General features: G+C 43.3%; 4 protein-coding genes across 8 annotated transcripts in view; 2 read left to right on the plus strand and 2 right to left on the minus strand.

The window, feature by feature from the left end:
* Positions 1 to 4219: 4219 nt before the first annotated feature.
* RANBP10 (RAN binding protein 10) lies at positions 4220 to 88139 on the minus strand. 3 transcript variants are annotated; one of them, XM_068956429.1, is made up of 14 exons: positions 87395 to 88139; positions 86291 to 86402; positions 64811 to 64863; positions 44406 to 44573; positions 36288 to 36310; positions 30296 to 30480; positions 21196 to 21308; positions 18599 to 18707; positions 13434 to 13582; positions 11071 to 11266; positions 9571 to 9695; positions 8487 to 8632; positions 7879 to 7990; positions 4220 to 5714 (listed from the first exon to the last, which is right to left on the minus strand). In XM_068956429.1, the coding sequence occupies exons 1-14, from the start codon at positions 87597 to 87599 to the stop codon at positions 5584 to 5586; spliced, it is 1827 nt and encodes a 608-aa protein (XP_068812530.1). In that variant the 5' UTR covers positions 87600 to 88139; the 3' UTR covers positions 4220 to 5583. The 3 variants fall into 3 exon arrangements, with proteins under 3 accessions (XP_068812530.1, XP_068812531.1, XP_068812532.1); XM_068956430.1 differs by having other exon boundaries at positions 5030 to 5714; positions 8487 to 8629; positions 87395 to 87697; XM_068956431.1 differs by having other exon boundaries at positions 5030 to 5714; positions 87445 to 87632.
* Positions 88140 to 88225: 86 nt separating this feature from the next.
* On the plus strand, positions 88226 to 117595 carry TSNAXIP1 (translin associated factor X interacting protein 1). Its single transcript, XM_068956432.1, is given in 17 exon segments — positions 88226 to 88360; positions 88362 to 88396; positions 92179 to 92269; positions 94047 to 94159; positions 95636 to 95759; positions 97862 to 97955; positions 101894 to 102090; positions 104625 to 104760; positions 105625 to 105794; positions 107270 to 107429; positions 107722 to 107852; positions 109504 to 109632; positions 111201 to 111362; positions 112364 to 112473; positions 113199 to 113322; positions 114092 to 114198; positions 117269 to 117595. Coding segments are annotated over 17 exon segments (2190 nt in total). The 5' UTR covers positions 88226 to 88285; the 3' UTR covers positions 117501 to 117595.
* A 3825-nt stretch (positions 117596 to 121420) lies between these two features.
* Positions 121421 to 143767, minus strand: CENPT (centromere protein T). 3 transcript variants are annotated; one of them, XM_068956425.1, is made up of 13 exons: positions 143351 to 143767; positions 141213 to 141339; positions 140550 to 140643; positions 139014 to 139147; positions 138214 to 138247; positions 136799 to 136941; positions 135891 to 136322; positions 133800 to 133976; positions 132576 to 132791; positions 127338 to 127434; positions 123836 to 124000; positions 122906 to 123010; positions 121421 to 121833 (listed from the first exon to the last, which is right to left on the minus strand). In XM_068956425.1, exons 1-13 carry the CDS (start codon positions 143765 to 143767, stop codon positions 121710 to 121712), a joined length of 2265 nt encoding a protein of 754 aa, XP_068812526.1. In that variant the 3' UTR covers positions 121421 to 121709. The 3 variants fall into 3 exon arrangements, with proteins under 3 accessions (XP_068812526.1, XP_068812527.1, XP_068812528.1); XM_068956426.1 differs by having other exon boundaries at positions 143181 to 143615; XM_068956427.1 differs by having other exon boundaries at positions 143427 to 143609.
* The window catches only part of THAP11 (THAP domain containing 11), a 3017-nt gene continuing 2603 nt past the window's right edge, over positions 143766 to 144179 (plus strand). The window contains exon 1 of the mRNA XM_068956433.1: positions 143766 to 144179. This exon is cut by the window's right edge and continues 2603 nt beyond it. Coding sequence (XP_068812534.1) covers positions 143766 to 144179 — 414 coding nt within the window.

The following is a 144179-nucleotide window of genomic DNA, read 5'->3' on the forward strand; positions in this document are numbered from 1 at the left end:
TATTGCAGGATAAACACAGTTGCTGACCAGCAGCAATGAAAGGAATAGTTAGCTCTTGGGGCTCCAGGATGAAGGTCATGTGCTTCAACACCCTTGTATAACATTTATCAACATCAGCAGCTTGGAGAGAGGGCAGAACCTGGGGAGAAGTTTTCAGACTTTATCCAGACTCTCTCCAGAAAGAGAGGCCCTTCAAATAAAACTGATGCTTTTTCTCACCTGCTCTCACTGCCCCTGAAGGGTAAAATTTGCTCCTGGTAACCTTGAAGGAACAACAGACCAGGTCCTCCTTCCTTTTCGACACTGCCAAAACAGTTACCTCCCACACACTAAGCCTGACAAGAGCTGCCCCACACAGCCTTCTGTCTCACTTATGCTATTTTCCATGGCACAAGGCACCGCACAGAGCACCAGCTCCTCTAGCTGGACACGGAATTGATCTGCACAGGCCCCTTTGCACCTGAAACACATTCAGTGTGGTGGTCAGCAGGGCTGACATGTCACCAAGAGTACTCACTCGTTTTTAAGGGGTTCCAAGTGAAACTCCTTGGCAGACTAAGACAATCAGCTGCAGGTGATAGTTCCCTGCAGTGCTATGCATGCCTGGACATTCAGCGCTTCTTGCCTGCAGATTAGCCAGGAGGCAGCTAGAGTGCAACAGCTGTCAAGGGCCATTCCTTACTCAGTGAAGGCAACAGCAGAAGAAGCAGCACCTTTTCTGCTCTTCAGCTATATACTGCTGAAACACTGCCAGAAATCTGAAGAGCATTCTGGCATGGCATTGCAAGCTCTACATTCTCCCAAGCTGCTTTCACTACATCCCTTCCTACTACTTCCCTGGTCTCCCGTTCAACAGGTACAATCCTCTCACTTTGCTCCACGATCCACACCTGCAGCTTCCTTGCTCTTCCAGCTCTGGGCAACCTCTGCCAATATTGCTCAATGCTTCCCTTTTCTGGGTCCCAGAAACACTTATCCCAGCTATTCCAATACTTCTAACTCCTGAACTGATCCTTCATTCCACTCAAAAGTTCTCCAAAATGTTACTGTTGGTGTGGCTGCTCTCATTCACTGATTGTAGGAACAGTGCAAACCCTTGTCCACAGGGAGGAAAGCCTGGTGATATAATTTAGCTCCACAAAGCTGCCTCTGGAGAACCACTGAAGGACACTTTAACTAAGGCTTCAGGTCTGGAGTTCCCAAAATATCATTCTCAAAGGGCCACTTAACAGTGTATTGGGCTGCAGAACAGAGCTCATGATGTGCTGGGCTACAGGTGACCACCCCTGAAAGCAGGTTTCCACCAGGTCCCTGTAACATCTTATCCTTCTGAAAGGCTATCAATGCTACACAGAGTTTGACGAAAGCAGATGGAGTGGCAGGTGTCCAGAGTACACATCTGGGAGGTTCTTGGCACTCTGTAGATTATAGCTCTGTGGTGATGACTCTGGACTCATCAGATGACAGCTGAGATCCTCTGAATGTGCAGATGACTACGCAGTCATAGCAGAGCTAGAAGAGGTTTAGCTGTTAGAGCTGTAGCAGTTGGCTTGTTCTGGTAAGGACAGCAACAGTTAGAAAGCCTCTTTTGGGACTGCATGGCTAGAAAGGTTTCCTGGACTGTGAATAGTCTGTGGCTGTTTTTTGGAAACCCCTCTTCCAGGATCTGAAACTAGCACAGCAGAACAACTTATGTGTCAACCTCATGTGATGAAAGTCCCATATCCAATGCCACCAGCATTACATGCAGGGTCATGTGTCATGTACATGCTGAGACTCTGTATCTCTCACCAAGAAAAGGGAAGCCAGCAATTTCTCCAAGAACTATACAAACATGCAGGTGGCTTTACCAAAGGGCTCTTAGAGGAAGTGATACTGTGAGGGGCTACTCAGATGAAGGGGAGTCTCAGCCAGGCTGTTCTTAAGGCCTCTCTCATTTATTCATCTGCTTCTGAGCAAAGCATGAGGCACTTGGAATAACAAACTCAAAATCAATTTATAAAAGGAATTTAACTGCATGAAATCTCTTGTTAGGTCATGCTCATATTCAAAATTAAAGATCTTAATTCAGTTTAATTTTGTTAATTTTTAGAAGTGACTGCAACAAATCAAATTAAGTCTCAGCTGACATTGTGGTCAAATACAAAACACAAAAACCATCAAGGAGCAGCAAGGGACACTCAAGGACCACCAGGCTTTGAAAAATAATCTAGGAAGAACCAAGTGAGAAATCTCATATAGGAATCAACAACAGGGTCAAGCCTATGCCTACACACCCACACTCACTATAAGCACATCTTCCCCACACTGACTTATGACCACAGTAAAGAGCAGGAACATTTGTCAGAATCTAAACATAATAATTAGTGAAGCTGCAAGAACACACAAAATCACAGAACAAACAAGGGGCGCAGAACAGAGATGTCACAGCAGAAAAGCCTTGGCACGCCCCAAAAACCAGAATCAGGTCTCCAGGTACAAGAGCCTGTGAGAAGCCCACAGTATTAATGTGTGTTGATTACAGTTGTCAGGTCAGTTAGGAAGCCAGTCAAGTGAGAAAGGAAAAACAAACCAACCTACGCTCTTGCTTTGAGTATAAGAAGTGAAGAGTATCACTGCTGTTTAGTTTAGAGGGATCTGCTGCCACTAAGTGATGCATATTGCTAGTGGCAGAAAGAGTGATGCAGCCCTGCTAAGTGTAATCATTAAGACTGTGGCCTCTCAACACTAACCTCAACACAACATCAACATGGTGTTCCACCACAGCAACAGTGTCCAAGAACACCCAGAGAGACCATCCCTTCACACATTTCTTGGCACGAGAATAACCAGGCATCTAGGAGCATCTTCTGGTTCTTTGTAGCAAAGGGAAACCAAAATGAAAACAATTGCTCTAGGACAGTCAGCACTGCTTTTCTGAGAGACCAAGGGGGCATTGATATATGACAGAGCATAGACTTGCCTTAGGGAAGCACAAATTATCACAAAAAGTAGGAACAAAAAAAAAAAAAAACAAGGAAAGCTTAAAAGAGATAAAGACAGTACTGCTACAAAGATGAAAGAGGTTTGACTACAGGTAGACAGGAGCAAGTTAATGATGACCAACAGCACAGGAAGTAGTCAAATGTAAAAGGCAAAAGTCAGAGACTAGAGTATTTCCAACCTAAGTTCCCATAATGAGCCCATCAGGGTGCTCTAAGTCTTGTGCTATGAAAAAGAGAGCTTGCAGCAAGAACTCCCACCAAGGAAAGTTTACATGCTGCCTCAGTTTCAGCAACAGCACTGGTGACACTATGGGAACTGGTTATACATTAGGCAGCAGTGATAGGTCCAGCAACAGAGGCTCCAGAAAGGATGCCTGTCCATCAAGTTAAAGTGCCTGTGCAGTGGTAGCAAGAAAAAGACTCCAGGTTTGGGTAATATCCGTCACTGGGCCAACTAGCACAGTTGAAAATAAATAGAGGAGCTTTCAGGCACATAAGCTCTTCCCCAGAACTGAACAAAAGCAGCAGATTGCAAGGTTAAATTCTGCTTAGTGTCATACTCTACTTCTGTCTGTGACTAGAAGAAGGGTTTTGGTACTCACAGTTGCACCTTTTTTTTTTTTAACTATACTAGTTGGTTTAATTAAAACATATCCTCCATCTACAAACCTCATGTTCCCTGCCTCCTTAGACTATTCTGGCTCCAGCACTGACTCTACACGCTGTAGACTTTCACCGAAAGGTAGCAGCAGTAGGCATTTCCCACCACCTCCAATGCCATCTGCACATTCACAGCCATAGCCTCCAGCACTGTCACAAACAGTCCAGTTCTGCAGTGCAGGAGACAACTGCCCCCCTACTCTGCCTTTATTTCAAAGGCAGTCTGCAAATACAGAAAATCTTTAAATATCTGGGATACTTCAGAGAGGTATCCTGAAGCCTCCTCACACAGCTACAGCTCTTTGTTCCCACTGCTCATCACACTTATCACACAGAGATACAGGACAAGCCATACAAGCAGTAAAAAGACATCTTAGGTCTGAGCTCCCCTGGATCCTCCTTGCAGCTACAGAGGTAAAATTCCTTTGGTGCAGGAGTAGAATTCCTCATGTGCAGCCACACTCATCCTTAAGTCTCATAATGGAATATGCTGCATGATGCAAAGTATACAGTCTCCATACACAGCCTCACCAGTTATAAGTACACACTCATAAACACTTACAAGCAAATGGTTTGAATACAAAAGGCTTAGCGGCACTTTAATGAGTCTCTGGGCCTGATACATACAACAGCAATGACGCATTAGTCTGTTGCACTTTGAGCTTACCCACCCACACACCCTTGCTGGTCACTTTTGGACCTGAAACTGAAATCACTACCTTAAGAATCCTTACAAAAACAGTGCTGCTCCCTCCTGAATGGATCAGACCTTATGAAGCTAGTACCTATCCTCACCCACAGCCTGACCTTAGCATTTGCAACCCGCAAGGAAGAGCACGGTTCAGACTAGTGTTTTCAAGGGACTTCTATAATTTAGAGGTGCTCAATTAGGTCAATGTTACATGAGGGACCAGCAAACACTACAGAGTCCTAGTGAGAAAGCCCTCCTACATAGAAAAGAAGGGGAATTTGTGGCTTAACACAAAAACTGACCACCCAGTCTGGCAGCACTCATGAATGTTTCTTACAGGCTAACATGACCTGCTCCTACCAGTACAGTGGTAAATGATTTCCAGTTAGTCAGGCCTGTCCTGCAGCTGCTGTGAGAGCTGGATCTACCTCCTTCTCAGGGCATGAGATGCTTTTACAGTGTAGCCATTAACAAGGACTACATAGGCAACGTCAAGACTTCTCCTCTTCCCACTGACAAATACAAGTCTTGAGAGCCTTGTGCTCTTAGTGAGGCATGTACCCTGAAAGATCAAGCTCCTCCAATTCCCATCATTAGCACAAGACAGGACACAACTCACCAGTCTCCTGGGGTGATGTAAGATGCGTGTGGCTGGAACCGGGGCTGTGGGCAATAAATACATCAATGACCTTGTGGAGGTGGAAGAGACCTTTTTAATAAACAGGATTCAAAAAAAAAAATCCCTCTGATCTGCCACTGCAAGAAGAGTTCAGGTAACTAGTACAGAAGATGATGCTGCATGTGCACAGACGGAGGGAGGAGGGAAGAAAAGAACAAGCTGTCACCAACTTGATGAGCTTCCTCAGTAAATCAGCAGAAACCAGGTCAGCAAAACTCTCCAGATAAAATACTGGTGGATCCATCATAAACAATTCAAATCAAAATAAAGAGAAATCCTTACATTGGAAGGCGCTATATTAGAATAACTAGTGAAATACTGAGTGCTGCTGGAGCCACAGCAATGGCAGGGAGACAGATAAAATCTGCCAGTCACTCCTGGGGTCAGGAATGGCCATGTAGTGAGGAAATAACAATCCTTTCACAGGCAATGTGTGTGTATGTGCATGTGGGTGTGCTGGAGGGGGTGCTGGTGGCAGGGAGGTCAGGCTATAGACGAGGTGGTGTAGTGGCAGCAACGGAGGGTGAAGGGCAGCACTCAAGGATGTCAGTTCCATCTTGCTCTGGTGGCTAGTGCAAATAGTCTTCTACTCTGGCAAAGGAGCAGGAGCCCAAGCCCACACGAGCCATGAGCCGCAAGCACTCCGAGGCCTGGCCCAGGGCAAGCATCAGCGGGGGCTGCTTTGGCAGGTTCTGAGATTCTGTGGGGGCAAAAAAAGAGATCTGTTTAGAAGAGGCGCCTTGGCTGCATGGCTGCTCATCAGCATACGGGTCCCTCTATGTCCCACATGGGCACCAAGCAGAGCATCCCTGGCAGGATGCACTGGCTCTAGAAGGAAGTTTTTCCTGAGTAAGGTTGTCTTGGCATTGCTGCTCCTCCACAAACCCCACACAGGGTTGCCCACTCAGGATATGTCCCACCTGGGGCCACAGCTCAACAGGGCCTTTGGAAAGAGTTGCTGTGGGGGCCAGAACAACACAAAAGGCAATGCAGCTCCTGCTGCCTCAGTGTCTACCAGAAAACCCTCAAAGTCAGAGAGAGCAGAGCATGCAGGAGGAAGGAAAGACAGAAGAAATTGGCCCCAAATACTGAGGGAAAGGTTGCCTCTCCCTCTCCCACTTGTGCAGGTCTAGGCTGTAGTCCAAGACCCAGAAAACTCACTGGTTACAGTTTCTTTTCAACTTCATGTTTGCTACATATAGAGGCAGAATCTGCAGCTGAGCTAGTCAAGGCACCTGTCCTGTGACCTTGTGTGACAAAACACATCCACACACCATGTCCAGCCACCAGCCACCCTGCAGGACACCTGGCGACGCCGACTGTCAGGGAAAGGGACACTCCTCCCCAAATCATATTATTTCTGCTCCTTTACTCATGCAGAGCATGAGTCTTCACAGGTTTGCTCATCAAACTGTTCCTACCCCCGGAGGATAATCTCTAATTCTCCTTCTTGCACACTCAAAATGAGGTGCCTAAGCCCACCAGGAAAGATGTTTGGGCACAGCAAGGTGGATCCTGCTCAGGATTCAAATATGGGTTTCTGAGACAGAGAAGTTGTCCAGTGGATAGTGTTTGGCCAGGCATGGATGGATTGAGCTAAACAGAGCTGGGGAATGTCCTTTGAAGTTATCTGAGCAGTGACACAACATGAGCAGGGTCCAGTGACAGGATCCAGGAGCCTGGCTAGAAAGAAACAATCCCTTTCTTGCAGCCTGGTGGCAGGTCATAATCTTATTATTAATACACTCATTTTTCCACCATGGGATTTTCTATAGCTGAAGATGGCAGGAGGGCAACAATGATATAACAGCTCATTGACTGCAAGAACAAGACTTCCAATGGGGAAAGCTACTGTTTTTAGTATACGAGGCTTAATGTAGGAGAGTAATGACAAAAGCTGTTTGGTCAAGCAACATGCTTGTCTAAGGAAAATGGAAGAGCAGGCATAAACAGCCAACTCTGACAATAAAGAGGAGAGCAAGAGACTGCTCAAACCTAGATCCAACCATGGTCTATCTAGCTGACACAAAGAACAAAGCTCATCAGAAAAAGAGGAGCTGACTCACTAGCTGAAGAAAACCACACTATACACAGTGTAGATTTCCACACAGAGCAGGGTCTTCTCAGCACAGTTAAGAACAGAAGGGAAAGAGTAATAACATGGCTGGACCATCAACACAGCCCTGGTTCCAACACGGGACACCAGCAGCAAGGCTCTCTGGGCTCCAACAGGCATACCACATGATGGGAATATGCAGAGACTATGCTCGAAGGGAAGACAGATCCTGCATAACGTTTAACTCTGCATGTTCAGAGCTCAGAGTATCTGGAATCCACAGCCGCCTTTGCTTTAGGGCCAACACTACAGAAATCTGCTTCACTTGCGAGCTGCTGCAATGGAGCAACTGCATTCCTTACCAGAGAGCAGGAAGATGCCAGGACAGATCTTTGCCAACCCAAACAACCTGGAAAGGGGCCTTGCTGATGCCAGCAAACCGATTCAGCTGGATTCAATGCAAGAATGAAGAGAAGCAGAAAATGTAATGGGGAGATCTTGGTTTCTTCAAGTAAGCAGGGGATGAAACTGCTGAGAATCCTTGGAAGCAGCACTGAGGAAGACCCAAGGAAGGGAGCCAAAAGGAGATCAGATCAGGAGCATCCGTTCTCTACAGGCTCCCCTCCAGCCTCTCTTCTACATCACTGGCCTCCTGGCTGTTTCAGTCTCCAACATTTGAAAGAGAGGCAAAAGCTAAAGACAAATATTTCCAAAGTTTTCATAATACGCAAAGGCATGCCTGCCACAGGACAGCCTCTGAGAACAGGTATGTCCAGGGGGTAGTGCTCACACAGAAGCCAGGTCTTACCCAATATAGCACTATTAAGAGCAGCACACACAGGTTCCCTCTGGATTGGGTCCAGCTGCTGACCAACAGGGCAGTTCCAAGGGTCAGAGTAAGCTAACAAGCTAAATGCATCCTGTGAGAGACAACAGAAAGGCATGGTAAGGTCACACATGATGGCAAACATGCAGAAAAACCACCAGGTCTATCAGCCAGGGCACCTCCTGCAACCACCAAGGTGACAGGTGCCTACCTCCTGAAAATAAATGGCCTTTTTCTTCTTGGTAGCAAGGGACCACATTGGGCCATCAAGAGAGGATTAAAGAGGGAGCTCTCTCCACCTGGCAGGGGAGCCAGAACGGGAAAGCACGTAGAGTTTCACCTGGAGAGAAGAAGAGCATGCAGTTGCTCCAGGAAGGCAGGTGGGTGCTGCACTTCCTCTGTCCTGCACTGAGAACTGGGTTCATGTTGAATGCTTCATGTTGACTTAGTCATGACCTCTGATTCCCACACAGTCTCCCTCTTCCTCTCCAGGTACAGAAGTGGGGGCCACCCAGAGCTCTGCAAGGGAAGCCACAACTCCAGTCCTGGCCCAGAGAACTGCTGTGATGCAGCATACAGCTCAGACCTACCTGAAGCATCTTTTTGTGCATCGTATTCTTCCCATATTCTCTGCAAAGCTGCTCGCTCAGTGACTGCAACTCCCGTCCAAACTGGATCATTCGTTCCGTGGCAGCATGGTTCCCTCCACAGAGCTGCCTCTGAGGGCAGTTGTCTTCTAGAGTAAAGACACTAGAGAAGTGACAATTGTCTCTCATTCTCCACCACTGCTCACTCTGTGTCAGGCTGCCCTTTTCTTAGCCATAAATCCCCCCTCCCTCGCCTTTCAGGAGCAGGTAGATTCTCCTTGGTCTAAATTTACACAAGTGGAAGCTTTCTTTGAGTCACAAATCACAAGAGCCAGTAGGGTTTTTTTCATGGCATCTGTTTGGTACAGGGTAAAACTTGAACTCAGTTTGTTTAATGCTCAAGGAGTGTCTACAAATCAAGTCTTCCGATAAAATCATGGGAGCTTGCTACTCTGGCTCTGTTACCCTTACATGTGTGTAATACAGCACACACAACACCAAAATCCCTGGTCTAACAAACCCTGGACTCAGAAAACTTTCAGTCCTAGATACCAACAACATCAGCTTCCCAGTATCAGGTGGCCATAGGACCCACTGAAAGTGGAGGAATTCCCAGTTTCAGAGGGAGTGCAGCTGAGGCATCCTTTCCCTCTCAGCTAAAGCACCCACAAACAGGACAGATATAGCTGACTGTGAATAGACCATACTGTGTTGGGGATATTTTGCAACTGCGAATCAAACGGCTTTTTCCTCAGCTGGTAGAACCACCAAGGCTGCTCTGGGCTAGAATTCATGACCAGCACTAAACAAACCTTTGACTCCTCTTGCTTTCCCTGCTTCACAATATCACCAGAACTTCTCTGAGACTACAAAAAGCCAAATCTAGTTTTAATTCCAACACAGATTCATGTTCCCTGTGAAACAGAGATCTTGAGAACTTAATTCACTGGGGCTAGGAAAGAGACCCAAAGGGCATGTCTCTTTCCCACAACCCAATCACATCTTTAATTCTTGATACCAGCTCTTTCTAGCACCCTTTACCCCTTCAACATTCTGTGCAACAGAGATCCTTCCTGTTAGGCCCTACCCATGCTAGATTCATCCGTCTGCAGGATCTCTTCATGTTTGTAGGTGCCATTCATTATCCTGGTGGATGAGTTTTCCAGGACTCCATTGGGATAATGTTCAGCCTCCATTTCCATCTCACTGTCACTGAGGAAAAAGAAGGAAAGAAAGGCCAGATGTCTAAATTAGAAAGGGAAGAAATGAAGAGCTCAGATGACAAACGATGCCCAGCCAACAGCCAGTAAATCAGATTAGATGCCAGCTAGATTACAGAGAGCAGGATAGTCTAACTCAGTGCAGCAAAAATTGTTGCAGACTTCTGGGGGCAACTTACGAAACAGACTTTATTCTCAAAGTGCCTGTCATAATGTCAGGTGTACAGTGCTTATAACCTTTCATTTCAGGAAGCAGTCATCTCTGGAGCAGCCAGACAACAGAAAACATACTAAGCAAACAGGAGGGAAAAAATGGCCAAAGATACATGGTAAGCCACCAACCCTTACAAAAAATGCACAAAGACTCTAGGTTTAAATGTTCAAGACAGTAATCTGCAGAAGATTGCTGATTAACTCAGAAAACTGAAATGATGAGATAATCTTGCTGGGACTTGGGCTCCACATTTCAAAAACACTCAGCATAAACTCAGCATTATCAGATGATGTTGGAAGGTGGTTGGTTGAGCCCAAACAAGTGTTTCTCATTCAGTTACCAGCAGTATGGCTCTTGGGAGGTCCGGATAGAGACCAGAAACTGTCTTGCAAACTGTTCAGCAAACTACACAAATGATAAATGCCAGCTCCAACTAGTAAGAGATCCTACTAATTACAAAGATTTCCTTTGCTCCAGCAGGCCCCCAGAGAGCTCTGCAACAGCAACCTGGAAAGTGAGCCCAAAGGGAGCTCAGTTCTCACCACATACTCCACACTCCAGTACATGCAGCAGTAATTATCCTCTGCTTTCCTTGGACTGCCTACGGCTTCTTGGAGAAGAGAGGCTTTCTAAGTCTGATCTGCTGTCAGAAGTATGAAACAAATTACCACTGGTTCAGAAGCTCAGCTCAAAGGAATTGAGCAACAGGTGCAAGTGGTCCAGGAAAAACACTCAAGAGGACAATTCAAAAATCCAATAATCACTTGGGAAGCTCCTTCACCTTCTAAAGGGCAGGTGAGCTACACATCAGCAGTATTCCACTAGCTGATGGAGCAGCACCAGAAACAGGCTCAATGGGAGAGCTCCCCTGCAAACCATCATGTGGGACACTCATCAAGTTCAATAGGACAGCTTGGTGCTTGAACCAAGACCATCCATAATATTCCTCACGAGACGAGCCTCCACAGCCCAAGCCAGAACAGGGAACAGGGACAGACCTGTCTCTGCTTGGAGTAGTGACCTTGTAGCTATGAAGAGTTACTCTGTTGTTCAGAAAAGCAGGACAGATGCTCTGCTGGCTCTTCAAAAAGCAGACTGAGTTGTCTCCCATCTCACCCACATCAGGCATCAACAAGGAAAATAAAAAAAATACCTGGTTTCTTGGTTACTTGTACTACTGTGCTGCTGAGATTTGGTAGAATCTGTAGAATTGGACTCAGAGTAGTTCACAGATGAGGGGGAGGAGGAAGAGGAAGAGGAAGATGATGAACTCAGTGCTGGGTATTTACTACGGCTCTGTTTGCTTTTTGTGGACATGACTCCATTGCTACAGGTTGGACTATCTGCTCCTAAAAGCCAAGAAGGAAGGGAAAAATGAGACCAGAATAACTGTATCACTCTACTGTGAAGTCAGCAATTTAGCAAGAGACGACAACTCCAAAGGAAGGAAGCAAAGGAAGACTGCAAATCTTAAATTATGGTTCATCCTTATTAAATTTAATGGGGTTTACAGAAAACCTATTAATATGGAAGGAAACCCACAGCACACCAGCAACATCTGAGCTTAAGTAAGTATCAGAAATTTTCTGTAGATAAGAGATCAGCAGAACAAGCTCAGGCAAACACAGAAATAACACAGAAATCATTGCTGAAATATGAAGTGTGAATCTCATGTTTACAAACTCTTTTCTTCTCCCATAAACCCACATTTTCTTCCATACAATGAAACTAAAAAAGGAGAAAACTGGGCCACAAGGAGGACACTAAAAGCAGAGTAACTTCCCAGACATTCCACAACTTACCTGACATTAGTTATATGCTTGATTTACACAACACTCAGCAGTTAACAACAATTTGTTTAAAATCACAAGCTGACCCTCTTCATTCAGGAGTGACAGACATCACTGAAAGGAGGGTCATGCTTTAAATCTGATCTTATCCCACATGCAACATTTATCTTTCAAGTTGTGGAACTCCCTGCGACAGGACACAAAATGTTGGTAGTTACTGCAAGTTTTATATGGATTCAAAAATTACTAGTTAAATTTACTAAATACCAAGACAACTACAAATCACTAGGAGTTCAAAGAATATTTTGGAAAAACATCACTAATGGCTTTCCTTTTTCCTTAGACAATTAATATTGAGCACAGGATACTGGACTAGACGACTCAACCTGGCACAGATGCTCTTCCAGGACTGATGGTACTAGATTCAAGTCCAGCACTTGATCCCACAGTTACATTTATAGCTCAGGAATTTATTTATATTTTTATCACTGCAAAACACATAACACATTCATACAACAAAGGCCATTTTGTGTTATTTTAATGACAGAAGAAAACATGTAGCAGACTGCGCACAACAGCCCTTTTTAATCTTTGAAGCATTGACTGAAGAAAATATCACTATTTTGAAAGGACAAAGGTCTGACAGAGTGAGCTGTGGAAGACTGCGTTCAGTTAATGAAGACAAACATACATGAAGGCTGCCTTGCCTTTGCAGCTATTTTATGCAGGCATTTCTCAGGTGAAAACAGGTATTACCAAGAGGTTCTACAGACAGATGCAGCTAGCTCCATCTACAGACATTCTGACTACCTAGTCAAAGAAATGTAGCCATGGTTTCTGCAATATGATATAGGAAAACAAATACCGGCTTAGGAAAGTGACAGCTTGGAGGTACTCAAGTAATCACCTTCCTCTCCCTTAAATGTTTGTATAGTATGCATATCCAGAACTTTTCATGCACAGCAGCAGAAGTACAAGAAGGAAACATGCTCAGAAGACTGCGAGCAGCTCAAGGATCAGTGAAGCCACTCAAAGTGTTTTCAGCTGCCCTCCAGATCAGAGTCTTTGGCCCACTCTGTCTTCAAACCCTTAATCAGTAATTACCTAGGGAATATACTTTGTGTTTCCTTGTTTACCTTGCTCTTCCTGCTTCAAGTCCTAAAGTTTTATTCTTCAAACTGCAAAAAGCTGATGTTTCAGAGCTGAGTTTTGCAGATAGAGAATTGTTCCCATTTCACACATCCAGAGCTTATAAGATATGCTCCACAGGAGAAGGAGAAGCTCTCATGCAAGACATCCTCCTAACTTTTTGCTAAGTGGGCCAGAACAGTACATCTTCTCTTCGGCCTGAGGAGGTTGTGGCAGTTCTGGAGACTGAAGGGCCCCTACAGAAAACCAATTCTCTCTTGCAGACCTCAAGGTACAGGAGACAGGCTTCTTTTTCCAGGCCTCTGCTTACAGCTTGGTCTATGAAACACTGAGTCACATGATGGCTGCACTAGAAGACTGCCTTTAGGAGCTTCTTTATTCTGAAAAAAAATCTGCTCTGCAGACAATTCCGTAACAGCGTAGAGGCACCTATGGTAACTGTACAACATCTCAGATGGGAATCAGAAAGGTAAGGAGCATTTCACAGAATAATGCACAAAAAGTAGCAGGTAATGCATACAGCAGCCCACCTTTAATATTTGCTCCTCTCACCAGGAGACAGAGAAAAAACACTTACCAGTACTATGAACATGTGAGTTGTTTGATCCATGTCTAGGACTTAAACTGGGGGACTCAGGGTAACTGTCCTGGGATCTGGGGCTGCGGGCACTAAAACAACGTACTTCACTGTCTGTCCCATTCACCATCTCCACAAACTGCCGACACCTGATTTCATAAGAAGGAAGAGAGAAAAAAGGGACCATGACAGCCAGCATGTTCTGCATTGATGTTTCCTTAGTTACTGCTCGCAGAAGTCCTATACATTGGATAGGAGTTAAATTTCTTGGCCTTGGAAAAGGCATTGTAGATTCTTGATGCCTTTGTATTGTGAGTGCTCTGATCATGCTGCAGTAGGAAGGAGCTCAGATATTCCCACTTAAAGGCTAATGAACGCTGACATCTATACAAGGGAACAACATGCAGCAATATCTTTCAACCCCATGCTTACAGTAAATAAGTGAGCACTACTTGAGTAACTTGAGAAACTGCTCAGTGTTCAATATCAGCAAAAACAGAGATCAGGACAGCAAATACATTTGGGATCAATAGGGCCAGTGATGTATCAGCTGTCATAATATCAGGGGTGAAACACTTCACAAATTCAGAACACAGCACATTTTTTGCATGGTAAGACTGTCCCAGGGCTTTGATAATATTTCTGCAGTTAACCAAATGCTCCCAAGTCTCTACTGCTCCAAACCCAAGAGAATTCATGTGATGGTGAGCTGGCAGATGGGACTTATGACAGAGTGCAGAGTCTTCTTTGTCCCATCAAGAAAGTTTATTTCTGTTGTGCTAATAGCAAATTATTCCTTCACAGTGTGCTTTCATCCCCACTGCCTTTGCATGCACTCCAAAATTAGATTGTGGGGTTTTTTTCAGAGAGAAGATACTAAATCTGCCAATACAATAGTTCCCCCACTATCCCATCAACCTAGAAATGCTGGTGGCCAATGGAAAATAGAGAGGAAGGAGTAAAAAACACAATATCTACGCTAACAGGACAGTGAAGGCAGGTCTCATTTAGCATTATTGGGAACTGAGGCATACTCTGTCCTTACCCTAGCTCAGGAGGCTGGGAAGAGCCACTCTGTGGCTGGGAAAACTAGGACACACAAGCCCTTTTTTTCTTTAGTCTCTATCACATATATCCCTTTTCCATAAATTTGTCTTTCTAGAAACCTCCCCAGTGACCATCACAGGCTCCAGTGTTGCAAGGTCTCCACAGGACAAACAAAGGCCATCTGTGAAGGTGCTTCTAGCAGTCAGCAGGGCTAAAATTTTCTCCACCTCTGCCTGACTCATGAGACAAAGCTATTCTGGGTCTAAGCAGTGACAAAAGGGCTATGCCTATATTGCTACAAGCTCTGTGCTGTTGTTGACGAGTTGTGTCATCAGGTAAAGGAGTTACGGGAGGAAGGCAGTAGGCTGCACAACATCCGAGAAGATGAGCAAGAGATAGACAGGGTATTCTCAGAGACCATACAGCTACAGCAGTCCCAACCCCCCCACAGCAGTGGAGCTGCTGGAGGGCTCTGTGCCATGTGAAACAGTACAGCATAACACCGTTGAAGAAGGCTGGAAACTGGTCACTTCTCTTACTCCTCCTCAAGACTTGCAATTGAGGAACAGGTTTAATGCCCTCCAGGCTGAGGAGGAGCTGGGCGTGGCTTCAAGGGAAGCAACTGGGCCGACAGACCCTGTGCCATGCAGAACACCAGGAAGAAGTGGCAAGTGATTGTTGTGGGTGACTCCCTGCTGCAGGAGACAGAGGTGCCTATTGGGTGACAGAGCATTGGAACAGGTTGCCCAGAGAGGTAGTGGAATCTCCTTCGCTGGAGATATTCAAAACCCGCCTGGATGTGATCCTGGGCAATCTGCTCTAGGTGACCCTGCTTGAACAGGGAGGTTGGACTAGATGATCTCCAGAGGTCCCATCCAACCTAAACGATTCTGTGATTCTGTGATTCTATCTTCCAAACTGACCACTTGTCTAGAGAGGTCTGTTGCCTGCCAGAGGCTCAAATACGAGATGTCATGGAAAGACTGCCAAGGCTTGTCCATGCATCGGACTATCACCCTCTGCTGCTCTTCCATGTGGACACTAATGTTACAAAGGGCAAATTGGATACCATCAAACAGGATTTCAGAGCTCTGGGAATGGTGGTCAAGGGTCTGGGGGCCCAGGTCATTTTCCCCTCAATCCTGCCAGTGAGGGGGAAGGATGGGAGGAGGAGTAGACGGATTCTGCAAGTTAACAACTGGCTGTGCCGCTGGTGTTGGCAACAGGGTTCTGGTTTCTATGACCATGGGACCCTGTCTGAAGATTGACAACTGATGGGGAGCGATGGGATCCACCTCACCAAGCGGGGCACGTGTGTCCCCTTTGCCAACAGGTTGGCCAGCCTGGTAAGGAGGGCTTTAAACTAGGAAAGATGGGGGAAGGGGAGTGTTATAGAGACTGGGTAGTCAGCAGAACGCGGCTCAAGTCAGGATGCCTCCAGCGAGTGCATGCAGCCAGGGAAGTGCACACAGGACATGACTATGGAGATGACTCTTGCACCTCTCCTGGGAAACCTGCATGCTCGATTGGCTCTCTGAAATGCCTGTACACCAATGCACACCAGCATGGGGAATAAACAAGAAGAATCAAGAGTTCTATGTGCAGTCGCAGGGCCATGATCTCATTGCAGTTACAGAGATATGGTGGGATAGCTCGCATGACTGGAATGCTGCCGTGGATGGCTATGTGCTTTTTAGGAAAGACAGGCCAGGAAGGCGAGGTGGTGGAGTTGCTCTTTATGTGAGAGAGCAACTAGAATGGATGGAGCTCTGCCGGGGGGGCGGGGTGAGGGGTGGATGAAGAGCAAGTTGAGAGCTTATGGGTCAGGATTAAAGGGCAGGGTAACACGGGTGACACGGTGGTGGGTGTTTAATACAGGCCACCTGATCAGGAAGAAGTCGATGAGGCCTTCTACAGACAGCTGGAAGTAGCCTCATGATCACAGGTCCTGGTTCTCATGGGAGACTTCAACCACCCTGACATCTGTTGGCAAGACAGCACAGCTAGGCACAAAGAGTCAAGGAGGTTCCTGCAGAGCATTGTGGATAATTTCTCAACACAGGTGGTGGAGACGCCAACAAGGAAACGCGCGCTGCTAGACCTTGTACTAACAAGCAAAGAAGGTCTGGTTGGAGACATGAAGGTTGGGGGCAGCCTTGGCTACAGTGACCGTGAGATGGTAGACTTCAGGATCGTGCGAGGAGGAAGCAGGGCAATAAGTAGGATTGCAACCCTGGACCTCAGGAGGGCTAACTTTGGCCTCTTTAGGGACCTACTTGGAGGAATCCCATGGGTTAGGGCCCTAGAAGGAAGGGGGATTCAAGAGAGCTGGTTAATATTCAAGCATCGCTGCTTCCAAGCTCAAGATCAGTGCATCCCTCTGAGTAAGAAGTCAGGCAAAGTGGGTAGGAGCCCTGCATGGATGAGCAAGGAACTCCTGGCAAAACGCCAACAGAAGGAGGAGGTATACAGAATGTAGAAAAGGGGATAGGCCACTCGGGAGGCATAGAGGGCTACTGTCAGAGTATGCAGGGATGTGACGAGGAAGGCGAAGGCCCATTTGGAATTAAATCTGGCAAGGGATGTCAAGGACAACAAGAAGGCCTTCTTCAAATACATCAACAGCACAAGGAAGACTAGGGAAAATGTGGGCCCACTGCTGAGTGGGGTGGGTACCCTGGCGACGAAGGATACAGAGAAGGCAGAGTTGCTGAATGACACCTTTGCTTCAGTCTTTACTGCTAAGGCCAGCCCTGGGGAATTCCAGACCCTGGAGATAAGAGAGAAAGTCTGGAGAAAGGAAGACTCTCCCTTGGTGGAGGAGGATCGGGTTAGAGATCATTTGTCCAAACTTGACACCCAGAAAGGTGAGTGGACAGTGAGGTGGATTGAGAACTGGCTGGATGGCAGAGCTCAGAGGGTTGTGGTCAGTGGTGCAGAGTCAAGTTGGAGGCCTGTAGCTAGTGGTGTCCCCCAGGGCTCAGTCCTGGGTCCAGTCTTGTTCAATGTATTCATCGATGACACGGATGAAGGGACACAGTGCATTCTCAGCAAGTTTGCTGATGATGCAAAGCTGGGGGGAGTGGCTGACACACCAGAAGGCTGTGCTGCCATTCAGAGGGACCTGGACAGGCTGGAGAGCTGGGTGGAGAGGAACCTCCTGAAGTTCAACAAAAGGCGAGCGCAGGGTGCTGCACCTAGGCAGGAAGAACCCCAGGCACCAGGACAGGCTGGGGGCTGACCTGCTGGAAAGCAGCTCTGCAGAGAAGGCGCTGGGCGTGCTGGTGGGCAAGAAGTTAAGCATGAGCCTCAAGCATAAGCATGAGGAGTGTGGCCTTGTGGCCAAGAAGGCCCAGGGTATCCTGGGGTGCGTTAGGAAGAGCGTTGCCAGCAGGTGGAGGGAGGTGATCCTGCCCCTGTCCTCAGCCCTGGGGAGGCCTCACCTGGAGTACTGTGTCCACTTCTGGGCTCCCCAGTACAGTCCAAGAGAGACACGGCGCTACTGGAGCGAGTCCAGCGGAGGGCTACGAAGATGAGGAGGGGACTGGAGCATCTCTCCTGTGAAGAAAGGCTGAGAGAGCTGGGCCTGTTGAGCCTGCAGAAGAGAAGACTGAGAGGCGATCTCATCAATGTGTACCAGTAGCTGAAGGGGGGGTGTCAAGAGGCTGGGGCCAGACTCTTCTCCGTGGTGCCCAGCAACAGGACAAGAGGCAACGGGCATAAACTGCAACACGGGAAGTTCCGTCTGAACCTGAGGAAAAACTTCTTTCCTGTGAGGGTGTCAGAGCACTGGCACAGGCTGCCCAGAGAGGGCGTGGAGTCTCCTTTGCTGGAGAAATTCCAAACCCGCCTGGACGCAATCCTGGGCAATGTGCTCTAGATGATCCTACTTGAGCAGGGGTGTTGGACTAGATGATCTCCAGAGGTCCCTTCCAACCTCAACTGTTCTGTGATTCTGTGACTGAACCTATGTCTTCTCCCACCTGCTGCCAAAGGGATCTCCAACAGCTTAAATTCAGTCCATGGTTTGCAGCCTCACTGGATGGCTGGACAGCCTCTTATTTGTCTCCTCCAACTCCACATTTCAGCATAGGGAGTATAAAGCTATTCATACTTACTTTAACATGAAGAGCAGATTGGGATTATGTTCTAGAAGGCCAGGATAGAGTTGTTGGGTGGCTTCTATAGCCTCTCCCACTCTGCCAGCTAATACTAGCTTCTGTATTCCTAAAAGCAAAAGGAAATTATTGACACATAAGACAGACCAACAAGAACAGCCAGAGCAGTTACAGAAAGACGTTCCCGCACAGCTCCCCACTTACACCTTGCACAAGGGCTAGGGAGAGCTAGGTGACATGCATATTTTGTTTATTATGGATTAAGAGGAGGAAAAATCTGTGAAAATGAGGGAGAATCTGCTAGTACTCTTATTGGATCTGGGAGCTTAAACCAGCGTAGGACTGCTTCCTTACTCTTCCTGTCTCTAAGTAAAATTTAATTATACCATAAAAACTAGGCTTCTATAATTCCCATCATGTTCCAACAGAACTAACTTGACCTGTCCCGCAATGAAGATGTGGCACCTGTAAGCAAGCTCCAGGAATCAGGTATTGGCTAAGATAGAAACAGCTCAACAAGCTGTACATCTCTGGGAGATGCAGGGAGATAAAGCAGAAGCCATATATCAACCTGCGTGTTCATGTCCCAGGTACGTTCCTTTGATAGGACAGAAGACACAAGTACAAGACATGCAGTCCCTGATCCCATCCCAGGGAAGCTGCTAATCTGCAAAGATTCACAGTTTATTGTTTTCTAAATGTACTTAAACTAAAAATGTATTGCATTTCCCTTTCTGTTTATTCCAAGACTTCTTACAAACAACAGAGAGAAAGTTACAAATCCCTTGTGAGCTGTTTTGCAAGCAGAGGCACGATTAACAACAGGCTGCAACTTTCAAAGGTAGCACAAACCATGAGAAGTTGAACACAGAGCCCAGTAGAGCTCATTACCAATCCCCTGTAACAATCTGAAATTACATGTCTTGGCTCCCATTTCTCAATGTCTGCTTGTTTGTAATCACCTTAAAGCTAAAATCAAAGACATGGCTCTCACACCAACGTGTATTGCAGAGTGTCCTTCATTCCATTCTGTTTCTTCTATTTACTTATGCATCACTTTTCATGTCTTACTACTTTTGACAGCTCTCTTCTTTGCCTTGGTTGGCAACTTTCACGGATATCTCTGCCTTTTATATTTTCCCTTCTGTTTTCCCATTTGTTTTCCTTTGCCCACTTCTCTCCATTTCCCTGTACTTTTATAACACCTTTTATTTAAGCCCAAAACTCAGAGATCTATCTTACTTCCCTCCTCTCTGCCTGTTCTCCTGTCCTTAGGCAAACAAGATTGTGTTGTCTCATATGCTTCCTATAGGGCCTTACCAATAAAGCCTGTTCCAGTAAGAACACTGGTTGGGGTCAGGGCTGCATAATGTATGACCTGGAAAGCATAAAGCCCATAAACACCAACCATGCAAAGGCACTAGTAGACAGCAACTACAACTTATTTTGGGTACTAAGCAGAGGATTATTTAAACCTGAATGCTGTCTAAGCCCATGCAATGTATGCAGTGACAGCTACAAGGGGCATGATACACCCAATACACAACCACATGAGAAACTTTTCACAAAGGGAAGAGGAATGCATGGAGCAGGATGCAGCCTGTATTCAATGGCCAGGAGAAAGCAGAAAATGCACCAATGCTCTGTGACTCTGCAGTTTGAGTCCATGAATAGAATGAACCAAAAAAAAAAACCTTCACAGCACAAGGTGGCTGGAAGTCTTATTCTGGGGGAACCAAGAACATTTTCAGCCCTATAAACTGAGAGCAGAATCACTTTGGATGAAATAGAAGTACTCTGAAACACACTGAGTAGAATTCCATCAACTAGTGTGAGCTAAGCACTTTGGTTATGAATTTGCACAACCCTAAACATGCAAAAAATTGACCTGAAGACAAAATGCGCAAAATGAGTGGAAGACTCATTAACTCTGGCAGTTGTAGGGAGAATAAGCTGATACATTTGGATCTCTACAGTCATGCTAATGAAGCTGCCCCCACTGCCAAAGATTGAACCAAAGAACCCAAATGCAGAAGAATCTCTGGTGCACAGTAACATCAGTTCAGTTAAAGCCAAAGCAAACCACTTCTATTCACCAAATTGGTACTACCTAGAAGAAAACACTTGCCCTGGTACTAGGTGTTTATCCTAAAGTGTGAAACTGCTGGACTCAAAGCTGACAGTTGCCACATCTCTCCCAGTTAGGGCAGCAGACATTCAGGTATTCATTTTCTACAGAACTGAGAAAAAATAACCAAGCTGATCAGACAGCTTAGTCTCCTCACATCACCAGGCATGCAGGTCATTTCTCAGAGCACATAAGGAAAAGAAACAAAGAGCAGCTCTTCAGGCAAAGACGGAGAGTGCAGAGAAGACACAGTGATGATGATAAAAATGCTCAGAGGAGCGGTCCCCAAGCTCTACTGACCCACAAGCAACAACACTAAGTCAGCAGTGTGCTGTGGGCAGCTTCATACTTTATTCCTCTCCCAGCCACAGCTTTCACTTCTAGATCTGTGGTCACAGCACCAGAGAGTCCTGAAGGTAATGTGCAGCCAGCATGCCACACTTTGGGAACAGCTGCCCAAGAGACTTACTTTGTCTATTCTTTATTGAGGTCTGCTCTTCCTGGATTGTGGTGTCTGTGACTCTGGCAAAGGCAGCTGCTGTTGAACAGTACCCATGATGAACCAAATAGGAAGAAACCATACTAGAAAATAAGAAAATACAAACAGAAGAACAGACGTTAGTAAAACACGGTAACCATACCGGAGAAAAAATCACCAATATGACAGAAGTTGCCATTTCAGTGAGCAAACTCTGCTTGGCTAGGACATAATCAGGGTTCTGCTTTGGTTCTAGACAGTGCTAATTTACAAGATAGGCAATTGATGAAGATAGGCCAAAAAAAAAAAAAAAAAAAGAGAGAGAGACCTCCATAACATACAATACATAGACAACATAGACAGTATTTATTTACTGCCACCCGAGGATTATTTGAAAGAGATTGCATTGTGTTACTGATAGTGACCTGTTAGCAACACAGATACAGCCCCCTCCTCCTATGCAAACAGGAAATCCAAAACTCACAGAGAGGTTCATGGCTTTCAGGTAGATCTTAGAACTAAGTTTTCTGGTCCTGAATTTCTGTTATCACTTGTTTTGTCAGTAATTGTTCAATTGCTAATTGAATCTCCTTATGAATTCTACACATGTACAGACACTTTCATTTGCTCACTTACAAGCAGTGGACTGTTAGCATTTTACAAACATTTTAAACACATTTTTAAGTTGTGTTTCCCCAAATGTTAAGTGGGGGAAAAAAGGAAAAAGTACTATCACGGTCAGAAAATTAACACAACTAATATATCTTTCTGAACAGCCAATTCCTGAAGCATTTATTTTTGTGCCTTCTCAGGATATGTCAGGTAAATGTTAATGCTAACTGGGCTTCAAGGAAACCTGAAATCCCAGCATTTCAAAGCTTCTAGTGATGAATCCCAAATTGGGCTTCTAACAGCGAAGCTGGTATTTATTCAATCCAGTCAGGAGATGGCTCCAAACATGTGTTAAGTTTGATCATTTCAGTACAGAAAAGAAGTATTTTAGGAGTCTGCAATAACTTCCAGGTGTCTAACACTGTAAGCAGGTTTCTAATTTTTAAAACTTGCCCAGGAGTCACTGTAGAATTGCTTCTGATCACTGTCAGTACAAGGCATGCCCTTTGCATGTCTTCTTGTCCCAAAATGCACCCACACACAGATGTGGCATGGTATAAATAGGCTTAATAGAACACACATGTTTCACTGTCAAGTACAGCAACCAGGTGGCCCTGGTTCAGCTAGGCTGAAACACTGAACATACCAATCCAGCTTGGCAGGAACTGGCAGGAAAGACCAACATTCATTTCAGTTTAACTCAGTAGCCAGAGTCAGGGGCTCGCTGCTGCATGGATTTAAACACTCCACAAAGCTACATGAAAACCGAGTTCCTCCCTGCGCTCCTTCTGTCCCTGGCATCACAGAAAAAGCCTCCTCGTTGGTACAGAGCAGTGTAATAAGCTAGATTTTCCGCAATGACTTATCAGTTGGATTAGTCAGCTACTTACTATAGCGGAATGCTGTACGCTCTCTATTCAGTAGCATTTTTGCATCCAACGGTACCTCTCCTGAAGTTCTGGGGGAACATTATTGCTCTCCAATGTGGGCTACGTGACATGCTCATGCAGATAACAAAACCTTTCAGAATCCCACGTTCTCCTGTGACTTGTCTTTGGTCCCAGACAGTTAAACCTATCAATGGCCAAAGAAATAGCTTTTACCATATGGGAACCATGCTTTGAATATCCTGAGAGCAGAAGTGCCCAAATCACAGCAGCAGCTATCTGTGTGCTGCATCTAGTGGTGCTTCTTTCAGCCAGAGGGGTCATTGTGGTGGCAGAGAGGCCTATACTGTCTGTAGCTTTTCTTCTACAAAGCAGAACTGGCTGCACACTTCTCTGTATAAATTAGATACAGCTCTCCTCCTTCTGGCACGCAATCATTTAGACTCTCAAATGAACAATGCTGAATCCTCCTGAATTACCAAAAATAGGGGTCCATACAATTCCTTCTCCCACAACCAACCTAACTAGCTGATCTCAAGTTTCAGATGACTCCTATTTGGATTCTTCATGGTAAGACCTAAAAAGACTAGAGATCCTACAAGACTATAACGATACACAAAGAAAACTAGTTGTCCATTTGTCTCCCTTTCAAGGTTTCAAGCACTTAATCGGTCTGTCTAGTGATGGCATATCCAGGAGCACAACACAGATCAAAAATTCTGCTACACTAATTCTTCTTCCTCTACCCTCCACAGAGGCACCCCCTATAGCAAATTTTCCCTAGAGACAGCTTCTCTGAGATTAAGCCTTTCAGGATTTGTCAGAGAGGAAAATCCTTGAATTTGTCAGAGAGGAAAATCTTTGAAGGGAAAGTGAGTCTGCTCATGATGCTTAATTGCAGGGTTACAGAACAAGTAAGATGCAAGTAAGTAAGATGCAACCAATCCTACCAAAGTCACAAGAAAGACAATATTGGCCCAAGAGCTCTAAAGATGAAACAGCTGGACTGCTAACATGGGGTATAAGCCCCACGTTAAAACTGCTTAAAATTGCCTAGGAAGAGGAGGAAGATGTAAAATGTGATGCTGAAAGAACCCCAAAGGAGATATCAAGAGCTCTAGATCAAACACCATGACAACTCTACCAGGCAATCCACTAGCACATCAGGAGAAACAATTCTGAAGAAAACAATGAGCAAACACAGGGATAAACTGGTCCTATTGCACCGGAGTCAACACAGCTTTTGTAAAGGGAAGTCATGCCTCTCTAATGCAGCAAAATTCTTGAAGGGAATCAGGAAACAGGTAGAAGACAGATCTGGTGCAGTCTACTTGGTTGTCCAAAGGTTACACAGAATCACAGAATCGTTTAGGTTGGAAGGGACCTCTGGAGATCATCTAGTCCAACCTCCCTGTTCAAGCAGGGTCACCTAGAGCACATTGCCCAGGACCACATCCAGGCGGGTTTGGAATATCTCCAGCGAAGGAGACTCCACCACCTCTCTGGGCAACCTGTTCCAATGCTCTGCCACCCTCACAGTGAAGAAGTTGCCCATTGCCTCTTGTCCTGTTGCTGGGCACCACGGAGAAGAGGCTGGCCCCAGCCTCTTGACACTCCCCCTTCAGATACTTGTACACGTTGATGAGATCCCCTCTCAATCTTCTCTTCTCCAGGCTGAACAGGCCCAGCTCTTGCAGTCTTTCTTCATAGGAGAGGTGCTCCAGCCCTCTAATCATCTTGGAAGCCCTCCGCTGGACTCTCTCCAGGAGTGCCATGTCTCTCTTGTACTGGGGAGCCCAGAACTGGACACAGTACTCCAGGTGAGGCCTCCCCAGGGCTGAGGACAGGGGCAGGATCACCTCCCTCCACCTGCTGGCAACACTCTGCCTAATGCACCCCAGGAGACCATTGGCCTTCTTGGCCACAAGGCCACACTGCTGGCTCATGCTTAACTTCTTGTCCACCAGCACTCCCAGGTCCTTCTCGGCAGAGCTACTTTCCAACAGGTCAGTCCCCAGCCTGTACTGGTGCAGGGGATTATTCCTGCCTAGGTGCAGGACCTTGCATTTGCCTTTGTTGAACTTCAGGGAGTTCCTCTCTGCCCAGCTCTCCAGCCTGTCCAGGTCCCTCTGAATGGCAGCACAGCCTTCTGGTGTGTTAGCCTCTCCCCCCAGTTTAGTATCATCAGCAAACTTGCTGAGGGTGCACTCTGTCCCTTCCTCCAGGTCATTGATGACTGGACAAGACTGGACCCAGGACTGAGCCCTGGGGGACACCACTAGCCACAGGCCTCCAACTTGACTCTGCGCCATTCACCACAACCCTCTGAGCTCGGCCATCCAGCCAGTTCTCAAGCCACCTCACTGGACACTCATCTCAGCCACACTTCCTCAGTTCACCTGGGAGGATGTGATGGGAGACAGCGTCCAAAGCCTCGCTGAAGTCCAGGGAGACAACATCCACTGCTCTCCCCTCATCTACCCAGCCAGTCATTCCGTCATAGAAGGCTATCAGATTGGTCAAGCATGATTTCCCTTTGGTGAATCCATGCTGACTACTCCTGATCACCTTCTTGTCCTTCAGATGCTTAGTGAGGACCTTCAGGAGGAGCTGTTCCATCACCTTTCCAGGGATGGAGGTGAGGCTGACAGGCCTGTAGTTTCCTGGCTCCTCCTTCTTGCCCTTTTGGAAGACCGGCGTGACATTGGCTTTCTTCCAGTCCTCAGGCACCTCTCCTGATTGCCATGACCTTTCCAAGATGATGGAGAGTGGCCTAGCGATAACATCCGCCAGCTCCCTCAGCACTCGTGGGTGCATCCCATCGGGGCCCATGGATTTATGGATGTCAAGTTTGGACAAAAGATCTCTAACCTGATCCTCCTCAACCAAGGGAGAGTCTTCCTTTCTCCAGACTTCCTCTCTTGTCTCCAAGGTCTGGAATTCCTCAGGACTGGCCTTAGCAGTGAAGACGGAAGCAAAGAAGGCATTCAATAACTCTGCCTTCTCTGTATCCTTTGTCACCAGGGCACCTGCCCCACTCAGCAGTGGGCCCACGTTTTCCCTAGTCTTCCTCTTGCTATTGATGTATTTGAAGAAGGCCTTCTTGTTGTCCTTGACATCCCTTGCCAGATTTAATTCCAAATGGGCCTTAGCCTTCCTTGTCGCATCCCTGCACGCTCTGACAACGTCCCTGTATTCCTCCCAAGTGGCCTGTCCCCTTTTCCACATTCTGTACACTTCCTTCTTCTGCTGGAGTTTGGCCAGGAGTTCCTTGCTCATCCATGCAGGTCTCCTGCCCGCTTTGCTGGACTTCTTCCTCAGAGGGATGCACTGATCCTGAGCCTGGAGGAAGTGATGCTTGAATATTAACCAGCTTTCTTGGACCCCTCTTCCTTCTAGGGCCCTACCCCACGAGATTCCCCTAAGTAGGTCCCTGAAGAGGCCAAAGTCAGCTCTCCTGAAGTCCAGCGTTGCAATCCTGCTCATTGCCCTGCTCCCTCCTCGTAGGATCCTCAACTCCACCATCTCATGGTCACTGCAGCCAAGGCTGCCCCCAACCTTCATGTCTCCAACTAGACCTTCTTTGCTTGTTAGTACAAGGTCTAGCATTGCACCTCTCCTCGTTGGCGTCTCCACCACCTGAGTCAAGAAATTATCATCAGGAACCTCTTTGACCTCAATGCTTTGCAGGAACCTCTTTGTTTGTGCCTAGCTGTGCTGTCTTGCCAACAGATGTCAGGGTGGTTGAAGTCTCCCATGAGAACCAGGGCCTGTGAACGTGAGGCTACTTCCAGCTGTCGGTAGAAGGCCTCATCGATGACTTCCTCCTGGTCAGGTGGCCTGTAGTAGACCCCCACAACAGTGTCACCCATGTTACCCTGCCCTTTAATCCTTACCCATAGGCTCTCAACCTGCTCTTCATCCACCCCGAGGCAGAGCTCCATCCATTCTAGCTGCTCCCTCACATAAAGAGCAACTCCACCACCTCGCCTTCCTGGCCTGTCTTTCCTAAAAAGCACATAGCCATCCATGACAGCATCCCAGTCATGTGAACTATCCCACCATGTCTCTGTCACTGCAATGAGATAATGGCAGAATCCTTCTGCAAAGGCTCTCACAGAAACTATGCTACCATGCGATAAGAGGGAAGGTCCTAACACAGCTAAATATTCAGTTAAATAATAGGATGGCAAAAAATGGTCAGTTTTACCAGGGGAGGGAGAACATACTGGCGTCCCACAGGAACCTGTACAATCGCATATTCATAAAACAAAGCTAGATGGACCAGTGCTCCAACCCAGTACAGGTGGTTTTATGTTCCAAAATGCAGGGTGTATGCTTTTTTCTGAATAAGTTGCCTTTTGTGCTGTACAAACTAAGTGTTTCAGTGTTTCTATTTAAATATCAATGAAGCTCTTCACATTTCGGGGGGGAGGGAGGGAGGGAGGGCGGAGAAGGGGGGGCTGCTAAGCAAGCTTTCCAAAAGCACATCCTTAAGTCTTTCCACAGCCTGTCAAGATGCTTTATAGAGAGTGAAATGACCTCATACAGACAACAATGCAGTATGTCAGAACGTTAAGACTCTAGGCACGTCCATGCTGAGTCAGACCAAGCATCCCGTAAGCCCAGCATCTTGTAACCTTCCAACTGGCAAAAGCAGATGCCTAGAACAAAATAAAGGAACAAAGGCATATATGAAATGATACTTCTCCACAAAACCCTTCCAGCTTCCCTGATTTGCCAAAGACTTTCTGTCCTAAAGGCGGTGTCTCTAGACATGGCAGCCCCTGATAGATTTTTCTTTTACTAATCTGTCCCGTCATTTTTTGAATTCATGTAGCTTTCACAGTATTCTGTGGCAGAGAATCTTGCAGCTTTAAGTAACTGCTATATGAAAAAAATCCTTTAGCTTACTCCGAACTTGCCACCTTGTTAACTTCAGTGGATGCCCTTTAGTTCTTGCACTAGGAAAAACAGTATGGTTCCTTTGTCGCCTTCTCCAGGCTATTCAAGATTTTTGATAGACTGAGAATTACCAACAACCACCAATTACCAACAACTGTCTCTTTCGAATGCCGAGGGACAGTATACTTGTCCTTTGCCTAACAGTCATTCCATACCTTTGCAAATCCTGTTGTTTTCCATGCTTTTTTTCAGTTGTACTAGATGCTTCTGGAGCTTAAAGAAGCAAAACATCACACAGTATTCAAGTTAAGGATACCCCACAGATTCACACAGTTACAAGATGTTTTTTGTCCTCTATTTTTCCCTTAATAAATCCTCACATTCAATTTTTTCTGCTTGCTACCAAAAAAAGAGCAGATATTTCAGTGCAATGATTCATCATAACCCAAAGATCTCACTCCTGAAGGGACACAGTCAGTTCAAAACCCATCATCAGTCTATCTATAAAGTTACAAGATGTTCCACCCACCTATAATATAGCAGTGCTCTCCTGCACTGCTCTCCTTTCATTTGGGCTGAATCTTGCCTGCCATCTCACTGCCTGCTCATTCACCTTTGGAAGGTCATTCCCATAGTTCCTCTCAACACCTTTCACTTTGCTACCTCAGTAGCTCAGTATCCTCAACAAACTGTGTCACTTCACTGTTCAACCCCTTCTCTAAGTCATCTATGCATATGCTCAACAGCACAGACACCAGCACACCTCTAGCAGGACTCTACAGCCACCAATTCCACTCTGGAAATCTCTCTCCTCCCCCACCCCTCCTTTTAAACAACTCTTTATCAACATCAGAATGTTTTCCCTTAGCCTCTGGCTGCTTAGTTCCTCCCAACCTCCACAGCAAGGGAACATCCCAAAAGCTTTTTGGACTTCCAAGACAAAGACGGCAGCCCAAGAACTGTATCTACAGGCCTGGTGGCTCCTCTTCATAAGAGTCACGTCCTATTTCTCCATGTGCTCAGTACATCTACTCAGTAGCGTTCCTACAGATTTATCCAAGACAGATATTGAGGTTCTCTCAGCCCACTGCTCCCTGCTTCTCTTCTGAAAACCTTCATGCAACAGCCCATCATATGCACCACCTTCTCCTCCTCTTGGACAAAGGCACTTCAGACAGAAACTTCATTCCACAGCCAGAAGCTCACCTGTTTTCTCCTTGAGTCCCACTAGGACCCTGGGTAAATACTAGCTGGTCCCAGACACTTTGTCCTTCTGCTCACCTATTTCTTCCAGCACTTCCTTGACAGATACTTCAATCCTAGACACATCCTCTGCCAAGTCCCTCACAAAGAAGGGTCCCAGCATGACAACCTACCCTTTTTCTGCCACACCAAACACACAGGCAAAGAATTCACTTAGCTCCTCTGCTGTGGCCTTATCTTCCCCAAGGGCCTCTTTCTATACTTCAATCTTCTATTGGCCCTACAGAGTCTCTGGCAGGCCCCCAGCTCCTGACTTGCTTGAAAACAGATATTAGTATTTTCAATAGCTTCTGCTAGGTGTTCTTCAAAGTCTTTGTTGGCCAGCCTAATTATCTGCAAATGACTAATACAAGGCTGGCAGAAAACAAGAATGGTCACATGGATCCAGTCATCACTGCATCTAAGTCTCCTGGATAAGACAGTGACCAGCGTTTAGAGAAAGAATATAGTAAAAAGGGCAGAAAGCTTTGTGCAGTAACTAAACAGCAGTAATTAGCAGTTCAGTGATTTGAAACAGAAGTAATAGCTATAAATTTGGAGGTTTAAAATATAACTATAGAATGGCTTCCATGAATTAGTGTGAATGTTTAAATGTGTATCTTTTAAAATCCACTTATACTTAGACCACTATAAATTCCTGCAGCAGAAAGTCCCACAGTTTAATCATGTGCTTTGTGAAGAAGCATTTAATTCTGGGTTTTTTTTAAGCCTGGATGTGCTTGTTCTCTAATTCTTGTGTTTTGAGAAACAGTGAATAATCACTCTCTAGTCCCACTCTTCAAGGCATAAATGACTGAGAGATGACTACTGTCTGTCTTCCTCAATTACCTGTCCCAAGCTGTGGAGCCTTATTCAACATTGCCTTTTTCAGACAGAAGATACTCCTGACCTCTGATAACTCTTGTCAATTGTTTCTGAACCTGCTATAGATCCTCTCAATTGTTTTTGCAATGGGATGACCAGAGACGCATTCAGGGTTCAGAAATGTATGAAGTCTCCCAACAGTGTTTTTAGTTTGGTTTGGTTTGGGAGCCTTTGATTTGGGTTATTCTTTATTCTTTCATTTCTGTCTCCAACTAACTTATGTCACAACTTTTTTCATACAATACAGAGTTTTCATGGTTTCCTCTCCAATCCGCCTTTCCCAGTGCATCATCTCAGACTGTGTGTTCCTCCATTCCTACAAGCTTTTGAGCAGTCACTGGCTGAAAACTTCTCCCATATCCTTTAAACAGGATTTTAAACAGCAGCCATCTACACAGGAAAGACAATTAAACAGCAAAACAGGGTAAAGCAATGCACGTTACATTTAAGCAAAATGCACTGATTGGTAGTTTTTGCCTTAAGAAACTCTAAATACACATGAAAAAAGCATTTAAAGCCTAACGGAACAAAAGAAGCTGAACAGCAATGCAATGACTTACTTCTGCAGCATGGCTTGCCACTCGCCTAGTCTGTCTCCTATGGGAAACCGCTTAATGGTGCTCTGAATCTTTGCTCGCCACTCCCTCATGTAGTCCTCAATGTCGAACACAAACGGCTGCTGCCCAAAGTTGGCATCAACTATCTCTCCTGGAGTCTGGAGACCCACTGTAGGGTAGAGATTTGACTGTGAAGAAACAAAAAGAAAGGAATTTATATTAAACCTCAGCTTTCTCTTTTCTGGTTCCAGTTATGTGGTCTGGTAAGACAAAAGAGCTATTCTTTAAACTGAAACATGTGACAGAAAAGAAGGGGAAACAGGCCCTTTACAGGTAAATTTCAGGGTACCTCATGACTGATCACGCAGTTATTAAAATTTATTGCATAAAACCAGAACACTGGGTTAAATCTCCCAGCATATTATGATCTGTGCCACAACTGCTGCCTGTGGCATGTCCACTTTCTGGATTATTTTCCTGCTACTTCTACAACAGTTCAACAGCCAGTAAATAATAATAACAAAATTAAAGGGCCATGATTTCAATCAGCTGCTCTAAGTGTTCTCCATTGCTTCAGCTGAGCTCTCTTACTCCTTGACAGGAAGCCGCTCTCAGGGTATTTTGTCTTCGATGAAAAGGGAATGGATACTAGTGGGGCTGAAAGGTTAGGCCTTTGATGATCCCAAGACAGCAAGTCATCCGCATGAGAAAATCTACCACCACTGAATTTCCTTTTCAGTTTAAGAACAAGCTTATAGATATAATTTGAAGCTCTGAGTCCCCTGAAACATGGAGAAAAGAGAAAGGTTATCAGTGTGAAAATACCTCTATAATTTTGCCAATATCTGCTTCCAAAAAAGATGATCCAACTGAAAACAGGTGGCCAAAATCTGCAAAGAGGTTCACTGAACTCAGGCTATTTTAAGAACAAGCACATGGATACAAATTGAAGCTTTGAGGCTTGCCTGCCCCAGAGTGAGAAGGGTAATAGAAAAGGTACAGCATTGCCAGGTTCTCACTCTGAAACATCTTTTAACAGCATTTTCCAAAGCCACCTTATTTTTCTATAGCACACGTTACTCTTCTGTTTGCAACACAAGTATATTTCACTAATCCTCTGATTCACAGCATCCCAATTGCCTGCGGGACTGGAGAAGAAAATCTCTCCCCTGCCACTCATGAATTATTTGGTGTTAGGTTTTTATACTTTGCTCTAAAGTACTACGGACTGCTACAGCTAGAAACAAGACACCGGGCAAGGCAAATTGATGAATCTAGGGAAATTAAACCTGGAAGATACCTGGTTGAGGTGTCCTGCTCATGGTTGAAAAACCATGTCAGATTTTGGATCAGTGGAAAAGCAGACCTCTCTCTCCAGGTCAGATCAGGAAGGACTTCTTGGGGTTAGACTGCTCTCCTAAGGAAAATGAAAAGGATTCTCTCCTCTGCTATAGCACGGGACATGGGCTTTCCTAAGATTGTCTGGAAAATTTGTTAAACACATTCTTCACTATTGTAGAGACCTGAGGCAACGTAAACGATCTTCCCTTGGGACATACCTTAGTTGTGGGTTTTACTTTTTACTAAAGGTAAAGATTTTTACAAGGTGAAAATCAGCAGAATGCTGATCACATTAGCAAGAATGGAGACAGAATGTTAAGGGAAATGATTATTCCTCTCTGCTTGGCACTTGTGTGGCTTCATCTGGAATACTGTGTCCAGCTTTGCCCCTCCTTCTCCCTCAAGAAAGGCATTCAAAAATTGGGTATGGTCCAGCAGAGGCCTGCTAAGACGGTCAGAGGGCTGGAGCACATGGCATACGAGAAGAGGCTGAGGGAACTGGATTTGTGTAGCTTGGAGAAGAGAAGGCAAAATGAGAAATCTAACTGATGTCTTCCACTACCAAAAGGGAGGTTATAAAAAAACATAGATTCTTCTCAGAGATGTTCAGTGAAAGAACAAGAGGCAAAAGGCATGAGTCGCAATCAGGAAAATTCTGATGGGATGTTAGGAAGAAATTAATTGTGAGGACGGTTAAGGATTGGAACAAGTTCTCAGAGAGACTGTGGCATCTCTATCCTTGAAGATTTGCAAAACTCTGCTCAGTAAGATCCTAAACAACCTGCTCTAGCTTTGAAATTAGCCCGACTCAAAGTAGGTGATTAGACTACATAATCTCCAGAGATACCTTCCAGCCTAAATTCTTTGAGGATCCCATTATTTTGTGGGTTGTGGTGTGCAGTCAGATCAATAGGTATGCATTATTAGCTTAAATGAAATCTCTCTCTATTCTCACATAAGGGAGAAGTAAAGGAGTAATGGGAGATCCATCAATAATTAGGATCTACTGTAGCAGTACAACTCTCTGACAATAAACAGGCTACTGAGACTTAGAGGAAACATTCTTCTCATTTCGGAAAAGGCACAGCACAATTGCTAAGCAGTCCCTTCCAGCCCACTCTACTGGGGTTGTATACAGATAGTCAGATACCACTTCACACTGCTTCCCTCTTCTGTCCTCTTCAGCTTTAGAGGTGTGTGGCTGGTACTGTACATTTCTGGAATCTCAAATATCAAAGGAGGAATCTACAATTACAGGCTGGGAAATGACATCGTAAAACAGGATGACCACATTGCTACTGACCCAGCACACCTCTTCTTTTCACATTCTAACACCCAGGAAGTCGTTGGGTTACAGAGGCGTGTAAAGAAAACATGCACGATAAAATGAGAAGCCACCAGAAGGAACTATCATATCTAAAGTCAGGCTCTTTCAAATCTAGCAATATTGAGACACTAGAAGACAAAACCCCAAGCCCCAAAGTATTGCCTATTTTTCAGACATTTCTGGATCTGTTCATCTTTGAAGGGAAGACGCCTACCCCCAACTTGTCTCAACTCATCTCAGGGTTAGAATTCCATCTTGCACACATGGTACGTGTCTTCTCTGTCAGCAACTACACGAATCACCACCACCCTGCCAGACGCAGGGAGACACCATCCTAGAGCCCACTAGCGGTTGTTTCTCCTGCCAAGTTCATCAGACACACTTTCCCAGAGATTTTTGAACCACCTCTTCTCTCTGATGTTGATGGCCTGTTCTTCATATCCCCCTAGTTCCTTTTGACTTTTTTGTTAACTGCCTCCTCCTTTTGTGACCCTGCAATCCCAGTCTGGGGCTCTTCTGTGTTCTCCTTTTTCAGATTTCCTACTCTCCTCACATACTTGTTTCAGCAGACTGCCAGGCAGGATAAATCTGAAAAGGGCTTCCATAAATGAGTGAGTTAGATAGGCTTAAGTGTTAGTTTAAATTGACAAAAGAGGGGAAAATTCCCTTTGTGAGCTATCCACTTCTATCTGCAAGTAGTTATTTTCATATTAGCTTCAGCCTATGCTAAGACAAAATGCAATTTTTTCCATCAAAATAAATTCATATAAATGTAAATATTCTTCAGAGGGAACTGAAGTAGCGAACAAGCTGAAGCAAATATGCTTCACTGAGTGTCAAAATTATCACAGGGAAATGTAGGTTTCAGTGAGATCTAGAAACAGCAGGATATGGGGACGCCCTGGGCTCCGGAGGGCTTTGAATTCAACCTCAGCAGCACTGCAAGACCTTGCTACTGCAACAGCCTTTCTGCGTGTTCTGTTCCAGTGCATCATCCTCAAACGTTTATCACCTGTTTATAACAGAGACTCAACATTGCTATGAACAGCTTACAAGCATACATTAAATTTATACATCAGTTCACTGTGCACTAACTTCTGGATCAAAAAGATGCAGTTCAGACTAACAGGGGCAGATATTTCAGCCTGCCAAATCTGTACTACCAAGCACTACAACAACACTTTAGCTGTAAGTAACAAAACTGTAACTTACACTTTAGCTGTAAGTGACAGTATGTGTGTTTTAGTCTGACAGCTGCTTTTGACTGACAAGAGACTAAATAGTAATGACCTGTCTATCTCAGCATGAAGATTGTTCTTATCTCAGAAGGAGGGGCAGTCTAGCTAAATGAGAAGACAAAATGGTGAAAAAATTAGAAGGAAGATGGTAAAATAGATTATCTGGGCTGAAAGTCTTCTAACTCTTAATATAATCTATATCCAGAGTGAAAACAAAAAGCAACTAAAACAACAAAATCTCTTCTTGCTACCAGATGCAAGGCTGCCACAAGACTTTCCACCAAAAGGTTCACAAATTTCAGTTCTTCAAAAAGGTCCCAATAAACATGCACCCAATGGCAACCCACTCGATTAGAGCATACCTGAATTTTTAAAATGCTTTTGCTAAAGGTGCTTACCAATAGCTTCTTAAAGAAACTAACTGGGCAAAGGATAAGAAAGGATTGCCCCAACAATCTCCTATAAATAGGAAATAACAGAAATAAAAGGCAGCAATTAATGGACATTTTCCCAGTGGAGGAAAACTACCAGGAAAACTACCACTATTTGTTACTGCTCAGGAAACAGCGTAAAAGTTACTATGGACAAACTCTGTAAAAGATTCAGCTCATTGTCCAATGAGAAAAAAAGAGGCTCGTTAGTCATCATTGGGAAAGGAACAGAACACAAAATGTAAGTCATCAGCATGCCTATGCATAAAAAACAGCATGACCAAATATCCAGCACTGAGTACAACTCTGGTCACCCCTAATTCAGAGAGGCTATATTTGAACTAGTAGGGGTCAAGAGAAGACTATCAGAGATGATCAGAAGTTACAGAAAGGGCTTCTCTCTACAAAGGCAAACTAAATAACTGGAACTCCTTCAGGACAGACACCAAGTGGGGTATGGCAGAGATCTGTAAAGCCATAAATCACACTGGGAAAGTGAACACAGACTGCTACTCATTATTTCTTACAACACATAAGCTACAGGCAAGAAATAAATTTTTTGACAGGAGATGCAAAACAAAGAAAAGCAAGTATTTTTCCACACACCACAGAAATCTGCCATGTAACTTGATCCTTGTGGAGGTCAAAAGCATAAACCAATTATGAAGTCCAAGAAGCTCCCCAGAGGAAATTCATTTAGGGTTATTAAATACAAAGACAGGAGTGCAACCTGGAGGCCAAGAAGTTCTATGTGTCACCGCAAGACAATTGAACTCAGTGCTTAAACTGTTTTTATCTTCTTTTTCTGAACACTTGCTCCTGTTATAGACAGGATCCTTGGTCTAGGCAGACCTTTGGTCTGAAAAAAGAGCAATTTTTTTTTTCCACAATCCACTGGCTATCACTAAGAAAGCCGTGCTTTTGTAAGAACCAACTGCATGTTACTGCTTGGTGTAACTCAGCTGGTTTAACTGCATTCAAGAGCAATTCTGTATAGTGTCTGGTGAATCAGAGGAATAACTATCAACCCTGAAAGGATGCTGAATACATGCCTGTAGCAATTCCATGAGCAGGTTACTGATCATGGGTGGAGGCTTGTCAAAAACCGTTGCAATGAGCATGCAGGCCATGGCCAGCTGACTCCAAACTTCTTTCACAGAAATATTCTTCCCTAACCACCACCTTGGAAAAGGGAGGACTCCATCGCTGCAAGATTTGGGTGAGAGAGGAAGAAGTAGACAATAATATCTTAGGTATTTTTGTGCTCTCTCCTGACAGGACATGAGCGGCTACTCAAGTGTCTTTATATATGCTGAATCTTCAGTGAACAGCATACTGTGTTCCTCACTGCCAAAGCTGCATTTGGAAGACAGTGACCTGTAACAAAGTTTGAATCTTGCTTTAATTTCAGGAGAAGGTGCAATATATTCTTATTGGTGGTGAGGGAGGACAGGAGGCCTGTGAACAGCATGCATACCTAGCTGTAGAATTACAAAGTTTCAGAAAAGGGAGCACTTTCATCCATATCACTCATTAATGTGTGTTACCATTTTGACAGGGCATCAGACAAAATATATCGCACCCCCAAACCCCTTCTATTCTTCCCCCTCCCTTCTATTTGCATCCTTAGTTAAAATACTGAAAATAGGTGTACTTACAGGGAGGTCTGTAAAGGCTATACCTGTGGGGGGAAAAATATTAGAATTAAAAAGACAAAGGATTTTTTCCCTACTTGGCTACATCCTTTACATGCTACAAAAAGTTAGTACGTTTCACTAAACCAGCTCTGACCCTGCATTTTACCACCTCTCATATTTAGAACCAACTTCCCTCCCCAACCCACTCCTCTGCAATGCTTTGCATCTGGAAAAAAGATTCATGGAAAAGACTAAATTTCTCAGACATCTCTCCTAATAGTTTGAGCTTCCAAAAAGCAGCTCCTCGTTTCTTTGCTTCTCCGTCTGTTACTATGAAGTCAATTTTCAAGACTCACTTTGGTTTTAGAAACAGAGGTATTATAAAGTTGCTTTGGTTTGGTGTATAGCTACTTCTCTTACCAGCCAGTCAGAGAGATTGGTATGAACATTAAATGTTTTGCGTTACTGCTGGGGAATGGCCTTGCAACAGGACCAAGCTGCAGCCTGGAACACCTGAGAAATAACGTGCAAAGAATAGCCTCATCCTCAGTTATGCTCTTACAGTTACAAATATGAGAGATGTGAAAAAGCGTATGGTTTCCCTTTTTATTTCTATTGGACAAGGCAGAAAAGAGATATCGCTTAAGTAGAGGTAGACACCTCAAGTTGCTAAAAGATTTGCAGCCAGAGATACTGGAAAACACTCACAGCTGCAAACATAACCAGTCTACCCACTGGGTGTTTGCAGAACTCCTACATGAGCCTAAGGGTATAGATTTGCAATACTTCTCATCTGATTTAGATGTGAGCTAGCAGTTAAAAGGATGATGCCTCTCCTCCCTCCACCATGTTGTGTGACCTGCCATCTACCTGGATGTTGAATCCAGCAGTTGGGCAGCAGGATGGTGAGACAGATCAGCCCACCTTGCACCAAGGCAACCCCCAGCAAATGTACCAGAAATAACAGCTGCTTTCAGCAAGATTCATTTCCACTGTACTTAAATGCTACTGCTAAGAGAGAGGACAGAGAGGCCTAACAGCTAATATTAAGAAAGAATAGGTCACTGCCTGAGATTGGGGTGTATCAGATGGTTACACAGGAATGTAATCTATCTTGCTGTAAAGGCATAAAATAGCAGGGATCCCCAAAGGTCAGTAAAACACACCCGCAGCCACTGAGCATCTTTGAGTCACTCTCACGGACAGCACAGGAGAAACTATTGCAACGCACTCTTCACCTTATTAGGCTGAGCTTGATTAATGTTTTAAAACAATGTTTTAGAAACCACAGTCCCATACACATGCTCCTATGAATTCCTCCTGCCTCAGTCAGGGGAAGGCTGGTATCCACACCAGTATAACCAGTTCTGACATACATCCCATCTTGCAGCCACACAGGAACCCATTTTGTGTCACAGTGAGATACACTGCAGCCTGCACAGAAGCAAGAGCATACCATTCCCTGTTTTTAATTTTCAGACTATTTATGTTGAACACTGTCCAGACAGAAACCAAGAGTTGCAATATAACATTATCAGCTTGAAATGGTAGTTTAAACTCATTTTTAGGAGTCAGAGTAGGAAACAAATAATCACTATTTGAAATAGAACAAATTCAAGATCAATGCTCAGAAAAAATCCTGGACTGTGACTAAATAGCCAATAAGATTTAATTAATACTATGACATTTCAGAGCTTATCTGTTGAATACCCTCTCTACAACCTAAACAAAAAATTAAGGATCAATATACAAGTGATGCTGAATGATCATGAATCATCATGATTCTGATGACTGAGAAAAACATTTGGTAACCATTTCTCTCATCCAATCACTTTGTTTTGTCTGTCCACTTATTTTTCTGTACACTGTGTGTTTTCCCCCAGACCTGTTTTTCACACCTTTCTCCGCAGGCATAAGCTTCACAATTGTTTCATTTAGCTGGATGAAAATTTGTTTCTATCCTTAAAATAGACTGAGGCTAATCTCCTTGACTTTGCTGTCTATTGGAGTCCTCTGCCCCCCAGCATCCCCCAGAGTTAAAGGTGGCCCAGCTTTCCCAAGAAAACTCCTGCAGCTGTACATTTGGAGCTGCATCAAGCACACAGCCAAACATACAGTTTTCAAGTGGATTATAAGATGGCTGGAAAATTGGCTGGACTGCCAGGCTCAAAGGGTTGTGATTAGCAGCACAAAGTCCAACTGGCATCTGTCAGGGATCAATACTAAGGCCATTACTGTTTAACATCTTTCTTAACATCCTGGACGATGGTACACAGTGCACTCTCAGGAAATTCACAGACGATACCTAACAGGAGAGGGGTCAGTGGTCACTATGCTGGGAGGTAGGGCTGCTGTTCAGAAAGGCCTTGATGGGCTGGAGAAATGAGCCAGCACAAACCTCATGAAGCTCAACAAAAGCAACGGAAAAGTCCTTCCTGCAGATTGGAATATTCCCACAAAACAGGACAGGCTGGAGCTGAATGGACCTTAAGCAGATCTGCAGAAAAGGACACAGCGGTCCCACTGCACAAGTTGAACAGGAGTCAGCAACATGCTTGGGCAGTGAAACAGGCCACCGACATCCTGGGCTGTATTAATAAGAGTGTACCAAGAAGGCTGAGGGAAGGGATTAGTTCCCTCTACTCAGCACTTGTGAGTCTATAAATGGAGTACCATGTTCAGTTTTGGGCTCCCCAATACAAGAAAGACAGTGACAGGCAAGTCCAGCAGTGGCCACCAAGGCAGTTAGGGGGCTCAAGCTACGTTATATATGAGGAAAGGGTGGGGGAAATGGGTTTGTTCAGTCTTAAGAACAGAAGGTGAACAGGGGATCTTCTTGCTGCCTAGAACTACCTAATGGGAGGGTTCAGGAAATACAGAGCCAGACTCTTCTCATAGGTGCCTGGTGACAGGAGACAGGAGGCAACAGAGACAAGTTGCAACAAGGGAAATTCTTATTAGATATTAGAAAAAAAAATCAACATGAGGGTGGCCAGACATTGAAATGGGATCAGAGAGGCTGTGGGATCTCCATGCTTGAAGACAGTAAAAACTTGAGAAGTTTCTGAGTAACTTGATCCAGTTGGCACTGTTTTCGGTAGGAGGTTAGACGGACGACCTCCAGAGATCCTTTCCAACCTAAATTATTCCATAAATCTTTAAATAAACTTTCCACACTGCCTTTAAATTAACGCATTTATATGTTTTGCTTCCTCTATTCCATAACTAAGACCAATAAATGCTTTATTCAGTGTACAGATCTACAAATCTGCTGCACAAATATGTCTGCTTAGAGAGAGTTCATCCTGAATCTGTACCTCTACATACCTGCATCCAACAAAGTCAACAGCAGAAAGCAAAAGAATCACAGCTTTAACTAGTTAGCTGAGTTTGAAAGGAACTGAATTTAAACTGTACTCTTTCAAAACTTCTAAAACCTAGATTCAATTTAAAATAACAAACTTCAGAAATTTAAAAAACTTAAGAACTGGACAGCTCAAGAGCTCAGGAAGCAAGAGCGAGGGTGTGCAAGTGCATCTCCTGTAAGTCCATGATGTTAATCTGATCAGCATAATAGTGATAAAAAGCATTAACTTTACATGAAAGTTCAGTGCTAGTAGACAGTGTGACCAGGCACTGAGTTCCCAGGAGGGCAAACTGAACGAAGACTACCCGTTCCCTTCTCCACATACCCCAAAGGGCAGATTGTTCCAGGACAGAGATGGACCTAATCTGGGGAAAGCGGATGAGCAAAGCTATATACATCCCTCGTTCCACTACTTTCACCTACCATCTAATCAAAGGACCTTCACCATTCCGTGACTACTAAACATGTGCATGCATCCCTATGCATAGAAGCCTGGGGATCTTCCAGTCAAACCCCAGCTTCCACCCAGCAACGATCATCCTGTCTGCCTCATAGTTGGTCATTTTCTCTGCAGTACATTTCAAAATTAAATTTGCACAAGACAACATGCATCTGGGCGATTGGTCACAACATTCCACTTGGTATGCAGCAGGGCACCCCTTTGGCTTCTGTTTAGGTAAACGAGTATTTTACTTAACAGATTAACTTGGCCTTTCCAAGTACCTGCACTAGAAATCAGATGGACTACATGAAGTTGTCTATGCCAGGACTTCAGAGCATTGCATGCTTTTTTTACAGTCCTGGTGGTCTATAGTTCAACAGGATCTACTCTCAAAGTTTGAGAACTGAAACATTCACACAGCAGTCCTTGAGCAAAGTCATCCACTTAACCAGAGACCTGTAGCAGTTACATTCCCCTATTGTTTCCTGCTTCCCAGACTCTCTGCTTAATGGCTGGAGGCCCATCAGTTCTCACATTTCTCCTTCTGTCTCTCCTAATTCACACAACAGCTCTAGCAACATCTCATCATTTTCTTCTGCCCATTACTCTGCTTAGAACCTGACAAAAGTGTTGCAGACAGAAGACGATATTCAAGATATTTCCCAGGACAGAGAGTTAAGACTGTGTAAGATGTTAAAACAGCTTTCCTGTGACATCTACAAACAAAGTTCAAGACCTTGCTCCAACCAGAACATCCAAAATTTGCGATGGCCAAGCCAACAGTTCTTATATGGTGCTCCTGATAGATCTGATTAAATGGAAATATATGGAGACAATGGAAGGTTAAGAAACAGCAGAAAATTGCAAAGAAAACAAAGGAGGGGAGAGTCTAAACAACAGATGAAGAGGAGGGAAAGAAAAAGCTGAAGAGAGACTATGAGAATATTATCCTGTCCTATTCTTCAGAGAAAGAATAAAGCATTTCCCTTAAAAGTAAGACACATTCAAACACCCAGAGGCAGGGCACTGAAACCGTGCTGTCAAACTAACTGGAATCACGAAGGGGCTTATTAGCCTCATAAATATTTTTGATACCTAGAGCAAAATTACACAATGACCCTATTTCCTGAGAGGAGATATATACAGCTTCAGTGGCTAAAGATGCTGTGTCAGGGAACACCAAGGAAAAAACACATTCATTCCCTTCCTGATAAATCTTGGGTTTATATAATACAGACATGAGATTCTCAGTTTAGCATTAAGTATGAAATGTTAAAGATCTTCATGGAGATACTTCCAGCAGTGCACAAAGGGTATTGACTTCCAAATCATTGCTCCTGTCTCCCTCTGGTCTTAGATCCTCTGCTAACACGGGTCTCACCCCTCCTCTCACATTTACTCTGTTCAGTGATGATGAGAATCTGTGTTACAGCCAGCCAACTGGTATCAGTGGTTATAGAGTGCTCAGATATGCTCTCCTCAGCATCAGACGAAAAGCGCTTCTTCTTCTCTGGAACCTCATGTTTCTCTATTAGTGGCAAAAAAAGACACTCCTGGCCCTTAACAACAGTCTTTCAGGCTGAGGTTTTCATTTTGATTTTGTAAGAAGACATTAAAATGCTCCAGCAGCTGTTGTGGGGAGCAGCACAGCAATGACTGATAGCCTGCTACTCCCCAGCACTTCGATCACACTCTGTTCTACACACATCATCTCTCCTCTCTGAGTACAACCATGCCGCCACTACGACTGAAGGAGGAGCTGGTAAATGAATGAGCCAGTTGTGAAAGTTCAGGAGCTTCTCCCACCTATAATTTTCTCATATATATCATGCCTCATACCACTACATCTGAAAAGCCCAAGAGGAAGATGCCCAGGAGACGACGACACTGTTAATCCACCACTGTTCTGCAGGCATAGTATAGTTTCATTCCCTTTATTTCCTACTCCTTCCCACAGGCCTTGTTCACAGCTGGAGTAGGCTGCCCTCCATGGGATCATTTAGTGTCAGGTTAGAAAACAGAAGCTTTCCACCAAACAGAACTATCGTTGAAAGAAAAGGAGCACTAAAAATCAAGAAAGGAAGACTAAGCAATCTCACTGTGGCAAACACCTCCAAATGTTTTGAACAAAACAAAACACTGAGCAGAACCTGAGGCAAATCAGAAGACTGTAATGATGAAAAGTGATACAAAAGCCACTGAACTGTTCTCTTTGTTTGGCTACAATCTGCCCAGACACCATCGCTTTAACATGGCTTACGTGGCTATAACAACAGCATGGATTAAAGTAAAGCAAACGTCAATGTTCCCAGAGAATTCCAACTGACATTCTCTGTGCTCTGCAAACTCCTAGCAATGAAAAAGGTGTTAAATTTCAAACGAACAAATTGTTTGCATTAAATAGAAGACCTGGCCTCTTCTTGACTAGTACGCTTTCATTGTGGAGGAAAAGAACAGCACTCTCAGGCTAAAAACCTGTGAAGCTGGAAAACTGCCCGCTCAAACAAAGGAAAACAGCCAGAGTGAGCAGCACAGCACAAATCACTTTCCTACTTCTGTGTAAATACACACTTGAAATCAAGGTCAGTAACTAAAAGGAGAAATTTTGTGAAATCTCTTCAACTATTTCAGCATCTTAATCACTGCTGCATGGTGAATTTGCCTCACTCCTGAGCAACAGCTCCTGTTCTACTTCACCAGCTGTTGCTTTCATACCTCTGCTGGTCTTCCCAGCACAGGACTGATGAGGTCAATGCCCACAGACTATGAGTTAAACGTAAAATAATCCACCTCTTAGATATCTGGGCAATTCACTAATATATGGACTACAAAAGACTCCTCATCACCTTTGCAACTGGTCTTGCTAGCTGATAAGCCAGAAGTTCTCACCAAGAGCTCCCTCGCATCACACATGGTCTGCCTGACAAATAATTATAACTTCAGAAGCCAGACCAGATTCTTAAAGAAACATTCTCAACTCTGAGTAACTCCCCAGGGGGCTTCTGATGAAGGTTCCATTTATAATATTAGAATGCTAAAAACAAATCTCAAAGGATGCTTGAATTAATTTTTTATTTTTTTCCATTCGGGGCTTGAGACCTCTTGACCTGTTGCAAAGCATTAGAACTATTTGCTGAATGCACTACTACCGAATCAACACAGAAAGCTTCTGGGAGCCCATGTGCCTCATTTCTAGTCAACTATCCCCTCACCTATTAACAAATGGAGACTATGAAATTAGAGGAAAACTGAAAACCATTCTCCAAAGAAATTCTGTCTGCATGAGCTTGAGGCCTTTTTACATCTGCTTCAAAAGAAGGGGTCTTCTTGAGATACAAGGGGAAAAAAGCTCTCCATCTCAGATCCATGTCTCTGATACACCTGCAACATAGGTTGCTCCTTCTCCTGCCAAGAACTCACCAGAACTTACGCACTCTCCAGACTGCACATACTGCACTCCTGCCCTACTCCTTCCTTCTGCCCAGCCAGTCACTCAAAACAATTTCTTTTCTGATAAAGGTTTTGACTGTGGTATTTTTCTACCAGCTTCTTCATCCTGAATTCAATCAAATAGAATTGATGCAGCAAGGAGAAGCAAAGGAAAGGAGTGCTTTCCCCCTGCCAAATCAAATGAATTCCAGCTTAGAAAGTGAGATGATCTTATCAAAATATATTGCAGTGACAAAATAAATGACAAGGAATTACCCCGGGCGAGGGGGAGAGGGTCATCCACAAGGGAAAGACATTTTAGGTGCAAATGGCTACAACTTACTATTTTGGACAAATTAGATATCAGGGATGCCTGGAAAACATCTGTGAGATATTCATTTGAGCAAAATCTGAAATTCCTTAACTTTAGGGGAAATACTGAAATGGCTGTGGAATGAATCAGTGCTTCAGATTCGCTTCAGTGTAAGATGTCTTATACTGAATTAATGTCTAGCTTTGTGACTGCTTGGACCAATGAGTTAGGGCTCAAAGATACACAAGTCCCTTTAAAAAGTGAAAAGTCACTGAGTGATACAGTGGCTTTGAATTATCCAACCCTATCACCAGCTGTGCAGTAGTGGAAGAAAGGAGCAGAAGCTGGGAATGCAATCCTAAACTACTTAAAAGAAATTGAGCAGTACAGAAGTCACTTTACGTGCCTGAAATATTCATGTCTTGGAGGCACCTTACAACTCCTGACATTTGCTGAGTGTTCTTTTCTCTTCCTTTTCTTAAACCTTACTCACAAATGTGGGACAACAGTTAAAACATGCAAAGCAGTAAATGGCAGTGAGAGCAGGGTGGGAGCATTTTTCACCCAAGAATACCTTTCTCTGCTTACCTAAACTGTGGCCATTTTTTGTGTAGAAGCAGGTATTGTTGATAAGATTGACACAGCAGCCGATTACATCTCCAGTTGTGAATGTAGGGCCATAGGGCTGTCCTGTCCCCGAAGAACAGAACGAGTGCCCGTCATCACCATGATATCCATACGAATGTTTATCCCACCCTGCAGAAAGAAAAAAGAACAGGTCAACACTGAAGCTAGTTTAGAAAAATGACATAGTAACTACAGCTCTCAGGACACAACTTTCTGGTAGGAAATTTGAGATTTTGATTCCCACCCCCAATTCATTCTGAGATGGAACAGAGATTAAAAATCCTAATTTTCATAGACCAGTACCTGAAAAGAAACTAATTTTCATCAATCACAACACATCATTGATGTTTCAACCTCATTTATCATTTTAAAAAAATAATAAAAGGAATAAATTGCAAAAGAGCCATTTTGATAAGATAAAGATTTATTGTTTTAAAAAACATCAAAATCCTTTTTTTGATTCATCTTGCATGGGGTGAAACAAACTCTTCTTTGCAAAACATTTGTGTTTCCCACTAACAGAATCTTCCAGCAAAATCATTTAATAAAACAATTCTCAGCCAGCTGCAGCTGTGTCTGCAAGCACTACTCACAGGCATAATAGAATGGCTAGGGGTAATTTTTGCATTCGCACATTCCTATTTCCTTTGTAACAGTTTATATAAAGATTTCTGCGTCTCCCTCAGGCAACAACAGCTCCCTTTCTGTTCATAGCTTAAAACATAACTCTTAATGGTCACCGGAACTTTTCACAATGGTCGATTCTAACACCACTATCTTTATTTCTTTTGCCAGTAATACTGTGTCTAGGGTTAAAGGTGGGATCAAGTGATTGTTCCCTGCCTTCTTGCTCTCATCTACATCTCACAGTAATTCCATTATTCCAAGTTCCATATTTTGTTCTGGTCTATCTCAATTCTGTTCTAAATTCTTTGTGAGTTTCTTACATTTAGAAATGCAAGTATAACTGCTAACTATTACAAGAAGAGAGAGTAATCCATCCACTGAAAGCTGATGTCTTCTTCAGGTTGTACACTGGTCTTCCCTTTTCAGGACTCTGTTTCATTTTCCTCCTGCAGATGAGAGACAGGACAATGCCTCCCAGCACTGTGGGCCACAGAGTGATTCTGTGAATGCCACCTAAATCCCTTAACCCATGCCTGCCAAGTTCAGTTCCTGCAACTGCTCTAGATGGCTTACACTTTATTCTCTTAGGAGACCAGCTAAGGCAGGTAGGGAGTCAGGAGAAGCAGTTCTGTTATCATAAGTTTTAAAGAAGGTATAATATACCCTGTCTTACAGGAAGACTTCAAGAGCGATCAGGATCTTCTACAGCTCTTTGGAGGAAAGCACTCTGCATAGCCACTAAGCAGTTTCTCATGGATCTTTCTCTCCCGACGTGCTTTGCCCAAATGAAACAACCTTGACACTCTCACTCACTCTTTTCTCCAGCATATTTCCAACCAAGAGCTACACCCCCCCCCAAAAAAATTTCCCCTTCAAGGGGTCTTGCAGTCTAGCAGTATGGAGGTCTCTGTTCTCTTCTTCCACACTCCCAGTGCCTGTTTCATGGAAGGAGAAGACTCCTTTCACAGGGCTGGAAGCTGTACAGATGCCGACTACACAGCCATCTCCAGACTTGCCTCAAATCTGAAAGCAACCCAAGAAAGTAAGGGCAGAAGAAGGCTGAGCATTCTTATGAATTACCTGATCAAAATCATGTTTGGTGGGGAGATGAACTTGTATTGAAAAGCTTGAGATAGACAGACACAACATAATAAGTCACCTTTACTGTAAACAGATTAGGTTGGATCCTTGGGCAGACTATGCCAAACTGAAGCAGAAGCCAAACCGTAGCATAATGTGCTTTGACCACCTACTGGCCTTACACAACCTACAACTGAGTTGGCAGCAAAGGAGAAGAAAATCAGTTAAATGTGGAGCAAAGGTTCTGACAAAAGGACTACAAAAGAAATGGAAGGATCATCAGAGCAGATGGGTTAAAAAGCAGAACATGTGCATCCTGCAATAAGGCAGAAAAAGATTTAATACACTGCAAACCACTGAGAGGAGACACCTCTAAAGGTGGGTTGGAGTACTTCTGTAACCTATGATTTTCATACAAAACATGAAGGGACTGCAAATTTAATCCCCTCAAGAAGTGAGCAGCTACACAGGCTTAGGAATGCTTGCCATCAGAGCACCCACATGCTCCCTGCTTCTCAGAAAACAGTAGACAATCAGTGCACACCCAAGGCCCTCTGTAATTCTGTGATTGCAGCACACCACAAGAATGCCAACAGCAAAGTCATGGATTAGAGCAAGACTGAAATATGCCATGGACCAAGATTTAGAATTTTTTAGATTTCAGAGTTTGGGGTGAAAGGCATGAAGGACTCTTAGGGAAGTAAAATCTATAAACTGAACACACAGAATCATATAGAACGGTTGAGGTTGGAAGGGACCTCTGGAGATCATCTAGTCCAACACCCCTGCTCAAGCAGGGTCCTCTAGAGCATGCTGTGTCCAGGGGTTTTTTTTTTTTACCCTCACAGGAAAGAAGTTTTTCCTCAGGTTCAGACGGAACTTCCCGTGTTGCAGTTTATGCCCGTTGCCTCTTGTCCTGTTGCTGGGCACCACGGAGAAGAGTCTGGCCCCAGCCTCTTGACACCCCCCCTTCAGCTACTGGTACACATTGATGAGATCGCCTCTCAGTCTTCTCTTCTGCAGGCTCAACAGGCCCAGCTCTCTCAGCCTTTCTTCACAGGAGAGATGCTCCAGTCCCCTCCTCATCTTCGTAGCCCTCCGCTGGACTCGCTCCAGTAGCGCCGTGTCTCTCTTGGACTGTACTGGGGAGCCCAGAAGTGGACACAGTACTCCAGGTGAGGCCTCCCCAGGGCTGAGGACAGGGGCAGGATCACCTCCCTCCACCTGCTGGCAACGCTCTTCCTAACGCACCCCAGGATACCCTGGGCCTTCTTGGCCACAAGGCCACACTCCTCATGCTTATGCTTGAGGCTCATGCTTAACTTCTTGCCCACCAGCACGCCCAGCGCCTTCTCTGCAGAGCTGCTTTCCAGCAGGTCAGCCCCCAGCCTGTCCTGGTGCCTGGGGTTCTTCCTGCCTAGGTGCAGCACCCTGCGCTCGCCTTTTGTTGAACTTCAGGAGGTTCCTCTCCACCCAGCTCTCCAGCCTGTCCAGGTCCCTCTGAATGGCAGCACAGCCTTCTGGTGTGTCAGCCACTCCCCCCAGCTTTGCATCATCAGCAAACTTGCTGAGAGTGCACTCCCTAGACCTCTGTCGTTCATCCTAGCATTTTCCCCCTTATATCCTATCACTGAAATTATCTTTTCATGAAGCTATTATAACCCAAAGATCTCACTCCTGAAGGGTCACAGTCAGTTCAAAACCCATCATCAGTCTATCTGTAAAGTTACAACACGTTCCACTCACGTGCACTGCTCTCCTTTCATCTGGGCTGAATCTTGTCTGCCATCTCATTGCCTGCTCACTCACCTTTGGAAGGTCATTCCCATAGTTACTCTCCAACACCATTCACTTTGCTACCCTCAGTAGCTCGGTATCCTCAACAGACTCTACAGGCCCTACAGACTCTCTGGCAGGCCCCCAGGTCCTCATTTGCTTGAAAACAGATATTAGTTTCTTCAGAAGCTTCTGTTAGGTGTTCTTCAAAGACTTTGTTCACAAGCTTTATTGCAATTTTACATCCAACCTCTTCTACTTTCTGCATTAGGGTATCACTTCAGCTTTTTGATGGATGCCTCCTCATTTTAAATACACATCTTTACTCCACTTTTTCAACCACAATGGCATTTTTTCGCCCTTTCTCATATGTTTTTTGATATATGACATACACTTGTGTTATGCTTTTCAGTTTGGGATCTTTAAGCTGCCTATAAGGATTTAATTCCCTCCAACGACCCTTTTAGTTCCTTTTTATATCACTTTCTCTATTGTACATAATTCCCTGTTTTGAACTGGAAGCAACCTTCACCCTCATTGACTTCTCATGCTCTAGAGAGGGTGTTGAATCTAACTGCATCACAACAAAAATTGCATAGTGGTTCTTCACTTGTAACTTTACGATCAAGTACTTAAAGTTGGCATAATTTCTGGCTGGCAATTTTGAATTTAGCCACCTCATGCTTTGAAAGGCTGCCAGCTACTATCCAGGCAACTGGAATCGTGTTGACAAAGTTCAGGGCATTTTCATAGTCAAAAGGATGCAAATGTCTGAATTGATGCAATTATACTAATATAGGTTTTTGTGTAGGTTCAGCTTAATGCCGTACAGGGCAAAGGAAAACGGAAAGTTTGTGCTAATTTGAGACAGAAGGCACAACAGTAGTTATCTGCATTTGGCACATGACGTGGCTTTTTCATAACCTTTTATTCCAACAGCAGCAAATACCACAACCTGTGTTTATTCAGAAGTTAATAAGCAAGCTGTAGCTATTCTGTGAAACGGCTCCTTCTAGGGAAAACATATGGAATGGTCTAATTTTCCTGATAAGAAATTACCTCAAGTTTCACATACCAAAGGGATACCAAACTGAAGCAGCATTCTTACCGGACATGTAGCAGATAGGCTTTTGCCAAGCCGTATCTGTGCTAACTCTCAGAGCTCACTGCTGATTTACCTTGCATATGTCGTATACTACCCTTTACATTAGGATTCAAAATCAGAAACTCTTCTGTCAGCACCAGCCTATCTTAATCAAAACTAAGATTTGCTATTCTGGAATCACATATCTTCTATAGAGGACCAAGAAACAGATGAGACAGATGTTCTACACAAAGACATAGCTGACTGGTAAATAACACACTGCTTCCTTTTCCTAAATATCTGCTGTTTCTCAGACAAAGAAAGAAACATCTATAGACTAAGACTGTTTATGTAAGACTCCATCTGGACAGATTTGGCTCGACTAGCACAGTCCATTCTGATCTAGCAAGATGCAGGCAGCTACTTCTAAGAAAACCTTGGGAGTACCCATGCTTGAATGGTTTCTGACTGGTAGTTTATTCCAACATGATTGTGGGGTTTAAGTAACAATCATTTCAGTCCTTTGCTAATAGCTGACATCTAGAACAGGAGACACTTTAGATCTATGTGCACTTGAAAAAGTTTAAAAATTCCCTAGTGCAAATGCAGATTCCTTAAGAAATTTCAGAAATCGGGGCAACTATACAGGATAGAGGAAAACACTTTTCTTTTTCTTCTGAAAAGTAGACCATGGACTGCCAAAGGCCGATAGACTACAAGCTAAAATCTAGTGAGCTGGTGTGTTTGGAAGGTTGGAGAGTTTAATAAGCACAGTTCTCTCATTCGCTCCTTTTTCTTCCCCATCTTCTTCTGACAAGAGGCAACGGGCAGAAACTGAACCACAGGCAGTTCTGTCTGAACCTGAGGAAAAACTTCTTTCCTGGGAGGGTGACAGAGCACTGGAACAGGTTGCCCAGAGAGGTAGTGGAGTCTCCTTTGCTGGAGATATTCAAAACCCGCCTGGATGCGATCCTGGGAAATGCGCTCTAGAGGACCCTGCTGGAGCAGGGGGGTTGGACTAGATGATCTCCAGAGGTCCCTTCCAACCTAAACCATTCTGTGATTCTGTGATTCTGTGAAAAGCACAAAATCATTTTAAAGAGGGGAGAAAGGCAGAGAATAGAAAGGATTTGGTCATCCAGCGCATGACAGTGGTCAAAGTAGAATCTAAACATCTGGCCCCCTAAGGCTCCTATTTCAGCCATGGCTGATTTTGAAGAGAAATATACCTAGGACGTGCAAATATACAGGCAGAACTACTCTGCAAGTAGGAACCGTATGAAGACCTCAGCAACTAGTGAACAAAGAGAGGTTAAAATGCTATCATCACTTTGAATTGAACACATCAACGCCCAAATCCAAAATACCTGTATAGAAAAAACAGCATTAACAATCAGACACATACAAAGTAGTAGCTCAGACTGTGCAATCAGTAAGTAGCAAGAGTGTGGGAAGAAAGAAAAGAGGAAAAAATGCCTAAGGCTTAGAAAGACATTTTCAAACACTCAGCACCAAACTGAAGTTCTGTTTGGCCTCATAACAGCAACAAAAATAGTCAGATATGCTGGTCCTCCGGCACTGGTCAAGACTATCTTGATCCCAACATGCAATAAGAAAAAGGATAACAGCAAGTTCCATTGCTGCTGTTTGATAAACAGGCTGGAACTGTGCACTACCCAATCACATGGCAAAAAAGATTTGAGTTACTTCTAGATAGTTACAGGATCAATTCACAAATGCCCACTGCTAAGTAAGCAGGATTGTATGAAGTTGATATTTTGTTAGAATAAAGGTTAGATGAAATGTACTACCTAGTATCACAAACTACTCTACATCCATTCCCATTCAGTCACATATTGTCCATTTAATGCCAGCCCTGTTTTACTCTTGACTTTTTAGGCAGCTCCTATGACGGGTCTATTTCTGAGGTCAGTCTGCCTCAAAAAGCAGCTACTGGAAAGCAGTATTTTTGGGCTGGGATACCATTTGTATCTTAGCATTATAGAAATAGTATGTCATTTTAACTTTCCATTCGAGCAGTGCCAGCAACATGCACAGAATGTCCTTCCAGGAAGCACCGTGTAAAACTGGCATCACTGCTACACCACAACTAAGAACATTGGGAACTAAATATGCTGCTCAACACTGAAATCATGTAGCATCAGGCCATATACAACAAAGAAGAAATACAACGCAGGACAATGCCTCGATGGAAAACGCCAAGATTAACACCTTTATTGATGCCTCTGCTTTCCTGCTGCTCTTCCCACAGAGTGCAAGTTCATGAAAAGAATGCAGACTGGTGACACTGCCTCATGGTTCAAACATGCCAGAATTACCTGTGAGCACAGCAAAACTGGGAAGTCAGCATTCACAGAGATCTGTGCTGAGCGCTCCTGTTATTTATCACACCAAAGGACAGACTTGCAAGGCCCAGTAAGCTTGGAAAAGATTGTTGCTCCAGTAAGTTAGAGGTTGAGACCTCAGACTGACTGTTCTGCCACTCCTCAGGATTAAAGAGATGGCAGACACTTACTCTAGTTGGGACTTTACCCAGCGAGTAAAGTTGACACAGCGAGTGTTCCCTGTCTACGTTCATTTCAAGGGAGAAACATTCAACTATGGCTTACAGGCTATACTTTCAAGTAATCTGTACTTTGTGCGCAAGCTGCTGCAAAGGACAGGGCCTTGTTCACAAAATAAATTCACTGGCAACCTGACCTCCAATCAGGAAAACCTGAAACATCTTCTAAAGAGGGAAGTGATGTTGGTGTTTGGCCACAGAGATGGAAGTTCCACAGAAAGAATCTAAAGTATGACTTGTAAATCGTGGTGTTGTCTCTCTGATGTATCCTGAATAACATCTGTAAAAGATGAGGACAACAGGCAGGCGCAGTACAGGATCAGTAAGTCCAAGGGGAAGCACTGTGGTACCTTCAGTCATCAGAATTTAGAGACCCATTCTTCAAGCTAGGCTCTCGTGACTGCTCTACACAGAACCCTTTACAGCATTGCCATCTCTCCAGATTTTGCCTGTACCTATTTTCTTCTCTTTTGTATATAGAGCAGGCAAAAAAATGCTTTTCATTCTTCTCCCATGCCTGTTCTTGTCCAATACGTGCCTGCAGCCTCCCTCCTCCCGTTTCTCCAACCTGCAAGCCTAGCTTCCTGCAGCTGCCAGGGCAAGTAGTAAGTGCAACGACCAGCTGAAAAGGGACAATAACTTGTGCAAACACATTGAAATAAACCAATCAAAATAATTTTAATAGGATTTATTGAATCCAAAATACAGCAGAAACAGATATACCAACAATGTACAAACTGCTTGTACAGTACTTAAGGGAACGGGATATTGACAGTGAAGCCAGTGACAGAGCCCACAGTCACTGCTGGACCACATAGCTTCTGACTGAGGTAGGGTTATTTCCATGCATTGCACTGTGCACCTTGCCATCGCTTGACCAACTCAGGGGCTTAGGCTGCAGCAGAGCATGATAGGAGCAGAGGGGAAGGTACGTTAAGCAGAGGCTGAATAGATGAATAGGGTGCAGAGAGCAGGAAATTGCACGTATGAAGGGACTGCCATAGGCAAACAGAGAGGGAAGAAGGCTCCTGCAATATCCTGATATTGACTGCACGTGTTCTCAAAACCTCAGACTTCTCTTGGTGTGCAACCCTATAGAAATTTAAGGACGGGTGAGCTAGTACTGGCCCTGCTCCAAGGCTTCTGAAGAACACTCCATCCTTTGCAAGACAATCTACATCTGCCTCTCAGTCTATGACATGGATTCTTCTCAACTTCCAAGTTTTCACCACCATGCATACATTATATTCTCATCTGTGGTATGTTTGTTTCTATGCTCTCTGGGATCACGTGCAAGTACCAACACTGAGTGGAATAACAGAACTTCATCTTGTCCTTTCCACGGTTAGAGAGATAAGGTACTGCTTTTTTGTGCTAAAGGGACCTCCTCCATACAGATCCACTAGGGTCATTAGGGGTCATTTTTGCATGACAGAGAGCAGGATGTTGCTGCTCAGAGTTGGTTTTACAGTTTCCTGGACAAAGCAGTCTCAAGTAGGGACTGGTGTCAGAGGGGGGCAAGAAAATAAGAATAAAGGTGGGTAAGAAGTAATTGATTATAGTGGAGGCAGAAGGCCCCTCTACTGACAGCTCAATCATCTTGCAGAGTACTTGGCTCTGCCAGTAGTTTAACATGCCTTTGGAGTATGTCAGTCCAGGACAGCAAAAACATATCCTTGCCCCTAGCAAAGGGAAGGCTGAGCACACCCGCGTGGTCCTACAGCCTTAGGAGCTAAATGCCTGTTGCCTCAAGAAGCATCCGGGGATGTTGCAACATCTTAGCTGTAGTTCAGTTTTACAGCCTTTTTGTCGTACAATGTGAAGTTGTACAGAAGTCAGATGCTTGAGTGAAAGCAAGGGTAGAGCCTTGTTTTTTTTCATCCAGTCACACTTCATAGTCAAATCAACTAGTGCTATTGCAACGCATCTTTGTGTTTCCATGTCCAGCCTACAAAAATTGATCCTCACCGGCCACAGCAACATACGCTATAGATTCGAGGAGGCAGGAATACGGTAGGCATAGTCCTAGTCGGGAACAGGTGTCAAGCTGATTTGCATAGGAGGAGGTACAGTCACAACACCAGCTGCAGGACAGCAACAGGACCAGGGAGCAGCATGCTTAGCATCTTGCAGCACCTTCCTGGCAGAACCTCAAAGGCCTGGATATTTGCCTAGAAAACGTTAAGAAAAAAAAAAGTCCCTCACCCCCCCCCCCCCCCCCGAAATGCACTAGCAAATGAAGATGTCTCGGCTAGTAGCAACCCAATTTTTTATCCAGGCATATTCTTTATCACAACAGCTTTCACTTCTTCTGCAAGGTAGCAAAATGACTTCAAATGCAGCAGAAGCCCAAACACTGCACTGCAGGATCAACATGGAAAATAAAACCACTTCAAGCCACTGAGGACAAACTTCTCAAAGCAGAAACTGGACATGTTCAGGTCTCACGGTCCTTACAGTACTACGTTGAACCATGTGCAAAGTAATGGTGCAGTGTGTCACACCACTGCACACGTTCCCCAATGACGGACTGCTGCACAGTAGCCCCTCACTCCCTTTAGTTCCCAGCAGATCTAGCACTTCCATCCAAGCCCAGTTTGGACCTTATGGAGCAACAACAGGTTATGCTCAGGAACACTCAGGAATTTTGGTAGGCCTGGCTGCAGGCTTGGCTCAGGGACTAATCCTTGCTTTTTATAAAGTACTTTCACTTGCAACTGCAAAAGAAAAAGCTTGGACCAAATACTCATGGCAGAAAGACTAACTGTGGCAAACATCCAAAGAAAAAAATGAAACCACAACATCTGTCTTCCATTAATAGCGGGCAGCAACACAAGGACACAGTGACCCAAAGATCAAAAGGAGTGTAAGACAGACAGGTGAAAAGGCCTGCAGGAGTTTGGTAGATCCAGTAGAATGTGGGTTCTAATAGGCATTCCTTGATCCATCACAAAGTCTATCAGCATTACGTAATGCTGCAAAATTTCCTTTTAACTATACTGATCTGACATGGTGATTTTAGATGAGATCAACAACTCCTACTGTTTGACTGCTACTAAGTATTAAGTAGGCCTCAAAACAACATCAAACCGCAATCTATGTTTATTTATACAAAATGACACTACCCGATGATTCATAAAGAGAAAAAAAACAAACCAGAAGGCTCTGCTTGGCTGCAATATGGGCAAGACCACACCAACAAGAATGGTCTGTTCCACCTGCCCCAGAGATTTGGTAATGAATCCATTTGACTATCATTACTTAGCATGCAGCTCACCACAGAATGATTACTGAATCAAGATCCTACTTCCTTAAATGACTGAAGACAGCAAGCACTCCTAACTTACAAGCTTAATGTGTCAGAGAACTGCAATATATTGAAAATCTTCTGCCAGAGTCAGAACATTAGCTCCCTGAACAGCTAACTCCCTGCTGAAGTGAATATAATAAGCAAGATCCAAGCTGGACACTTAAAAGAGACAACACAGCACTTCTGGACAATCCTTCTCAGAGTACCCTGTAGTTCCCATATTACCCATGTGTTTTCATTTTCCAGGGTATCCAGGCAACCCACTACCTCAATTGAGAACTAAGTGACCACATTTAATAAGAACCACCTCTTACTCATCTGCATTAACTCCTGAGCATTTAATGGCCAGCAGAAACACTTTCTTTTATGAGTCTTCCAAATCCCGGGTTACTGCCTTGAAACACTCATCCATGTGTCTGTTCAGCTTGAATGATATATCTAAACACCTTCTCAAATATTTGATGGAAAAGTATGATTACTCAAAGCTCTGCTTCCATTCTGCTACCTCTCATTCAAACCTGAAATCTGTGTGCCCAAAAGTTAGCCTAATTAAAAAGACAAGAAAAACCTGACCAAAAATTTCTGACTGCAAACAAGCAGTCCAATTGCAAAACCAATACAAACAAACATCTGAACTAGAGTGGACCTGAAGGGAAAAAGGGAACTCAATATAATCTTAGTTTTCACATAAATAGCTACAAATAAACATGAGATTAAATTTAACCTAAATTCAGAAGGTTATTCACCTCAATTCTGAGGTTCAGGAGTTGTTTTGTTTACTCTCCAGCTCTGAACATAGCTGATAAAGTGTCAGGTCTAGCTGCATTTGAGGCCAGATCACATAAAGGGTGGACCTGATCATCACTGGTATTGTGGCTCTCAACAGCGAGTGTCATGCAGTGTTCTAAGATATCTGCCCAATTCCTCCACACCATGCTGACTTGCACCATATCAGCTCTTAGCAGAAAATTCATGTTTTAAAATGTGTCCCACCTAAACAAGTTGTATCTAGCTGTGTGCAAGATAACCCAATTAAGGGAGGCACTCCTCATGAGTGGAGCACAGGACTACATGGGGACGGTGGATTAGGCTGCTACTATATATAGCAGCCAAGAGGCAACAGAAATAAACTGGACACATTTTCTGTTTATATACACAAATGTGACTGCCAGTTTGGCATAGAGGCTAGCAACTTTGAGACTACACTTCTGAAAATCTACTGTGGAAGAAAAATTTCATCTGAACTACATGGAAAACAAGAAGTCTAATCTCCTTGAAGTCAAGAGAAAAGACTTCTTATTTTGCTGATTTTCAACAAGGCTATAATTGTGTGAATCTCAGAACAATAGGTCACAGATTCTACGCACCATAGTTCAGCACCACAACTCCAAAAAACAGATACTGTTGGAAAGAAAAAAGGGAATAGTACACAAACTGACATGCAAATTCAGATATTTCTTGTAATTCCTGCACAACATATATGTAGTAAAAGCTGGTTAAGAATCTATCTAACAAAGATAAATTAAGAGACTGGAGCATCTAAGAAAGACTGAGAAGCTGGGATTGCTCAGCCTGGGGAAGAGAAGGATCATGGTGAATCTTACCAATGCATATAAATATCTGCTGGGAGTGTATAAAGACAGAGACAGACTATTCTCAGTTGTGCCCAGTGGCAGGACAACAGGAAACGGGCACTAATTGAAACATAGAAAATTCCATCTGAATGTAAGAAAAAACTTTTTTATTGTGAGGGTGGTCGAACATCAGAACAGGTTGCTCAGAAGAGTTGTGGAGTCTCCATCCTTGCAAATATTCAAAACTCAACTGGACACAGTCCTTGGCAACCTGCTCTAGCTGACGCTACTTTGAGCGAGGGAGTGGAACTAGACAATCTCCATAGGTCTCTTTCAACCTCAACTATTCTGTGATTCTATAATCATGGGAAGTACACATGTATCACTTAGTCCTTGGACACATCACCAGAGACAGACCAGACTCAGCTAGAAGGCATTAGGCCTAGAAGTTTCCCACAGACAGGACTCTTCTCCATTACCATTTTTTCAGGTTTTCTCATGCTAACCTTTCTATAGCCTCAAGAAGCATTCACCATACTGAGACAGAAACTCGCTTTGTCTGCATTCTGCAGACACTACTAGAAGGCGACACAGCCACTATTACCATGGCTAATAAGCCCTTCTGAGCTCAATAGCTCCCCAAACTGTCAATCACTTGGATTATAAAGCATCAGATAGGAAACAGCATAACAAGCGTATGGTTTCGTTGTCATTTGTTTCATTTGTTTTCCATTTCTTTACGGTATGACTGAATAAAACAAAGTTCAGGTAAAAAAAAATTCATTTAAGTCAAGATAATTGTATCATTTTACTAATCACTGAAACAAAGGTATCCAGCCATTGTCTTCAAATAACTTGAAAAAAGGCAGCAACAGATCAAAAGTTAAAGGGATGCAGCCACTCAACTGCCAGCCAAGCTGGCTTCAGTAAGATTCTCTTTCAGAAAAATAGTCTTGATGATCAGTTGGACAACTGTAAGCTGGAGGGAACACCCAACCTTTAGTTACAGTTTTCATCACACATCAGGTAAGATTAATATCTGTTTATATAGAGAGTAATTTTAGACCTTTGTTACCCAGATATTTATTTAGAATAAAGTTTCACAGAGGAGTTGTTTCAACCTGCACCACCTGTGTGATCAGCTGGGTGACAGAACAGATCCAAGTTAATAATAAGCCTAAAATCAAGCAGCTTCCCCCATTATTATTAATGCAATTATATGATCCAGTTCACATACAGCTTTACAAACTGGTTTGCTAGCATAAATGAAAGGGTACCAGAAGTGTAAGCAAGTCTGCAGTTAGGAACTGGCACAGCCAACCAAAGGACTGCGCGTGCAACTCGGCTCCAGAAGTGTTTCCAGAAGTAGTTTCAGAGGAATGCACATGTATTTATTATTTACTCCAAAACACCAATATTGACCCTACATTTTCCTTATCCTGACATATGAAAATTAATCATCATCCTCTATAATTTTTACAGGTATAAATATGTGATGTCTTTATGAAGTTCCTCATATGTGCTACTGCTACCTATGTACAAATCACACAGGAAAGCAAGGAGTTAGGTACTATTCAAACTGGGCCTTAAATATATTTATTGCACAAATAAAATAACAGTTCTGACAAGTCAAATCTCCTTACAGCTGGCAAGAGGAAAGGTTTAAACATGGACTTGCAAGCAGAGTTGGGCTATACAGTAAGCCTGCACTGAATAATTCCAAAAGGCTACTGTATTGTTGTTACCAGTCTAGCAGAACTAATATAACAGATTCAAATTGCCATTAAAGTATTAAGATCGAACAAAGTATAGATTTTGGTATGGCTTTGATTAAATTACTCAAGTGATTTGCTTTATCCTAAAGCTCTGTTTGTATCATGCAGTACTCAAAGGCTTCCATGGTGCTTAGTGCTGAAGAGGGCCCAAAGTCTATGCCAAAAAGTAGAAGATACAAGGAAAATGAGAAAGAAAAGGGAGACCATAAGCAATGATCAGGCAAGTACTTAGATTCCATAACAAGAAATCACAAAGCTTCCTTCAACCATTTCTGAACAATTTGAGGGGTTTATCTGGAGAAGTCAATGGTCTTGAGTTCTCCCACTGGTTACAGGGGAGGTAAATCGAATGTTTCCATGCTTCCCTAGAGTATTAAGCCTTCCTTTTGGTTAATAATAGAATCAGAATTCAGGTTTCTCCGTGGTGCTACAAGGTTCCCTATACATGCTTGAGAGGCACCTACCATGAGTACTTTCCCCTCAACCCGATATGCATTAAGTGCAAAAGGCAGCCTGCCTACAGCCCGATACCGATATCTGCTCATTCAACCTTGACTCATGGACTCCAGACTCTCAGGAGCTTGTGCTGCCACTGGCTTCTCTCTCTCTTTTTTTTTTTCTCCCTTCCACCTGCATGCCTTCCTCATGCTTTAGCAAGCTGAAAATAAGGATAGACTACACAATGAAAATTACAAATCTAATCTAAAAGCAAAACTTTGATTGCTCAGCATAGCAAATAGAGAGGGTCAGAGATAATTTCCATCGTAGAATGTTAATGAAACATCACAAGGAACTGCAAATCCAGTAACAAAGACTTTTAACACATAAGCTCAATGGTAGTACCCTAATACTGAAGAGGTGCAACTGTAACATTACTTAAAATATGTTACAGAGAAATAGCTCTTTCTATATTGAAAGCAGAGGAATCAGTAGTCCCGGTACGTCAGTTCACTGGAGGAGACTCACAAGCTGATAAGAGTAAAAACAGCCAGTGCAGTCCAGGATTCATTATAGAAAGTATATTTATTAGGGAGACAAGGAAGAGTAAGTAGCATTGTATATGACTTGACTTAGAAATCTTTTGAAAATCCCATGTGCCATTTCGGTCAACTATTTTCAAGGATAGTTCTGGAACAGCTTTCCAGCAGGGCAGTGGGACAAATACCATAAGGTTTTTTAAGACAGAAGCTGATCAGCTGCATAAATCCTTAAATAAACTTAACAGAAAGTACTTCTAAAGACAGAAAAACAGCCATGACACTAATTTACCCAAGAGGATTTGAAAGTAGACTGAATCACTGTTTGTTTCCCACATACTGTTCATATATTTAATCCCATACTTCTAGAGCAACCACTAAAACTAACTTCCCTTGAAGTCCTTTTCCCAGTTAACCATTTAGCTTCTCCCCTCCCCTCCACTTTCCACTTATGCCTCAGAGATTGTCAGAATTTGGCAAGAATTTTTCTTTGCCCTTCTCTGTAGCGGGGATATGGGACACTTCTTAGGCTTGCTCTGAATTTTAATCTTTTCTTTTACTATAGGGAGCAAGATATTGGTGCTTGTGATGCGTTCAGTAGAGACAGTTCTGAAAAGATCAACGACAATTATCACAAATCAAGAAAATATGATAAATAGGGACAGAGCGAAGAGCCAGAGATGTTTGGTCTAGAGAGAAAACCACAAAGCAATGATAAAGATCTTCATGTATATAGCTACAAAGAGGAAATAAATTAATCATTCTTCACCTCCACATGGCTAGAGAACAATATGCTAAACTACAATGGAGATTTAGGTTAGCCGTTAGGAAAAGCTTTCCATCACAAACAGTGTTGGAGGAAGCTGCCAGGAAGGTAATGAAAAACTGGTTTAGACACACACCTGTCAGGCAGGACTGATGCATAATTGAACTAGCTTCAGATCAGAAGATTCTGTGAGGTCCCATCTTTTATAATTACTGTATTTACCATTAAGACTAAGTCCTTTTGCACAAGCCCTTTGTTTGTCATTGGAGTCACAGAAAGAGACTCACAGTGTGTGCTGGCAAATAGAAAAGAAGTTTTTTAGACACATCTGAATTAGAGAGATCTCATGGCAATCACAGAAGTAATTTGACTGGAAGGAACCGCCAGAGGTCTCTATCAAAACTTCTTCCTCAGAGCAGGGTTAACATTAAAGTTAGATCAGGTTGCTCAGGGCTTTGTCCACCTGAGGTTTGAAAATGTTCGAGGATAGAGACTCCACGGTCCTTCTAGCAACCTGCCCCCAACCCTGACGAGGAAAAATACTTTCTCATGTCCCATCACAATTCCCTTTATTACAACTTGTAACATTGCCTCTCCTTTCACCTTGCAATTCCGAGAAGAGTCTGGCTCTGTATTCTCTGTAAGCTCCCTTTAGATTGTAGAAGACTGCTACTAGATCCCTTCTCAGCTTCTTCTCCAGGCTGAATAGGCCCAGTTCCCATAGTTTCTCACAGGTTCCTACAACACCATCTATCCAGCCTCTCCCTTCTCCAGTCCTCCTGCAAAGGAAGCACACCCGCCTGAAAAGTGCTTGCAAAAAGCCCCAGGGGAGAGAGCAATATCTCTTTACTCAGATAAAGTTACAAGACAACAACATATTCCTCAATAACTTTGCTCCCCTGCTGCATTGCCTCCGATATCTTGCAAGACAAGCTGAAAAGAAATAAAGTCCTACCTACAAATGTCAACAGCTACCTATTAACAAGAGAAAAATGCAAAAGAAAGGAAGGTAGCTCCAAACAAAGCTAAAATGGAAAACCCACCCACCTTCTTGGTAGTTTATGGAGGGGGATTGATGGCTCTTGTAGAGGAGGGAGATTTAATTTCCAGTGAATTCATCAAGGAGATCTAATTCCCAGTGCTCATTTTTACATAATCTACAAGTCTATGGAAACACGTCATTCACCAGGACCCTTTGCTGACCAAAGACATAAGACAGCTGGACAAACTGTTCTTGGTGATCTGGTTTAAGAAATTACAGTCCCAGAAACCAAACCCCAATAGATGGTACGTTTCTGTATACCAAATTCTGATGTTTTATCTGACTACATACTTATTCAAGTTTACAAAACATTCTTGAATTTGAAAGCCTTTTATTCTACTAGGGTATTTAAAACAGGCAAACAGTGAATAAGGTGAGCAATACCTTTTAATTTCAAATCAAAGCAAAAAATAACCAAACACAAAGTTCTGTAAAGGCAACAATGACTCGTGAAAGAAAGGTGGAACTCCCCTTAACATGTGCAAGGCTGCATAGCAAGGCAAATCAGTTATTAACCAGAGGGTGTTTAAAGCCTCTAAAAGTGATTGGCCAGATCCTATCTCAGCTGTTTCAGAAACTGTAGCAAGGGTGCCTAAGGCTACAGTTTCACAACATCTTAGACTGAATCAAGACTTGACTGCTACCATAGAGAATCAGTCCTCCTTCCCTCTCAGCATGGCTACATACTCCTGCTGGGTTATCCTCAAAGAGCATGATGGACTTGAACCAAGGCAGAACACGATGTGCAGGGGAGAATCATCTCCAGCATGCACATCTCATCTATATTGAAGATAGGAACACCTCCTATCTTCTTCACTTTCTGTAGGTTAGGTGAGATCTGCAGTAAACCACCAATGTTTTCAATTGGGCTCAGAAAAATTTCATCGATTGAGGGCTAGACTCAGAAATTGACTGATCTGATGTGATGCTCAGGATGCAAAGGTAGGTGCCTTGTTTCAAGAACTGTGAAAGAAGTAGCCTGCTAGAGCTTTAACACCGTAGAAAAGCAATCAGGTTCCAACTAGGTTGGTAAGCTAGACTGTCTTGGCAAAGGATATGACAAGTGTTAGAGCTAGGGGCTTGTACAAGGAAAGAAAGGGGACTGTGCAGCTGTGCTTGGCGGCAGAGAAGGGAGAGTTCCTGTCCTTTGATGACAAGGAGTTAGATCAGTTCAGCTGTAACATGTAATTTCATCCTCAGTTACCAAAACGCTGAGCAGATATGAAAAAAAAGCTATATCTAGGGAAAAAAGTAAGCAGATAGTTCAGTGAAAGCCACTGGTTTAAAGCAGGATCTTTATTACTAAATATTACAAATGTCTTAAAAAAATCATCAGGTTCACAAATGTCAGCACTTCAATAAAAATCCCACAATAATTTCAGACTTGCTGATTGAGTTTCAAGGCATAGTTTACACAAAACTTTTGAGCAGAGCAGGGACAGGTCACTTCCTTTTTAAAAGCAGTATCTGTTTCTATTGCAGAGACGGGTAGTTTGAGAAAATGCTTAAGGTTGCCCCAGCCATACTTCAGCGTTTAGAGAAAGCTCAACACTTCCCCCATCAGCACTGAGCTGGTCTGAAGCCAAGATGAACCTGGCATAAAGCAGAAAACCTGACTTTTAACTGGATACGGCCAAAGTGTTTCCTCTCAGGAGAAAAAAAAGTTTGAAATAGAACCCAGCAACAAGATTGTTCTTCGAATTAGTAGTATACAGGCATTTTGATTCAACCCTGCCACAAAAAACTGCCCATGCAGCTCGTGGGCTCTAAAGTTTTATTAGAAGTGGGTTTGGTTAATTTTCAATCCCCAAAGGAAAAAAAAAGAAGTGCTGTCAGTGCTGTTTTAAAAGCTCAATTTCAGGACAAGCACACTTATGACATTCCATATGTGTCATCTCAGGTTAGTATTTAACTGTGTTATATTCTTCTAGGATAAGCATAGTTCCAACTAGCAGTCTACAGGCCACACATAAGACATTCCCATGCATCTTTGCCTCGCACAAGCTGGAGAGCAACTTCCTGGACAGAACATTCTCCCTTAATAGCCAGATAACTCCTCTTCCACCCAGGCAAGAGCTTAGAGCCTGGGAGGAGCAGATAGGGTTAGACTTCTGCTTCATCTTAAACATACACACCCATACAACTCTCTTCAGGGTAGAAACCTGTCAAATTGGTTGGGAGGATTGGGGAGGCGGGGCAGGGGGTAGATGGGGAAGGAGGAAAAGAGTCTGACAACTGAGACTTCTATACCTGCTGACACTGGATCATCTTGATCTGGGAATTCCAAACCCTTTTTTTAACTAAATATCACTCGAGAAAACTGGCAATGCTCTGCCCCTCGCCTTCTGTGATCTAGTTCTGAGTGGATAAGGACTTGTGACCCTAGTTTTCCCTCCAATGAGTACATGTGCTAGTTCTGATGAAAATTACTAGCAAATATAGTTCGCAGTAAGATGCAAACTCCTTAAATATGGGTGCCACTGAAACTGTTCCCCTAAAAACAGACTATTACAGAATCATAGAATAACTATGGAGGGAAGGGATCTCCAAAGATCATCTAGTCCAACTCCTGCTCAAAGCAGATCTAATTAGATCAGGTTGGTCAGGGGCACATCCAGTTGAGTACCGAACATCTTTAAGGATGGAGATTCCACAACTTCTTTGGTTATGTCAAAATCAGCAGAATTTGAGAAATATATCTATAGCAGAGCTGTAACATCACATATTTTGCTTCCAAAATAGTCAGGGATTTTGGCTCACATGTTAAGACTTTTGCAACAGGAGGTCTTAAGAAAAAAGAAAAAGAAAAAAGAAAAAAGGCTTTCTAATAATCATGTTCCACTCTTTGAATATGCAAATTTCCAATGAAGATAAAAGCAACATCCTGACTGAGAAGTGAATTCACCAGTATCTTACTGCAACTTCTTCTGAAGGTTTTCCTTTTGTTGGGAACCTGTGTTAGGAGCCTGTGTAATAAGGCTTGAACACACATTTCAACTTTAAAATCGTTTCACCAAAAGTAAATCAGGCTCAAGACAAAGAAAATACTGGGAATGAGCTGTCACTCATTCAGGCACTTAAAGAATGTTTAACTTCCTACCAAATCAGAGTTTTAAAGAGTTTAAGTTTCTAGTTTTAAACACACTGGAAAGAATTCCTGCTACAGAAGTCACTATGGTGACCTAAATGCAGACCCAAATTAACACTACCCAATTTATTAACTACAAATTATAATGAAAGATTGCAAATTATTTTAAAAAAGAAGCTGCTTAAACCAACTTAGAGGTTAAGCTACAAATAAGTATTTCAAAAAGTGGAGGCAACATATTAACTGGAAATACCACTCTATCACACATTTCTTGTTTTTTCAGAGGAGGGAAAGAAGAGAGGAGAGAGAATATGATAGGCCAATTTTCCTGCCATTTTAAGATTCCTTCATATAAATTGGTCAAATATCAATATATGAAATGTCAAAATGCTTTGCAGCTTATTTTTCAGACGTAAGAAAGCTCATCATCTTCTTAACCTTTATCCATTTGTTTAATATTAATTTCTGCTATCTGCTAAATCATCATGGCTACATTAACAATATTAGTATAACTCATTTTAGTATAGTGCTCAAGTCAAACTCCCAGATGTTAGACCTTTATAGTCATGGCATTCTATTAACAGAAATAAACATTCTTTAATTCAGATATACAAATTAAAATCTTTATTTCAAATGAGCTTTTAACAGACTGGAAGCCAAAACAAATCTTAATAGTATCTTACCAGGAAGTCTATTCATGTTGACCCCTTGAGCAGAAAGTCCTATTCCCATGTACCTTCAAGAAAACAAACAAAATATCAGTAAAGCACAGAATGGCCAAGCCACAGGACTTCCTGCAGCAGAAATACAGAAAAAAAAAAAAAAAAGTTAAGTACTTAAGGTAAGAATATAGAAGTCACTAAAGATTTTCCATTGCATTTTTATTCTTTTCTTGAATCAAAGACAAAGGCTTTTTGTTAATCTGCCCCAGTGACTGACAGCTTTCTGCTCTACAACTACAACTACTCTTTAGTTCCTAATTGGTAAGAAAAGGGAAAGGACTGAAAAACAATCAGCAATTAAATGCCTGTTTTCATATATCAGAAAAACGTAAGTGTCTACAGGTGATTAACATAAGAGTAAACAAAATGCATTAGAACAGATATCGCTCATGAGACGAAAGGTCCGTATAGCCTCGTACATTGTCGTCAGAATTTGCCAGCCAAGGATGCATAGGATGGCGCAAACATGTAATTATACTTCCCAGGAACATTCCTGCACTCTCCAAAACATATTTTACAGAATTTCCTAAGCAAAAGGTGGTCTTTTTGCATTTAATAACGCAAATAGATTTTTTCCTCCATTAATTTTACCCGTTGCTTTTTGAACCTTTGCAAACTTTTTGAACAGGCAATATCCTGCAGCAGAGAGTTCCAGTTTCATTATCATCCATTTCTTCAGTACTTGCAGTTCCTGAATTGGAAGAGATAGGAATAGCAGTTCCCTGAGCCCTCCCAAGGGCACTCAGGATTTTGAAGTCCTCATTAATGTCCCACTCCCCAGTGGTCTCTTCTCAAGGTCAAACACTCCTAATCTATTCAGTTGTTCCTCATAACGAAGCCAATCCATACTGCTGACCATTCTTGCTACACTTGCAGTCCTCTGCATCTTCTCTGAGAAGTGGGGGTAAAAAAGGAACTGCAAAACAGCGTTCACACCACTAGTACACCATGACTACAGCAAACAGTATAACAACGTTCTCCATTTTGTTCTCTATTCTTCCTCTTCTAACCTCTGGTATCCCATTTATTTTCTGGCTGTGGATGTGTGCTGATCTGATTTTTCCATGGAACTATCAATTGTAACCCAAAGATCTTGCCCCTGCACTCCTAGAGTCTGCTCAGAGACCATCCTTTGCATCAAGTTGGCATTGTTTATTCTGCTCCTACATAAATCATTTTACAGCTATCTAGCCTGAAATGCATCTTCCATTTTCATGCCCAGCCACTCACTACTGTAAGATCATTCTACAGTTCTTCACAGTTGGCCCTTGTTTTTACAAGCCTGGTTAGCTCTAGTATCATCAGCAAAAGTTATGATCTCTCTATTAATTTCACTTCCAGGTCATTTACTAATGTAGTGAACAGCAGAAGCTTAGTACACATCCCTGTGGGAATCCATTGCCTTGACTGCAAGGAGGAGATAGGGCACAACACAACACAACACAACGCCCCAGGGCTGTTAAGTTTCTCTGTTGCAAGCAAGGGTTTCCCATCTGTTAACTAATCTTTTCACCAATCATTTAACCACACAAGTACCTTCCCTTTATCCCAAGTTTCCTTAAGAATTCTTTACAATTCTTTAAGAATTGTTAAGGGTGGACCTTGTCAAATCACTTTTGCAAATCCAAGCAGACTAAATCTCACCTACATATGCGTTCAACAGGTGTAAGTCACGGCCTCTCTCTGCAAAGGCTTTTCTTCCCCACTGCACAATATATACGCACATACCCATTTTGTTTGTTCTGTTTCTATTAGCTTGCTTGGTCTGTAGTTCTCTTTATATCCTCTAGAACCAGAGAAACTGGTGCAGTGTTTAGCTTGTTTTCAACTAAATTCCACATTTTTAGGTTGCTCCTCTTTTTGAAATTGAGCAAATCTACAGTTGACTGGGGGGGCTCTCGTTCATGCAGAGATTTAAATCTATTCTACTGTTCTTTCTTTCACAACATCACCTCTCCTCCTGTGGCTTCCCTGACTACTTCCTCCATAAAACATTAATCATGTCTAAAAATGTTATTTCAGAACTGTGCCCCAAAATTACATTTCCCCGAGCTATGTGGGTTAAGACTCCCATAGCAACTGCGCTTCCTGTCTTTTCGACCCTCTGACTTCCCTCTGTGTCTCAATCGTTGTCACCACTCCAATCAAGCAGGATGGAAATGGGAATAAACTTTATTTTTCCTGTTTACATAGGAATTTTAATCCATAGAGATAGATGACATATGTTTTTCAGATTTGATTCTGAAATCTCTTTCATATATAGCACCACATCTTTACAGTTACAGCCAACTTTGTCTTTCTTGTATACTTCACATCTTGGTAATACAACCTTCCTGATTTTAAATACTTGAAACATAGTTCTATAATGCTGTAAATTAAGTAAGTCCCTTCTTCAAATATATACAATTTCAAAAGCATCCCAGCTCCCATAGAATCTGAATCTCTCTTCCTCAGACTATTTCCTCAACAACATACTAAAAACGTTCCTCCCCACCTCTCTTTCTGGTACTATGGAAAGTACAAAGGGAGGGGGGAAAAAAAGTGCAACTGCTACAGCAGAGGTCCTGGTTTTCAGATTCCTATATAACAGTTCAAGTTTTGCACATGGAACCTTCTTCCTGCTCTTCCCTATGTTCTCAATACTACACGGACCACAGCCATTAGCTCATGCTCAGCACTTCTTACAATAACCAGATGCCTTGGGAGAGATGCCAGCTTTACACCTACCAGGCAACTCATGATGCTTTTCTCCCTGATGTCACAAACCCAGTTAGCTCTGCATCTCATCACTGAATTGCTCACTCTTACATGGTCTGCTGTTCTCTTTTAGCTGGCCCCTGGCTTCTAAGGGTCATCCTCAGTGCAAAATGATACATCGTTGTCTTCTGATAGGGAGAATCTATTGCTGCAATCATAGCTCTCTTCACCAGCTTAGTTCTCCTGCCACAAGATTAGGGCTGTTCAAGCGCAAAGCTTCCTGGGGTGAACTCTGACAACTGGGCTAGGCCAGCTACAACCAAGAAGGGCCAGTCCAGGTCCTTCTGCTCTCACCATGTGTTAATTAGGTAATTAGACAAGCACCAGGAAAGTGTTACTGTTTGATAAACGTAACAGTTAAGAAGACCTAGAAAAACTCCAAAAGGAGCTTTGGCAGAAGCCATTTCAAAAGCAGATTTGAACCTCCTGATGGCAAACAAGTTTATCTTAGAACCTTGCTATTCACAGCAGATAGATTTCAGGACATTTGATTGGATCTCCTGTTTCTTGCTTGGAAAGATAAAGTAACTAAGGAGGCTTGTGAGCATTTCCAAGATACTTAGGATATACATTATTGCCTAGGAAATCTTATATGCTCCACATCTGTGCTAAAAGCCTACAGCTTCTCTACAAAAAGAAGAGCTCAAGGCACTATGATTGTTGAGGCAGAACCAGAGACGCTCCAGTACAATACAGCCTGGACACAGTGCCTGCAGTAACGCAAATAAATGCCCTGAGCTTCATTTCACACTGCCCTGAGTTCTAGGACACTGGCATGAAACACCTGCTTCCCAGAGTAGTGTCCCTGAGCTTTTAGATGCGACTGTCCTCACCCCCAAGACAATCCTCATCCTTCTTAGTCAAGATGAAAGGTGCTCAAGGGCACCTCCTTCCCCACCACAGACTAACAAGCTCCATCAACACGAACAGGGATCATTTCACCTGCCAAAGGTCACCTGCCACTGTATGGGCATGTGATCCCTGAAGTAAGGATTAGAGGCTGCCAAGAGTCATCCTAAAAAGAGACATCTCAACGGTTTATGCTGCCACATGCCCTAGAGTAGACAGGCAAGATGTAACGAAAGAGTGAAGTGGGAAGGATTTATGTAAAACTAAGTCCCGCATAGCCTACAATATATCTTGAGGTAGAAAGGTCAAAAGGTAAATACCAGCATTGTTTCAAAAGACTTGTGAACTGCATAGAAACATGGCAGGACTTTTGGGCTTTCATCCCAAAAACTAAATTTGCCAAGAACTATGGGATGAAATAACTATTCTCCTCTACTGTAACCCAGTACAAATAGAAAATCTGTTCATCTGAGAAGGGATGTGATAACTTCTAGCACCTTTGTACCAGAGTCCAAATGGTTTGGTCTTTGGTCTATGAAGTCCAGACGTTTCCTTTGAAATGCATCTGAACTGAGATGTGAAAGACAGCACCATGGCAATTAATAGCTAACACAATGGCATCTAGTCACTATTCTGATCTTACATATGAACAAGTATTCAGCTTTTTTATGAGTTGAGATCACTTGCCAGCCTCCAATATTCTGTTATGATAGAAAACATGAGCTGCAAAACACTCCTACCCAAGGTGAAAGTAGGACCCTCCAGCACCAACAACTATCATGAGGAAGACGAGAAGAACTTGGAGCAATGTAGGTAGATTACCACTTCTGAAGCCCAGACATGTTTTGATAAGGTCCTTCACCATAAGGTCTTAAAGAAATTTTCTTGGGATAAAAAGAAAGGTTAGTAACTGGTTAAACAGTAAAAGATGAATGGTAAGAAAAACGTTTGTCGCAACACAGATATGAGGCAAAGACATCATATTACAGGCTCAGAGCAAATACCTGTGACTCAGGTAAGCCAACAAGAAAAAAAAAAAAAAAAAAAAAAGACCAGCATGATTAAACAATATGACAAAAGAAGAAGTACCCAACCAAACCTTTTTCAGTTGTATTAGTAAGAATGCAGCCAGCAGGTCAAAGAAAGAGATTATTACATTATGCCCCCTATTTAGCACTTGTGAGTCTATACCTGGAGTACTGTGTCCAGTTTTGGGCTCTGCAGTACAAAAAAGACAGTGACAAACTGGAGTGAGCCCAGCAGAGGCCAAGACAGTCAGGGAGCTTAAGCCATGATATATGAGGACAGGCTGAGGGAAATTGGCTTGTTCAGTCTTAAGAACAAAAGGCAAAGGGTGGATCCTATTGCTGTCTACAAGTCCTTAACGGAAGGGTACAGGGAAGATGGAACCAGGCTTCTCAGACATGCATACTAAAAAGATAAGGAACAAGAGACACAGGTTGTAACAAAGAAAATTCCACTTACATATTACTAAAAAGATGTTCGCCATGAGGATGATCAAACATATGAACAGTGGCCCAGAGAAGCTACTGAATCTCCATTCTCAGAGATACTCAAAACTTGACTGGATATTGCTGAGTAGTCCGACCTAACTTTGAAGTTAGCCCTGCTTTGAGTGGTGAGCTGAACTGGATGACTTCCAGAGATCTTCTCCAACCTAAATTATTCAATGATTTTTTTGACCGAAGGCCATTTGGTTTACAGCCAATGAACTCTTGGGTAGCAGTGCTTTATGCGGGTTGTCACAAGAGAGGCAGACATATATACCCCAACCTATCTGACTAGCTGACCCCAGCTTTCTCCCTAGTCATCAAAGAAAATGGGTCATCCAAGAAAAGCTGGTTCATGAAGGATCCCTGAATTTACAAACAAAAAATACCACAATGACTGCTATCTGGCACGTAGCAGTGAGTCCTTTAGCTGTTTGACTGAAGGTCTCCTGAACCTAGTGCCCACTAGAGCAAGAGCAAGGAAGAAGGTTCTGCTCTGATGTAGAGATCTCTAGGATGAAGCAGACTAACAGAAGGCATGTGATCTGATTCTTCTGGATCCCTTTAACAATAAATAAATAAATAAAATCTTTTTTTTTCCTGCTGGAATGAAGACTTTTTAAATAAACATTACACGCACAGTTAATAGCTCAGCTATTTCATTCTTTAGAACTCTTGAATGAAGATCAGATGACCCTAATGATTTGCTACGTGTTTTACTGATAAATGATGTTGCTATATTAACCCTTCAACAGGCATGATATTCCTTTAAAAACAAAGTTGGGAGCCTCTGGAACATTCTTCCACAGTGAGCACATTTGCAAAATAGTTATTTTCTACCACAACCCTACCTTTTCTGAGCCCTTAATAAAAAATTCCTTAATAACCTCTTGGCCTTGCTGACTTTCTGGCTTGCTTCCCACTCCTGATGTTTCGGGAGGAAAAAACAATCTTGTTTGACATTTTAGATGTTTGGCAAGATGTTCCTCAGTCTTCTTGGTCAGCCTTAACGTGCTTTTACACTGAACTTGACCAAATTTGTTCTTTCCATTTTCCTCACCTAATAAAACTTCTGCTTTTGAAGGGCGTATCCCTATCCTCTCTTACCCTAGTGTCTAATTATGCCAGCCATTAGGTCATTTTGAGTCTTTTTAATAGCTTATATGCATTTAATCTAATCCTCCAATATGACGCCTCTTTAAACTATCTCCATAGCACCTGAAAGCATTTTACCTTTCTGGTTGCATCTTTTAATTAAACTTTTTAAACAAGTTTCCTCAATCTATATAGCTCTGGGGTTTTTTGCTTGTTTGTTTTGGGTTTTTTTGGTCATGCTTCTCAGAGGATTTTAAACATGTACTTATGGTCAGAGCTGCAGAACAACGTATAAACAGGAATATTTTTGAAGCACATCTCCTGCACTGCTCAGAGCATGAGCCAGAAGTTACATTCCCACTCACGAGTTCCCTGACTAGCATCTCTGAAGCAGTCATTTATGGTGTCTAAAAATTTAGTCTCAGCATCATGCTCTGACGTGACATACACACAATCTATAAGGACAAACTAAATTTTAAGGGTGTGCTTACAATCTGCCAGCCATGATATGGAAGATTTTTCCCTGTATCTCTAGGGTGCGCTCTAGCTCTTCCTCACCACCTTCTTATCATGTTTGCATACAAGATAGACCCTGTTTGTTACCATTTCAATTCTCATACTACTACCAAGTCTGAAATACTTTGCTGCTTAACAGCTTTCCTTGCTATGTATTGTTTTTTGCTGTTTTGATCTCTTTTCAATTCTGTCTGCTAGCAGTGAGGACTATAATCCACTGTTAAAACTACATTCTAGGTCTATATTGCTTCAGAGAGCAGTGAGAATTGCCACCTCTTCCAAGTTTTCAACCCTCAGATGAGCTATGATCCAGAGTTCAAGGTCCCCAATTGGTTGAACATACAATAAAGGCATCTGCTAAGCCTGGACCAATAATACCAGAGCACTTGGACCTGGAGTCCAGGAGTCCTTTGGCAGTCCTGGAGACACTTAATACAAAACTCTTATAGAGCAGACCACTCAATTACTGTGGCAAAATGATGTGTCCTGATCTATCTGACCGAGCTGAAGGTGAAACATCATAAAACCGTGCTCGCTTTGTCTCCTCTAGTGCAGCTTTGTCATGTGTTGACATCAACTCCTTTAGTTTCAGTATCATATAGCACAGCTCCCTTGGCATAGGGCCATTTGCCATCTCTGTGCCTTCTTACTGCCTGTGGGTGCTTGTCCGTTCCTCTGTCTCTATTCCTGTTGCTGTTGACATTAGCAAGCCTGGAATTTAACAGAGAGAGTGGGCATCACTGGTGCACACACCCGTGGCACCTAGCTTCATCAGCATCATGGCTGCAGCACTTTGATGAGGTCCCTTCTGTCTCCACCCCTCGATGGATAATGACACAATGCAATCATTGCATTGCGTTGTCACCATTCTGGTGACCCCACCAAGTAAACTGTTGGAAATTATAGCAAATAACATAATTATTGGACACAGATTAAATAGGTCATCTACCACTTCAGATCATCATGGTTAACTTTATTATTTTCTATGCAAAAATCCACCGTCCCTCTTTTCTGTCCTTAGTTATGTGAATGGGATTTGCTGTAGGGCAAAAACATATATAATAGTGTTTTTCCATTTCTATACAAAACACATTTAAATTAGGGTTGTAAGCTTTTATTTTTACAGAAAGCAAGTACTACAAATCCAGATTCTCTAAATTAAGATTACATATTAGTCTAGATAATACAACACTATGAAATGTGTTACTGCAAAAAATGAAAACGACCACAAGCCTCCCCAGTTCACATAATTTTGCCCTTCAACTTATGCTTCTGCTCAAGTTTAAGACAAACTTTTAAATCAGGAGCATGACTGCAGAACTGTGCACTGAATTTGAAGACAACCTAAAACAAAATACATCTCTCTCACCAAGCCGGATATCAACTCCACAGCCTATAGCTTATATCCAAAACTTTACATTGTCACTTATTTGATTGCTGGTTATTATTTCTGAAGATGCCAGTAAGTTTGCTTTTGCCATCTACTATCAACGTATGTGGATGAGATAATCTTCAAGACCTAAAAAGCTTCAGATTAAAAATCACTCTGTTCCATTTAAAATAGAAAGAAAAATTAATCAAATCCCCCACCATCAAAAGCCTCAGTGGCTTCCTGAACTTCATAGCGCAGAACAGCTCTTCATTTCCTAGATTCCAAATGCTCCAAACCAGTTACATGCATACAAAAAAATCCCAAACAAGTTAAATAGCTTCTGTGGGCATTATCACACACAACCTACTGCTTGTGTTTGTAATGAATAAATTATAATGTTCAATAATATTCGCTGAATATATAAACCTGCACAAAGTCTGTTTGCCTACACTATTACTGGTTTTGGAGGTTTCAGGTGCGGACAGACTCCATGTGGGGTATTCTTTAACTGGAATCAATTTTTGAGGGATTCAGGGAGCCTCCTGGAAGGGGAAGCACAGCTGCTGAAGCACCGATACCAGAGTACAGAGAAATAAGAAACATTAGCACCTATTTTCAAATAGTAAAAAAACAAAACAAAACAAAACTTATACAGAAAAGCTTTGGGGTACATTATGTTTAAGTCTATGATCCATCACATATAACAAATATACTTTAAAGGCCGGGTAAAAGAGACCTCATGACACCATCCTCTCAGCAGTGAACACCGAATGCCTGGAAGAACCCTATCCACACAATTCACTAATGCTGCAACATAGTAGATCAATTTAAAGTAGTTACAGCAGAAAAACGCACAAAAAATATACCAAATACATGCCAGTGATTCAGTCAGAGGAACAGTCTTGGCTCCACTTATCTGCAAACTACACAGTTACTATTGTGCCAAAATTTTTCAGACTTTTATTGTACACCAGCCCTGCCCAGAGCATACTGGTTGCTTTTTAAAGTTTTAACAGGCTAAATCAACCATACTTACCAGCAGTTAACATCAGCTTAGAAGGCTACACTTTGCCCCTTTAATCCATGCACCGGCTCTCCTTGACCACAGCAGGTAACTGAAGAACCTTACTAACAAGTTAGAGTTCTGGAAGATGCTGGCACCACACATGCTTCTGCACAACACAGGAACAGCAGGACTGTCAACATTTTTCACTCTGTGTCTTACAGCACTTTGAATATGGCAAGAGTAAGTGCAAAGAGACAAAGCTTTTTGTTGGGGACCCAGAAAACAATCCCCACCCAGCCTTCCCCAATCTCCGAGTACGCGAGCAGCAAACATCAGCACGTCTGCTACTCCAGCCAGATGACATCTAACTAAGACAGTATTAGCTTCTGGCTCCTAATAGAACTTGTAGTGGATTTAGCAGTGCAGACATTTTCAATGTTGCAATTTGAAATTAGTATTAAAAAAATTAATTAAAAAAAAAAAATCAAATTTTACCTCTGACTTCCCTTAGAAAAGAGGGAGAAAGACCGAAAACAATGATTGTACATCTAAATTAACTAATTCAAGTCCTACTGATAATAAAATAAAATATAAAATAAAATAAAAATAAATAAAATCAAGCTGAGCTGCTGTAGCACTCACTCAGCCAAGAAGCATTTTACATTTGTCACTGGTCAGAAATTATCCAAAAAAGCCACAAGGAAAGTTATTTCACAGGAGTGACAACATTTGGGTAACTTAAACAAAGCCTCTCTTAAAGAGGCTGTTAAAAGTGTTATACAGTCACACAAGTAGAAAAGTTCATTGATGGCTGCATTTGGTTTCTTTGCATTTTAACAAAAGGAAATTCTGTATTTGGGCATACTAGATCAATTAAGAATTTTAGTAGTTGATCATACGATATTAATCTTCTTAAATGATTCAGATGAAAAGGTTTAACTTTTTGACATGTAGACTTTGGGTTATCTTGGACTGATATATCAGTACAACACTTGCCTTGAGAATTTTTCAATACCTTGAGGTTTGCTCCGCACTGGGAAGGCTTGTACACTAAAGTTACCTTTTAGCCAGCAAACTGGATACACCCTTTAGACACAAATTGGCCAACTCTGACCCCTTGCACAAACATACCACAGAGAAGTCTTCATCTGACACACAATCCATAGCTACAGGCCAGGCATCACTGTAGGACTCCCACTGACACACACAATGTCCACAGCTGTAACTCCTAGGCCCCTGGACATGGTACAGTGAGATATCAACTACCACAAGCATGGAAGACATTCAGCACCAGAAAATGCAGCTAAATACTCAAGGTATAACAGCAACAAAAGTTCTAGCAGTGAAAGTTTCTAATATAGAGGTGGCCTCTCACAATTCATCATGATTAGCACACTGAGGCTGTACGACATGGACAAATATCCTACTAGGCAATAAAGACCAAGAATGTATTTTCACTTACTCCACCAATATAAAGTAAAAGTAACATACAGACCCACCATAATGACATTTCAGCATCACTTCAGTGATCCTACCACATCATCAATTCATAATTGAAGAGCTACACCGTATGTCACATGGCTTATCATAAGGCTTGTTTGTACCTGATTAGGAGCAATCAGATAATACCTTGAAGACTTCAGAGAACAGGGTGCTAGAGTTTTCAGATCCCATGGGCTGGATTGGAAAAAAAAAAAAAACCCAAAACAAAAGAACACACACACACACACAACATGGTTAATATTTACCCAAATCTGACACTCAGTCTTTTATTCTCCACCCCCTCCTCCCCAAACTCCTACTTCAAGCCTCTAATTCCCTAGGCCACACTTTACTATTTGCTGTATAAACCGGCTTTGCATCCCCGTTACAGAAACTGCATGACTGCTGGATGAACGTATAGCTGCTGCACTCACAGTTTCTTCCTGTTTGGTTCTACTTGTCCTGACATCCACACCAGCTAGTGGCCAGAGTATGGGAAAGGCTTAATTAGACTCAGGAGCTACTGTTTACACTTATCTGTAGCAGAACTGCTCTTCTCCATTGCAGAACTCCACATGCTAGATAAACTAGTCAAATGAATTCAGGAATTCAGTGACCAACGGTGCCTGTAGCAGACCTCAAGATGGTACAGAGGTGGCAACTTTTCTGATGGTACAGAGGTGGCAACTTTTCTGGGGTTTTGCTCTCAGAAGTGCCCCCAAGAAGGCACAGATCTAAGCTGCATATTGCATCACACCTCCTTCCTATCACACCACCCACCTTACCCATCTGACACATCAGAAGACAGACATCCAGAATGAACTAAGGACTACAGATGATGTCAAGCTACACTTGGCAGTATGGCTGAGATGCAAAGAGCTTGCATGTTCTCTGCCAGAGGTACACAAATTATAATTGTCTTTGTAAATAGCTGCATTTAGGATTTGTCAAGTTCTAGGTCTTTTTGTTTGATTTGTTTTTTTAACTTATAAGATGGGGATACATTGCTAAGCATGCAGTTTCCCTTTCCCGCTGGCTTTTGAAGTGATGGTCAAAGGCAGAGATAGGATGAGCTGAATTTCAATTCCCAATACCATGCTTAAGAATGTAAGCCTGCCTAAAAGATCTCACAGACCAAAATATATGGATTCTCAAGAAGTCAGAGGAAAACAATCCCCAGAAGGGAAATCCATCCATGTGACAAGTAATCCTTTGAGTCAAGAGAACAAACATAATACTCAGAGAGCCTGCCAAACAGTCAGTGTAAGAAAAGTTTTTTGGCTAGTCTAGAGCTACTTATGCAAGCAACCCACAGAAATCCTTGTGAGCTCAGCGCAAAAGCTGAAAACAGACCTGCCTGACAGCAAGCAGCTAACACAGAAATTCTACCACTTGCATCTACCCTGCTTCTCAAGTGCAGGAATGAAGCATTTACTAGGTAGTGGGAGGAAATGGGGGGAAGGGGAACATTATTTCAATGCACTGAAAAACAAGTCTAGCTTTAAATCTGCTAAAAAAACCCCAACTATTGTACATAAAATACCAGATTCCAGCTGTCTGACTCCTCAGTCTAACAACAAATATTTTGAAACTATATCACAATGGAACATAATGAATCTCTAAAGGGGAAAGGATACTGGTTTTATTTCTGGATATTGTGCTGTTCTGTAACAATGCTTCAGAACAGCACTGACTGGCTGCAGAAAGAATCCCAATTCCCCAAACAGTGGTCAATAAAGACAAATAATGCAAGATTGAAAAGAAACAGATAAAGGCAGGAAATAAACAGCTTATTAAAAACAAGTATCCTGAGGCATAGTGGAGTCCACGCACATTAGCCTGAAGAGAGGTGGAGAAGTTCTGGAAAAACAAATGAGCATTGGAGAAGGTGAGCGATCCGAACAAAATTAGAGTCAGTAACATGGTAACAAAACACACTATCTCGGCCCATTTATGAGTAAAGGCTGCCAAAACTATAGACAGAAGAAGAATAAAAACTTTTTCCCTTGATCAGGATATTAGATTCCCAGCTCCCTTACAACTTTAGAATCATGTTCATAAGAACAGACCACCATAAAATGAAAAACGTGTCTGTCAGCCATACGGAAGGTTAAAATGTGCCCCTTCTCTAGATGAGTTATCTTCAGGAACAGAAAGAATTGATGATGTAAAATTAACAATATATTTAGAAATATCGAAAGACAGAAGATAAAGATCAGAGATAACTACTTAACTTGAGCACCATTTAAGAAAGAATAGGTATAATACAAGCCTGCCCAGGCTGAAATCACTCTGTTGGGATCTGCCCAGAATGACTAACTACTCCACTATAAGCACTGTCCCATCCAAAAGGATCCCAAACCCTGCAGTTTTCAGTGGTGAAGACCAACTGCCTTGCAACTGTATCTGAAACTAAGGTGTCTTGCCAAGCTATCTTTCTAGCTTTAAACCTCCAGTCCTGACAGATGACTTTTCCTCTAAGTCAAAGTTCACATAAACCACATCAGTGGCAATGGTGAATTCAGTTTTAATTCAGTGTTAATTCTCTGACTATTTGTTCTGCTTGCACCCAGTTGAACAAGTAGGATTTTTGTTCAGTTTGTCCTGCTGATTAACAAAGTATACTTTGAAACATAGTTCAGTGTTGCTGAAATTTTTTATCCCACATATCAAGGAAGTTAAACAGGGTTCCATGACTGTATGGACTTAGAGTGTGCGACTGCCAGTTTAAGCAACATAACATTTTTCCTGGAATGAATGAAGTCTACAAAATAATAAAGAAAGATGCTAGAGATACAGCAAATATCTAACAGAAAGACATATTTGAATCTATGAAAGGAGGATTTACTTGCTAACACAAGTGTTCAGGAAAATCTCTATAATAAATACCTGTTTGTAAGAAGTATTTTATAATTGTGTGGAAAAAGCATTACATATAAATTAACAAACAGAAAATGGCAATGGATATACTTAGGAAATATGAATACTTTAACACAGAGACAAATACTAGGGAGAGCACTGGGAGATCAATGCACACTGAATTCACAAATCTTTATGTGTTGACATCTCCACAATAAGGAACTAAGGCTAAAAGTAGAAAACATCAATACTAAAAACTTGTTTATAAGAAGAAAGATTCTATCTCTAGTAGTGTGCAAATAGAGATCTAGCGTTAAACTGCAGGCACGCTGTAAAACCCGTTCCTAGAAAAGCATTTAAAAAATTAATCTGATCATAGAATCACTATAATACAGTTAACACAATTAAACTTTATGGGATGGTGGTAAAGCTGAAGTTATATTCAAGCTCCACAGTAAATGATAATTTCTTTAGCAGTTCATCACCCCTGAGCTTCATAAATGAAGGAAAAAATTCTTTCTATAAAACAATTATGCAACTTGTGCAATTTAATTAGTAATCAGAAAATTGCTTAGATATATAATCCTAGAACATTTAAAAAATTAGTTCCTATTACTCTGCAATTTGATTTGCACGTTATAAAAATAGTCTGAACATTTGAGGCATAATAATGCCTCAATTTTACAAATATTCTAGAAATGTTCAATTTACTCTACTAGAATATACTTTTGACTAATTCTTACCTTTTCTATAATATATTTAGAAACAGAAAGGGGGAGGGTACCTTTTCTATAGCAGATATTTAGAAAGAGAAGGGGGAGGACACTTTTCCTGAAACATTTTTTGTACTGTACAGAATCTCACAACTCTAACTGGACACAGGAAAAAAATCAATAAATAAAATCAACAGCAAGAAAGAAGTCATACCAGCAGGAAATCTAGAAGGTATCACAGACTTCAGATACAACCAAGTGCATAAATCACAAGTGAAAAAGTCACATATAGTAAAGAGAAAATCAGAAGTGATGAACAGGAAAGAAAAACTTACTAATCAAGGGAGAAAGAAGAAGATACCCTTAGGTATCTTACCAGCAGCCCATTACCATCACTAATTCCATTTTATTTCCTTATTTCACAAACTGCTTTAATAGGAAATTGATACCATTACAATGGATGGGCCCAAGATACTTCTGTAAGGTGTAGAGTTTCTGTTTCTACTTCATGGATTTTTTTTTTATACAATGAAGAAACAGCTACCAAGTGCAAATCAGATACTGCAGTCTCACAACTTGCCTTAAATTTAAAATTTACAGTATTAAATATTACTCACAGTATTATTCCAGTTTACTAGAGTTTAGCTGAGCAACAACATAAAATAACACCTAGCATGACACCATCAACTGATGTGGAATCTCCAGAGAAAATGAGTATCTGTGCACTTCCAAGCACCAAAGGTTTAGAAGACTAAGAACAGAGCTCAGTCAGTCAGTAGCTAGCAAGCAAGACTTGCTTGGGCAAGACTGCAAACGTGAACAAGGTGCGAAATATTTATTCGATTCAGTTGGGCGGGATTTATTTATGAGTTGGCTTATTTACATGAATGTCTGAGAAACAGCATCAATTCAAGTAAACAGACATACCCACAAACAGAAGAACAAGTGCTTACCAGCCACTGGTTTTGGATTTTGGGAAATGAGGTGGGGAAAAAACAAAAAGGGGAGGAAAGCAGTTATTTACAAGCTTATCAGATACAAATAAGGGATCACTCAGCATGAGCGGACAACTAGAAACCCTTAGCTGCCACACAGAATTCCTTAGCCTACACTACAGCCACATCCAGCCTCACATTACATTTATGAGGTCTCTGCAGTATAACCAGCTGATGGATGCACAAAGACAACCATGCCATTAAAGCCGCTGACGTCAGAGAGGACACAGACAGGCCCATCAGCATCTGGAAACCATTAGAGCATACTAGCAAAAGGCTTTTCAAAGAGCAATTGCATTCACCATATGCTGAAGAGAAACGGAAAGTTGGCAAGCAGAAATATAAGCAAGGGAGAAAGGAGCAGATTACTTAGTACTAACGTAAAGCTAAAGCCTGCTAAACAACCAGTACAACTGACCTTTATTTTTCTTTTTTACTCAGGGAGAAATTGAGCTATTTTAAGCCGGGGATATGGTGCACTTGGCCTAATATGATGATAATACTTGTGTAAGAAAGTAAAAAGAAAAATTTTAAATAACCTGGTACAGAGTAAGCTAGCCTAGCTCTCGAGCTTCTTTCCTCAAAGCATTCTTCCCTCCCTCTCTCAGAAAAACACCTGTGATCTAAGCTATCACTGACCGACATCTCATGACAGCAGACTATGAAACACAGTCCAAGCTGCTGCTGAAAGAAGAATACCAAGGCTCACTACTGTCCATGTCTTCCAACTCTCCCTCTTCTGCTCCCCGTTCTGACCTTCCTCTTCTCCACTTAATGCACAGAAAATACTGTAACAAGGAACTGGTCCAGCTGAAAATCAATCCAGCAAAAAGACAGTTAACTTCCTCCAGCTCACTACACAGTAACTAGTGCTGGCACAAAGAGAAAAGGGGAAAAAAAATTATAGCAGGAGGAAGAGCCAGACTGCTTCTTTCAGCAGCAGCCTACCAGAGATCAGCTTGAAGTTCTCAAGAAACTGCCTCACTCCAAAGGCAGAGGGGCTGTGCCACATAACACCTCCTCTGCCCGCAGGTCATGCTTTTTCTTTTGCACACAGCTGTCTCTACATCTAAAGCCACTGTGGACACACAGTAGGCCTCTGTAATTCCAGGAGAGATCAGATGTATTGCAAAACTCCAGCACACCAAAGTCTCTGCAAGTAAGCTCCTCTCCAAAACCAAGTAACTACCAGAAAACACAGCTGTTAACAGCAAACTGCTTTCACAAAGGCAGTTCACAAGCTGCTTGACTGCCTTCTTCTCCAGGAGTAGCTCAGAAACGAACAGAGAGAAGGCTGCAAGCCAGATGACTTTTGCTAGAATTAGGAATCTGCTCGCAATCAACATCTCCTCTGAGGAGTCCTCTCCAGTCACACTGCATCACAGCTCACCCTGAGAGTGCGGGAAGTCACCCATAAGACAGTTCATCTTGCCCCACAAGAAAGAGGATAACAAAGATGAATTGTCCTCCTGAGTCACAACAGCCTGTAAGTTGTGGATTGGCTGCCCTACTCTGATGAGTCTTCCAGACATTGTTCCTGTTTACCAGGTGGAGATCATCTAACGGGAAAACAGAAGCTTTAAGATGAGCTGACAAGTCAACAGCAAACACAAACAGAAACACAGATTTTGTGTGCATATGCACGCGTGTGCGTACACATATATATAGTGGATAAAAGTTCAGTGTGTGTGTGTGTGTGTGTGTATATATATGTATATAGTTTTAAAAATTTGAGGTTGAACTGTCATAAACACCATTGTGATAAAAGCATGAGTTATTTGTGGCAGCCTAGGAACATTTCTTCCAGTCTGTTCATCTGAGCAATGCCGGAATCAAGCCATTCACAGAACCACAGAAAGTTTTAGGCTGGAAGGGACCTCAAGAGGTCACTTACTTCAACCTCCTTCCCAAGAACAACTTTGGAAGTTATATCAGGAAGCTTGGGGCCTTGTCCAGATAAATCTGAAGATGGAGATGACATCACAGCCTCCCTGGGCAACCTGTTCTAGTGCTTAATCATTTTCATAGGGAAAAATATTTTCCTTATGTCCAGCTGGCACTTCCCTTGCTGCAACTTGTAACCATTGCCTCTTGTCCTTTTGTTCTGACAATACTCAGGAGAGACACACAATGGCACAGCAAATTAAGCCCCCAGCAAGTCTTCAGAGCGTACTTTAACAACAATTTGAACTGAACTAAACGAGAGTTACTGCAATCTTATTCACCCCTCTCCCAGCAAGCAGTTACTGACACAGTGACATCAATAGATTAAATCTTTAAATATTATCATTGTTTTGATGTGTCTGGTTTTCAGGCAGTTATCTCCTTGAACCAGCTCACTAAAGGACTGGATAATAACAGATTGCCAGTGTGAGGAAAGGTGTGGAAAAAAGGGAAATACAAAACACAGAACCACACAGCCTTGACTTGTATCATCCTAAACTGTTGTGGAACTGCTCCCTGTGCGTTTCTGGCAGACAAGGAGGTAAAAAGAGAGCTGTGGTACTACTTGCAGAGACTGTAAACTAAATTCTCTTCTGGCAACAAGGACCCATCTCCCCAAAGATAAAGCATCAAAACCAGCAAATCAATCTACTGTCAGATCTGATTTATTATGTGAAGGACATAGCCTCCTTTTCAATTCAATTTTTCAATGGTAGCCTAGCAGCCGTCCCTCTCCCAGGAAAAAAGATGACCTCTTATCAATAAAGAATAAAACAACTAGAATGAGAAATGACTACTGTTCAGCTAAAAACAAGTTTAAATCATATTTTTTTTAAATGGTGGGTATATATCTGTGCAGTAATGGTGGAAGATCCAGAGCTAAGAAAAACTGATAAACCTTAAAAGTGTCTAAAGTACATCAATGGATCCAAAGACGATGCTCTTTGCATACTATACATTGCTTTGAAACATCAGCCAGAAAACTAAGCTAGTTTTCACCAGTGCCCAGACAGAAAAGTCTGGGAATAGTGAAGAGCAAGTTGTCAAAAACAATTTCATTTGCCTCCAGAACAAAAGCACCTTTACAGAGCAGGTGCATTACAGGGCAGGGCAGAAAGACAATGCAAAAGTGAAAGCTGTTCTGCCAGCTATGGGTGCAGTGCCACAGTGATCTAAAACAACCTGTGACCATGCTGCTGTCCTCTCTCTTCTCTTGTGTTGCCACTGGGGTTTGCGAAACTGAGCAGAACACTGATCTGACTGAATATTAATAATTATTTTTTATAGCTAGGATGCAATGGAGGTTGGGAGGAAAGAAAGAAATAAGCAACCAAGGAGTGACTGCAAGAAGAGTGGACCACAGCATACCAGCTTTAAATCACCTTAACCTCCTAGAAGTAACATGTGTGAGAAGTTAGAAAGGCGGTACTGATACCTTCATAACATTTCTGTACCACAGTGAAACCACCAATCCAGAACTGCCAGTGTCTGATAGTCAATTCAAGGTCCCTCTCTTATCAGATTGTATCATATAGAGGCAACATCTCTTGTCAGGCTGCAAAATTAATCATGTGAGCTTCAGAACGGTGTTCTTATATCCCTAGTAAAAGCCACTCAGAGCTTCTATCCCACTTCTTACCTCCAACATTAATTTGCGTGGTATGTCAGCAACTGTCAGCACCTAACCTGGGTATACAGTGCTAGACTATAACAGATTTATTAGCGCAGAAAGGTATCTTGCATACTGAGCAAAATCAGTCAGAACTCCTTATGGCACACTTCTTGAAATTCATTCCACCAAAGTATTTTTCAGGTAAGTCTTGTTTTGAAACCTGACCACTCACATTTTAAACATAAATCTGAAAAGCTATCACAAAATCCAGAAACACAGTAAACAGAATCACATGATCCTTACCTCACTACTCCACGCAGCACAAATAAAATGACAAGCTACAAAGCAGGAACTTTATACCTGAAGTATCCAGAAAGACTCCTCTTCCCCTCCCCCTGCTAACGGACTTCCAGCAGAGTTCCTAGGGACATGTTTAACCACTTCAGGCACTTGAAAGCCCCCTCCCATTCCCTCCAAGCCCTTCTTCAAATTCTGGCATTTTATTTCTTTAAACTGAAGCCACCATGGTGTAACAAACACTGAAGAGTTTCACAATAAGCAAGATGTCTCTGTCCCAGTGTACAATTTCAATATACCGAGCCCCTAAAGGGCAGGCTGAAAATCAAACTATTAAAGATGAGACCATATAAAAGTACATTTTAAGTGACAGACAGGCATTAGCTATAAGGCCACAATTACAGAGCCCAAGTACTGCAATGCATAAGACAAAAACATGAGCTCTGTCTGTGCAGTTCTGTGTTTCTCTCTACCAGCAAAAGAAAAGTCAGGTACAAGAACAGTTGAGACAGAGGAGCTCTACAAAGGCTTGCCATTGCGCTGATTTCTTACAGTGCCACCAGATCATAGCTACCAAGTTTTCATGTTTATATTCCAATAAGGTTAACACATATGGTTCCATATCTCCCAAATTATTCCTGGAAAGTAATTATAATGATAGAATGCAATAAAAAAGGAGTGCTGAGACAGAAAGCTCATATCTTGGGAGACACATAGCAAATTCCATTATCTCCCCACGAGACTGATCTAGACCACAGTAAGGATTAAGTACTGCTCAGTGACCTAACATGATTTCCTTCGAAAACTATCTTGAAGTCCACTGTAAACGATTTTAATTTCAGCAGTTACATAAACAAATCAAGTGTGGGGTTTCAAAACAGATAAGCAGTTAAACATAGAGTCAGTGAACTGAAAGAACAGAGATAGTCTTTTCCCTGCATTTGTAAAGCGTTCAGCCCAGCACTCACCTCTGGAGAGATAAAAATTTATGCCCAGTATTACAAAGACAATGCAACACAATTCAAGACCCTTAGCAAGTTCCTTCTTAAATAGGCCACTTCTCAATTAACAAGGACAGTAAAAAATTTCAATAATAAGAAATTACATCTGTAATTTGGCGTCTACTAGGAATCCTTGCTGACCTTTCCTCAGGCCCCTAAATTGCCCAGAGTTCAACCTGTTTTCTTAGAGGACTGGATTAACGAATTATACTTAGCACCCTCCTTTCTGCATGGTTGTATTTGTGATGTTCATCCTTTAGCAATGAAAAAAAAAAAAAAAACACACGCACACACAGCTGGTTGGTATCTTTTTTATGGTTAAAAATCATCTATACAGGCAGCAGAAGCCCAAATCTTGTTGGTAATACCCCTTTATTATTTTCTCAAGTTTCCAAACATCCTGATAGGATATAAAGGAACTTCACATTCAACCTGGTTGTTATATTTTGGAACAGAACACTCAATTCAGTCACTGCAAGTCTGGATGAGATCCAAAACTCACTGCCAGTACAGTGAGTGCTTCTTAATTGAGTAATTGAGCTGTTTCCATGCTGCTTCTAATGCTACTGACAGGACTTGCTGCTTTTGCAATTCCTCTAGTTGCTACTGGTCTAAATAATAAGGACTGATATGGCAAATGTAGTCTCAAAGTCAGCCTAAAATATTAAATACTGTCATAAAAACAATGATCAAGTTTGGAAAAACATTCTCATATCTAGCATTCTGTTACCAACACAGTCTCCCAAGCTTGCACAGTTGTTATCTGCCAAAATACTCTGTGTTGCAATCTACTCTTAGAAAATGACTCCAAGTCCAAATTCAAGTCCTGGACAAAAGATGACAGAAGTTTCAGCCTATATTTGGAAATACCTCATTTCTCTTTCTTTGCATACCTCCTTCACTCTCTCCTGTCTACGTAAATACTAAATCCAACATCTATCCACGTTTCAATAGAAATGTGCCCATGAAAATAGTTTGGGTTACAACATGTTCATCCCCCACTGCAGGAGAAAATTAAAAAGCAGCATTTCCTCCATCTGTCATGAATTTATCTGGGCTAGGTTCCTAGGTCATCTCTGTGACACCATAATACTTCCTTTTCAGGTCCAGGAATCTGAGTGACCAGACCTAGTTAGCAAGAAAAAAAAACTATTGTAACTCAAATTGCACTGGAGACCCAAAACTCTTAAATTGTTACAACTGTCCATATCAAACAGCAGATAAAAAAACTGCATAAGTGCCTCTGAATCCAGTGCATTCTACCACCTTCACATCTATTAATCAACCTCCCAATGATATACCTGCCTGTGATAACCAACAGCCATATGACCCGTAACCCTTCCAGAAAGCAGGTCTGAGCACAGCAGAGTTGCTAAATACACATCCCCAAACGTGATGTGTATTTCAAATCAAATTGGAATACCGTACTTACCCATCTCTACCTTTACTGACAATCTTCACCTCAAAGTAATAAATGCCGCAAGCTGCAGGTATGGGGTGTGTAGCCCTGACTGAGGCAGCATCCTTATGATTTTTACCATGACCTAGGAGAGAACAGAAATTTAAGTACTTAGAGGATTTGAAGTCTCTCACGTTTTGTTCTAAAACACCACTATCTGAATGCAGCAGAGATCCATTTCTGCATATATTCAAAAATTAAAAGCTGTTTTTTTCAGAGAAATAAAATATACAACTCTGCATTGCCACCATGTACAATTCCTACGCTATGAGCACTATGGTTTTTTCCTTTGTTTCCACTCTAAAGGTACTGAGGTACTACCTCACCCCCTTCCCACATATGTTGTTTAAAAATCAATGTATACAAACAGAAAACAAACAGATTATGCAAAATAGGAATTACATCTGTATTTACCAGCCAGGTAAGAAAAGGTATGAACAGTTTTCTGTGTGTGGGGGGGGGGGGGGGGAGTAGGGAGAACAGTCTCCAATAGCAATAAAGAAAAACATCAAAGTGATTTCCCAAGTCTAAGAAGTCTGAGAGCGTCTATTTTGTATAAACTCATGTAGCAAAAGCCACAGTTATGCAATGCGTCCACTTCATCCATCTCCTTGGCCAGATTTTAAGTAGCATAACAGAGTGAATAGAAGATCCAGCTACACAGATGGGCCCACACCCCGTTTAGTGACACTGTAAAGCATTATGTATGGCACAACACACTGTCGGGAAAAAAGCCCTCAGCTCAAGGGTGCATCAGCCTCCCTGCCCCAGAAAAGACCCGGTCCGGGGTTAAACCCAGCCACAGCACCACCGCTGACCTGCTCGCCCCACAGACGTGGCAGAAGCCCCGCGGCCCCTCCACCCTGTTCCGCTCCCCGGCCGCGGCACCTCTGCCCCTGGGGGAGGCCCGGGACTGCGGCAGTCAGAGTTGTGGCCACGGCCGCCCTGCCCGCCCACGGGAGGCCCGAACTGTTGGCCTGGCCTGCCGCCCCGCTGCGCCAGCAGAGTGGCCGGGGCCGAAGGCAGGGGCAGGGCCGCGCTCCAGGCCGAACCCGGCCCGCAGCTCCAGCCTGGCACCTTTGTAGTGGACGCGAAGGTTGCCCTGCGAGAGGCCGATGTAGTTGTACTTGTCCTTGGGGCTCCAGGATCGTGGCAGCGGCGTCTCCTCCTGATTGACGGCAGGGTAGAGGCGGCGGAGGCGCTGGCTCAGCTCCTGCTCCTCGGGCGAGCACGACAACCCCAAGTCCCCCCCCTGCAGGCTCCCCGCGCCCGCATCCGCCATCTTGGATTCGCTTTGTGTCACCGGGCGGGGAGCAAGGCCCGCTTCCGGCCGCTAGCCAATAGCGTGCGAGAGCGGCCACAATAGGGCCGCGCTGCCCGACGGGAACCGGAGTCCGTCCTCTCTCTCTCTTTCTCGCCGCCGCCGCCGCTCACTGCTAGCTGGGACTACAAGTCCCTAAAGAGCCCGCGCTCCAGGCCCCACTACACCTCTCCGCGCGCTGCAGCCTGGGAAGAGAGTCCCCTTTTGCCGGGCGCGCGTGAGCATGGTAGTCCTGAACCTATTCAGAGCAGGAAAAAAAGAAATCTCAGCAGTACAGAAACACAAATCCTCTGTTCATTAGCAGTGCAGGAGACCCATGGCGGAAGCAATCCTGACTGCACAGTGAAAGAGGCTGCACGGCCGGTGCTCTCTGAGTTAAGAGGCAGTGCCAGACTTTCGCTCCCAGCAGGCCCTGCAGTGGCGCGGTCCTAAGGGGTTGTCGCGCGCTTACTGGCGTCCTGCTGTCGCCTCCGTGTAGGGGTTGGTAGCAGCCGCTCCGCCAAGAGGGCGGTAGTGCTGTTACAGCGGCCTCGTGCTGGACCCGGTCTCTTCACAGAGCCCTCTTTCCGCCGGGCCCTGGCCCGGGCCGCTCCGGAACTGCCGCGGCTCGCGGGCGCACCAGTGCGTCAGGCGTTGCCGGGGCAGCTATGGCGGCGCGTGGGGGCGTCCTGAGGGGGGCCGGGCGCCTCTCCATGGCGACGCGTGTAAACAGCGCGGACAGTGCAAGCTATGGCGGGGCGCCGCACTCCGCCGGGCGGGTAAGGGCCGGGCCGGGCCGGGCAGGCAGGCAGGGCGGGCAGCGAGTGCCGGCGTCCGCCCTCTCCTCGGCGACAGCTGAGCAGAGCCCTTCTCCTTCCCCGAGGCCGTAGTACCTCCCTTCCCTGTAACGCGTGTAGGCGCAGAGTCTGGGGCAACCCGCGGGTGCTACAGAGACAGCTTCTGCAGCGCTCCGCCTGTGTAAAATGAGCATGAAGTTAGGCCATAGGCGGGATGAATTCACTTGTCTGCACTAACAGTTCAGCAAGTATAAGTAAACAGTGAAGAAGACTTGTAAAAATTGCTCTTAGGACTTCAGTATATAGCATTTTTCTAGTAAGAGCCACATAGACAATAAAAGAAGGAACTTCTAGAGTGATTGTTTTAGTAGTTACTTTGCAAATGTTACTGCTCATAGCTAAGTTTTTTTTTTTTTTTTTTTGGAAAATAATGCCTCTTTCTTACCACTACTTTATCTAAATATCTGCCTCTACTGTTAAAGCCTTATTCCAGTTAGTTTCAATATTTGAGAATAACGAGAAAGAGGTCTCCTTTGTTTTCTTTCTTCTTCTTCTTCTTTTTTTTTTTTTTTGAAAGATTATGCTGGTCTTCAAGCATGTGGTTCTTCGTTCTGCAGGCTACCCTTTGCCTACCTTCTGAGAGTGCCTGGGAGCAGCCAGAGCAGCACTGCTCCACAAGGGAGGGTGAGCCAGGTGCCCAAGGTGACTACAGCACAGGCAGGGCCCTCACTGACCAGGTGTGGTCCCACAGCACCCAAAGAAGGATGCTGACAGCAGGATCCTTCTGTAGTCCCAGATGAAGCAGAGTGATGAATCAGGTACAAGGTCCAGCCATGGGGTCCAGTCAAGAGCAGCAGGAGAGTGAGTAAGAGACTGGCTGGAGACAAGCTTATAGCATAGGTCCAACGTGTATCCAGCAGACAGGGCTGAAGACAGGCACAACTATAGCACAGTACAAGCAAGGGATTGAAGGCCCAGGCCTGAGCTTAAATGGAGCTTCTGGACCAACAGGCAGAGGGTGTGCGAGTGGTGGTCCCAGGGGATGCTGATCAGGGTAATTAAGGCCTATTGGTGCTTTGGATGCCCTAACAGCCGACTGGACAGCCTCAAAAGGAAAATTCTGGGCTATTCTTGGCCAAGTCAACTTTTCTCTGTATATCCTGGCAGAGGAAGGTGAAGGCTTATTTTATACCAACAGATAGATTTTTATCTTTGGATCTCAAACTCAGATAATGCAGGTAGTCCAAGAGCACACTATCACTGCCTTTTCTGTTTGAGGGCTCCGCTATGAACAGCAATATGAGACGGAAGTTTTATCCAATGAGCAAGTTTTTCTTGCTTTAATTTTACTAACTTTCACAATGCTGAAAAAGCCTTCAGTTCCAAATCCAGACTGTCTGTACCACAGTCCAAGTAGCAATCAATGCCACTCATGGGAGAAGTCCTAGACCCTTCTCTTTTCACTTTGTTAAGGTAGGCTTCCTAAAAATAATCATAGCACCTGAGAACAGGCATCTTTCCATATCCAAACATGAGCCATCCCATAGTCTGAGAACCCTTGCTTTTGTCAGGAAAGTGAAAACCTGTCACATTCCTGTCTGGTAGCACACTGCTTGCTTTCCTGACTGATGTGGCTGATTGGACTGCCATTGTCTTTAAGATCCCATCCTGCAAGAGAAAACGAAGCATATGCTCTCAGGTGGTTAGTGCACTCAGCTGTTCCAAAAGTGGATAGAAGTAGAGGGTGCTCGCTACTTTGACTATAAAACTGTTAGTGAGTTTAGCTGCAAATATAAAATAGTATCATGGCATTTCCAGATAGCTAGGAATAATATTTTTAATGTATGAAAAATGCACTTCGTATTCTAAAACATGAGTTATTATATGCTTAATGATCTGTTATATATTGGAGATTTTCAAAAGATCATGCAATTCTGTGAACTGTTGGCCACTTCATACTTGTCCTGCTCCTTGGCCCAGAGTATCCCTGGATATTGTTTACTAGTGGAATCTGATATTCTCAGTCATGGCTCCCAGTTACCCCTCCTTTCCAGTGCTTCCTTATGGCTCAGCATGTAGCATGAGCTTCCACTACTTCCTCATGCTTGTGGAGTTATGCCATGAAAGCACGTTGGGCCAGGTACACTACTCTCAGAAGGATGAAGTGTGTTCTCTATGTCTGTTTTGTTGTGTTTCATTATCACTGGGCATTGAAAAGATGAGCTTGGGTTAATTTTGTGCTGGGTTGATGACTTAAAGCAGCTTATTAGGAGGTCCTATGAGCACTGGCAGCAGCACAAGGCAAACTACAGGAGAATACATCTAGAAGGAAGAGACAGGATGGGAGAACAGGACAGCGGTAAGCTGATAGGATCAGCTCGCTGTGTCTCAGGGAATCTTACCCAAACGCTGTGGTTCCTTGGGCAACTGAGCTGACACGACTGCTTGGGGTTTCTCTCCCCTTTCCATTGCCAGTCACAGAATCCTTCCCCTCCTTCATCAACGTGTGATCCTTGAGTCCTTCTGAGAGCTGCCCCCACTGAAGGGTACACTTGCATGTTATATCTTGAGCCATTCTAACCTGGTAACCTCAGAAAATGATGCAGGTTAGTTTTCCTTTGGATTAGCAAAGTAAAACAGCTCAGAGCAGTGTTCAGCGTGTACTAGAGCTAGCACTACATAGGCCTTAGGAGCCTGCTGCGGTACAGAGAGGAGCAGAACTTCCCCCTTCAGCAGTGGTGGGCTGTTACACTGACTTACTGTGTTTCACAGAGCTACAACTTGGGGCTGGCATTTTATGAGCTAGGGTGGGTGATCCAACAGCTCACCAGATGTTTTCTCCCACCCTGACTCTGTGCTGGCACTTGTTGGACTCCTCTGAAAGCTAGTTCAGCTCGTCCCACGCTCACCTCCCTCCAAAAGCAGAGAGCTGGTGACTTAAATCTGCTTAAGCACTGACACCTAACTCCCACCCAAGCATGAAACCATACTGGCAGCTGAAGCCAATTCTTAGGATATCAAACAATGTCTGATCGTGCTGTGCCAATGTACAATAAAGTGACTCTACAAATTCATTGTGATCTCTGGATATTGCATTGTTTTACCATTTCATGCAGCCCTAATTTTCTCCTAAAATACACATGCAATCATATGTTCACTTCCTAAAAGCCCTATTCTGCTATACGTATCAGTTTCTAATCTAGGAAAGAGAGCTCTAGGTTGTATCTGTTGGCTGTACGTGTTCTGTGTTTTGCTAGTTCCTCTGGTTGTTGGTCCATCTATCCTGTGGCACTACTGCCACCCCAGAGGGCTAGCTTTGCAGGCGCTTTGGGTACCCAAAATCCCAATTCTTAACTCATGGGCCACAGTCAGCTTCTCCAGCACCATTTCTTATCTTAACTCTTTAGAAGACCAATTCATTCAGGCTTGCTCAGCTGCAGAGTGCAGCTTGGCAGTCGATTGAGCAAATGGTTACTTTTATTGGAACAGTGAGGACAGTACCAAACATTGCACCAGCTATCAAATAGCAAATACCGGAGTTCAGCTGTACTACGGGCCTTATCCAAATAATCAAAGTCACCCATCTTTTTATTCAATCAGTCCCTCTGTATATGTTACCCTGTTGGGTATTTTCATCTGTTCATAACTGGCTGTTTATTTTGGGTGTATCTTCCTCTGAGATTCTCAATCTTCATACATGGATAGAACCATGTATTTAGTTCATTCTGTATATTTTGAAATGTGTCTTTCTTGCCATTGCACAGGACCTCTCTTGCATCTTCCTCTGAGACTCCAGATTGCCAAACACATATTAACAGATTGAAATACACTCTTTCCAAGACACAGAAGACTCCGGTGAGTTGAAGTATTCCAATGAAACATCCAAACTTTAACTAACTTCATGAACATTAGTGCCTTGCTGAAAGCTCAGGGACCATCCCGAACTATTAGGAAGTTAAGCAAGTTCTAGTCGTTTTAATCTTTTTTTTGATGGAGAGAGACAAAAGCTGATTGTTGCTGCAAACTCTTGCATTTCATATCTAGATGTCACTTTTGTGGATTAATTATGGAATTTTTTAAGGGTGGAGGATAAAGGAGAGGCATATAAATGTTGCTGTTGGCTACAGCTTCTTGAGTGGACATACATGCCAAATATTATAGACAGAATTGGACCCATACAGCTAAAAAGCAGACCTGAAACTACATGCTATTTAGTTGCAGGCCAGGAGCTTCCTACAGAACATCTGCTCCCTAGTATGTATCAGTGTTAGTAAATAAAGTAAATTAGTACACTGAAAAAACTGTATCCAAATTATGAGAAATCAAATTCCAGGAACACATATATCAACAACCTAATGAGAGGTTAAGGGCTGTAAAAGTCATATATTATTTTTTGGGTTTTTTTTTCATTAGCATTTTGGTTGTATTCCAGGAATGTGCCACTTCTGTAACAAGCTAAATGTGCTACATTAGTATAAGAAATTAAAGTGTATTATTTTGTCTCTAGAACTGGGACATTCTCTAAGCGCTTTCCTCATTGTACAAAAGATCTTCAAGTCTCAATAAATTGGACTCCTACTGTTTCTCCAATATAATCTCCCTACTTCTTACTGCTATTAGGCCTTTTAAACTCCTGAAGTTTTACATTTCACTGTTTCAAGACTTGACAAGCCTGAAAGCTGGCTTTTGAAAGTCAAACATCTGGAGTCAAATAGCCCATATTTAATTTTAATTTTTTTTTTTTCCTTAACAGGAAGCAATTTGTATTGGATAATCCCATGTTGATTACATAGTTGTAATAATGAAGATAAAGCAGAGCAATCCAGCATAGCTAACTTACCTGTCCCACACCCGCTGTCCCCAATATACTGAGAAAGTTCCAAAAAGGAAATTAATTAACAGGCTCAAAGATAGCAAGGGGATTCTGCTTTCAGAAGAACTTATAATTTCTGAAGGAAAATTAATTAATCTATTGTTTTCTTTTTACTGTTCGTCAGAGCTGATCTTCATTACATTTCTACACTTATGCGATGCAGGTGTTTTGTGTAGGTTCACCAACCTGGGTTTAAAACTGGTAGTCTACATGAGTTAACTTAGCCAAATGTGTCCCCACTATGGGATAGTCTGTGGACACATACCCCAGAGCAAAAATACCCAGTGGAAACAAGCCCTAAGTCAAACCTCCTGTTCTGGTTTTCATATAAATTAGAACATGTTGCTGATCTGTTGATGCGATGCTTTATTTTCCAGTGGTCCCAGTATAGACCTAGGAACTATTCTTCATCCAAAGATGTGAACGCTTTCTCGCAATTGTGTAGTCTGGGCAGCATGAACAATAGCTACCAGGGGACTGTTTAGAGGTGCATCCAATTAACAAATTGTACTAGTCTGTGAAGATTATTTCTTCAAAGGACAAAAAAGCTCAACCCAGTTTTTAGGCATGGTCAGTCCTGGCTGAGAAGAGTTTCAGGGTAGCATCCTTTTCATTGTGTTTCACTGTAAGCTTAGACAGTTGTATTAGTTCAGCATTGTGAGGCATCAGCTGGGCTATTTTCCATGTCAGTTGGGCTCTTTGCTGTGGACCTAATCCATCTTTAGATACAGCATACAGATACTTTCCTTTTTTTTTCAGCCTTTCCAGCTTTCTGCTAGAGGCCATTGGTCCACATGGCCTGCATTTACATCAGGACAGACAGTCCTACAGCATCATAAACCCTGTTGTGTCCCAAAGGAGAGAAAGTCTAGGTAAGCACAGCTTGTATTAATAGTTAAGTCACCAGGATAACTGGAAGCAGTTTTTGAAAACAAAGAATTACAGAACAGAATCTCTTCCAGCATTGTTAGTGAGAAGGCTGATGTTGGGTTATCTCACAAAACTTCAGCCTAACAGAAAATACATTGCTGGTTCTGACTAGCAGCTCTTCAGGAGACATCAAATATATGTAATAGTGAGTCACGCTTACTGAAAACGTTACCATAAAATATTATTATTTGATAATTCATTGACCTACATTATACATGACCTTGTCAGGGCCCTGAGTGCACCAACAGGCTCTGCAAGCTCTTTTCCCACCCTAGGTTGCCTGTGTTCAAGAGCAGTTCTGATATGGCCTAACTGTGTAACCTGGCATCAGGTGCTGTAAAGAGCAGTGTGAGAAACCTTTCTGGGGCCTCCTTATCTTCACTCAGGCCTTCAGCCTTGGTCCCTACTTGAGCTATGTTGCAGCCATGCCTGTGCCAACCTGATACCTTGCTGATCCTGGCCTTCTGACTTGATGTCCTAGCTTGGCCTCAGACCTTCCTCATCACTACAGACTTGCCTGGCTACCATCAGGGACCTACTCTGCTGTTCTTGTTGGGATCCTGTGGGATTGTACCCTGTAGGGACATTACTGCCCCTGCTTGCCCTGGGGTCCCAGCTCCCCTTCCCTTGTGGCTGGCACAGCCTGCTCCTGCTGTTCTCCAACAATTAGCTCAGACAAGGACCAAGGCTGAGGGCCTGAGCTTAAATGCAGCACCCAAACAAAGGGGTGTAAGCCCCTAATGAGGCTTTTCACAGCTCTATGTCACACCTTAGCTATTTCCCAGCAGCCTGATTTCAGGTTTCAGCTGTGCTATCACAGAGCTATCCTTGAATGCAGGCACCCAAATGCCCAGGGGTAGGGGAAGAGGTTGTTGGTGCCTGTTGGTGCACTCATGGCCATGGCAGGCCTGCAGGACACAGAGTTGTGAATGATGTGATAATAAGGATACTTGAGCTTTTTAGTTTTAATTCTATTTGGTTTTAATGTATGAAGTATGCATGATAAATTCCAACAAAGGGACACTTGGCCTAGAACCTCAGGAGATAAAATATACTATCAGTTCTCTTTACAAATAATGAATATTCTCCTTGATTGATTTCAAATAATGCAATTAGCATTTATCCTTTTCTGATACAGAACCCGCTCACATGGTTTTTTTAGCAAAAAGTATTGGGGGAATGCATAATGTTCTTAAACTGAAGAATAATAATAGCAGGATGTCTAGAATAGCCCCTGTTCCTGTCCCATCAATCCTCCATTGTCTACTTTATGAGCTTCTCTTGCATGAGAGAAATGTTTATTATAGTTAAAAAAAAGTCTAGTCTGAAGTAATTGGCAGTAAGGAGAGAACCAAGATCCTTGAGCTGATTGATTGTAAGTCCATACTTGTGTCCCTTCTTTTCCTATGTCTCTACAGCAATAAACAGGCTCTTCTTACCATTCCAAAGCCACGATACTTGGAGCAACTGGAGTCTTACTTAAGGAAAGAGTTGCAATCTCTTGACCTGACTAAAAAGAATTCCCAGGAACTAAAGTTACAGGTCTGATTAAAAGTTCTGTTGACTTGAACCTACATGCTGGGATGGATTTCTTATTTTAATTGATCATTCAAAATAGATGAGGTAAGGCAGTAGATAGGTGGTAGATAGGTGGTAAGGCAGTATTGGGTAAGAAATGGTTTTGCACATGGCTTTAGAGAACTTGCACAGAAAGTTATTTATGTGTTAGATTGTTTTTTCTTCACATCTTCTATAGCCGCTTCCATTTTCAAATCATCAAAGCCAAAGTTTTCAAAAAGATATAGTAACCTAAAGTGGCCTTGAAACAGAATTCATTCACTAAACTCTTGAGGATGACTACCTAAATCCATAAAGCAGCAAATGTTTAGGTTCCCAGTTTTTCATTGCAAAATCTCCCTTGTTTCTGAAGTTAGGTTTCTGCATGAGTCAAGGAGGGGCTTTCTAATCTAGCTCTTGCCTAAGTCTAGTCAGGATCCTCAGCAGTTTTTCCAAGGTCTGAGCCTGGGGGCTCTGAGCATTTGAGAACGCATGCACTGGAGAGTGAAACCCACCACTTTAACTCAAAATGTAATAGGAGTGGGTGCTCCTCATTTCATGATATTGTGCAATTAGAGCATTTACCTAGGGTGTGGAAGCTTGGATTCAATTTCCTCTGAATGAGTTAATTCAAAACTCTCATTCCCAGAGGAATCCTGTAGTGATGAGGAGGGAAAATGGTGGATTGAAGAGAATGGAGAGAAATGAGGAGAGTGACTAATGGCAAGAGAAAACAGAGGTTTCATAGATGTTTTTATGCTTTAAAATATTTTTGACTTACATAACCTGTTTAATTGTATTTAATAGTTAGGTACAGTCAGTTACTGAGAACACTGCTATTGCTAATGAAGTCTTTGCGTGGCCCAGATACAATGTGGCAGTTTGGCTGTCCTCTCTGAACAAGTTTTACCCTGCTGAGAAGGATAGAATAAAGGAATCACAAAAGAGTTGAAGGTGGAAGAGACCTTTAGAGATCATCTAGTCCAGCCCCTCTGTTCAAGCAGAGTCACCTAGAGTCACATTGCCCAGGACCCTCTCCAGATGGCTTTTCAATATCTCTGAGGATGGAGACACCACAACCTCACTAGGCAACCTGTTCCAGTGCAGTCACCCTCACAGTAAAAAAATTTTTCCTTAGATTGAGATGGAACTTCCTGTTTTTCAGCTTGCGCCTATTGCCTCTCAACCTGTCACTGGGCACCACTGAAAAGAGTCTGGCCCCATCCTCTTGACACCTCCCTTCAGATATTTGCACACACTGATAAGATACGTCCTCAGTCTTCTCTTCTCCAGGCCAAACAGTCCCAGTTCTCTCAGCCTTTCCTCATATGAGAGATGCTCTAGTCACTTAATCATCTCGGTGGCACTTCACTGGACTCTCGCCAGTAGCACCATATCTCTCTTATGCTGGGGAGCCCAGAAATGGACACAGTATTCTGGGTGTAGCCTCACCCGTGCTGAGTAGAGGGGAAGGATCACCTCCCTCAACCTGCTGGCAGTACTCTTCCTAATGCAGCCCAGGATATCATTGGCCTTTTTTGCCACAAGGGCACACTGCTGGCTTGTGGTCAACTTGTTGTTCACCAGGACCCCCGTCTCTGCAGAGCTCCTTTCCAGCAGGTCATCCCCCCAGCCTGTACTGCTGCATCCACACACCGTTCCTGCAGAGCTTGTCATTAGACTAGACAAAATAGGCAGCAGAAGCAATGCGATCTCATTGTACATCTTTAAAATCATCCATCATGCAACTTGAGCCCTTGTCAACTCCGTTTGAACATTATAATTTCCCTCTGTGGAGCAGTGCCCTGACAGACTTGATTAAAGCTTTTCTTAGGCACTGCAGCATGATGGAGAGCAAACAGGTAGATTTGAGTGAGCCAATCAACAGTGGAGATATAACTCCACTGTCATATGACATATTTGGGATCTTGGACAGAAGATGGAGACATAAATACTATGTGATAGCAATATTTTTTTTTATCCTCCCTGTCATTAGATACCATTTGTGTTGGACAAAACAGTTGTCCCTAAAATCTGAAAAATGTGCCACTGAGTGTTTTTTTCAAGCTCTCTCTTTCTTCTCTTAGCCCTACAGAGAGATCTTTGAATTCTTCATAGACACCTTCAAGACCTACAAGCCCTTACTGTCAGCTATAAAGAATGAATATGAAGTTACTTTGGGTAAGCTCTGGGACTCTGATCCACGGGGAGAAAAAACACTGTGATAGAAAAGTGTTCTTAACACAGCTGATGAGTTTTACTGGACAAATACAAGATGAACAGTTTAAATAGATATCCATATGCAAACTGAGTAAAATGAATGTTCTAGATACCTTTGTATGAACTCATAAGTCTCTTTTTGATCTACTAGCTCTATTTCCCTCATACCTTGACTGAAGTATTTTTCATCTTCAGCACATACACACTCCAGGCAAGAGCAGTGTCTCAAGGTTTGTCTGGGACAATCACATTTATAGTAGCATGTAGCATGCTAATATGTTTGGATGCACTTGCATTAGTAACTTTAAGCTTGAATTACTCCTGAAGTAAGGCAGGGGAGAACGGAACTGGCTGTTCCCAAGCCATTCTTAGTGCTCTTTAAACTTTGCTTGGCATTGAGATGCCACAGTGATACCAATACTTTGTAAACAATCATAGTTGGATAGACATAGACTGTAGCCAGCAGCTCATTTCACATTAGTCCCTGTGCAGCTGAAAACTGTCAATAGATTTCTACTGGGACAGTGTCTTAAAGGATAGGTATTGTTTATTCCAGTATGGATTCCCTGAACTAACTAATCATAGTCAACAGCATACTTCTACCTGAGTCGGTGAGTCAATTTTACTCATTACGTAAAAACATTTTTTTAAATCAGTTTTCTTTTAGAACTCTGTTGTAGACATTTCTTCACTTCGGGTTTAAGAGACGCTACTGGTTTCCGTGCTATAGCTTGGCATATATTGTACTGCTTTCTGAAGTACCTTGTATTTACCTTGTAAATACTGACTCCTCCATATTGCTTGGATGTGATATTACCTCTTCTTTTGCCCTTTGAAGTCTCTGGAGACCCAGTAAAAATGTATGTTTTATGACAAATTTATTTTCAGAAATCAATTGAATGCTAGTGAACCAGAATGCCATGGTAGCAAACAAACTTGAAGTTCTAAGAATAAAAGAAATAAAAAAAGAATTTTTGGAGGGAAGTTTTCAATTGGGGTTGGAATCCTCCCACCTTTATGTGTATTGAGGACACACTCATTTTCTTAATTACAGATTTTACCTTACTAATGAGGTCTGCATGACTTATATGCCCTTTTAACTAAGAGAATTGGATGGAGCTATCAGTAAGTGATTTCCAGTCTTCTCTTTTTCTGCATAGCACAGACAAAGGATTATCAGACTGCCCAAGGAAGCAGTGAGCTAATCTAACAACTCATGGCCACAAAAACAAGAAGGTTCCACTTCCCTAGTCCGGAAGGTGTACTCACAGTGCTTTTAATCACCTATGAGCTGAACCAACTCACCCAGCAAGAAAGAAAAAGACCAACAGCTGCCAAGTCCCCTGTTGGTTTAGTGAGTTGAATTGTTCAAAGTGTCTGTGCTGGAGGAGAGATAAGAGCAAGTGTTTAGGAGCAGAAAGAGTGTAAAAGGAGATGAAAAGGAGGGGAACTGACTCATTTGTAGAACTGCATTCCCAAGTATTTATCTTTATTCTTAAATTATATATAACTATTTATAAAACCAGTTGTTTCAAAATCTGTGCAAGATGGCCATTCTGAGGGTTCCTAACATCGGAATTTTATATTCCACACTTTACAGTCCTTTACTACAGTGCTTGCAGTTTTGAGCTGCAGCTTTGGAGCTGATAAGTGGTCTGGATTGAGTAAAGAGATGACTCGTCACTGCACCTAACATGTATACTGTATCTGTAGCATTTCAGCTCATTTGAAGCTAAAGCTAAACCTTCTCTACCACAGCACAGAATTTCTTCACTTCAGGTTTCAGAGCGACTACTGATTTCCATGCCATAGCCTGGCTTATATTGTACTGCTTTCTAAAGTACCTTGTATTTGCCTTGTAAATACTGACTCCTCCATATTGCTTGGATGTGACCAACTGACTGTTATCTTTCTAGTCTAAGTGATTTAACAGCTGTGTTTCACTCAGTCTTTTAGGCTGCAGTCATATATCCTGTCCCAGCTTAATCTGTATGCACTTCAAGATTCTTACCACGGCACCCATTGCCAGAGGGAATTCTCCTCCTAAATCTGCTGGCATAACTGCACGTTCCCAATTAGTTCAGAACAATCTGGTTTAGAAAAACTATTATTAAAAGTTGACCTAAAACTGTACTGCTTAAGCTGTATATTTAGCTGCACTTGATCATTTTGGCAAAACAAACTTTGGAAGTAGCTAGCACATGCACTGTTGAGCATGCAGACCAGAGGAGGCAGCACCCTCCGATAGGAGCAGTTGATGTGCAGTCAGCACTGGCTGCTTACAACTGTTTGTCTTCTGCCACAACTGGACATACGACTGCAAGCATAGCTCTTTTGCGTAGCAAGCTTGTGCTGGGTCAGCACTGGGGCTTTATGGCATTGTTTCTGAAGTAAATCCACATAAATGTGAAGATATTACACAGATTTTGGAAAATAGCACTGTGGAGAAGAGAGCCATCCAATCCCTACAGCTGTTATGTTGATCTGAGATACAGGTTATGTTGCTGGGAGCTCCTTTAAGACAAAGCTCAGGATAGTTCTTCACTTCATAGTGAAGTAAATTAGTTGAGTAAAATACTCAGGTCACTATGTCCCCTGGGGCTTCACACTCTCTCCTTTTTGATGCTAATACTTCTGGGTACATCCAGCAATTCTGTATATACAGTGAGCTGCACCACAGCCTGAATTCTTTCTAAGTGGGAGAATGTCTGTCCTTTCATGATTTGGGGAGAGTTATGAGAGGTCATCAGAGAATCAATGTTCTCAAATGGCGGTGGCCAGCGTCCACACTACAAAGTAATCACTTTGGCAGTCAACTAGTTGTGCTCATTCTATAACTTCTCACATCAGGCAGCTGCAATTAAAAACAGTATTACGATTAAAGAGGTTTGCTCATGGTCAGGATTCAGTTGTGGAAACACTTAAATTACACCTTAGAACAAATGTGTTGAAGTTTTAACATGGTGTCCTTGGTCTTCACTGAACAGCCAAACAGCACAGGGTAGCAGGATCCCTATGCTATGCTCTCATCTTTACCGTCTCTGGGGGAGTTGTCCCAGTGCAAGTATTACAGTGAAAGAGTTTTGCAAAACCTTTGGTATAGTTACAATGCAGGAAGGAAATTCACACCCAAGTATAATGAGAACAGTAGTTCCTGTTCTTGTATCAATGTATGAGTTTTAAGTCCTAAAGTGCAAAATCCATTGCATAATGTTTGTACATAAATACTAATACCAAGTTTTACTGAGAAGGAAGAAAACCCTAAGTCAGATTATTCAGCATTTCCATCCTTCTCTTTAGAAGAGGGAGTAGATGCATTATTCAGCAATCAAAACTCTTGCTGCAGCCTTATTTGAATCACACTGTTTCCTGTCTTTGATCATTTTATTTTCTTGGTGGAATTCTATCTAGTTATATGAACTATTGCCTCCACACCAAGGAAATGGTATCTGATGAAATCCTTCCATGTAACCATAGCTAGGATTCTGTACTCAGGTCAAGTACAGTCAGTTTCCTCAGATAAGTATCTTTAAGAAAAACTTTAAGTCAGAAGAAAGAGTGAAAAGCACAAATTAAGCAGAGTAAGCCAAGAAGAGCAATCGAATTCTTTACTAGATTCATTGGAGGGAAAAGCAAGAGCATAAATAGCATGAGCTAAGATCAAAAGCCCTTACATAATAATCCTTATGAAGTTCATATGCATGGCTGGATAAACAACAGAATATAATCCCGAAAGATAAGCTCCCACTCCTTAGGCGCTCACCAGGACAAGTAGTAAAAGCTCCATGCTCACTCCTACTTCCAACCAACACTGTTTTGGGGTTGAATATCCAACAGCCCTGCTGAAAAAAATTCAGGCTTGATCATTCATTTTGAGAACCTACCTCTGCTTTCTTTAGCTCATCAGAAGGAGATAATCCGCGCCCTAGAGCCCCTGAAGGCTATGGTCACAACTGTGTCTGAGGAGTACACCCAACAGATATTGGCACTGCAGGAAAAGGAAAGAGTTGAAATAAACATGTTAAAGCAAGAGAAACAACATTTGTTAAAGTTCATTGACAACATGAAGGAAGAGAAGAGTTCTCTTGAGATTCAGGTAACTTGGACTATGATGATGAGTCAAACATTTCCTGATTTCAGTTAGGTGCATTTTATACATCTGAGCTCTCAATTTCCAGTCTTTCATCCTCTGGTGCCGGTAGATGTTTTGGAGTGGGCACTGAACGTCTGGCATGCTGGGCATGGCATGGTATTGATGCTGGATCTTAGCCAACTCCAGAGAATATCCCATTCCTTCAGGATAGCCTGTGGTGCTGTTGTCAGAATTTTTCACCTGCATCTGTTGTCCCAGCTGGCTCTTGCAGAGTCACATTTAAAGTGGGGAGGAAAGAAATATCTTTCTGGTACTAATGCTGGATTTTTTTTTTTTTAATAGCTAATACCTTAAGTTGCTGAGAGCAGAATTTCAGTAATCGCTGAGGGAGATAATGCATTAGCAGAAAGTCAATTAGACAGTCTCCGAGAAATGTAATTGACCATATAGCTCCACAGTTATCACAGGAGTTCTTACTTTCACTCCACTCACTCCTTCACTTTTAAATTCTTACTTAAAAGTGGATGTACTCTTACACAACATTGTGCACTTACACATCTTTAAATCTGTATCTTTCACTTTACTGCAGGCGGAGCTCCGTTATATCTACAGGCAAGATTAGTTCAGTCTTTCCAGTTTGAATTTTCAGTTCTCAAGCAACTTCAGCTACTCGGGCTGAAATGATGCTACTATTAGGGAGCAACAAGAGCAGTGCTGCGTTATGGAGTAGAGTGAGCCAGCAGCACGCTCTCACAGCACCCGAGCAAATGCTGATGACCATGTACTGGGCTGTGGGCAGAAGGTGTGCAGGTGGAGGAGGAGATGAGGCTGGTCGGGACAATTAAGGACTATTAGTGCTCTCAGAGCCCTAACAGCTACTATAGCTAATTCAGAAGTATCATAGAACTGCTAACTGGACGGAACACCTGGAGTGTCCAGCCCAGCCTCCCACATGAAGCAGTATTATTACCTACAGGTGACCTGCTTCAGGTCAGCCATGAGCTTGTATGGCTGAATTTTGAAATCCTCTGAGGATAGTGATCCTCCACCTGCCTGGGCAGCCCATCCCAGGGTTGTACCACCCTCCTGTGGAAAAAACGCTTACATATCCTGAGCACCAGGAAGAGACAGAGTCCTTGTCTCACACAGCAATTCTGCTGTGGTCACAAGTGTGGTAACAACATGAGCAATCCTACCTGAACTTGTTTTCATCTACTAGTTTAGTTACTTTATGGTGGTGAAGATGAACAAGCTTCAGCACAGACTATATAGACTCCTTATAGACATACAACTAGCACTTGTTGCACCTAGAGGCTTTGGTTTCACTAGCTAGATCAAAGTGCTCATAAATATACCTTCCATTTGCAGTCCTAGATGTACACTCAGCCCTCCTCTTGTTGGTATTCACAGGCCTTCCTGCTGCATGGAACCACACAAAGCCTTCTCTTAGAAGCAAGAAATTAGAATTATCCCAATTTAAACACAAGGCAACTGAGGAGCTGTGCAAAGTTTTTTTTTTTACCTTATCTGAGAACAGAGCGCTGAAGCCAAATTTTAGCCTGGGCTATTTAAATTTTGTAATCTAGGAGGTGAAGGAGGTTGAGAAGAATAATTCTGCTAAAAGCAATATTCCATTTTTGAGGCAACATTCAAATATTTTATCTGTGTTAGACATTCAAATATTCCTTGGAAGGATCCATCCAAGCTGTTAACTTCTTTGTTGGTGACAGTGCTGCTGTGGCTATGATGGTCTAAAGACATAGGCAAAACAGCATTGCTCCAGAAAGCTTGTATCTTTATGAGACCAACACGTTTTTTCATCTTCCATAAGAAAATAATAAGAATTCTTTGAGGTAACAGCTATCTTCTGAGCAATAAGAAAAAGAACATCTTGATTCATTCCCTGTATAGCAGATGAGGCAGGCATCAGCAGTGACAGGATGTGATCATGTAATGAAAAGCACATTTTGCACATGTTTTACACATAATGCCAGTTTTTAGCATTCCAGATTTCTGTCTATTTTACTTTGCCACTAAATAATTTAAAATACAATTAAAATTTAAAGTTACAGCAAATATTGAAAAATACAACAGAAGACAACCCTGTGCTGCTATCCAAGACATTTCTGTCAGCAGTTCCAGGGGAGTAAAGTGGTAAGAGAAGCAGCTTTTTTTCTCCTGTATCACCAACAACAGGGCAGAATATGTTGCCGGAAGGTTTTCTAGATATGAGCTTATAACAGAGAAATCGTGAAACCCACAACTGTATGTAATTAATTCTCTAGAAGACTAAACACTAAAATGGAGCTCCCTTCTGCACATTCACTCCTGAGTTTGAACACTTCTGTCATATTCCCATCCAACCTATCCTTTTCTACGGTGTCATCTCTTGCCCAATGTCCTGTTCCAGTGCCTTCCACTTTGCTTCCCTTATACTGTCTTCCACTCTTCAGTTTCTGCTCTAGTCTCATCAAGCTAGTCCAAGAGTTCCCACTGATGCTGTGCTCCTGATCAATTCAAGCCTCTGTTCCGTGCAGGTGGAGAATCTTCAAAAGGGCCTCACTGAGGAGTACCTTCGCTATCTCAATGAGTACCATGCCCGTAAACTGCTTCTAGCAAACCTGAATGAAATGCATAATGAACGTTTGGGCCTGACACTTCGCCAAGTCCAAGGTAGAGAAAGTGGATCTCTGAACGAACCCATCCTGCCCAAAGACCCAGATAAAGACCTATGTGTGCAGCATTACAGGAAAAAAATAAGAGTATCTCTGAAATATCTTCAGAGACTCTTTGAATCTTAAAAAAAATTAGACAAATTCATGGACAAAAAGTGCCTAAATATTTTCTAAAGAGAATAAGCAGGAACGTACCTGCTAATAGTCTAATTGATTCAGTAAGTCGTTGCTTATATTCTTGTACTCTTTTGCTTAGCACAGCAGGTAAGTTCAAGGCAGGAGCTGCCTGATGCGAAGGGTTCTTACTTTTTTTTTTTACTTCAGTGCCAGCTGTCAGCACTTGAGAGTCTTACCCAGCCACAGCCAGCAGTTTTGCGCCTGTCCACAAGGACAGCTAATTTGCTGAGATTCAGGTGTCATAAATATCTGCATTTAAGGAATTTACTGGCATTTGTGGCATGCAGGTTAATCGTCGTGGTGGGGAGCCTTTCAGTAAATGGCCTCTCTTGAGCCACAGTCTGGATTCAGGCACCCACTGTGCTTTTGCTCTGCGCTCACTGGCTGTAGCCATTGCCTCCACATAAGGGCTTACCCCTCATTTGCTCCTTTCCATTAATCAAAACAAAGACTGGGGCTTTGAAGATGTACGTGTGCTTGGGAGAGGAGGAAGTGGATGTGAATGTACCACTGCAATATAATTCAAGAACTGCAGTTCTTTAATAATAATAAAGTCTACTTTATGCCTGTTCAGCTCCTGCAGTCACTTTGTAGGTTATAGCATCTAAGAGCTCAATAAATGATTTAGAAAACTACATATGTAATTTTACTGTCATGACCTTTAATCAATGGCTGTTGTTTAAAGATGTCAAGAGTGAAGATGTGGTGAAGTTAACTTTGGCATTAAAGATAGCTCGGCAGGACCTCACAAAAGCCCAGGTGGAGCTAAACACAATGATAGCAGACTATGGAGATGTTGTGCCCAGGAGAGATTTTGAATCATTGGAGAAAAAATATTCTGATTTACTTCAGGAGGTGAGCATGAGCTCCTAATTTTAATGCTATACCACATAAATACAAACATAATACAATGCTTCAGTGTTCAGGTTGGGATAAGGACTCAGTAAACCCAGAGCTCCCATACTGGCATTTCTTTGTTCCTTTTTACATGAAAGAAATGAAAAGCCACTGTGTGGAGTCTTCTAAACTCCAAAATTTCCCACATTTTTGGAATCACAGACTACCTGAACACTCGAAATTAATATACCATCACAAATATTTATCATCAGTTTTTAACTGAATTAGCACTATACAGGCAATGTTGGCCCACAAACCACCAACAGCCCACAAATTACAGCTTGGGAATTATTCTAAGTCATCATGCACATAATTCAATGAACTAGGTGCATCTCACATACACCACACAGTTTTCTCCAAACCATGGCTAACTGAAAATAGCACTGAGCTGGGCTGCTAGTGTGTATCTACATATATGGGTTTTTTACCTTTTCCAGTAATATTAAATGGCTTCTTTAGCCAACCAGCAACTCCAGGTTCATCAGCTCAGCACAGGCTTAGAGGGCTGATCAATGCATTTTCCCACTGTGATAAAACTGAACTAGGTTCCGCTGTATGACTAGGTTCTGTCGTGTTGTATCTGTTTGCTGTCTTTTCAGAATAAACATTTTGATGCCTGCCTTATGCTGGAGATGCCCATGAACAATGGCATGTCAGTTGCAGAACAGCAAAGGGATATCACACACTAGCAGCTAAGATGGGGTCTGATTCCAACCTGCCCAGCAATGGCAGAGTGTCAGCAGTCACACAACCTGGTCTTTAGAAGGGGCATGAGAAGGAGAACACATTGAATCCCATCATGCAGTGCACAACCATGATGGATGCATACCTCCAGTGCACCAAAAAAGTACCATTTGTCTTTGTGCTTCAGAAAGATTGTAGTGGTTTGTTTAAGATATATTTGGGTAATTGGCAGCTGCATTCCAGCCCTGACCATTAGCACAACTTGATCCAGTATGCATGTCCCTACATCATGGCTTATAGATGCAAGCACAGTCCTCAGATCCCAGATTAGAGCTATGGTTACCTCTGGATCATGATGTAATTTTGTGCTGGTAGAGCAAAGATAAATCATATCAAAAAGAAATACTTTCTAAGTAAAGGACAGTCATTCTGAAGGGGATGTGTGTAAAAATTCCTAGAAGAAAGAAATCTGTGTTTCTCCAGCTACTTCCTAATGGATTAAGATCTACTTTTTAAACAAAAAACTAGATGCAGAAGTGTCACTGACATGTTTTATCAGATATTTTTGTAAATGGTAACAGTAAAAATTAATAAATGATTTATTTTTCTTCCCATCTAAAGGCAATTAGAGGGACAGCTGTCCATAAGTCCTTGGACTATACTGACTGCTCATCTGAGCTGTCTGACAACAGAAAAATTCTGTGTTAGCGTGATGAATTTATTATCATCCCAGTTTCTCTATGCTTTAGATGAAGACCTGGCAGAAAGATTTTGATCAGCTTCATAAGGAATATGACATGCTCCTGGAAATCCACAAAGAGACTGCAGAAGAGCGAGACAATGTCTTCATTGAACTCCAACAAGTTCAGCGCAGTTGCACACCCCGGCCAAACTGGGCAAAGTGTTCAGGTGCCACCTTTCTTTAATAGTGATTTGCTTGGGACACCTCATCTTTAAATACTCTGCTGTTGTGCATTTCCTACCTGAAACAACCTATTTCCTCCCAGGCTTTTAGGGAAGAAGTGGCCTGAAAGAGATAGGAGCTTTCAGGGTATACCGTTTTTCCTTATGCAGCTTAGGAGATGAACTACATGTCTAGAGAGCTACGTTTGTTGTAAAGCTCCTAATGATCTCACACAAAACCACTATGCATGGGCATGTTCTCTTTTTCTAGCAGCTCAGTGTCTTTCTGCTGTTGCAGATGTGATTCCTGGTGGACCTGACCGGTGGAGCTCTCTGGCTGAGGGGAAATCCAGCGATCAACTAGTTGATATGCTTCTGGAAGAAATAGGAACAGGAGTACTGAAAGAGAGGGATGTCTTCCCCGGATTGGTATGTGCAAGCTTTCTTTGCTCTTTTTCATTCAGATTAATTGGTAACAAATGCCCGTTAGCAGGGTGGGAGAATGTGTTACTTCATGGCTGGACTTGATGTCTTCAATGTTCACCTTCCCATTAGTATAATCAATGACAATTTTAAGCTAGGGAAATTCAAGCGTTATTGAAGAGCAGAAACAGAATGAGTGTACCTGAAGACACAGCTGAAGCAGCCCCACTTCACAGTGATATTACATGAGTCATCAGACATGCAGGTAATACTAGTAGGCTAGAGTGCCTTACTAATGCTTTCCAATATAGCAGAGTCATTTTAACACCTTGCTGCTGCTGAAAGATCTTGCCCATCTCCCCCTGCTCCCAACCATGTTCTCTCTGCTATACATGGTTCTGGCTCTGCTGCCAGGGAAGTAGACTCTACCTGCTAACCAGAAATCCATATTCATTTTTTCCCAGGTTAGTGTGTTGATGGTTTAGTTAATGAACCTGCTTAGAGTAAGTAGCAAGAGTACACAGTAGGGAATGACTCCTTTTCATGGCATCAGGGAGTTAATTCAGCTCACACTGCCTCATTGCATTCCACCCCAGCGTGCAGGAGGATCAGGAAGTGATACAGGAACCAGGAACTGTTTCAAGAGTTCTTCACATGATACCAAATATAACTGAATACAAACTTTTTTTTCATGGGCACAGTAGCGTTTCCTTGCTCCTTCCAAGCTCTCTTCCTCAGACTTTTCAGAAGTTTAAACTGTTTGCCCTGCCATTACTGGTAGATCTTCCATTTTTCTGGGCAGAGCCTCACCCACAGCCCGATTTTGTCTAAGGACAAGGTCTATCAGCTCACTGCCACTGAGAGAAGGACCCACTTCCTTCCCCTCCACAGCTAGAGTTCCAGCCCTTCCTTGCACCTCCTCCAGTGCTCCTCTGATCACCAGTACATCTATTCAACTCATTAGGCAGAAAAGAAAGTACTTCTGTTTTCCTGTATTTCCTGGCGTTGTAGCAAGCTGAGTTGGCTCATGGAGGGCAGGGTGGGAGGAACAGGGCCTTTCCTCTCAGCAAGAGCAAGCCAAGCAGTAGCATATCTTCCTGTTATGCTTCGGCTTGCAGGACTTGCATCAGAACATTCAATGCACTAAATCAAGCAGCGTCACATGCTTCAGTAGAGGTCTGGTATAGACCTCAAACATTGCTGTTTGGCTCCCAACAGATTAGATTCATTGTACATACCCCTCATCTGAAAGTACGTATGTGTTGTACTGTACAACACAGAGGGCTATAAGCATAGTTCCACTGTAATAAAAATGTTATTGACTGCAGATATATTACACTAGTGACCAGAAATGCTAACAGCTGCCTGGACACAACAGGACACAACCAAAAAGTCACTAATGTTAGAAGATTTGAGTTGTGTTACTGTGGGGAATGAGCAATGTGATAGAGTGGGCCTCAGCTTAAGCAGGTCCACCCTGGAGCAGTTGAGACACACTGCACAGATGCTAGCAGATGTCTGTCTTATAGTGCTGAGAATGAGACCTACAAAAAGACCCGTTTATGGCTCTAGATGCTAAGAACATGGCTTTGGTACTGCATCGCTGCCAGTGATGTGAATGTCTTATCTACATCTCTGCTTCTTTTTCATTGCTTAGGGCAAAGGTGATGATGTTCCTGTGTACCTGAGGTACGAAGGTGAAGTCAAGAACAAAAAGCTGAGTAAGAAGGATGTGGTGACTATCCTAAAGGATGTCTGGAGAGAGAAAATTGCACTAGAACAACAGGTTTGTCCTATTTTCCTTTTCTGCAAACAGCATTTGGTATCACAGTCAGTCCAAATGGAATAGTTTGGGCAGACAGGGTCTCACCCATGTCTTGCTTGGTGCTCCACCTAGATTCAGCCACATAAAACATTATAAGAACAAATGGCCTGAGCTGGCAATAGCCCTGCTCCCCAGGGAATTGATTCATGAACTATAACAGCACCACGTGGATAGCCAAAGTAGCTGCATCCCAGTTCTAAGGAGTTTCTTCTCCAGCTTCTGCACCAGGGAAAGCTGAGTGCTCATGGAGTATCTGCTGCCCAGCCACAACTGCAATTTGGGAGGTATTCAGAAAACCAGAAGTTAGTGCTGGTTTCTCTGATGAATAAGGCTGGAAACTGCCATGGTCCAACTGTTGTTGCAAGAGCAGCTGAACTGTCCCTGAAGAAAGCTCCACAAGTCAGGGAGCCCAAGGGAGGAAGCAGTACAGTCACCCTGAACTAAATCAGCCATGCTCATGAATCTAAGTCCTTAGCTACACCTGACTGCTGCTATTCTGGGCTGTGGTGGTGCTCTGTAGACGAGGACCCCGCCATGACTATGCAGGTCTCTGCTCTTAAGTAATAGAAAACTTGGCAATATCTGTGCAGCCAAAGCATGTCCAGGGTTTCTTACTGGATTGATTTTAACCCAGGTCAGGTTCCCTGCACAGTCAACTGTTAAGCTCCAGAGCATCTATGCCAATGCAAGAGAGAAATAGATGGCACGCAGGACAAATGAGAGGCCAGGGACAGAAAAATTGCTTAGATTGATAAAGGAATTAGTGTAAAAGTGCTTGGCCTTGTTACAAAAAAAATAGAGTTCTCCTTTTTTGTCCAGAGTGGGTTGGCAGTGAGAACTGGAAGCCAAAAGGGTGAGGTGTGTATTCTCTGCCAAGGCAGACATTATGGGTTGCCTGACTGGTCAGATACGAGACTCAGCAACAGAAGAAAAGTGGCCATTTAACTTTTCCCATGTTAGAGATAAGTATATCATCTCCTCAGATCTTTGGCAAGCCTATTTGCTGTGCCTCAGTTATATGAGAACAACTTTCAGAGAGGCAGTGTTCTGTTACAGATTTCTTCTCTTGAGCTAGGAGCCTAAAAACATCTCTGAAATCTCCCCTAAACACCTTAATGTTTTCTATGGCAGCTATCTTTTTAATTTTAGCTCAGTTTCCTGGGGAAATGAGGTTGATGCACTCACCACTGGGCTCTAATTTTTACCAGTAACTGCTTCCCATTCTCAACCCATGAGCCCAAATCAGCTAAACCTCACAGAGGGATAGGGCCTCAAAGGTAGCAAGTTCCTATAAATTTCACAAAAATAGGCAGGAGAAGAGCAACTTTGTCAGTGGTCTCAGCAACAGAAGAGCTTCAGCATGAACTAACCCGTTTTTAGACTGTAGAGAACAAATATCTACTCAGCACTAGCACTGTGTTAGCAGAGATCCCAGTAAGACACAAATCCATTTGAAAACAGCTGGAATCAGACTGCAGGATTTGATTAAGTTCTGCTGCTTATGGGAGTTACTCACTTGTCATCCACAGACAGGGAAGCGATCCAGTCTTCCCGAGTTCTTTCTAAGCTACCTCCAGAAGAAGCATGGAGATGCCGCTGCCATGGAATGGTCTTACACCATATATGAGAACATGCGACTCTATCAATCAAACCATGTTATGAGTTTGTTCTACGACATACTCACTGGGAAGGTAGGCAACCCTCCAAACCAGGGACACACTTCTGCCCAGACATCTCTCTTGTGGCAGGCAGAAGGCAGGGGAAGCATTCCTCTGCAAAGTAGCTCCACCTCTCATTCCCACACCCTGGAACCTGCACCCTCTAGTGAGAGTAGAAGTAAACAGACACATACTAGAGAAGGGAATCATGTACATGCAAGACATGGCAAGGCTATTTCTACTTCCAAAAGAGCTCCTAGAAGACCCCATTTCTTTCAGATGCTTTTCTCACATCATATCTGCCCTCTCCAGTGAGAAGTTCCTGTTTGCAATGCTTATGCCTGTTTTTCTCAGTAGTTATTTCCTGAAACCACTCATGATTTGTCCTTATGCAGTGTATGTGAAGATCAAGACACAGTCTCTGAAATGCAGCATTGTGCAGGCCCTGGTAGCCTCGCTCCCTACCTCCCAGTTCTTTTGGTGCTGAAGAGCTCTAGCTCACCGCATCTCTCCATCATGCAGACATGTAGCCCTAGGTTCTCTTCTGGTGCTGCAGCTGCTTCTCCCATCATGTGGAAACCTTATACTGGCCCTGTTTACCTCTTGCTTGAGAGTGGAAGAGTGGCAAGGATACTGTGGAGCCATCAGGGCAGAAGGACCATCATTCTGGGGGATCCAGAGTGCCATCTGAGGGTTTAAGAGCTGCCCTGAGAGAGGTCTAAGAGCTCATCCCTGGGGCGAGCCTCTGCCCCAGGCCCCTGACATATCTGCAGAGTCATCTGCCTCAGAGGTCCTGCATGTGATGGTACATGTCCTGCTTTGGAACAAGTTTTTCAACAAGAAACTATTGTGAACAGCTGCTCTGCAAGCCACTGTGTTGCTTGCTTCATTTGTAAATAACTACAAGCAGTTCAGGTAAAAGTTTATGTAAAAGGGAGCACAGCCATTTTGCATTTCTTCTACCCTTCCGAAGGTAAGTCCAAAGGATAACAGATACGGTGTTTACTGACCTGTGAACCTTCCCTGTTTCACAGGTAGGTGAAGAACAGTACCATGGCCAGAATCAGCTGATTTCCAATCTGCAAAAGGAGCTGGCTGCCTGGGATAGCTCAAACACCGGATCCCTGACCAGTGAGCAGTTCAGGCAAGAGGCCAACTGTTGCCCACTGAGCTCTGCCCATTTGTGGCACATGTTGGATGTTTTGATACGCTGAGCCTGTTTGCCTTGCTTACCTGCCAGCACAGCTGGGAGAACATCTTTCAGAGTTAAATTCACATGAGGACAGCTGTACATAGCTGGCTTCTCTAACTGAGGAGATATGGGACCCCCATGCGGTGCTCCCATGAGCTTCTATGATAGGATATAAAGCATTTCTGTGAATTCTACTACAGATGCAAGATTTGTCAATCCTCTCCCAGTTAATCAGCTGTGCTTTCATGTGTGATACTCAGCAATAGCTAAATACAGCATTTTTTTGGGGCCATAATGCAGAAGAGAGACAGCCATTTCCAGCCCTTCAGCTGGGAACACATCATTGTAACAGATACACTTGCCAATTTGGACTAGGCTGCCAGGTAATCAATACTCACACTGAGAGTTCTCCCAAATAGCTCAGCATCCAACATGCACCTGCGGCTTGAGCTTTGGTGAAAACTTTCCCCCTGTTTCAGTATTTGGTGGGTGCATGCACTTCTTGAAAAGCTTTTCTCCATAAAAGCAATGACTTTTTGAAGATTTGGCCCCTGGAATACAGGCACACATGTGTGACCTCTGATAGGCTAAAAGACTACCAGCCATACTGGCATGCATTATCTGTGCATACTGTAACAGCATACACACCTATGTCTGTGTTGCCTGTCTCCATACAGCATGGCTCTGAGGGAAGTTTTTCCCCTGAAAAGGAATGATTCAATCCAAGAACTAGTTGATGCAAGCAGGTACAAGCTAGACAGCACTGAAGACCTCATCAACTACAAATCCTTATTCAATGAAGTAAGCTGTCATTTCTTAAATTTCCCTTTTGACTCAGACTTAAGCAGACGGTAAGCAGACAGATTGCAAGCTTATCAGATTAACATATCTGCAGCCCCCACTACAAGCTCTAACATCTGAAGGCCATCTGCAGACAATGGCAATGCAAGCTTGTTCCTTTTCGGTGATAGGAAAAGTTTTTTCCTTCTCTTTATTTGCACTTTACACTTGGGGGAAAAAAAAAAATCACAAGCATCTCCCCAAAGGTGAAAGGTTTGCATGGACATTTATTTTTGCTCCTATATTTCAGCACCTTGACTCCAAATTTGGACTCAAATAAATATCTACCCTATCCTAGCATTAGCACTAAACTGAATTATTTAGCAGGCTTAGGGAAGCATGGCTGCTGTGTGAGTTGCAGCAGTAGCAACTGACAGTTGTGGTTTACCCTCTTTTTCCTCTATGGATATGGGAGGCGACGCTTTCCACTGCTCTAGGACAGGCAGTGTAAGTTGCGAAACAGGCAGTTGAGAAACTCTGCTGAAATGAACTATGTATTCAGTCCTGTGGCCAAAGAAGCAATGCACTTTATTCTCTAAAACTCTTACCACATTAAAGGGAATCTCTTTCCAGAGGCAGGCAGAGAGGATGTCCCCCCGCCTAGTCTAAGGCAGCAGGAGATTCAATTTCTAGCATAGCTGAGTTGTTTGAATATATGTTGGGGCATGGTTCCTACCCAGACTGGGTGGAACATGAGATTCAGTGCTAATAAGCCTGTAATCTCTTTCAGGATGAGGAGGGGAATGCTGAACCTTTCATTGCAAAGATTAGGAACCAGTATGTCAGCGAGAAGCAGGAATATCTGAGAGAGCTGAAGAGCAAGCTGGGAGATTTGATGTAAGTATGAAGGAAGTGAGTGGAGCCATGCTACACAAAAGCTGACTCAAAGGACTTGCAGTCCACAGACAAGCTGTACAAGCACGTGCAAGCAGTGGGATCATACTGGACCTTCTGCTCAATCAAACTATTTTTCAGGAGTTGAGCCTTCCCCTGTTTTAGCAGCTAAATGGCATTCCCAGCTTTCCTCAGCCTAGCTCAGTCCTTTAGGGCCTGCTCTTAGTAGCTGTGAGGGACATTACTTGCACATGCAGTAGGGATCACTGGCGGTTTCTGTAACTCATCCACAGTGCTGGAAAGCTGCACCGGACTCGCACAGACCTGCTGCATCACATCTCCTTCAGTGACCTCTGACAGTACCCCCATGCAGAGACCAGGCTCCACCTTGGAAGGGCTTGGCACTACAGACCCCTGGATCTGAGGGGCTGCAGCTATTACCACAGTACATATATAGTCTGTTATTTTACTGGCCTGAATAAGGAGATAGATAGCCTCTAACGTAACCCAAACACCTCACTTTCTCAGGTAGGCAACTAACACACTTAGGCCTCTGCTTCTCTGCTTACCAGCAGGCTACATCAATCCAGTGGGAGAATAGATCCTTGAGAGCATTGGCAGTGAGAGACACAAGAGCATAAGCAACAAACTTCTGTGGCTCCAGATGTACCTGGGGTTAGTGATGGAGAACTGCTTGGCCTGCTTTGATTTCCTTAATACATGTAGCTCTGGGACAGGGATTAGAAGTCACACAGTGAGCATACTTCCCACGCTGACCCCCAACCACACAGCAGGGAGTGTGGGAGCTGCACTCATCAGCATAGGCAGCTAGAGCTGTCAGAAGTTGCACCCAGCACAGGCACAGGCCAAACTGTATTTTTGAGCTCTTACTATTGTTTATAGTCAAAGAAGCCCAGTAGCACAAGCTATTTTAAGTCCCTACATGCAACAACTTAAACTTTGTCAAAATACATATTGGGGATGATTTCCCAAGGTGAAGGTGGGGGAGCCCTACACCACATGTCTGCCAATAATGATGATTTCTGGAATATTTCAGCCAGAGCATTGTTAGTCATACCAAAAAAAAAACAGATACAGCAAAAGATGTAATCCATGTTAAATTTTTGCAGCTTCCTTTAGAAACTCATGTCTATAGCTAAAATCATGTGTCTGTTTTGGTATACTTCTTACTATCCCTCCTCCTAAAGACATCTACTGAAAAAATGACAGCTCTCAAATCCTTAGAGACTCTGGTCTAGATCCTCAGATTAATCTCAGTTTTAAACTCTGCTGCCTGTAGTAAACACTGATGCTAATGACTTGGGCCTTAGACTTTTACAGAGAAACTCGTATTTTCTTTTCACTGCTCATGTTCCAGCTCCCTGTCATCCCTCTGTAACCTTGATGTGCGCATGCAGTGGACCTGGACTTGGGTTGCTTCTGTGCCTGCAGGGACCCCAAAGAAATACCAAAGCAGTGCAGAGGATGAGTCCCCTCAGAACAACACTAGCGTAGAGGGAGCAAGAAGGGAGCAGGATAAAGGTCCTGGGAGCTGTCAGGGGTCTGCAGCTAGGGGTTAAGCATCTAAGGCTGACTTAGACACACTGCAGAAGACTGAGCTGAGCAAGGAGAACAGTGGGCAGAAACAGAGCGGCTGACCTTAGAACCAGGGAAGCAGAGGAAAACTGGTAAGAGAGGGTAGATGGGACCAACAGCTTGAGCCCAGGCAAGAAGCATGTGGAAAGGCAGTAGGCTGAGGCCCCAGAGGAGGCCAAGACCAGAGATGCTGGCACACTGGGAAGCAATATGGAAGGGGAGCAAATGGGTGGAAAGGGCAGGCAGTGCTGAGACTGCCTGGGCAAACAGGAGCATTTGAGGCCATCGGCTGGCCATGCTAACTAGAAGCCAGTAATGGCTGCAAAATCAGACTGGGGAGAGCAGTGGGAAGCCAGGAAGCACAACAGAGTATTTACTGAGGAGTGGGAATGGCAGCACAAAACCAGGCCTGGAGGAATCAAAACAGGAACTGGAAGTGCAGAAGGATGACAGGGACTTGCTGAGCAGGCCAAGATCAGGGTGAGAAGACTAACAAGCAGAGAATGAAAAGGCTCACTGAGCTGGAGAGGAGGAGCCCAAGGCAAAGAAGAGTCAGGACAGAGAGATCCTGTAAGGGACATGGCAGGCAGTGAGTAGAGAAGCTTGGCTGTACTAATAGTCCCCTCCAGTATCTGGTGTCTCACATCTCACCATTCCTTGACTCTCCAAAACCATCAGTAAAATCCTCCATATCCTCAGGGACTGTCCTAGCCACCCCCCTGCCACTCCAGATTAATTATCCCATTCACCCAAGCAGCAAAAGCTTGTGTGCTGCCTCTAAAGATTAAACAGTGATCCAAAGCAGGTCAGCCTGTGACCTTGTGAATTCAGAGTCTAGTCTTCAGGTTTTATTGCAGTGGGAGGGTGTTATCCTACATATTTACACATAAACGTCACTAAAGAAAAGTATTAAGGTTGCTAAGTCAGGTATTCACAAGACCTCATTCCAGTCACTGCACAGAAGAGACTTGGTTCTGAGGACCAGGGAGAGTGAACAGTACTGAGGACTGCAGGTTTAGAGGTGAAAATCTGACAGATAATGCTACCTTAAAACAAAATGCAGCTACTGCACAGAAAAGAAATCTTATGCCAGGCACTAAGCAATAAGGATAACACTACAGATGGGCTAGATGTCCATGAAGCAACTATTGTATTGTCCAGTGTGGGCACTGAACTAACAAGGGAAAAAATAGTTATGATGTAATGAAGGATTTCATAATGCACAAAAGAGCCAAATCAAGGATTTCCCAAGTTATCTGGCTTTTCATAGCTTCTGTTCACTTTGAAATCTTAGTGCTTAACAGACTTTATTACATATATATTTAAAAAAACCAAAGGGATACTAGTGCAGGCAAAGATACCAGTATTGAAAGGCGTTTTTGCTCTGCATTTCAAGCAACATAGATTCTCACCGTTGGACAGACACTTAAACATTCCTTTCATATAGCATAGCAGTGACTGAGTTGTTTTTGAACAGAGAAGCAAATGCAGATGATCTGAAGACAGCCTTCAGCACAATTGACCCCCATATTGATGATCAGACATTAGAGGTCTACATTGGCCTGGCTTATCAGGTCGGAAAAGAACAGAGAGATCAAGATGTTCTGCCTGTGGAAACTGCACTTGAGAGACTACTGGCTGGAGATGTAAGACGAGTAGGGCCCTCACCTAAAGAGGAAAGCCAGACAGATTGTGAAGAAGGCGAGTAACAAGACATCTAGTATTATGAATAAGAGACTGTTTGAACAAAGCTATAAGTCAGAGCTACTGTACTAAATATTGCTTTCCATGTACATATAAATCCACCTAGTAACTAACAGCTGAGAGGACAGGCTGGTTTGAACTATCAGAAGCACTTTCAGCTCACGCAGCAAAGCATTTCAATGCAGTTTCATGACCCATGTAGAGTCATTTCAGCTGAGCAAGACTTGCATGTGGCAGGCTGACTGCTCCCCAAACAGAGGATTAGCATTCTCACAGCACTGGGGCACGCCAGCAAGTTGGGCTATCTGCATGGTAACAAAATGATTATGCTCCAACAGTCATTACTTGGACTTGGGAGTCACCACCAAATTCAAGCCTGCAGTATGGTTGCTTTAGCCCTTTTGCAAAGTAGGCCTTATGGTTCATTGGCTCAGAAAAGAAAGGCAGGATTTCACAAGATGCATTTGTAAAATAAGGTGCCATCCTCATAGTTCAAAGCATGCCGGTTTGCTAGCATGTCTTTCCCCAAGGAGACATTCATCCCAGCGTAGTGGCTGTTAAGTCACTTTGAAAGAAATTCAAGTGGTGCCCCAGGAGTAGGTTTAATCAAACTCTCATCTGCAAAAATAATCCAAGCACACTGAAATCTGTTCCTTGCTTCAGGGAAGAGACCACATGTGTTTTGGTAACTGTCCTTTCAAACACAGGCATCAACTAGTCTTTCCTATTCTTTAGTATCTTCTCTACCCAGCGTATAGCTCTCTCCAGGAAGGGGAAAAAGGGTTCCTAAAGCAAAATGCCAGTAGGAAAGCAGGTCTGCTATGGTTATACCCAAATTCTTGAGCAAGTGGAGCAAACAGACTCAAGAACCAATTACCCGAATTGTTCCTTTTCTCACAACACGGTTTGAAAAGTAGAAAGGGGAAAGCTGAAAACAGAAAATGCCTTCCTGAAATAACAAAGCACTAGTTTTGTAAGCATTTGCAAAGAGACTCCTGCAAAAATGCAATGTGATTTGTGAGGTGGAAAGGCATCACAGTCTGTGTGAGGGTAAGTACCACCAAACGTATGAGGCCCTTGTGATTCCTGCCTTGAATAATGAACTTGGTGCTGTACCCCTCCAGCACAAACAAGTTGCAAAATATCAGGAAAGGAGCTATAAATGGATTAAGAAAGGAGATGCATCATATAGCTAGAAACCAAATGCCATAACTGCACATATATCTCTAGGAGTGGTCTGAAACAAGCAGCAGTAATATGGTAAAATTGAGTATATCTAAAAAGAGCAGGGAACTTGAATGCAGAGAAAGTGTTTGGCAGATGAACATTAATTGGCAAAGCTCTTCAAGAAGGCATCTAATGGGGAGGCTAGAGAAGGCACTGGGCTAAAGAGAGCAGGAATCTTCTGTTTTGATTTGTTTCACCTTGAGGATTTTAGGTTCCGAAAGGTTAACTGCTGTTCACAGTGCCAAGTATTTCTTTTGCTCTTCAAGTTACATTGTTAGGACTTGAAAGATGGCACTCTCCCTAAAAATTCTGAATTAAGTTAACCATTACTTTACTGCCATTAGAAGCTGAACACTTCTCAACAGAAGAGAAGGAACAGATAGGGAATCTTCCCTCTCCCTCTTACAACATTCCCAACTATCTAAGCACTATCATCTACTCCCTTCAACTGGAAGCTGTTCAGAACAAGAACCCAGCAGTTAATTAAGCTGGCTACAATTAATTGTGTGTCCCAGTAGCATGACTGAACAAGGAGTCAGCAAAATAAAAGAGGAGCCAAAAACTTTCTGTGAGGTTCTCTCCATTCTCTCTTTAAACGCTCTTAGGAATACAGGGGTTTTACTGTGTTTCATCAACAGAAAGAAAAGAAGATGGAAATTTCATTACTGTTTCAGATCAAAATTTTCAAACTGGCATGCAAAGCCACTCCATTCTGGACCATAATCAGGACATTGGTACTTTTCCCAATATAATTTATATGTAACTTCAATCACTTCAGCAGAAGGGTCCTAAAATATTTCAGAGCGTTCCCACTGCAATCAGTAGTTTCAACTGAGCCCAGGAATACTGTTACTTCTTCCTCAAGCCACCAGGCTCACACGGCTTAATCCCAAGTCAAGGACCAACTTTTGCAAATGGGATTTAAGAACAGGCTTATGAGGGGGAGCAATAAATATTGAGCAGCAGGCATCCTGTGTGGCCAATTTGGTGTAACCAGACTGCCTGCACCAGTGCAATCAAAGCAGAGTCTGTGCAGACTGCACCACTCTGGCAAAATCAGAAGAGCCACCAGTGTGATGATGTTTGTGCTGAGCTTTGGTTTATCCCAACTGGAAGTGCTAACTGTCTTCAGCCCCACTCTGTCCTACCTAAGGAGTTCTGCAAAGCAAGAGTCTTCAGCCATCCCTTTCTCACTGATGCCTGGAAAGTAATTAATCAATTTAAATACTAGAGGCTTGAGTTTTTCATGTCCAAGTCAGAGGAGCTAAAAAAAAAAGTAATAATTTTTCCCTACAGAAAATAAATAGTCACTTTAAGCATCTTACCTTGGGTACTACAGACTAGCTACTTGCATGCAAGTCAGACCTCCTGGGAAGACACTGAAGACCGTACTCAGTGAACAACATGCAAGAGTGTGACATCCATCCTTCTGAAAGTTGTATGAGGTGATAGAGGTCATTCTTTCCCAGCCTGTGAATTGTTTTAGAAAGCCACTGTTGTTCTTTGCATCTCACAAATCCTTGGATGTGGCTGGCCTCATTCATGGTGTGGTTTAGGTTCACTGTATTCAGTAAAATCCCCTACAAGGATTTCATTCTTCTTGTCTCCTCCCTACTTGAAGGACACAAGGGTTTTATTTCTCCTGTTTGACAACCTTCATTAGTGAACATGGTGCTGAACATCCCCTCTGTGTAGCAACCAATTGACTATATAAAATCAGCAGTAGAAAAGCTTAGTGGTGCTGTGGTTCATGCTATGAGTATAATAACAGACACCGCATGGGTGGGCTGTCGAACATACAGAGGATTTATTTTCACTTGCTAGTTACTTACACTGTCACTGCATAGAACCAGAAGATACCTGGGGGCTCTGCTGCTGCTTAGGATCATGAAACAGGCAGCCACACAATGCTGCTGTGATACATGGAGCAGGCTGACTTCTGCAGAGCAAACTGCAAATGCAGCTCTCAGAGCTGGACCTTGCTTCACACACCAGCATCTGGCACTGCTTTCCTTCTTAAGGACGCTGCCTGACTGGAGTAATGATTTTCCAGATACATTTTTGTATATATACAAATTCAATGTAAACCTTGAGGGTTGGAGAGCCACCATTTCTGATCCACAAGGGAGTCAGTGATTAAGAAATTACAATGTTGGGCTAACTGCTTGAGAAGAGACACAGTTGGTGCTTTCCATTGCTACAAGAATTCCTTGCTGCAAGTAACATGCAGTAACTCAATCTGTCTCAATCTCTCCCACTCCTTTATCTACCATGCATGAAGCAGAAGATCTGCCTTTCTCAAATGGTCTTAAATTATTGCTTGCTAATTCTCCATGAGTTTTCTTATATGTGTTTTCCGGTTGCCATTGACATCGTTAAATAGCTGTTGTCATCAACGAATTATGATCCTCTCTTGACACAGTGGACTAGACTAGACTTGAAAAGGGGGACAAGGCCTTGAGTTCGAAAGTCCTTGCGCTAGACAAATATATAGCTATAACAAGGGTATCTTATTCCTTTCATAAGACAGTACATAACTTTTCTCCTTTGAGCAAGCACCTAGTTAGTATGAAGAGCATCTAGTTAGTATGAAGAGCATCAGCACAGCTGAATGTCTATTAGGAACATTTTGAACAATGCAGCAGACAGACACCCAGTAACCTTTCAGCTCACTGGAATAAACAGCATTTTTATCATGCAGAGTACATACCACATTTTATTTAACAAAACTGTACAAGTATTCATAAGTAATATACATAAAAATATAGGATAATCAAATTACTTATAATAATAGTTGGTGAGATCCAGTAGGCTGGCATGATAGTTACAGCAGAACTTGAATCAATTCAAGAGAATCTCTACTGGCTGCTTATTGCTTATCTACGGAAAACTGTCACACTGACCAGATACATTGAGTATGTAAAGCTAGCCTCCGTGAGCAGGCAATATTCCCATCCACGGACGTCATCACTGCCAGAGGGGCATGCTCATTTGCAGGGAATTATTTTATTTCCACTCACGGCAACCGGAATCAGTAGTTTCCTGTATTCCAGAGGAAGATGACGCTCTATCAGCACACGTAACGGCATCTTGTCTGTCACCAGCCCTTGTCTTGGTTCAAAAGGAGGAAAGTAGAGAAGAAACAGAAAATTGTTAGCAAAAAGTGTTTTCACTCAAGCTTAATGTCATATTAAAGATTTTTTAAGTTTGTTTGCAGTGACATTGTTGCACTGAATATCTGAAATGCATATGCTGTGGCTGCCTGTGATAGGAAAGCTATATACTTCTATTTGCAAGCAACATTCTTGGGGGAAGATGCCAGGCTTGTTTACGCATGAAAGTGGGCCAGAAGAGTTACTGCATGCTGGCTTTCTGTAGATGTACTTGTATGCCACAGTGACAGCAATCCACCTGACATGGAAGAAATTTTATCACTTACAGACATACATAGAGGGATGTAACAGAAATAAATAATGAATTACCCAACAGATTTTTACATGCATTCACAATTCAGAGGTGGTTGACATTGTCAAATGTGTAGGCTATGTATTTTTCCTAGTAAACCATTTGGCTGATTGACCTGAAAAAATAATCTCCGAGTATTGTAGAAGGAAAAACAGCTGTACTGATCCATCTTTTCCTTATGGAAGGAAATGAAATATTTTTCTTGTTCCTGAACAAGCAACAATTCCTGATCTCTGGATGAGGCACTGGTAAGGCATAAAGACATCCAGAAAAAGGTAAAATAATAAAGGTACAGAACCCACAAACGCAGCCAGTTAACCCATCACACCTCTCAGCTTATTCATACTAATTCCAGCACACACTCATCAGATAGGAAAATCAAAATCTAAGGATAGCAACAGATTAATCTTTTAATCAGTGGCAGTAGCTCCATCTACATAGGCCCATGCAAAACCATTGTCTTGAATCAGATGTGCCCTGCAAAATCCCTGAAATTACTTTAACATTCCATTTGAAACTTCTAGCAGAGACTAGGAATAACAACTTAGATGACTTTAGATGAAGGGTGAGAAATCTTTCAGGCCCCATACTGTTTTACAGAGGAAGTCACAAGATATCACAGTTACTGTGGAAATACTGCTAGTGCACACCTATAACCTTACTAGGATATCAATGCATCACCTAATGCTCATACAGATTAATCATAGCCTTCCTTTACCTTCTCATGAGGACTTCCAGGTCAGCCACCTCCACTGTCTTCCTCCCTGCATGCTGGGTGTAAGCTTCCAGATCATTGCTTAGCTGCCTGAAGTACCTCTCAGAGCTGAAGGAGAATGGAGGAAGAAAATAAAATCAGGCTGTGGACTATGCGAAAACAAGCTATTCCCAATTCCGCAGGCCAAATTGCATTACAATTGCTCACAGTGCAGCAAGGCCTGCCAGGGACAACAGCAGAAGGAGAACCACCCTAGCCTGACAATGGCTTCTCAGCCTGAGCTCCCTAGACTCCTGGTGATGCTGAATATGCCAGATATCTGTAAAACAGCTGCACATTTAAAAATCAAAACCTGTCCCTAGATTTGCACACATACAAGCAGAACAGGGGCTAACACAAGTGACCAATGAAGATTAAGGATTACACTATTAGCTATTATGGTGAAACTGTTCAACCAATCCATGGATTTCCTTCAGGAAAGTAACATGGTCTACAGATTCAAAAACCTGAGAAAATCTGGATTTAGTCATAACACTGCACAGCTGGAACGACTTCACCCTGCCCAGCCTGACACACAGACCATTTTCCAGAACCATCCTGCTCACTGAGAGAGTACTAATGATTTTAGGGTGCCACTAGCAAGATAAGATAGTAAATGGTGCAGTTTCTACTGGTTTGGACAAAAAACAGAAGCTTCTACAAGGCAGTGTTGGTCACTGATGCCCACACAGTGACTAAGAGCACCCAGCAATTTCTGTCCCTTTTTTAATAGCACTTCTTCCTGCTTTCTCCCCAGCTGAGGTAGGGAAGGGCTGAGGGAGGGCCAAAAGCTTGTCAGCAGGTCTGCTGAGAGGTTCATTTGTTGTTTCAGGAGTGAAAAGAAAGAAAAAAGGTTGAGAAGAGGGCAAGGAGGAACAGTTGGCTGCTGCTCACCATTTTTTAACAATCCTGAACGCATCTCTGGCCACCGGCATTTTCACATAATGGCTAAATATCTTCTTTATCAAACTGCTTGCTAGTCCAGGCTCACGCATTTTCCTTTGTGATACTCCTGAACTCTTTAGAACTGGCTTAGCTCGCACTGGCTGTAGGGGAAACCTTTGAGGGAAATTGAAAATTCACACATCAAACTAGCAAATACATGGGAGAGGGTACAAACAGAGAACACCGAGCTGAGTTTGGACAAAACCTATGCTGAATTTGAAGGGGCTAAGAACTAGCTCAATCTTTTATTTGTTTTCCCCTCCCAGCCCCTCAGAACACTCATGCCTTTGCAAACAGCTCACATGGCATTATGACCTTGGCAATTCAAGCTCAAGTTTTCAGAGATAAGCATGCTGGCACAATGAATATTCAGCAAACTACAGTTCTCTCCAATGCATAAATGCAATCATGTTGTGCTACAGCTCTTTTTGTTTCTCACTCTTCAGGAATACATGAAGTTTGATGCATCCATAAGCCAGCTGCATATCTGCAGTTAAGAGAGTCTGACCTGCAAGGTTTATTCAACAATTTTCATGTGTTGACAAGACTTAGCAGATGCAATCTTCTTCCATGGAACAGATGTCCCACAACAACTTATTATAACTTACTGCTATTACAGAATCACAGAATGGTTGAGGTTGGAAGGGACCTCTGGAGATCATCTAGTCCAACACCCCTGCTCAAGCAGGGTCCTCTAGAGCACATTGCCCAGGATCACCTCCAGATAGCTTTTGAATATCTCCAGCGAAGGAGACTCCACAATCTCCCTGGGCAACCTCTTCCAGTGCTCTGTCACCTTCACAGGAAAGAAGTTTTTCCTCAGGTTCAGACGGAACTTCCCGTGTTGCAGTTTATGCCCGTTGCCTCTTGTCCTATCGCTAAGTGCCACTGAAAAGAGTCTGGCCTCTTGACACCCTCCCTTCAGCTACTGGTACACATTGATGAGATCGCCTCTCAGTCTTCTCTTCTGCAGGCTCAACAGGCCCAGCTCTCTCAGCCTTTCTTCACAGGAGAGATGCTCCAGTCCCCTCCTCATCTTCGTAGCCCTCCGCTGGACTCGCTCCAGAAGCTCCGTATCTCTCTTGGACTGTACTGGGGAGCCCAGAAGTGGACACAGTACTCCAGGTGAGGCCTCCCCAGGGCTGAGGACAGGGGCAGGATCACCTCCCTCCACCTGCTGGCAACGCTCTTCCTAACGCACCCCAGGATACCCTGGGCCTTCTTGGCCACAAGGCCACACTCCTCATGCTTATGCTTGAGGCTCATGCTTAACTTCTTGCCCACCAGCACGCCCAGCGCCTTCTCTGCAGAGCTGCTTTCCAGCAGGTCAGCCCCCAGCCTGTCCTGGTGCCTGGGGTTCTTCCTGCCTAGGTGCAGCACCCTGCGCTCGCCTTTTGTTGAACTTCAGGAGGTTCCTCTCCACCCAGCTCTCCAGCCTGTCCAGGTCCCTCTGAATGGCAGCACAGCCTTCTGGTGTGTCAGCCACTCCTCCCAGCTTTGTATCATCAGCAAACTTGCTGAGGAGGCACTCTGTCCCTTCCTTTAGGTCATTGATGAATACATTGAACAAGACTGGACGCAGTACTGGCCCCGGGGGACACCACTAGCTACAGGCCACCAACTAGACTGCACTGCTGACCACAACCCTCTGAGCTCTGCCATTCAGCCAGTGCTCTATTATGAATATCACTTTTGTGTTTTGTTTTTTCTTTTTTTTTTAAACAGCTATTTCTTACTGTAAGTACCAAAAGGAAATTACTACTGTTTTCCATTCTAAAGAGGAAAAATTCTAACACAAAAAGGGGAAATGACATCCCCAATTTCACTCAGCAGACAAGTGGGAAACAACAAAAAATAAGCTTTTAATCTCAGACTAACAAATACAAAACCCATACATGGTGTGCACATATCATTTGATTCTCTCTCCAGCTCATCTACATGTTTTTCTGTTAGAACATCAGAGACAGGTGGAAGAGATCAGCTCCAGAGATGAAGCAGGTATAGCAGTGAGACAAAAGCCAGTCGTGATTTAAGTTATCTTGGTACCGTTTCTATCCTCAGTTTACCTGCTTGTGAGTGATTATTCATGAGTCGCTCACAGGAATGGGGCAAAATTTGAATTTCAGTGACTATAGAAGGTTTTAGTGTTTTTAAATAAAAAATACTATGCTCAGTTATAACTACTCTGATATAGCTGAGCATAGTAGAATTCTACGAGTAGAAAGAGATTATTTTGTAGCACAACACCATCACCATGGTTCTCTCATGGTTTTTACTCCACTTCATAATCTAGAATATTTCTCAGGCTTTTAACCTGCATAACGTCCTCTCGGGAAACAAGCAGACCAACTCAGAGCTAGCATAGGTTACACAAAGTGCAAACAAACCATTCACTTTTTTTCCAACCACTTCCTGAAGTCTAGGCTCTGAGCCTATTATTATGAACATCTGTTTTCTCAGTGCTGCTTGAAAACCTGAAAATCTGTCAGAGTCTATTAATGTTCAGGAATTTCTGTAAAGAATGTGCATCCAAATACATGACTTTTTTTTGCCAGTGAAGACCAGCTCTCTCTGCAGAATAATTAGCATTCAGACATTCTCTAGATACAAAAAGAACATGTACCAGTACAAAATCCCAAAGCAAATCCACATTTATTCAGTTATAGCATAGTTCCACTTCAGCAAAGTATCACCAAAGGCTCCTTCTTCTATTTTATAAGTACATTCTATCATTTGTGCTTAGAACAACCATCCAACCCCTTCTGTAAGCATTGTTCATCTCTGTTCACAACAGTATATGGTACAAAAATTCATTTTTATTCTTTATTGCTTCAATAAGCAAAAAACTAAAAAGTCATGGGCTAGAAAATTTCTTCTGTTCCCTAGATCCCACTGTTACTGGTTTTGATGAAGCTTATGGCTTCATCAAACTTCTAGTTAAGTGACAAGCTTCTAATTAAGCTGGAGTAACGCAGAGAAGTTCACTTTCTGCCTCTAAGTTAGCTTCATCTTACACTCAGAAGCAATTGCATACAGCTTTAGGCTTCTAAAGTCAAAACAAATATGCCATTCAATGTGATCAGAGAAGCTGTAACCCACTTCTGCAAGGGTCTCTGCATCCCATACTGGAGTTTATGGCTCCAGGCTATCTCAGCAGTTTAGGAAAAATTCTTGGTCTTCAGCACAAGATTAAATGATCATTCATTGGAAAGGCTTGAGGCCTCAGATCTGCTCTGAAATACTGAAATTCACTTGATAGCAATTTTTATTCAGCTGCTAAAGCCAGCAGTCAGGACTCCATTCTCCCTAAGACAGCTAATAAAGCACGAACTGACAGAGCTGGGCTCCCTGCATTAAACATCAGAAGAATATGTCTTGACTCTCATCCTGATAATTACACCTCTCCAGACACACTTGTATCAGACTACTGCTGCTGGTTGCTTATACTTACTTGGGAACAGCAGATTCTGCAGGACGTGGAGATGACAGCAAAGAAAGTGGCTTGTAGGTTGCAGCGTGGATGAATGCAGGTGTCTTCATAGAAATCTCTAAGGAGAGAAAGGATGAACTACTTGAAGAACTCAATTCTATTTCCAGAGTTCCTGCTGCAAGTGCTGCTGTAGCAGCAGACAGAAGTCTAGTCAGCTTCCTATGTATCTGATCTGGTACCATACTGCCTGCACTCTGGCTGTGGCTCCATAGCACCCTAAGTCAGTGTACCTGCTGGCTGCTGCAATTCCATCCCCCCCATCTCCAGCCACGCACTTCAGCATCTCCCCTTGTGCCAGGTCCAGCCCATCAGGTTTTGATGGACTAGTAGGCTATGGGGGTGTACAAACACACATGCAGGGACAGGCTGCAGGGGCCAATGGCTATATCAGCTTAGGCTGCCAGGAAGCTGCAGCCTCAGTTCCCAGAGGGAACTTCAAAGTCTGAGAACTCCTTGTTGCCATCCTGTTAAATAAGTGTCAAATTCTCCTGATGAGCACAGCAATAAAAATCACATTACAAGGGTCAGTCTATGACTTATTGCCTGCCAGTTTCCTTTGCAGGCTGAGCACAGCCCAAGAATCCAGCATATTTGGTACTGGTTTCAACTTCACAAACCTCCCTAAGAGCCAGGGCACCACTCCCATTATAGAAGACAAGCCGAACTACCGGAGGCCCCAAGTACTAGTGAGAGTTAAACTCTATGACTTAATCGTCAAGAGTTTCAGGGAAAGCAGAGCTGGGCGAACTATTATGGTTCCTTGTGTTAGCCTCTTCTGAGCAAATATGTCAGTGCATTGGAGGGACAGGAAGCAGTATGCAGGGGAAGAGGTGAGTTACGCTCAGAGGTTTCCAAGGTACATTTTATGACTAGAGTGCATTATTCCTCATCTTCCTGTCTTTCCTCCTGTCCTCGTCCAATAAGATAAGAAAGATGCTAATCTTACTATTCCACCTTGTTGGCACTGCAGAAATCTCTTCATCCGTGCATATAGAGCTGCGCTAAAGATAAGCATGTTGGCAAACTATTCTAGACAGCTTGACTAAAAACACCTATAGCTTTCCTTTTGGCAACAGCGTACACGTCCAGTTGTCCTCTTTGTACCTTTCACACTGCACAAATGCCCATAGGCACAGATGTTTTCAACATAGCTATATCGCCCCACAATGCCTCAAGTCCTGGCAACGGGATTCTTTTGGAAATCCTCTTCTTAAGTTTCTCATTCCAGGGTTTATTGTACTTTGAAAGATTTTAAGACCAGTCCCAAAAGATATCACTGAGATGTGCTCTGGGCAATCTCAAATGTGGCCTTGAGCAGCAGAGAACTCAGTTGGAACTACAGTTCTCTGAAAAGGCATAAATACCCCTGAGCAATGCAGTAGACTGAAGCAGTGTCTAAAAAATAGAATCACAGAATCACAGAATCACAGAATCGTTTAGGTTGGAAGGGACCTCTGGAGATCATCTCGTCCAACCTCCCTGTTCAAGCAGGGTCACCTAGAGCATATTGCCCAGGATAACATCCAGGCGGGTTTGGAATATCTCCAGCGAAGGAGACTCCACCACCTCTCTGGGCAACCTGTTCCAATGCTCTGCCACCCTCACAGTGAAGAAGTTTTTTCTCAGGTTCAGATGGAACTTCCTGTGGTTCAGTTTCTGCCCATTGCCTCTTGTCCTGTTGCTGGGCACCACAGAGAAGAGGCTGGCCCCAGCCTCTTGACACTCCCCCTTCAGATACTTGTACACGTTGATGAGATCACCTCTCAATCTTCTCTTCTCCAGGCTGAACAGGCCCAGCTCTTGCAGTCTTTCTTCATAGGAGAGGTGCTCCAGCCCTCTAATCATCTTGGTAGCCCTCCGCTGGACTCTCTCCAGGAGTGCCATGTCTCTCTTGTACTGGGGAGCCCAGAACTGGACACAGTACTCCAGGTGAGGCCTCCCCAGGGCTGAGGACAGGGGCAGGATCACCTCCCTCCACCTGCTGGCAACACTCTGCCTAATGCACCCCAGGAGACCATTGGCCTTCTTGGCCACAAGGGCACACTGCTGGCTCATGCTTAACTTGTTGTCCACCAGCACTCCCAGGTCCTTCTCGGCAGAGCTACTTTCCAACAGGTCAACCCCCAGCCTGTACTGGTGCATGGGATTATTCCTGCCTAGGTGCAGGACCTTGCACTTGCCTTTGTTGAACTTCATGAGGTTCCTCTCCGCCCAGCTCTCCAGCCTGTCCAGGTCCCTCTGAATGGCAGCACAGTCTTCTGGTGTGTTAGCCTCTCCCCCCAGTTTAGTATCATCAGCAAACTTGCTGAGGGTGCACTCTGTCCCTTCCTCCAGGTCATTGATGAATATATTGAACAAGACTGGACCCAGGACTGAGCCCTGGGGGACACCACTAGCCACAGGCCTCCAACTTGACTCTGCGCCATTCACCACAACCCTCTGAGCTCGGCCATCCAGCCAGTTCTCAAGCCACCTCACTGGACACTCATCTCAGCCACACTTCCTCAGTTCACCTGGGAGGATGTGATGGGAGACAGCGTCCAAAGCCTCGCTGAAGTCCAGGGAGACAACATCCACTGCTCTCCCCTCATCTACCCAGCCAGTCATTCCGTCATAGAAGGCTATCAGATTGGTCAAGCATGATTTCCCTTTGGTGAATCCATGCTGACTACTCCTGATCACCTTCTTGTCCTTCAGATGCTTAGTGAGGACCTTCAGGAGGAGCTGTTCCATCACCTTTCCAGGGATGGAGGTGAGGCTGACAGGCCTGTAGTTTCCTGGCTCCTCCTTCTTGCCCTTTTGGAAGACCGGCGTGACATTGGCTTTCTTCCAGTCCTCAGGCACCTCTCCTGATCTCCAGGACCTTTCAAAGATGATGGAGAGAGGCCTAGCGATAACATCCGCCAGCTCCCTCAGCACTCGTGGGTGCATCCCATCGGGGCCCATGGATTTATGGATGTCAAGTTTGGACAAAAGATCTCTAACCTGATCCTCCCCAACCAAGGGAGAGTCTTCCTTTCTCCAGCCTTCCTCTCTTGTCTCCAAGGTCTGGAATTCCTCAGGACTGGCCTTAGCAGTGAAGACGGAAGCAAAGAAGGCATTCAATAACTCTGCCTTCTCTGTATCCTTTGTCACCAGGGCACCTGCCCCATTCAGCAGTGGGCCCACGTTTTCCCTAGTCTTCCTCTTGCTATTGATGTATTTGAAGAAGGCCTTCTTGTTGTCCTTGACATCCCTTGCCAGATTTAATTCCAAATGGGCCTTAGCCTTCCTTGTCGCATCCCTGCACGCTCTGACAACGTCCCTGTATTCCTCCCAAGTGGCCTGTCCCCTTTTCCACATTCTGTACACTTCCTTCTTCTGCTGGAGTTTGGCCAGGAGTTCCTTGCTCATCCATGCAGGTCTCCTGCCCGCTTTGCTGGACTTCTTCCTCAGAGGGATGCACTGATCCTGAGCCTGGAGGAAGTGATGCTTGAATATTAACCAGCTTTCTTGGACCCCTCTTCCTTCTAGGGCCCTACCCCACGAGATTCCCCTAAGTAGGTCCCTGAAGAGGCCAAAGTCAGCTCTCCTGAAGTCCAGCGTTGCAATCCTGCTCATTGCCCTGCTCCCTCCTCGTAGGATCCTCAACTCCACCATCTCATGGTCACTGCAGCCAAGGCTGCCTCCAACCTTCACATCTCCAACTAGACCTTCTTTGTTCGTTAGGACAAGGTCTAGCATTGCACCTCTCCTCGTTGGTGTCTCCACCACCTGGGTCAAGAAATTATCATCAATGCTTTGCAGGAACCTCTTTGACTGTTTGTGCCTAGCTGTGCTGTCTTGCCAACAGATGTCAGGGTGGTTGAAGTCTCCCATGAGAACCAGGGCCTGTGAACGTGAGGCTACTTCCAGCTGTCGGTAGAAGGCCTCATCGATGACTTCCTCCTGGTCAGGTGGCCTGTAGTAGACCCCCACAACAGTGTCACCCATGTTACCCTGCCCTTTAATCCTTACCCGTAGGCTCTCAACCTGCTCTTCATCCACCCCGAGGCAGAGCTCCATCCATTCTAGCTGCTCCCTCACATAAAGAGCAACTCCACCACCTCGCCTTCCTGGCCTGTCTTTCCTAAAAAGCACATAGCCATCCATGACAGCATCCCAGTCATGTGAACTATCCCACCATGTCTCTGTCACTGCAATGAGATCATGGCCCTGCGACCGCACACAGATCTCTAACTCTTCCTGCTTATTCCCCATGCTGCGTGCATTGGTATACAGGCATTTCAGAGAGCCAGTCAAGCACGCAGGCTTCCCAGAAGAGGTGCAAGAGGATCCTCCATAGCCATGTCCCATGCTGTCTCCCCTGGCTGTATGCACCCGCTGGAGGCATCCTGACTTGAGCGGTGTTTTACTGACTCCCCTGCCACTATACCACTCCCCTTCCCCCATCTTGCCTAGTTTAAAGCCCTCCGTACCAGGCTGGCCAATCTGTTGGCAAAGACGCGCGTGCCCCGCTTGGTAAGGTGGATCCCATCGCTCCCCATCAGCTGTTGATCTTCAAACAGGGTCCCATGGTCATAGAAACCAAAGCCCTGTTGCCAACACCAGCGGCGCAGCCAGCTGTTAACTTGGAAAATTCGTCTACTCCTCCTCCTGTCCTTTCCCCTCACAGGCAAGATTAGTTCAGAAAATAGATATTTCAGAAATAGTTCAGAAATAGATATTTCCTCTCAGCTTCCTGGAGAATCGGCATACTATTTTGGTTAAATGGAAAGGAAAATCTATAACTGCACATACAAAATATGGGGCTCTAAATTAGCTTACAGATTCGGAGTCATGCTAATGACTCTGAATACTGCAGTTCATCGTTCAGATGTTAAAAAGTCAGGGTAAAGTTAGGAGACGGGAAGGCAGTAAGCATAAAGTGGAAGATATCTCTAAGTCACTGTATAAACCCACTGTGCACTCAGTCTTGTATAGTGTGTGTACCTTCATCTCAAAAGTACAAGATAGTCAAGGTCTCTGGAACACCTGACAAGCCAGTAGCAACCTTCACTTCCCATTTGCTCTAGGAATAGCAGCCAACAGCTTCACTTTTACTATCTAATGGATTAAATGGTTAATCATGTTATTCATCTATGTTTTTCTGCAACTTATTGTCAGATATCAGGGAAAAAATTCCCCAACTGCCTTCTACCACTGCAAAAGTTTTCTTACCTTGACTCTCAGGCTCTTCAATTTCAGCTTCATCATCAGTTATCTCTTCTTCCAGACCCTCCATTTCTCCCATGACAGCGCTTTCTTCTAGTTCATCTGCTTGTTCAACAGCTTTTTTAAATGATTTTGTCCCAGATTTTTCAAAATACTGAGAGGAAAAAGCATGAGAATGCCTGCTCAGACTTCCAGCTCCAAAACTTCTGGTATTCTCAGGTTCTAGATTTCCGAAACAGAAAAAACACATCACCATAACAGCCAAAATTTCAGCGCACTCATAGAAATAAAAACTATTCAGAAAGAAATGAATCCCTGATAAAGTTGCCACCTATTATACTCTTATCTTCAGGGATTAGAATGTCAGTACATTAGCTTGTTATGGTAAAGCACTGATGAATACTTGATTTTTCCTTTTGCTGCACCTAGCTAGGCAGAAATCACATTAAAAATAGCCCTTGATAACAGCGAAGCCCATGAGATCTGGGTCAGATTGCTATCTGAGCCCCTTTTAAATCTACTTTTAATAAAAGGAACTGCAAAGCAGCTGTATCAAACAAAAAGATTGACCGTCTCCCTCTAGAGGCAGCAACTTTTATCTCAAAAGCAGTTTTACCAAAAAAGCCTTAGCATAGAGTATGGTTGAACAGGGAAGTCCCTGTAACTTGAGAAAAATAACTTGGGAGATCCTAGTATGCCACTGCATTCAGAAGTTTTACCAATCTCTACCTGACTCTGGAACTCCCACTAGTAAATTTTAATTAAAGAAGTTTTCTGCAATTATATATTCTAAACACTACTAGCAATACAATTTTGATTTTCACTTGAGCAGTAATGAAAATTCAAATAACAATACAGCTGCACAGGGGAAATGAACTGGAGTCTTTGAAGGGATTTGTCTGTGGAATATCTTACAGATAGACATGCCAATTAAAAACATCTCTCCAATTAACTCGTGATTGCTGTTCAAACTCACAAAAAAAAAAAGAAGCTCTGAAACACAAGATATGGAGAGCCATGTTCTAAATGTATCAGGAAAGCATAAGCCTCACAAGACAGAAATAGACTTTTGTGACTGGATGCCCTACATCAACATTCAGACGCCTACAAATACAGTCTTTTAGCTCAAATGCCCAGACTCCAGAACGCAGAGTTAATTAATAAGGCTCTCTCCCAACACTGACGCCAATGACACACCTGGAGAGGTACTAGTCTGAAGATTGTTCTCACCAGTTTTGGGAGAGTCTAGGTGTTCAACACTGCCTTCTGCTACCTTCTCTTCTTCTGAAGGAGTCATTTCTGTCTCGACTCTGGCATCTTGCACCTTAGTTATCTGTGATTCTGGGATTTTTGTCAGTTTTTTCTCCAACTGTTCAGAATATCCAGTGTTTGCATGATGCTCTGTAGCTAAAAAAAGAAATTCTATCAGTCTCCCCTCCAAAAAACCCCCACCAAATACCAGCATACAATTCAAAAACCATTGAAATTTAATCATAAGTAAACTCAGCAATAACCAAAAGCTAGAAATAAGCAAAGCAGATCCAGTTCCCTTCCAAAAATTTATGGCTGAAAAATACACAACTTCTCCTTCTATTTGCTCTAGAGCCATCTATTTAGGGTTTACGTCAAATCCTAAGGAAGGAAAGAAATGTACTTATCACTAACTGTATCTCTTCAAGATTTAACATTTACATATCTATTCTCACTTTAGGTGGTTGTGTAAAAGACCAATATATTTTTTCTTTAAAGCTAGTGATGTCTGGAGTTTGTGCTGCTATCTCCAGCTCACAGGTATAGAGGACTAAGCACACCCTTAGTTGTTCTGAATAAACAATTTTGGAAAAGACACGCTTCACTACAAAGAAGAGAGTGCTTAGCAGGGTTATTACCCATCCCAGAAAAGCCTCTAGCAGGCAGGACGGGGAGAAACCAAATACATGAATGGCATGTCTTCAGCTACTGATAAGTGTTCTTTTTCCCCTACCTACTAAAACTATAGTCCATGTCTGTTATGACACAGCTCAGTTCCAGCAGTGCCCCACAGAGATAGCTATTTGGAGAAATCTTACTAATAGCTCCATCTATTAGTAGCTAGAAATTGAGAGCATTAATGCTGCCCCCAGTGCCCTTTTAAACTTTCTTTCGACCTTTCTGATAAGTAAAAACCCAACCAGGCAGAGGGAGAAATACATACAGGAAAGTGCTCTTGCTTTACTCATAACAGTTTAGAGAGTTTGCATTCTTAGGAAACAGATAGAAAAGTCCTTGCAACTATTTTTGTCCTTGCAACTATTTTTTCAGTTCATACTGAGGAGCAATTCAACAGTAGCTACCTTTGGCAAAACAGCAGCAGAACTACGTAATCATTAGCCTTTGACATTAATGGCTCAAAAACTCCAGCATCTTTAAGATGCACTGTCATACCTCTCTTCCTCTCATCTGATCCAGTCCCCCATTCCATGTCTTCCAGGTTTCCTTGATGTTATCTGTCCATTTGCCCTGAAAGTCCCTACCATTTGACTCTTCAGACCAATTAACCTTTTTCAGTTCACCTCTCCCTCACCTTTTCAAACCATTTTTTTCTACCAAGCTTGCCACAGACAACCCTCCAGAAACACAGTATACTGCAATTGTCCTCCAGGACACCAGGCATTAGTTCATTTCTAAGCTTCCCATAACAAGAACACCTCTCCTTATTCCTGGCTTGTACAGTCCTGAATGCACCAAAACATTCTTTAAATACTTACTCGTTTCTGTGGCCCTTCTGACAAAGGGTTATAAATAAAAAACTGAATGAAAAAGAAATATTAGCTTTCTGTACTTCAATCAAAATACTGTAGGTTTTCCACAAAGAACTGCACAAAGCTATTCACTAAGCCAGACCCTGTCCTGGCTGGTTGCCATGAGGTCACTGAGCAGAAAGTCTTAGGGTTACAGCCATGCCTTGGGGCCCAGTCTATGCACAATGAGGAAAATATGCTCCCATTTACATAGCCAGCACAAGGTGTTACAGGCAAACCTACACAAAGGAGATATACTGAATATTAAAAGAAAACTGGCAAATGATGGGAATTACAAAGCACTGGAACAGTCTAACCAGGGAGGGTACTACCTCTGTCAAAAGGATTTTTAAGATACTGGAGATGGCCAAGGAGGTAGAGAAGACATATATTTGATCTAACCAGCCTAAAGGTCTAGACTAGTAACCTCCTAAGGCTCCTTCTAACTCTGTCTATAGCTCCTACATAGTTTGTGCCATCATATTTGCGACTAATTGCAGATAATATCTTCTACCCCCAAGTCCTAACCCATAGTACTCACTGCCAGCCACCACTTCCTCTGGTACAGAAAATTGCTCCATGGGGTCACTCTGGTAGGAATGACCTTGATGATCCTCTCCCTGGCTCAAAGATGTTTTCTGAGACACAGGAGTCATTCTGCCAACATGTTCATAATCAAGGATTAAGTTTTTCTCAGAATATCTTTGGGTCCTTCCCTCATTTGTGCCCATGCTGGGTACCAGGCCCACCAGCCTTGCATCCTCATGAGCTGAATCAAAAGCCGAGCTTCCTTGTGCTGGAATTTTTGATTCTAGTAGCTGTGGTTCAAGAGCAGAAAGCCTTTGTTGGCTCTGCTCACCAAACTGAGGCTGAACAAAGAGCTCAGTGTTACTCATCACAACTTCTGCGTCACTCGTCAGCGTGGCTGTTCTAATCCTGGATGCTGTTTGCAAGTCCACAAGGTAGTTCTGTGCTGTTTAGGAAGTTTTAAAATAAAATCAATGTGAAAAACTGCTCAGGGCCATTGGGAAACACATTTATTACCAGCACTTGCATAATTTGAAATCTAAGTCATTTATTCAAATTTTATCCATCCTGCATAGACCAAATAGTGAGCCTCTATATCACCACATATCAGTGCCCATAACCTTCTTTACCAAACTCTCTCCCCAGAATACACATTTATGAACATGATCCCAAACAGGATACAATGCCTGTGTTGTAGATTACCAAACTGGGTAGAGCACATATTAATGCACGCAGAATCAAAGCAACTACAGATGCAGAGTCTTGTTTCTAATTTTGCCTCCCAAATTATACTGGCCTTGTGTGAACATGTGAATAACCTATAAATCCTAAGATACAAACAACATTTCAGCAACTGCTTCTAAGACATCATCTCCTGTAAGACTCTACCTCCCAAATCCCAGGTAACAACATGAAAGAAACCTTTTCTCTGCAGCATGTTCTGTTCCACTCCACCTTCAAAAGCTTCCATGTCAACAGCTTTGCGATTTTTTGGCCTCCGGAGTAAGCCTCTCTTTTCCATAGGGTCTGGTGGGATCAAGGAGCCAAGAGACAGGCGAAGAGATCTGTAAAAAAGGGCAGAGGAGGATGGAAGAGGTAACTCTCCAAACCTACACGTTCCCCTTTTACCCTCAGACTACAGACATGGTGCCACTAAGAGTGCAACATTGCACCAATCCTTTAGCTAACAGAGATTTCCCACAAAAACTTGACGAAGATTATCTGACAGCTTATTTTAAACAACTAGTTTAACTTCCGTATATTACCTAACATCAGAACATGTATCACAGAAATCGGGAATCAAACTGGTTTTACAGTCTCCTACCCAGAAAGGGTTGCAAAAGTATATTTGACAAAAGGTTCAGGAATCTTAAGGTTTTAAATAATGAAAGAAGGAAAACAGATGTTTAGTAGAGAGTATAGTAAAGATGATGTCCTCTAGATGGGGTGGAGGAGGAGAAGGCCTTAAGAGCAAGTCTTAAGATGATGCTTAGTATGGACATACCCCCAGTATTCACAGCAAACTAGAGCTGCCAATAGACCATAAAGTTTTCAGGATGGGGGCTAAGACAGCAACACGCAAAGCACAGATGTATCTGTGTATGTATCTGAATTTTGTACCCTAAAAAGACTAGCCATGCTCAGTCATCTCTTGTCCCTCTCACTAGGTAGCCCAATCAAAAAGGGGATTCAGAAGAATTAAAAGATAGGAAGAACAGTATGCAGCCTTATAAATCAGCTGGCATAGGACCACAGGCAAAGGCTGCATTGAGAAAGGTGGAAAAAATCGATAACCATGGCCAGGATCACTAGCAAAGTACAAGGGCAACACAGGTAAAAAGTTCTTCACTTGTTAAAAGGTATTTTAAGCCCAGGAAAGCTGGACTAAAGGCTGCACTGATTTGACCGATCTGATGAGTCAACTAACAGGTAAAGATAATATTCTAAGTTATATTGTGCACTGATTTGTTGTTGCGAACATGAAAACAGGAGGAAAAAAGGAATGATTCTAAGAAGTAAAAAGAGGGACAGTGAAGTCTTTGCAGACAGGCAGGAGCAATAGTAGCAGTACAAACTAGACCAATCTGGACATGCAGTGCAAAAAAAAAAATCATCAAATAGAACTTATTAAAAACTCTCTCCCAGACGCAATTTCTGAAAATCACAAGGATGTAACACCTTCAAGTTCCGTCACGAAAGCATAAGATGATCTTGCTCTTACTAACTCTATCATGAACCCAATTATCTCTATTGTTCTTCTCAATTACAGAGATGATGAACCAAGGGAGCTATAAATTAAAACAGCCAGAAGTTAAAACATTTTAGTTTAAACTCACCTGGCCAAAGAAGTGCTGTCCAACGTTGACTGAGCTAAAAAAAGTTGGTGACACATTAGCTGAGAAATTACCCCCTACACAATGATCTACAGGAATAACCCAACAGATCTTCCACTTCTTAGAACCAGTTATGCTACAAATCTCAAAAGTTACATTTTAGTGAGAATAGAATTAGACAATAGGTTCATTTCATGATTTCTAGTCTGCATTCCAGAACTGCTTGTTAGAATTCTAGAACAATTTCTGTGAGGGAAATAAAATAGTTATTTCAAAGGCAATTTAGTATGGAAGATGTCCTCATGCTCAACAATATTAATCTCACCACACTAATAGCAAGATGCTAGGGCCTCATCACAACAATCCTTCAGTAACCCTTTACTAAATATTATATCTTTTTTTAAATATTACAAAAAACATTTTTTTAAATTACAAGGCTCTTTTTCCTCAAATAATAAATGTGACAAAATGTATGCAGCTTGTTCTATTTTCAAGTTTCTGGAACTAAGCAAAAGACAGGGACTGCTGTTTCTATTCCTTCTGGAGAAACTTTAACTCAAGAACATCAACGTGGAAAAATACTCCAGAAGTCATATACGATCGGGGTAGAGCCTGTGGCTCGGCTCAAAAAGATCTATTTTAAACTTGATAGGGACTTTTACCTTCTCTGCTATCACCCTTGCACAAGGTACTAAAGGCTTGCCCAGCTGAGATGTTACTAACAACTAAACTGCGGCAGATAAAAAGGATCAATTCACAACAAACGCAATGTTGAGCAAAATAATCCTTGACTGTGGCCTTACTCTGGTTCTGAGGAAGTCGCTTGTCTGCTGCTCTCTCAAACTCAGAAATGCTGAACTTCTTTTTCTTTCTAGTCATATGGAATTTGGTCATAGACGTATCCTCAGGAACAAGGTCTGGCAGCTGTATTTCCACCCTACCAATAGAAACCAAGCCTTTAGCAAAGGACAACATTATCACTTTGGACACCCCAGAAAGGTCCCTGTAATGTTGCTGGAAAGCAAATGGAAATTATTGTCCTTGCTGCAGGAGAAATATGGAACCAAGCAGTGATTTGTTCAGCAAATGTAGGAATGTGTCATTCCCTCCTACTAAATCAAAGTAAATTTCACAAAGTAAGAGAATCAAAACTTGAATGTATATTCAAAATAACAGGCCCGTGACACTTCAGACTAAAGTGAAATTTTGGACTTCCAAGAAGCTCCATAAATCTCTTCTTATAACAGCGCACAGCAAAAATTAAGTTTGTCAAACATTACTGTGTAAATGAAAAAGCCATCATCATGAAACAACATAAGGTATTACAAAGCACACTGGTACACAGAATACACATATAATACCATAGTCAGGCACTGGATCAGGAAAAGAAAATAAGCTTCAGAGTGTTTTCCCCCTTTAATAAGGAGTCCCAAGAACCACTTCACATGAAGGTCAAATTCAGTCAGCAAACTGCTGCCCAGCTACTCAGTTCTCCCCACTGTGTCCTGCAAAGAGTTAATCCCATAGTAAGATGACCACGTTTCGGGAGATGTAGAATTCTGTATCCTTTGCCTCAACAAAAGTGCCTTCAACATAGCAAGAAATGTCAAGTGTTGATGTTTTGGGCCTTTTTCCCTTAAAAATATACATTCTTTACCAGTTAGAAGTGTAATTGAATTTCATTACTCGTTACAAACATAAGTGTGGGTATTAGAATTAACTAGCTTGTAATGGAAAAAAATGTAAAATAGTGAGAAAAAAACCAAGATTGCTTGTTCTTTGCATCTATTCTGGAAGATATTACAACAGATAGGGAAAGCAGTGCATTCACAAGTTCAAGACAGTTCACACTAAGTAAAGGAGTGCTGTGGAGAAGGTTTTTGTTTGTTTGTTTTAAAAAGGTATAGACAGTTTTTTCCTTAACTTCAACAACTAGCTAACATATGGAATAGAAAACCCTGCAAAGATCCAGCCACGTGATTACACTCCAGGAGCATGTGACCTGTAGCCTTGAGGAGGTCCAGAAACTACTGTTTCAGTTTCCATCACAGACAAATAAGGAAAGTAGGCTTCCATCAGGAAACTTAAACTTATTGTATCCAGTACTTCCACTGGAAAAATATTAAAAGTCTCCAGATGAAAGAAGGGACTAAGCACAAAACTTAGCACACCTTAAAAATTAACATAAAAAATGCTTTTAAAGCTGGAGAGATATTTCTGAAAATCCTGCATAATAGAATGCAATTCTGATCACTTAAATAGAAGTAAGTCCTGCTTCCCAACCTCACCGATGTTATAGGAACTGCAGCTATACCTGGTAGATAAAAAAAATTACTTACGTGCTGGAAATCCTCTTAGAGGATAGTTCTAATCCAGCTTCTTCTGTTACTTCATGCTTAGATATTTGAGGTGCTAGAGGTGAAACTTGTGGTTCTGCCAACAAACCAAAACATTTCATTTCCAGAATTCAATCTAGCAAGAATGTTAAAATGTAACAAAGTGTCAAATACACACTGCTTTCCTTACATTACCTTTATTAATGATTAAAATAGAGAGCTGATGAAAACAATTTGGGATCTACTCCTAGGACAGCTGGCACATACGAGGCTAACACTGACAAAACAGCAGCAGCCAGCATTCCATACACTGCAGTAGAGGTGAACTGAAGTTTGTAGCAGTGAGTACCTCTAATTTATACATGATCTTACAGCTAAAGGCAACACTAAGATTACTTGCTTGTCCCCCAGGATAAGAAGATTGAGTGAAGAGAATTTTCAAAAATACATTTTCATCAATGCAAGACCTGGTCTTTGAAACAGAGCTGTCTCACACGACCTCATTCAGCTGCCACTACTCTTTTATATAATTGGTCATAAAATGATCTGAATGTATGTTCTGTACAACAGGATAAGAATAACAGGCTACAAATGAACACCTTCTGTTCTCAGCTCTGTCAAAGTATTGTACTTATGCTCCCTGCTTTCCTGAAAAAAGCTACTTACGGGTCCGGATAATTCTTTTGAGCATAAACCGTGGAGTGTCATTATCAAGGTCAGGCAACATGGTTGGTCTCTGCTTCAGCAAGGTACTTCTACCAAAATTGTTTTCCTTTCTTGAATCAGATGCAATCTAAAGAAAGAAATTGAAGACATGCCATTCAAAATCTCATTTTCATAATTTAAAATGAATCTTAGGATAAAAAACATTCAAAATCTATCTTCTAACAAAAAGCTAAGCTAAATAAGCAAAACTTTTGAAATTCCTCAAAAGAAATCATGTATATTTGATTCTAAAGAATGCTATCATTTCACTTTTGGATTGAATACAATTCATGATGCTATACCATCAAGATAAGTTTTGAAGCATAACTCTAAACATGGACAAAAGCCTCAAGGATTCACAAGCACAGAGTGTGTCTCTTCTTGTTTCTACAACCCTGACCTAAACAAAAACCAAGAAGGAAGAATAAAGAAAACATAGCCAAGGTACAAGGCTGTAACTGTCCTGCTTACAGCTGACCTGATCATTCTACAGCTTTGGTGAGAAGGAAATCAGGGAACCATGGACCCATCAGACTCATCTCGATCCCTGGGAAGGTGATAGACCAACTAATTCTGGATACTATTTCCAGGCCCATGAAAGACAAGAAGTTGATTGGGAGTAGTCAGCATGGATTTACAAAGGGGAAATCATGCTTAACCAACTTGAGAGCCTTCTACGATATGACTGGCTTGGTGGATGAGGAGAGAGCAGTGGACGTTTATTTCAACTTTAGTAATGTTTTTGACAGTCTGCCATAATACCCTCATAGACAATCTGATGAAGCGCAGGCTAGACAAGCAGTGACATAGACTGAAAACTGACTGAACGGCAAAGCTCAGAGGGTTGTGATCAGTGGCATGGAGTGTAGTTGGAGGGGTATAACTAGCGCTATACCCCAGGGGTCAGTACTGGGTCCAATCTTGGTGCAGCTTACACATTACTGATCTAGATGATACAAAAGTGGGAGGAGTGGCTGATACACCAGACAGTTGTGCTGCCATTCAGGGGGACCTCAACAGACTGGAGAGAAGGGCAGAGAGAGACCTCATAAAGTGCAAAGTCCTGCACCCTGGGAGGAGGTCACATGCAAAGGGCTACTCAAATGATTAAGGGACTCATATGAGGAAAGGCTGAGTGAGCCGGGATTGTTTAGCCTAGAAAAGAGAAGGCTCGGGGTGATCTTATCAATGGATAGAAATATCTGAAGGGAGGGGGTAAAGAGGATGGAGCCAGACTCTTCTTGGTGGCACACAGTGACAGGTCAAGAGGCAATTAGCACAAAGCAAAACACAGGAAGTTCCATCTCAATCTAAGGAAAAGCTTCTTCATTATAAGGGTGGTTGAACACTGGAACGGGTTGCCCAGAGAGGCTGTGAAGTCTCCGTCCTCGCAGATATTCAAAAGCCATCTAGAGTAGGTCCTGGGCAACATGCTGTAGCTGATCCTGCTTGAGCAGGTGGGTTCGACTACATGATCTCCAAAAGTCCCTTCCACTTCTCAACAACTCTGAGCACTTGGAAATCGGGCACGTTTTCCAAGTTTAGGGATTTAGTAAGTGCAAGGAAGTTTCCTTTTGTTCTCCGGTTCCTGCTCTGGGAAGGTTGTTTTCGCCTTACACCGGGCAAGGACAAATCTGGTGCAGCTCAGCCTGCCCCGGCCCTCGGCAGCCAACGCTGAGCAACCCCGGCGGGACGGCCAGCCCCAACAGCCGGGGCTCACTCTGTGTCCGAGCTGGCCCTTCCCGGTTTACTGGCCGATCACGCCGTGAATCCCCTCTCTTCTTTCGGGCAGGGCCTTTGCCTGCTCAGTGTCGGCCGCCAGCAGCCCGGGGCCTCCTGGTTTCCCCCTCGCAGCACGGTCAGAGCCGCGCTCCTCACCCACTGCGGGATCCCGGCCAGGGGAATTAGCACCTAGGCCTTGCACGGTACCTCGCCCGCGGCCCGCGGAGTCTGCCGGCCGCCGCGGCTCGCCCTGCGCGGGGCCCTGGGGAGACTGGCAGCCATGGTGCGAGGAACCCGACCCGTCCGCTCGCGCCACAACACTCCCCCGGCAGCCCCGCCGGCGTAACGGCTGCGCGCGCTCCCGCCGCTGTTCGAACCAAGTCTCGCGAGATGTCCAGCGCCACCGCGCTGCGCCCCACGGGACGGGGCGTGAGCAGGCGCAGCCTCGCTAACCGGTGGAGGACGCCTCGCCCCGCGGCCCCAGTGCATGCCGGGGGACACGGTGAGCGCCGCGATGCCCTCCGGGAGCGGTAGTCGGGGAAAAGAAGCGTAAAGCTCGCGTTTGTCCCCCGGCGCGCGGCGCAGTGTGGGGCAGGTAGTTCCGGCGCGCCGCGCGCCGGCCCGTTGCCGCGGTGCATTGTGGTCCGCGTAGTTCCGGTGCGGCTGCGGCGGGCGGCGTTGGCGGGCGGCGAGAGGCCGCGGTTGGCCTTGTGGGATCTGTAGTTCGGCGGGGCCCCGCGCCCGCTCTCCCCGCTGCCGGGGCCGCCGAGGCCCCCCGGAGACCGCCCCGCCATGCCAGGCTTCACCTGCTGCGTGCCGGGTTGCTACAACAATTCGCACCGGGACAAGGCGCTGCACTTCTACACCTTCCCCAAGGACGAGGAGCTACGGCGCCTCTGGCTGAAGAACGTGTCCCGGGCCGGCGTGAGCGGCTGCTTCAGCACCTTCCAGCCCACCACGGGCCACCGCGTCTGCAGCGAGCACTTCCAGGGCGGCCGCAAGTCCTACCTGGTGCGGGTACCCACCATCTTCCCGCTGCGCGGCGTCAACGAGCGCAAGGCAGCGCGGGCCGCCCGCCGCCCCCGCCCCGCCGCCGCCGCCGCCGCGCAGGGACCCAGTCCCGCCGCCGCCGAGGCCCCGGCAGGGGGCGCGGCCGAGGACGTGAAGCCCATCGACCTGACGGTGCAGGTGGAGCTCGGGCCCGGG

Source organism: Struthio camelus, chromosome 10 (assembly GCF_040807025.1).
Source record: "Struthio camelus isolate bStrCam1 chromosome 10, bStrCam1.hap1, whole genome shotgun sequence".
Taxonomy (NCBI): domain Eukaryota; kingdom Metazoa; phylum Chordata; class Aves; order Struthioniformes; family Struthionidae; genus Struthio; species Struthio camelus.

Bases quoted from the DNA above. Each gene is read 5' to 3' on its own strand.
- CENPT (XM_068956425.1), bottom strand. From the start codon at position 143,767: ATGGCGGGGCGGTCTCCGGGGGGCCTCGGCGGCCCCGGCAGCGGGGAG. The intron at 138,248-139,013 runs GTAAGGCCACAG...AACTTTTTTTAG, and splicing joins GCGACTTCCTCAGAACCAGA to CTCAGTCAACGTTGGACAGC. The intron at 136,942-138,213 runs GTGAGTTTAAAC...CCTTTTTTACAG, and splicing joins GACAGCACTTCTTTGGCCAG to ATCTCTTCGCCTGTCTCTTG.
- RANBP10 (XM_068956429.1), bottom strand. From the start codon at position 87,599: ATGGCGGATGCGGGCGCGGGGAGCCTGCAGGGGGGGGACTTGGGGTTG. The intron at 30,481-36,287 runs GTAAGTACACCT...GTTTCTTCACAG, and splicing joins TAGCCTTTACAGACCTCCCT to TCAAATCTCTACCCTACAGT. The intron at 13,583-18,598 runs GTAAGTATGAAT...TTATGAAATCAG, and splicing joins AATCTGCTCTTCATGTTAAA to GTGTCGGCAGTTTGTGGAGA.